This window comes from Brachycentrus maculatus, unplaced genomic scaffold, assembly GCF_059751285.1.
Source record: "Brachycentrus maculatus isolate JH-2025_06_01 unplaced genomic scaffold, ASM5975128v1 h1tg000306l, whole genome shotgun sequence".
Taxonomy (NCBI): Eukaryota; Metazoa; Arthropoda; class Insecta; order Trichoptera; family Brachycentridae; genus Brachycentrus; species Brachycentrus maculatus.
In genome coordinates this window covers 41,648-163,543 of record NW_028281056.1, presented here as the reverse complement: position 1 = coordinate 163,543, position 121,896 = coordinate 41,648, and the positions used below count along the sequence as shown (strand labels likewise).

General features: G+C 32.1%; 1 protein-coding gene and 1 long non-coding RNA gene across 2 annotated transcripts; both read right to left on the bottom strand.

The window, feature by feature from the left end:
- Positions 1-1,094: 1,094 nt before the first annotated feature.
- On the bottom strand, positions 1,095-75,772 carry LOC148304683 (uncharacterized). Its single transcript, XM_088267834.1, has 15 exons — positions 75,762-75,772; positions 73,468-73,694; positions 48,910-49,568; positions 47,942-48,236; positions 47,395-47,607; positions 46,553-46,758; positions 23,123-23,294; positions 21,744-21,884; positions 20,557-20,782; positions 19,458-19,636; positions 16,671-16,901; positions 11,170-12,329; positions 9,200-10,864; positions 3,312-3,412; positions 1,095-2,289 (listed from the first exon to the last, which is right to left on the bottom strand). The coding sequence occupies exons 1-15, from the start codon at positions 75,770-75,772 to the stop codon at positions 1,971-1,973; spliced, it is 5,805 nt and encodes a 1,934-aa protein (XP_088123960.1). The 3' UTR covers positions 1,095-1,970.
- A 10,973-nt stretch (positions 75,773-86,745) lies between these two features.
- On the bottom strand, positions 86,746-103,597 carry LOC148304682 (uncharacterized). The gene is made up of 3 exons (XR_015838306.1): positions 103,507-103,597; positions 90,980-91,183; positions 86,746-86,941 (listed from the first exon to the last, which is right to left on the bottom strand). It is a non-coding gene; the product is annotated as an uncharacterized LOC148304682 (long non-coding RNA).
- Between the last annotated feature and the right edge of the window lie 18,299 nt (positions 103,598-121,896).

Here is a 121,896-nt window from a genome sequence, read left to right as displayed (position 1 = left end):
TCGCGATCAGAGAGAAATGATTTGATATTACCAAGGCGAAAAGTGAATCGTATCAAGGAAGTTACATTTTAATATCGAGGAAATCTGGTCATCAAATATTAATACAGTACACCTCCGATTTTCCCAGATGAATGGTGAAAATAATCCCGTATTATCGATTTCCCGGTTAATACGAAAACATGAAAAAAATATAAACACAGAAAATTTATACTGCGCTATATATGCTTATGTATACCTACTTAGTAAAATGCACGTGTTGACATGACCAGTCAGTCTCCAGAGACAACAAACTTAAAAATGTATAATTTGCATTTGAAAGTAATTTAAAGAAAAGTATAATACTACAAAGTATTACCGTAGAACAGGGATACTTAAACTTTGATGTGTTACTTGAGCCCAGTACGTACATTATTGTAGACCAAATACAGATCTAAATATTTTTTTTGTACTAGGCTCAAGTAACACATCAAAGTTCAAGTAGCCCTGTTCTATGGCACATATTTGGATTAGAGGTAGGTAAGATCCAATCATTTAGAAGATCTGCATCAGTGAATCCATACTCTGATTCTGAAATAATGGATCTTGCACCGATACGGCTGGAGAATTTTTATCACAAATATTATGACGATTAAGTTTGTAAGTATTTTACAAATATTTTAAGCCATGCACATGATATAAAAGTGAGACACTGTTATTTTTTATTGCGGACAGTAAATGCGTTCGGCTTTCGACACGTTTCAACATTATAAGTACTATTGTTAAAAAAATATATATTATTTTCCCGTAAATAAGTGTTCTGGATAATTCTCTTCCCAGATAACCCGATCCCGGAAAATCGGGAGTGTACTGTACATGGTTACGCATGAACATAAAAATTCTTTGTATTCCACGATAAGAAATCAATCTTTGCCATGTTCAATCCGTGAATAATTAATATGAATAACATTAATATGAATCTTTGAAAATTATCATTTTTAATCTTAAGTTTCGAAGCATGGACCCTTTTACGTATTCTCAAATATATTTGAAATGTTATATTAGGTAGGGGAAAAGTATGTCCACTGGATAAATCTCGGGAAAGATTCCCATTCAAATCTTACAGTACATTTTTATAACTAAGAAATAGACACATGCTCGTTACGGTGCATAATTGACTAAGAAGTATCTGCTAGCATTTTTAATAATGAAATCTCGGATTATTGAAGCAATACATTCTTTACACACTTATATAATAATATTTTTATAAAAGAATATATTTCATTGATTTTTTCCCCTTTAGATATTTTAAATATAAACTAAATGCTTCACTAAATTCTCGCAAAATGCGCCCCCAAATGTTTTATTAATAAGTATATACATTCAACACAACCCAGTAAATCTTTTTCAGTCATTTTTTAAATGTGTATATTTACAAATTTTTTAATTAAGTGCAGCGACACTTCGTTTTTTTTGTTGACATGAAAGATTGAAGGTTATGGAACAAAATCTCTTTTCTTGTTTAAGTAATAAAATTGGCATTTTCAAGAAATTAACAATTTGTTAAGAAAGTAAATATCGCCAAAGATGAATTATTACATTCTGATTAATTGATAATTTTATTACAATTAAAGAGTTCATCCAACTGCGAGAGGAAGAGACATTCTATTTTAATTTTTTTTTTCATATCGGATAATAATTAAATTATTTATCTTGTAAACTTAGGTGGTGTAACCCCTTAAATAATCAGAATAATGTATTTTAATAACCCTTTTAAGTCTCTCTTTCTGACAGATTTTCAAGGTTGTAGATCACTCTTTTGTCAGGAGAACCTGACCTTACAAGAGGGTTTAAACAGTCAAAAATACATCGGAGACCTGGTTTCTAGTTAGACGGCTCTTTGAATTTGAAAATAGTCCCTTATATATAAAAAAGAGCTTAAAATATGTTGTGGGTTAAGTTTGAAACACAGCTTGTTTGGGTTTTTGAACATTTCAATCAGATATATCGTTTGGCCCGGCCATGCCAAGGTTTGCTCTCCATGGACCATCTTGAGACTGCAGCAGTTCTGTAGTGGATGTGATTCCCTTCTTCTGTCTTGATATCTTGGGTCGGGTTTGCGCCGGCGCAGTTCCACTAGGCGGTTGCATCCTGCCAATGCTCTGACTCTTCTTTATCTGAGGTCTCGGGGCCCTGCTCTGCTGCAGGAGCGGTGATGTGACGCTGGAAGACTCGTCACCTTCTTCGTCCGAGTTGCCAACTGCTGTAAAACGCTCGCGCTGTTTTAGACTCTGCTCCAAACGACGTAAGAACCTACAAGAGAAAATTACATGAGATAAACTGGATTATTTAGCTCAGTGGTCGGAAAACTTATTAGCCAAAGAGCCAAATACGCACATTAAAAAATTTGTCTTGAGTCTAATCTGTTTGCGATTCTTGTACACCTTAATTATAATTTTTCACCTTTAAGTACCTAAACAAGTAAACCTACCAGGTTGTTAGCCTTGCGTACGGAACGCAGGAGTCCATAAAAAAAACCCACGCGCTTGTGCAACAGGCTATGAGACTTAAAAAGTTGAAGCCTGAGTAGGGTAATGATAAGCGGTGTGGCATAAGCCGTAGCTAGATTTCAGAGTCACTTGGACGTTAGGTAATTAAAAAAACAACCTTTCTCCTTCCTTCATCCACTGCTCGAGACATTGGAGCCAGCAACCAAGACATTGGCATCATAAAATTATTAGCAACTAAATTCAGTTATTTTCTAGTAATATTATTCTTAAAAATAGTGCTTACTTATATTTTATTTTATAACTTTAAATTAATAAACTGTGATCTGTGAACAAGTAAGTTTTTCATTCACAAACAATCTTCTGATGAGTCTTAAGCCGCTTGTGCACTGCACGGAATTTTATCGTCCGGCAGTCCGATAAAACCAATCAAGAGCACCGATCTGAAGAAAGATGGACAAAAGCACAAGCTCATCCAAGCCAATCATTGTTTTATCACGCTAACTGAAGTCCTGGACGGTGAAATTCCGTGTAGTGCACAAACACCTTAAGAGAGCTAGGTATTCATACATCACATCACATATAGAATACTTCGCACCTCATTATTATGTACAATAATTATTAATAAGGTATTATTTTCTATACAAGTATGTTACCAAATCATGCTTAACCAAATTTCAAAGACAATTTTAAGAACTAATTAAATTTGTAAAAAAGAATTTTTGCTTTGACTATATTTGGAGAGATGTGAACACATTATGAATAATAAGCTTTTTTTTAAGCCAGCCATGGGAAAGGGGTAAAGGTTTGAAAAAAATGGTTACACACCGTATTTGATGTCCTATAGTCCTCATACGACTGATTTTCCTAACAGGTTTAGGCAGTTCCTCAGCCACAGGACTCTTGGGCAGCATACGGGAAGAAACATCCTAGAATCCAATTTTTATTTGAGCTCAGTATTATATATTAATAGACTTGTTGTTATATTGATATGTCGACATAGATGAAGAAGAATATGGAATTTTACAGGGTATTTACAGGGTCTTCGATAGGCTGAGTTAAGTGATCATTTTATACACGTGTAACATTCACCATGACACCCAGGTAGAAGGAGAAAAGTGGGAAGATCCAGCTGGTAGTCTATTGCTGAGGATAGGAGGGGTTGGAAGCGAATGTTGTGGGAGGCCAAGGTTTGATATAAGCTGTAACGCCATTACAGAGAGAGAGAGAGAGAAAGAGAGTGTAACATACCCATGATTAACCTACCAGCAGGCGCGTTGTCATAAATTTTATGACAAATGCACCTTATCGCTTCCTCCACCCTTACCACTTGATTGCAAGCATCGAGCTCCGACCTATTCGAAGGTCAGTGTCTCTCTAAACTACAGACGTACCTAGTGTGATAAGAAGTTTTTTTTCATTGAAATTTAGAAATTTCCTTTGAGCGTAAATTAAAAAACAATCACTTCTTAAAGTGTATTTTTTGTATTTTATGTGGAAATAAACTAATTTTCCTATTTTTTTTAATTTAAATTGTTTCCTTTATAGATTAATGTATTTTTTATTTATTTTAGACGTGTTTTAACAGGAAAACATGTCAGACCAACTGAAAAGAGGAGAAAACAATGGAAGAATTCTTAATTGGAAAAAATCCATTTACACAATGGTGAAAGATATATGTATATATTTTTTTTAAAGTACATTTATTATTTTTTATTACAAAATAGCAATTTCATTATAAAGAAAACCCAATTTACGTTCAGAAAACTTAAAATTGACATAAAATTTATGACATGCGCCTGCTCAAGAGAAATTTCTCAACGCGCCCGCTGACAACCACAATACCTAAATTATGTAGTGAGGATAAAAAATGAGTTTTAAAAAAAAATTGTGTGGTTGTCAATCATGGGTAGAATGGTGAATGCTACACATGTATGAAGTAGTAATAGACTTAAACCATTTATTGTAACTGCAGACAATTGGTAGAATTCCGAATTGAATTGTTGGGTAATATATCCAAAATAAAACAAAGTTTTTGTTGGATTGAATTCTACATTTATTTATGTATATCTTAATACGTGACGCATTTTGTCTTCTTAGGACATTATCAAACATAAGTGTTTGATAATTTCCTAAGAAGACGTAACGCGTCACATATTAAGATATACATAAATAAATGTAGAATTCAATCCAACAAAAACCTTGTTTTAAAACCAACCTATGATAGGTTGTAAGCCCTGTAAATACGCATACTTCCATATTTTTCTTCATCTTGTTGAGATTTCAATATAAAATAACTTCTAAGTGGACAAACCCAGATATGTAAACAAAGATTTGGACAAACTCAAAATATTGTCACTTGATAGTTACTGCATTAATCTGACACTCGCCAGTGAAAAAAATCAGTTCAAGATATTCCCGGCAGTGATGACGGCAATTATAAACCATGCTTAGTTGTGCACTGAGCACTGTGCAATTCGACAGCTCTCGTTTTGTGTCAGTTGATCATTTTTAGATAGATTTGCTTTAATAAATTTGTGTAGTTATGGGATTTGCTACTGCATCATATGGTATTTTAAAGTTTTTTTTCTAAGCGCTTCTTTTCAGGGAAACTCTACTATTTAATAATGAATATTCTAATTTTTCTTATTTTATCCCAATCCATATCCAGACGGTGCACAGGGCACTGCACCAATGGATGGAATGTTAAATTGATAATTTACTCACAGAATATTCAGTAGTCCAGGGTAGTATGAATTGAAATATTCCAGTGAAAAATCTCAATTATATTTAAATACGTATATGAGATTCTTTTATTTTGTAAAAAAATATGTACTTTTGTTCTTAGTGTACACATAAATATTTAAATTTCACATCGTTGTCATAGGCCTAAGCAGTCTGTTATTAAAAACAGGCACCAAGTTGTGGTAGAGTGGATTCAAACCCAGAATCTTGACTCAATGTCGGCAACACTACCCACAGGATCACAACCCGATTAATTTTTTTTGACCCCCCCTGGGTATCGAACCCGAGACCTTAGGACAAAAGCAAATGTGCAAACCACTTAACTATGTTTTTAGGTACCTTTCAATTATACACTGTCTGAAGTGAGTGATTTACAGGAGAGTAGATTCAAAATAAATCATCTATGATTACATGACTCATGATAGATAAATAATTATCAAATATTTGTTGTAAAAAAACAGGTATTGTAAAATATGCCCTCCATATGAGAAAACCTAGTGAGGATATAAAGTAAATTAAAAATTGTTATTTTGTGTATAATGAAATATGGTATTTCAAATATCCATTTATGTATTAATTTTTAAATCAAATATTCCAATTAAGCTGGCCTCGGTAAATTTAAAGTACGCTGTATGTGTCTTAATTTTCCATCAAACCATTCTGAAAATCTATGAATAAAAAAACTAACTATCAACACATTGCTTACGGTGAAGTTTTTTTAAAGAATTGTAATTTGACGCGAGCGATATTACAGTCTGTTACACAGTTATTTTACCTCTAGTTATTTTTTTAAATTATTTATACTGCCAAATAAATAATTAAAAAAAAAAACTAGAGGTAAAATAACTGTGAACAGACTGTAGATTGTATTGAAATAATGATGCCAGAAAAAAACTGATAATATTTTTACATTATAGTGACACCTATCCACTATACAACTAATCAAAATGACATGAAATTAGACGTTAAAGACTTATTTTTCTTGTTAAGCTGAAATGCACAAAATTGTGCACAACACGCATGTGCACCACAACAAAAGGTTTCTGAAACGCACAATATGTAAACGCCATAAGCAACGTGTTAATACTATGGATATATTAAAAGCTTTTTATGATAATATACTAATGTGACGCAGCAGCATTACATTATGGGTACGCTTCTAATGCTGATTCCACACTATATCAATTGTTTATTATTCTCAAACCTTCAATTGATGAATGCATTCAAAATAAAACTAAATTTTATAAAAAAACTATTTTTCTTAATCTTTGCAAAACGACAGTCTAACTGATGTTACAAAAATGTCTTGTAGTTTCTATAATTAACAAGCACTAAACATTATGCGGATGCGTTTAATAATATATGAATACCTACTTAATATAATGTTATTTGAATTCAAAATGAATTCTGCAAAGATATTTTTACACTAATTGGGCATATTTTTATTTTTACTGAGATAAAAGAGCAAGCCAATAGATATCTACATTTTAACCCATTGAGAGGAATTAGGGATTAGGAAAATAATAATTAACCGTTTTAGTGCTAAGAAATTTTCTGTTATGTGTGCTAAAATTGTTTTTTTGTTGTTGCAAAAATGGTATTTATACTAGGTGTATACAAAATCAACATTATTTTTTACCAAATATTGACCAATTTAAGTATTTCTTTCTGATATTCATGGAGAACATATATCGCTCACTCCTCGGCTGTCCAAATTTAAAACACAGTAAGGGACATTTTTTTGTAGTATGTTTTTTTTTGCATTTTTGGACTAAGTAAAATCTACTTAGTCCAAAAATGCAAAAAAAACGTACTACAAAAAAATGTCCCTTACTGTGTTTTAAATTTGGACAGCCGTCCTTTCAACAATGTCATTTATAAAAAATTGACAATTTTCAGTTGCACATGTTTTCAGAATGCCCAAAAAATGTACTATATCCCAGAAAAAGCGGCATATTTTTAACTTAATATTTACCCGCTACACGGCAGAAAGTGATGTTTTTGCATTTTGAAGAAAAGGTATTGTTTAATAATTTTTTTAAAAAACTAAATATTTTTCAAATGGAGAAAAAACAGGTTTTACCTAAAAAGATCTGTTGCACAGTAAAAAGTTCAATAAGTAGCTTGATTTTATTTTTAATTCTTATTATTATATTTTTAAAGTTTAAAAAGGCCGCACTTTTGGCAAAGTATACCAGAGTCAATATATCGATTCTCAGCACTCTAACGGTCAAATTATATTGAATTAAATTTTTATATTACAGTCCAACCATGATATAAGAGAACCTAAGGAACTGGGATATTTTTCTCTTATAAAGAGAAATATCTCTCTTTTATTCATACTTAACAGGAGGATAAATGACAGGACCTTAAGTTTTTGGGTAATGCATCCAAAATTAAACTAGGTAATTGGATTGAATTTTACTTTTATTCGCATATATATAATAATATGTAATGCATTTAGTTTTTTAAGACATTACCATTGATAATGTCTTATTAAGAAAAAACACGTCACATATTATCATATACATGTAAATAAAGTAGAATTTAATCCAAAAACCCTGTTTAATTTTGGATATATTACCCAAAAATTTAAAATGGAATTCTACCAACTGCCTGCAGTTACGATAAATAAGACAGGACCTTACCCAGCTCTTTACTAAAGAGGTTTCTCTCATATAAAGGTCTCTTATATCGAGGTTTGACTGTAATTATCATTTTCACACAGGACCCCAAATCCTCCATAGAAGCAATGAAATGAATTTAGGGTTGATTTTTTTACTGCAATTTTTCGAATAAGCAGAAGACTTCATAAAACTGAATATTCACATTTTAGTGCTGATGTCTAATCCCACAATCTCTTGTGTTGGAACACTTGTGGTCCTTACTGGATCATACGAGTACCTAAATATTTACTTATTTTAAAATATTTACGAATGTAAAAAGTTACAATATTTAGAGTCTAGGAATACAGTAAAAAAATTATGTAATTGATATTTTGAACCTATTTCGTTACTTATTCTAAAAGAAAGAAATAAAATTAAAAAAAAAAACAAAAAATAAGAAGTTAAATCTATACTTGAGAGCCAAAATGTTTTTTATCATTATTTAAATATAAAATATAACACTTGTTAATGTAAACCTGACTAGTTTTGAGAACTACAAATTTTTACATCAACGGGTGAAAATGCAATATGTATCAGTTTATATTTTCATTCAGATGAGGACTTTTGTAGTTCTCAAAACTAGTCCTGTTTTCATTGATAAACTCAAAAAAGTCGACTTATAGAAGTGTTTTATTTTTAAATTTAAATCAGGTTATTCTACAAAGTTAATGCCAAATCGAAAATTAATTTCTAACCCTTATTTGCATCAAATGATGCATGGGGCATTGCATCGTATTGGCGCAGAGTTATCTTGATCTATAATTGCATGAAGGCAAAGTTGTCGGTCCTGCGTTATAGGTACCAGTCCAGAGTAATATTAAAAGAATGAGAGAGAAGATAACATATATTTATTTTGACCCCTCTGAGAATTGAACCTGGGACCTCCAGCATGGTAGCTAAATAGGCTTACAATTATGCTGCAGAGACGGACCATTTAACAATTTTTTCTTTGTAATATTAATTCAATACACTTGTGGAATAAAAATAGAATGAGATAATATTAGAATCAAATAATTTTTTAAAGATATTCCACTCAAATCTGTTAACTGTGACATATATTGGCACTAAAGTATAGAAATAAAAATAATAATAAAAAACTAATATAATAGCTAGCTATTGAAGGGATTACAAATGTTAAATCGTTCTTTTGTAATGTTCATAGGTACTTTTACCATTTCTTTAGATACAATTTTATTAATAAAATTTTTCAAAATTAGAGTAAAAAATAAAACATTTTTTATCATACAGCATCTAAGACACATTGATTCGAAGCTATCAATTGAAAAGAATTGTGTGAATTCTCACCTCTCCCGTTTCTTCTCCGGAAGCTTCCGCAGCCCACTCTTGTTTGGGCCACAGTCCCGCTATACCCTCAGCGCTCTGGGAAGACTTGGGCTCGGGAGATAATCGCACCGTCACTTCTCTGGCTGAAGTGATGCTTTCCGAAGAGGAAGAGGAACTCACTGGCTGCTGCGATCTGGATCTTCTCTTGGGACTGAGCTTTCTGGGAGCCGGCGTACGGAAGTTCACGTCTTTTCCCGGAACATCTAATAGGTTCTGCATCGAATGCGGCAGCTGAGCTTTCGTAGGACTAGGAGTCTTACTACCTGTATTATTTCGAGATATTTTCCTTTCTCTCCTCCGGCCTGTTGACTTTCTGTGCGGCTGAGATGTCAACATCATGTTGATCTTATTGCTACTTCCGCTACTGTTTTGGTGAACACAATCCGAACTCGGAAAATCATATAATCCGTCAGAGTCAGTGAAAGGCAATAGATCTTTATTACGACCGTAAAAATGGGGAGAGAACCTTCCGAGGCCTATAGTTCTATCACTCAAAGGGCTTTCACTACGCGAACTCACCGGACTCAAAAGTTTATCACATATAGAACTGGAATCTGATTGTATCACTATAGACGGCAACTGTAAGGACATTTTTGCTACAGAAGTCGGAATCGTGAGTCTATCGAGTCCCTTTTCAACACTACCACACTTTGTAATACACTTGGGTGGGATAAGTGTAGGAACTTGCGTCGCGGGTGACGTAGAAGTTTTCTCCGATTCGATCATTTCGTTCTTTAAGAAAACTTCTAATTCTTTAGCACTTTTCAAATCGGTATCTTCTATTCTCTCTTCCAAATGATCAGTGCTGATTCCTTCATCATTGGACTCTAGTAACGGGTCATCTGATAAGGTTTCCGAATCAGATCGGCCTCTGCAGTGTCTCTTTTGTTCATTGGGATTATTGGTTACAGAACTGCCAGTGGTAGGATTGGATCTCGTTTTAAGTAACGGAGATGGTCTGCGGTGTCCCAGGGTGGGATGGAGGCTCGTGGGCCCTGAGCCGGGATCTTCCATTTCAGACGGGCAGAGTGGGTTGTTGGACCCGCATCTAGATGGGCCTGGACTTGCCATAGAACTGTACCCGGAAGAGCTGAGGTTCGAGTCGGAGATTGTGCGATCGCCGCGAGTACATATAGAGAAAGGACTCAAATAGCACATAGTGGATGGGCCCGGAGGGGCGAGAGATTGTCTCGGAGCCCTGGTAGCCGGAGAAACAGAGTCAGCATCCGATTCTGCTTCACTCATATTACAAGTAATCGTTATAAGCGGCGGGGCTATTGCGAGATCCAGTGAAGTCGGTTTTTCAAATTCTTTCAGCAGTCTTTTCTGCTGCTGTTTGTTGGGGAAGTGGAAACTGGTTTCTCCTATGGAAGCTCGCTGAGGTGGTGGGGAGCCGGCGAACATGAGGCCGGTCGGGTAGTGCCGAGTGGGAGACGGCTGCTCTACGGTGAGGAGCGGAATGACGAGCTTGGGATGAGTCGGGCTGAGATCCCGCGGAGAAGCGGTGGCTCGCCCGCAGCTGCTACTCAGTTCTCTCTCGCTGTCGTGGGTCAGAGGACTCGGGGTGTCGTCGGTCATCTGAGTTGACGGTGTCGGCGTATCTCGACCAATCGGCGATGGCCTCATCTGGAAATGTGACGATTTTTTATGCAGGAAGCAAGTATTCCTACTCAGTTTTTCATACAAATTTCAGTCTTTAAAAAAAAAAATTTAAAGAGAAATAATTGTGTTTTTATTATTTACAAAAATAGTTTAATTTCATACAATTTTTTTGAGCTTAAGCGGCTCTTTATTAGAAATAGGTATCAAAATGTGGTAGAGTGGGTTCGAACCGAGAAACTCTGATTCAAGAGTCTACGACACTAACCACTATTGCTATGAAAACACTGATATTTTTTCTGATTGTCATTTTATAAATATTTTATTTTTACCTTTAGTTTTAGAGATGATGCATTGGAGTTATTTCTTGACAGTTGTTCCGCAGCTCCATGCGGTCCATCCTGACACAAGATGGATATATTCGGACTATGAAGGTCTTCTTCCTCATCATCAGTCAATGGAATTTCTAGTGAAATGTGATCATCGCTATTATCCATGCCTAAATCTTCGTATTCCGCCGTCGACGGCTGACTTCTATGCATGATGGGCGTCAGAGCCGGGGAGGGCAGGGGTGTCGGTAACTCCCGTATGGGAGACAAGCATTTGTTGATAGAACTGGGGATTTCTAACAGAATAGACGGAGGATGTAGCAGGTTGCAGCCTGATATTGTAGCTTTATGGGCTGTGAGCACATCCAAGACCGGGACTTCGATCGTGTTACTTTGCGAGTTAGATTGCCTGTAATAAACGGGTGAATCCGGGCAACCACTCGATAGCGAAATAGGAGTGTGGATCGAAGAGGTTGTGGAATCGTCGTCTCCGGCTATATCGTCTTGGGGGCTAGAAGCGGACGGAGTAGTTGAAGGGCTGATCACTATCGAAGAAGCCACGCTCAAGCCGGTGGCGGTCGAAGAGAAGTTTCTAAACATAGCCAATATGGAATCTGCGCTAGATATCTTATTGGCTCGCCCTGCGAATTTTCGCAGGCCCATTCCGGGCAGAGCCGTTTCTAAACTAGACAAAGAATCGCTACCTTGATTGCTAGAATTACTATGATGGGAGGAACGTAAATCCGCTGCGGGCGAAGGCGGAGTGCTAGCGGACTTGACTTTGGTATTCTGATTTATGGTCAAGTTTCCGATTTCTATTTCCGAGCCAGAGCTCATTTCGGCGGATACTTTATTGAGCAGTCTGGCGAAGGTGACCTTCTTCTCCAGCTTTGGGTCGCTGAGGTGCCTGATGGCCGTGGAAGTGCTGGGTGTGGATCTCTCTCCGTTTGCGAAGCTAGTTTCTTGCGCTTCGGATAACTTCCCATCCTCAGATTCCTTGGCTCGTCTCTCGCTCATCTGTATGAGCTCGCCCATACTAACTTTGCGCTTGTGGTTTTGACTTGATGCTGGATTTATTAGCTGCTGGAGTATTTGCTTCTTTTCCGCGGCATTTTTCTTTGTTGGCGTTGAGTTGTTTCTTTTCTTCCGTGGTGATGGAGTACCTAAACGTTCAGACAATCTGTATCACTTGGCAGTAAGACAAAAGGGTATAAAGAGAATGTGGGTCATTATTAAATTCCTGCAAATTTGCTAGATTTGACTTTCATAACAATAAAAGATTTGTCTCGATTATATAGGGTTTAATTTTTGCAAGAAAATAAGAAGTTTTCACAAGTTTTTTACTGACTTAGTAGAACTAATTTACATAACAATGAAATAACAGTTAAATACCTTTTGTTTTATTAGGCCAGTGGTTTTGTTCTTATTATCATTATCACTTGGCACTTGGTTTCATTCTAATCAACATTATCACACTGATGAATAATGACAAGTCTCAATATGTCAGTAACAACAAAACCCAGTGAGGGTTTATTTAAATGTTTTATAATATAAACTGGAATATCATGGTTCAAGATTTAAACACAGAATTACTAAGAAAAAATGTGCAAACACACTTGAAAGTGCAAAAGCAAGAAGAAAATAGGTTTTTATTCTTTGAATTAATATAATAAATTTTTCTTTTTTGGCACGTTGATATCATATTATATATTTCTTTGTTTTAAACTAATATATAAATTCACAAAGAGTAGTACACAGGAAAGATATATAATTTTAGTACAAACAGGGTGGCAAAATGGGTATTGACGGTTTTTAGAATACTATAATGGAACAGCCAAAGTCAAAAATATATATATTTGTTACACGGCTTAGAAACAATTTTTTTTAAATAATGTCTTTGAAATGGCTTCTGCGTTTTTCTAAACTTAGTTCAAGTTGTGATTGAAAAGCAAAATCCCTAGCCTGTTGAAATACATGACCCAGGAAACATGTTTTTAGAGGGGTCAAGCAAGTTCACGCAGTATAGCTCCATCTTGCAAGAACCATAAGCTGTTATTTTCAATAACAAGAAATTGTTATTACACCGCATTGTACATGAAATAATACTATCCATTTTTGACCTTTGTCATTTCATAAGTATATTCATAACACTCTAAAAACCGTCAATACCCATTGCGCCACCCTGTAAGTTGATTATTATTTCATGCATTTGATTTTAAAATTACTTGGAGTAAATTACTCAAGGGTCATATTAAAGGCATAAAATGCAAATATCTAATTGGAAAACAAACAAAATAATACAACGTGCTGACAACATCAAAGAAATTAACAGTTGAAGCAACATGAAAAGTACGTAATTCAAAGTAGAGTACAGGCGGTTTGTGGCTTCTTTATATTATATAAGTCAAAACAAAATCGGGGAACTTTCATAATCAAGTTTACCTATAGAAATCATGCTCTTCCACTATCAAAACAAACCTGTTTGGATCAGTAGACGTTGATGTGGATCATTGTTTATAGCCAAATGTTTTTAGGTAATTTTAAAAACTACTTACTTACCTTGTAACATGTTGTAAGAAATCTTGATACACCAAATGAAGTCAGATATATTAAAGTATATTTATAAGACCAATTCTGTTGTAGAAGCGATAGTAACTGAAATTTAATAGAGGAAATGAAGACAGACAGCAATGGATAGGGCAGTCGAGTTGCTTATCCGTATTTATAACTAGCTTTTGTAAGTTGTACACTGCTATTGTGTGTAAATCCCTCGAAGTTAAATCTCTACTACTATTACTGACAGTAATTAATCTGCAACCAATGGTGCATAGGGCACTGCATCAAATTGATGGACTATCAATTTGATAATTTCATTAATTGAATCAGTAGTCACTTTATGATAATATCTATGTTTTAAAATTTAAATTTCACTTGGTATATACCACTATTTCCTAAAATCTATTGTTACACATGCATTCTGCATCATTTTTAAACTTTGTATGTGAAGCTGAGTCTAAACTTTTTGCATATGATTTATCTATGAACAAGGTAGTTAAAGGTACTAACCACTACACTAGGAGGCAGACAAATCTCTAATGGACTCTATTTCTTTGTTTTGTATATCAGTATAATAAAATATAACTAACCATAAGTATACATGAATATATCTGACTTCAAATAGTGCTTTCCAATGTGCCAATTTGATCTTGGTTTTGATTAGAAAAAGTGTAGTCTTGGACTCTCTACCAAACATTAAGGCTCCGTGATGGTCTCATGTGGAATTGATTTTGTCAGTGGTGATTTATGTATTTTGATTATCAATGCAAACAGTCGCCACGAGCCGCCAGAAAGGTTTGTTTGAAGTGAAGATAGGTAGAGAAGAAGGAGCAGCATTCCACATCGAGTGATTAAGCCATACCAGGATGGAGAGAGACAGGATAGTGCAGAGAAGAAAGTGAAGGATGCAAGACTTTGCGACGCCAATAATTTGCTCGGACCTCATGGTTTATGATGTGAAGTCGTATCGCGCATATTTCGCTCACTCCTTTCAAGAATGTCAGAAATCAAAAATCGTCAATTTTCGGTTGTGCACGTTTTCAAAATGCCCAGAAAATGTACTTTATCCCAGCAAAAGAGGCATATTTTTAACTTAAGCAAAAAGTGTTGTTTTTGCATTAGAAAAAAAGGTATTGTTTAATTATTTTTTAAATATACTGAATATTTTTCAAATGGAGAAAAAACATTCAGGTTTTACCTAAATAGATCTGTTGCACAGTAAAAAGTTCAATAAGTGGCTTGGTATTTATTTTTAATACATTGTATTAAATTTTTAAACTTTAGAAACATTCTCCTGAAAAATCAAGTTTTTTGATTTATGACGTTCTTGAAAGGAGTGAGCGATATGTTACATTGTAGCGATATGACTAATGGGTAACTGTTACCTTTTAGGTCAACCGATTGGGATGGTATTCATTACTTTTTTACTGATTATATTTCTTTCCAGATTATGTTTTTGATTTTCAAATTGTTAAATATATAAGGAGCTAGAATTACAAAATGCACAATCGAATTTGTGCACTGATTGGCGTGATATATGTTTTACACAAATACAGACCAGAGAGTATAGTTATATTTTTAGTGAATAACTTGAAAACATGGATTTTAAGTTGCCTAGTTGATGTAATTACCCTAAGATATAAATATGTGAATCGCTTATACTACTAAACCAGTGGTAGTAAACAAAGGTTTAACAGCTTGACTAGCAGTGTAAATCGGTGTTCTGGTACTAATCCTTATATATGGGAGTAAAACACCAAATTGGCAAAAGTAGGATGAAACTAGACGAAGAAGTACAGTAAAAAAAAACATTTATATTAAATGTTTGAAGAGTGAAGAACAAAAATAATAGAAGGCTGAGATTTGTATTATCGTCGAAAGAAAGGAATATTAAGATTGTTTGGGTATATGGAGCAAATGAATGATGAACGAATGGTGAAATTGATTTATGTTTTGAATGTGGCTTGAGTAGAAGCCGAGGAAGGCCGAAGAAGATATAGCATCATCAAGTACTCCAAATCCTTGAAAGTGGATAGATCAGAAGTTTGAACAAACCGAGGTCAAACATGTACCAGCATAACCAGAAAAATGCCTAGCTGGTGGGAAATACTAAAGACAATACTAAATTATGTGTCGTGAAGACATTTGTGTGTTTGTAGGAGTAATCAGATACAACGCATCACCGGGTATTGTAATAAAATGTATTGATCGCTGATATAATGTGAATTTGGAAATAGTAAGTTTTGGAACAGAACCCCATCGTGATTTGTGGAGGTCCTCACCAAAACGTTACATTTCCATTATAAATGATCAAGTAATCAGGAATTATAGCTTGTAAAATTGTTACGTTTTTGTACGATTTAATCATTTCATACTGGTTTAATAGAGGATTGGTCACGTTTTGTCGCAACTTTAATTAAGATTTTGATAGAAACAGAGCAGATTCCCATTTTACCGGTTCGCTGCCACGAACGCGTTAACGCGCTCTCCAATTCTGTGCTGGCCAGGTCGGCCATACAAAATGAGCGCTCGCTTGAGCTTGTCGCAGGTCAATATCAAATCCAATTGAAATATTTTTTAATTAGAGTATATAGAGACATCTATTAGGAAGATCAAGAATACTAATGTATTACAATTTACCAATATTATCAAAGTTACAATCATCTTGCTAAAAGCTTTCACATTTTTGTTGAAAAAATCACGGCCTTCTAGGGACGGCCATATTTATACTTTCCAGCATTGAAAGAGTTAAAGGATTTTTTTGTTTATTATTGGAAATATAACTTTTTGGTGAGGACGTCCACTTTTTTATTGCAGCAATGGCAGTTGGATATTGTACGGGCAAGTCGAATTGTCGCACATCAGTGGACCATTGCAGTCCCGAGCAAACGTGTTCGGCGTCGCAGAGGACATCTAGTGCCGCCTAGCGGAGTCCGGCTTGGTCTTACGTCGGGGCGGCGGCCTGAGCAGGTCGTCCAGGCTGAAGGTGCGCGCGGCCGGCGGGGGGCCTGGGGCGAGGCTCAGTATGGAGGGCTTGCGGATACCGAGGCGGTTGAAGAGCGAGCCGCGCGCGCCCGCCGCGCCGCTGGCCGCCGCGCCCGGCGCTCCGGCCGCCAGGGCTCCGGACGCCTGGCACAGCGCCGCCTCGCGCGCCGTCTGCCGCAGCGACAGGTGGTTCGCTGAAAGAGAACCTCTCCTTGTATGGGGTCGTTTGTTTACGGCTACGTCAAACAACTTGGCATTGGGGACAAACACAAAAGTGACCTAACGTCATAATATCACAGCCCTACCTAGCCTAAGATAATAACCCCTTGTAACCTAAAATGATACTTAAGACTTTGGGGAAAATGGAGGCAATGGAGTCAAAATATCAAATTATTGATTTTTTTTTTAAATTTGCAAATAAAGTAGAATATTTTTATAGAATAATAGTTAAATATCATCATCTGAATGTATAACTATCCAAAATCACAAACAAAATAATTATCTCCTTTTGTGCAGAATGTCTTAAATATTCAAAATAAAATACCAGAAAATAATTGCGAGAGCTCACTTTGGCAAGTTTTCTTTCACTTTTGTAAAAATTCCCAATTAATTTTCTTTAAAATTTCTTAAGTTAGGATAGTTCTGCATTCAGGTGAAGATTTATCATTGGTTTTAGGCTAAAACATTTAGGTAATGATTTGCTAAATAACTATATATAACTTAATTCCATGGACAAAGGATTCACAACAAATCAAATAATCCTCTTCTATATCATGACAATTTCTATGTTTTTTCTATTGATTTACAAATACCAAGAGAAAATGTATTGTAAAAATGGTAATTTTAAAATGGAAAACACAATTTTGGATATGGGAATATAAAAGAACGCTCAAAACCATTACAAAAATGTAAAACATTTTTTTTATCATATTTTTTTCCCTATAAATTAGCTGGAATTGAATACTAACATCAATTGGTATCAAGTCAGGTCTTTTCACTGCACCACCATTCTATGCATAATAATACCAGAGAACTATTGTTAAATTACAGTGTTCGATTGTGAGTACCATGTGAATGTACTATTGTGACTACATTTATGTTAAAATGTCAATAAGAAAATAAAAAATAATTAGGACAAAAAGTCTGGAATGAGGACGTGAAGATATGAACACAGCATCCTTTTATAAATATCGGAAGTCTTTAAAAGGGGAAGATGGACATGCTTGGGACACGTTAAATAAATATATAATATTTAAAAAAAAAAAATACTCTTTCAAACTCATCAGTCAAAGGCAAGGGGCGTCAACTTTTTTTATTCCAAGAGCTCACTTATGTTTATTTTTCATTGTTAAAATTTCCCTACTAGCCACCAACATCACATTATTTCAATCCAGTTGCCCAGATCACTTCGCCCATTGCATTGCTGTAGCCGATCGAAGCGTGAAACGTCTATCAACCAATTTGTCTGGAATACACAGCTCTTTTAGATGCTCTGAAGCCATATTATGTATTGATTTACGCACGAGTAGACAAGTTTTATATTTGACCCTTTCGGGAAAGGGTAACCAGTGCAGTTGGTGAAGTAGTGGGGTAATGTGATTGAATTTAGAAATTCCAAAAATTAGTCTCGCTGTTGCCTTTAACACTGATTGCAGTGAAGTCATTTTACTATTTGGTAGACTTGTGTATATACCATTACAATATACTTAGTGAAGCTACTAGGTGCTTGACTAGAGCCCTAGAACAGGACGCAAAAACGTGGGTAGGCCTCAGATAAGATGGTCTGATGACATTGAGAAAGTGGTGGGCCTGCACTGGAAGAGAGTCGCGTACAACAAACAACTGTGAAGTCCAATAGAGTGACCTTTGTTCAATACTGGATACAAGAAGAAGGCTGAAGTAGTAAAGCTATGCCGAAAAACAAAAATTGTGAAGCAAAGTTTCCCAAATTTTGGGGTAAAAGCAAAAATCGCTCACCATGGAAGCCTTTACCGCCCATCAGTGGGCGGTGCGGACCAGGTTGACAACTCGTGGTCAAAAGGGTGAATAATGTACATATTTACATACCGTATGAACCTTTGAGTCTTGCAATTTTTATTGCATAGTTTAGAACAAATATAGAAAAATATGAGCTGAAAAAATGTAAAACAAAGATTCCATATCTGGGTTACGAGTCAGCTATCCAGCATGAGCTATGTAGAGTACTTTTTCCAAATAAAATCTTCATTATAACTCATCAGTCAAAGGGGGGAATAATGTAAATACCATATAAATCTTCGAGTCTTGCAATTTTTATCTCAAAGTTTGAAACGAAGATAGATAAATGTGAGGTGAAATAAAGTATGTAAAAGAAAGATTCCATATCCAGGTAACGAGTTGGCTATCGAGCGTGTCCTATGTAGAGTCCTTTTTCCAATTAAATATTAATTAAAACTCATTAAATGTGAGGTGAAATAAAGATTCCATATCCAGGTGACAAGTCAGCTATCGAGAATGTGCTATGTGGAGTCCTTTTTCCAAATAAAAACTTGTTAAATGTGAGGTGAAATAAAGTAAAAGAAAGATTCCATATCCAGGTGACGGGTCGGCTATTGAGTATGTGCTATGTAGAGTCCTTTTTCCAAATTAAACTTTATTAAAACTCATTAAATGTGAGGTGAAATAAAGTAAAAGAAGGATTCCATATCCAGGTGACAGGCCGTCTATCGAGCGTGTGCTATGTACAGCTTAATAATACTGACGTCTATTACGGTCAGCTTCCTCGGCAAGTAGCTTTTCTATCTTCTCCGGGAAGTGCCTCTTGGCGCACCAGACCAGCCCAATGATGGCCAGCACCACGAACACGGTGATGAGGCCCAGCCAGAAGGGTTCCTGCAGCATGCGCTCCGACAGCGGCTTGTACGGGATCTTCATCATGCGACGCTCACACCTGAAAAACAATTATTTTTTAACATAAATTTGTGCACGTCGTAGATCCAGCAATGGAGAAACGGCTAACGAAGAAGAAGAAGAACTAGAGTAGAGATGGGCCTATTTATTTATTTCTTTAAAGTTTATGTACAGAGAAGAAGTAAGTATATTGGCGGGCTTATTGCAAAAAAGCAATATATTCCAGCCAACCAAAAACAGACTAGTGATATTGATCAACACGCTTGATACCATATATAGCTGTTTGCAATCAGAGTGTAGATAGTGCAAAAATTACATAAATTACAAACTGATGATAAAAAGGAAGGCAAAGGAAAAAGGGAATTTAGGGAATTGTTTTGGAAAATGATATCTGTGAAAGAAACTGACAATACACAGTGGAATTCTAGTTTTAACCCTAATGAATGGAAGTGAATATCAAATACTCGTAAAAAATCAAATATTTGTAGTTTATATAAGCACTTTTAATATATGTATTTATATTTTTGATATCTATTGTATTCTTTCCAGTACCCTTTATATGTAACATAGAGCGGGGCTACTTGAACTTTGATGTGTTACTTGAGCCCAGTACAAAAAAAGATTTAAATCTGTATTTGGTCTACAATAATGAACGTATCGACATGATTCATTGTTTCCCTGACAGGTCTCACTTATTGTCACGATACTTCGATCGATACCACTATCTAAATATTTTTTTTGTACCGGGCTCAAGTAAAACATTAAAGTTCAAGTAGTCCCGTTCTACGGTAATAACTCCCTTTGTGGGATCTTTTTGTATTAATATAATAGAATATTTTTGTACTTATAACTTATAATTATATTAAATTGTGAAATGCAAATATAAAGAATCGTGGAGTCGGCAAAAGAAGGATGAAAGTAGACAAGAAAGGGGCAAGGGGCAAGAGGCAAGGGGCCGACCTTGTGCCCTCCCACCAGGCGTAGCAGTTGCAGTGGAAGCCGTGCGCGCGCTCCGTGCAGAGGCCGCGGCCCTCGCACGGGCGCGCCTCGCACGCGGACACGCGCGTGTCGCACGCGGGGCCCGCGTACCCCACGCGGCACGTGCAGCGGTGCCCGCCCGGCGTCAGCGAGCACGCGCCGAACACGCACGGCTCCAGTTCGCACGCGGTCAGCGCGCAGAATATACCTGCGATGCGAGACAATCATACTAATTAGCTCACTTTTCAACTATTACTTTCAATATTATTAATATTTAAATTAACATTTTGAGTGTGTCAAAATACTTGTTCACAATTCTGTATTATCTCCAATTATAGGAGTTATTTATCTTTTTTTGACATCTCCACATAGATGAAGAAGAATATGGAATCAGGGCGTTTACGGGGCTTATGACCGTAATAGGCTCGTTTAAATGATCACTTTACACACGTGTAACACTTACCAATTCTACCCATGATTTACAACCACACAACTCAAATTCTTGGAAGTTCTATATATATATGATCCAATTTCAAAACATTATACTTGAATCACTAGAGCTTTACTAGAGACATCTATTGGTGAGATGAAATAATAAAATCATAAAATTTCAAAGGGTTTTCAATAGCAATGAAACATACAATTTTAAATGATTATAATGGCAACACTGCTAATTTTTTTTTAAAGTTTCGTATGTTATTTGTGTTCAGTAGGTTATGCGATTTAATCATGGAAGGACACTTATAATAATATAAATATAACAAAATAAATTATTATAAAAATATTAACTTTCGATACCAATAATTTTATTTAATCTAATATTTTAATTGTCTACTGATCAAATTATCGTAAGTCAACAAATATCGTACAAACCGGAGGGATTTTTTTAGGGCGCTTGTCCACTACCCGAAATTTTACCGTCCGGCAGTCCGCTTTTGAAAAATGAAAGCTACTACGACAGTTTACCGTGATCCGAATTTACGCGCAACGTGTTCACGCACCGATCAAGAGCTCCGATCCGAAGAAAGATGGACAAAAGTACAAGCCAGTCCAAGCCAATCATCGTTTTAAAACGTTAACTGACGTGCCGGACGGTAAAATTCCGTTTAATTCCGTGTAGTGGACAAACGGCCTTACGTACCGGAGCCGTTCTACTTTGATTGACTTACCTGTAAAGTGCCCAAAGCATTGGCAAATATTTTTCCCGTTATTGACAAGACATCTTCCTCCATTCAGGCACGGATTCGGTTTACAGCTTTCGACAGTGGCATCTCGCGGTACTTGCATCAGTTTAGTTCTGTAGCTCAAATCTGTAAGAAAATATTAATATTTGTACTTAATAATAATACCTACATTCGCATTAAATAATAATACCAAAATAAATAAAAATACCTCCGCATTAAATATTAATATAATAATACCTGCATTCGCATTTAATATAGTAAACGTGTATTTAATATAATAATAATAAAACCCTTAACCGCACCCCAATGGTGCATAGGGCACTGCGTCATATAAACGCAGTGTTATCTTGATCGTTTACACATGAGGGAAAGGTGATCAGCCCTCCGATTCAGGTACCAGTCCAGGGTAATATTGAATAAATATTACAGTGAAAAAATCACTTATTATTATTATTGTTATTTTATTATTATTATTATTATTATTTTATTATTATTATTTTATTATTATTATTTTACCCCCCTTGGGAATCGAACCCGGGACCTCCAGAACGGTAGCTGAGCGTGCTGACCATTACACTACGGAGGCGAACTTAATATACTAATACCTAAACATCTACTAATTAAAATTATACCTATATATTTACTTAATATTATTACATGCATCCATATACTATATATGTATATACGAAATATACAAATACCTCAATATTACAAAAACTTAAAATTAAATACCTTGTTAGAGCTTTTAATCTGAGTATGGGTCTTTTTTATTGTCAATATTTATTTATAAAAATGTTTTTACTCATTTTTGAAAATGCACTTAATTAAATGAAAAAAATATACTTGAAAAATGAAAGATTTCCCACGGATTGAAAAAAAACACAATATTTAGTCCCGCGATGACATGATTTTTATTTGTATGTCTTTACATTTTTTGTATTTTTCTAGTTTAAATCCCGTTTTGTTTGGTTTGAGGAAGAAAAAGAGACAAAGTGCATACATTTATTTCACTATTTTATTTATTTTGTTTTTTTTTTTATGAATAAAAATAAAAAAATATTAGTAGAATTCACGAAAGTGTTTACTTTCACCCATTTCCTTGCTAATTCAAAATATTTCCTAATTTCAATTTATTACTATTGAAAAAAAAGGTTTTTGATGTAAAATTCTGAAATTAATGACTATGTACGTAATTAGTCATAACTTAAGTAACCAGCAAACATTTTTTTGTTCAAATTGTTTAATGTCACCCAGGTTTACTGTACATACTCATAACACACTGTTCTTTCCATCATACAAAAAGTAAAATAAATACGGTTATTTAATATAAAAGAAAAACATCAGAGTTTTAAATATATTTTTACCGATTTGCGTGGAGACAGTGGCATTCAATTTGACACCTATCGCTCCACTTTTCTGTCTGATCCTCAGGGAATTGAAGTAGGATGTAATGGAAACGGATGACGAGGTCTCCAGAGAGTCGTCTTCACACAGACTCCACCAGGTGCCATTCACGTCAGCGTAGCTGTCAAACACCTGAAAACAAACATCAGATCAATATTGCTTTTATTTCATAAACATTGAAATACATTTGTGTAGATTTAGATATGGCGCCACAGTAAAATCGACACAAATCATCCAATATGAAAAATACATAGTACACAATCAAACATACTGGTATACCTCATTAAGTCAAAGTAACTTTAAGTATTACCAACATTTTGAGTGTGTCCAAATACTTGTTACATAAAATACACAAAATCTGGATTATCTCCAATTACAGGAGTTATTTTCATATTATTTTTTTGACATCTCATCAAATATGAAGAAGAATATGGAAGTCTGGGAATTCACGGGGCTGACGACCGTCATAGGCTGGTTTTAATTGATCACTTTACACACGTGTAACATTCACCAATTCTACCTATTATTGACAACCACACTACTCAAATTCTCGGAAGTTCTATATACTTATATATATGTATATATGAACCAATTTAGAAACATTATTATTGAATCACTAGAAATTCACTAGAGACATCTATTGGTAAGATGAAAAGAAGGTTTTTATTGAGCAGAAACTCTTTTTATTAGTATGTGAGGTCCGAATCCTGGATTATAATCACACACATGAGAAACGCCAGAAAATATCATTTTCATTTTTATAATTTAAGCTTATAATTTGACCAGATAATTTATAAACTATCCAGAATTATTGCAGACAGATATTAAATTCTTTTCATTGTTAAGTTATTGTAGGTATTCGAGACGCTTGATGAAATGATATTACATATTTATTAAATTTATATTTTGACCTGTTATTTTATTGACAATATTTTGAGCATATCCAAATTTTTGTTCACAAATCAGATCCAGGGTTGTCCACTTGGTATCCAACATAGATTTAAAAAATCTTCTTTACCCTTGTCAAGATATTAATATAAATAACTCCCAAGTAGTAAAACCAAGATTTGTGAACAAAAAATTTGGGCACAATCAAAATACTGTATAATGAGGTTTCATTTATGAAGATAGAAGCATTTAAAGCAAGGGTGGCCAACCCGCGGCCCGCAGGCCGCATGCGGCCCACCGTGTGTATTCTTGTGACCCGTGGAACATGTCACACATTTTTCTATAAGTATACATAAAACCGTATTGTCCGCCTCCGTAGTGTAATGGTCAGCACGCTCGGCTACCGTTCTGGAGGGCCCAGGTTCGATTCCCAAGGGGGGTAAAATAATTATAAGTGATTTTTTCACTGTCATATTTATTCAATACCCTGTTACCAATTACCCTGGACTGGTACCTGAAGCGGAGGGCTGATCACCTTTCCTTCATGTGTAAACGATCAAGATAACACTGCGTTTATATGACGCAGTGCCCTATGCACCATTGGGGTGCGGATAAGGGTTTTATTTTATACATAAAACCACCAAAAGAACATTCCATCGTGCGTAGTTCGTATCATATCCCATATATGGAAGTATTTCACTATCGTGACAATTTCTTCCATGGTATATTCGTGTTAACAAACAATCACAACATTTTGCGATCGACTTTTAAATACACATTGATATGAATTCAAGCTGCTATAACCGACTTTACCGGGAATTTTTCAAATGAAACATTGTGAAATGTTTATGTTTTAATTTTAAATCAAACACAGATTTTTTGAGTCTACTAAGTTGTATTTTATTAACAAAAAACACATAAAAAATTATATTGTGACAATTGTTTCGCCTTGTTAGGGCATTATCAAACGAATGTACATTCGAATGGACATTCGTTTGATAATGCCCTAACAAGGCGAAACAATTGTCACAATATAATTTTTTATGTATTTTTTGTTAATAAAATACAACTTAGTAGACTCAATAAATCTGTGTTTGATTTAAAATTAATGCATAAATTAAAATGGAGTTCTACAAATTAAACGCCAAATCAATAAATATATTGTGAAATGTGTTGCAATGCACAGTTAAAGTAGAAATTCAACCAGGTTGGTCTCTTCCACAAAAGTTTTAAAAAACATATTCGGACAAGGTAAAATATCCTGCATTTAACAAACATGCTCTATCAATGATTTCCCTGTTTTGGTTGAAACACTTACACGTGTGAATAGCTTTTTCGTCGAATGAGGCATATTAAATCTCAAATGAGAACAAGAATCACTGATGAGCATTTGGAAAATTGTTTGCGTGAAGCAATAAGATCAATCGTTGATTGATGCACTTAGTCCTGACAAACAAAATCAGACGTCTGACTAAAAAAAAAATATTTTGTTAATTTTTTTATTATTATTTTTTATATTGCCTAACTCTGATCTTATAAATGTGTTTTATTCTTTAAAAACAATGTTTTCCATATTTGCTTTAAATAATAAAATAAATTTTGTTTACGGCCCGGTAGGGAATCTCATTTCTAAAATTTGGCCCGGCTGCTGGAAAGGTTGGCCACCCATGATTTGAAGTTTATTATAAACTTCATAAAGCCGCCATATTAATCTACAACATTTTGAGAGTGTCCAAATACTTGTCCACAAATCTGGCTTATCTCCGATTATAGGAGTTATTTTTCATTTTATTTTTTGACATACTCAAAATGTTGAAAATAAATTATCTGGTCAAATTATAAGCTTAATTAACAAAATGAAAAGGATATTTTTTGGCGTTTCTCATGTATGTGATTATAATCCAGGATTCAGACCTCACATACTAATAAAAGAGTTTCTGCTCTGTAAAGAAAAGCTTAATTTCACCTATAGGGGTCTCTTCTAGTGATTCAAGTACAATGTATCGAAATTGGATCATATATATAGGACTTCCAAGAATTTGAGTAGTGTTGTTGTCAATCATGGGTAGAATTTGTGAAAGTTACACGATCACTTAAACCTATGACGGTCGTAAGCCCCGTAAATGCCCAGACTTCCATATTCTTCTTCATCTATGTTGGAAATCAAAAAATCAAAAAATAATAGACCATATTAATCGTTCCTACCTTTAGTATCTAATTACTTCTTCTACGTTTTCACTCGTGATTAGACGAAAGTAAAAGTTTAATCGCTTTCGAAATATCAAGTATGTTTGCATACGAGAAAGTTATTTTAATACCTACATATAAGACTTGTTCGATAAGTTGTAAATGTAGGTATCTAAAAATAAGGGTCGTACCATTAAATAATTATTGTAGAGACATTAAGCATTCGGTCAACTTCACCGTAATTTGGCGACCATTCCGAATTGAATTGATGATTGCTTGTATTGGTACAGGGTGAATCAATACTAAAATACGTTCAAAATAATTTTTATATTGTACATGTCTATTCCTGAAGACGACAAGGTTCTTGTCAAAAAATGAAAGAGGTTAAAAACAAAGTATAAGTTTTATTTTATTAAGTTTTATAAAATGTGCCACAAAGTATCTGCAAAAAATATACAAGATATTTTTAAACTATTTAATAATGTCTGTAAGTCTTTTAAATTTAAGGGGTGATTTTTTTAGATTGCTTTCATTATATGAATTTTTAAAAGACATTGAAAACACAGACCACATTCAAACATACTCTCTGATTATTCCGACTCCCTGACCCACTTTCAAGTATTTGAAATACTTGATCATGACAATTTTTCCTCCGTCTTCCTCTACTTCTATTTCTAAGTACCAACATTCACCTGATAAATTAGTTTTACATATCGCTCACTCCTTTCAACAACGTCATTTATCAACAAACTTGATTTTTCAGGAGATCGTTTTTAATGTTTAAAAATATAATAAAATGTATTAAAAATAAATATCAAGCCACGCATTGAACGTTTTACTGTGAAACCGATCTTTTTAGGTAAAACCTGAATGTTTTTTCTACATTTGAAAAATATTTAGTATATTTCAAAAAAAAAATATTAAACAATATATTTTCCTCAAAATGCAAAACAACACTTTCTGCCCTGTAGCGGGTAAATATTTAGTTAAAAATATGCCACTTTTTCTGGGATGTGGCACATTTTCTTGGCATTCCAAAAACACGCACAACTGAAAATTGACGATTTTTGATATATGACGTTGTTGAAAGGAGTGAGCGATACGTACTGTTCTTTCTTCAGTCATTCGATTCCCATGTCCAAACCACCTCAAAAATCTTTATTTTATCGATAATGCTTATCACAATCTTGCATTCTTTCCTTATATCACCATTCGAACTTCTTCCATACATCGTTTTGCTGCACATTCTGAGAGAATCAAATTAAATTGAGTTACTCAACGTGTATTGTGTGTGTCCAATTTCTTGTTCACTTTAAAAGTTTTTCTAACACACCATAGATGGCTCCAGTGAACCCACACATAAAGCGTCATGACGCTTTATGTAGGAGTTCCAAAAATCTGAGAAGTGTGGTTGTCAATCATGGATAGAATGGTGAATGCTACACGTAAGTAAAGTGATCACTTAACCAGACTATGACAGGTCGTTAGCCCTGTAAATACTCAATTTTCGATATTCTTCTTCATCGATGTTGAGGTGCCAAAATTCAAAACATATTTGTTATGACCGATAAATACAGAAAATTCACAATATTTAGAGTGTGTCCAAATTATTGTTTACGAATTCTACGTCAGGGGGACCTGACATGAAAGAAAAGAAGAAGAAGAAGAAGAATGAGCAATTGAACTTATGGCGAACTTTTTCTCCATTTTTATATGATAATTTCAAGATGACCGTGTAAGAGCGTTTTATCAAGTAAAGGTTTCTCAAACCAACTAAAGATGGCTCCAGTGAACTCACATACAAAGTAAAAGTTCCAAAAATTTGAGTAGATCATGGATAAAATGTTGAATGCTATACGCCTGTAAAATAATAATAATAATCACCAATAGATGTCTCTAGTGAAGTTCTAGTGATTCAAGAACAATGTTTCAAAATTGGTTCATATATAATATATACATGTAGAACTTCCAAGAATTTGAGTAGTGTAGTTGTCAATAATGTGTAGAATTGGTGAATGTTACACGTGTGTAAGGTGATAACTTAAACCAGCCTATGACAGTCATCAGCCCCGTAAATGCCCAGACTTCCATATTCTTCTTCATCTTTGATGAGATGTCAAAAAATAATATGTAAAATAATAATTTAACTAGCCTACGATAATACCCAGAGTTCTATATTCTTCTTCATCTTTGTTGAGGTGTTAAAATGTAAATTGAATTACTTGCATTTTTATGAAATTTAGGTTTTATCGACCCTCCCATATATATATATAAAGAAATATTCCTATACACCATATAACTGCTTTTGTACCGAAATCCAAATTTCCATCCACTTTTGTACTTACACAAAGCACCCCCTCATTATGGCTATTGTTATTTCAATCCCGCAGTAATGGTACTAGGGTTGTCACCGAAAACTTTGCACAGTAATAATAATTTAGTTTTGCTTAAGTAATTTTGGACGAATCAAATCGTAATGGTAAAACTATTCGTGAACAAAAGATCTCGTGAAATCATTTGCGGTAAGAGCTTGGGAAGTGAACATAAAGGAAAATCGTTACAAGTTATTTCGATGCTAACTTTATCAATACATTAATTTACGAAATTGTACTATTATGTAATATTGTAATATCTTTTGTATTTTTTCTCGAAATCAGCTTATAATTTACTTTCCACATTTACAATAATTTTTAAGATAAATAAACAGAATATTGGATTTAAGTTTTGTACTGACATTTCTTGGTAGAAATGTATTTTATATAATAAAATTACAATTATGTATATAGTTTTTCTGATTATTAAAGAAAACACTTGTAGTTTTACCACTTTTTATTTATGACTTTGTCCGCCTCCGTAGTGTAATGGTCAGCACGTTCGGCTACCGTTCTGGAGGTCCCGGATTCGATTCTCAAGGAGGGTAATATAAATATAAGTGATTTTTTCACTGTCATATTTATTCAATATTACCCTGGACTGGTACCTGAAGTGGAGGGCTGATCACATTTTCTTCATGTGTAAACGATCAAGATAACACTGCATTTATATGACGCAGTGCCCTATGCACCATTGGGGTGCGGATAAGGGTTTTGTTATTATTAGTTTCAGAAAACTTGGAAGCAGAAAGATGGAAGCTTAGCTTCTGAAATTAGTAGTCATAAATAAACTCAAGTGGTAAAAAAAACAAGTGTTTTCATTAATAATTTTAACATGTCTTACCACAAAGTAAATGCCAAAACAATAAATAAAATAGTTTTTCTGACATATATTTTATTTGACCAGTAACTAGGTTTTGCTGAAATTTTATTTCAATTAAATTTTGAGGGCAAAAATGTTTATCTAATGTAAAAATGTAAGAAATAATAAGGGTGAAAATTGCTCCCAGTCCCTGACATTATCACTGGTTTTGGGTGGTATTATGGAGAGTACTGAGGTATTCCAAAATGACCCTTGCGGTAGTCTCGTTACCTCCGTAGGCTGTTTAACCCTGAGAAGATTATTACAGTGTAATAACAAAGGGTGAAATGAAAAGGTTCCCAGATATAGTATATTCATTTCAATGCAGTATTTGTTTTTAATATACGAGTATATATTAAATTAATATTTCCATGGAAATATTTTAAGCACTGTAGCTAAGCGCGCTAAACACACATTACCGAGTCGAGCATCTCATAATAGTTCATTTTACTATATTAGGACCATTCGAACTATCAATTGCCATTCAAACTTCTATCTAACATACATCGTTGTGCCGCACTCGTCTGAGAGATCGCATTTCGACTACATTCAGTCTACTTTCATCCTTCTATTGCCAACTCCATGCTTCATTTCCATGCTCATACCAAAGTTCCGTTATTTACAATTTTATCGATAATGGTTATCTCAGTCTTGCGTTCTTTCCTTGTATCACCATTCTAACACCTTTCATAGATCGTTTTGAAGCACATTCATCTGATTGCATTTCGACCGCATTCAGTCTACTTTCATCCTTCTTTTGCCAACTCCATGCTTCATTTTCATATATTAGGCCTCGTACCAGAACTCCATTGAATACTACCAGATTAGCTTTCGCTGATAGGTTTGTATCTGTTGCAATTGATTTCATGACACTTCTTACTCTGTTCCCAGCATTCACTTTCTTTTCTGTATCTTTATCAATCTTTCTATACCTGAAAAATAAACATCCCAAATATAGGAAATCATCTACCTGTTCCTAAATTTACCCATTACTATTATTTTACACCCAGATCTATATGCATCTCTTTCAAAAACCAAGACTTTGGATCATGCTACAAATATCAGATTACACAATTTTGAAACCAGCGCCTGCAAGGTTTTTTCTACTATCGGTAAGAAGCACAGCATCGTCATCATACGGAAGGCAACAACGAGTCAAAAATGGATCCTTTAATTTAAATTTTTTAATTCAAACGATTTAAAAAAACCGTTTTCAATATTCAGCACATTTAAAACTATTTTCCGAATTTATGAAAATGCCCTATAGTGTTCCGTTACAGAGGACAGACTGTACGCAATAATTTCAACTCAAATTCAAATTAATTTTGCGCGGAGGAAATGGGAACACGAAAAATAAACGTTTTTCTTTATTATTGTCTCTGGTCCAGAAATGAACGTTGACGAAGAAGACAACGGAGGGAAAATATTTTAAAGGACAAAGGACATAAAAACAAGAGCCTCACTGAATACAATCAAATAATAATAATAAAAATATTAATTATTATACCGCTTTCGAAATACCAAGAAAATGTTTTTATTAAAATTTCATTTAATTGTTAAAAATATAAACGTATATACATTACTACTACTACTATCACATCATTTCTCTGAAGGGGTATGCAGAGAACGCCACACTCTTCTGTCCTGACATATCGTAGTCATACAGGAGAAAGTGACCAAGTGAATTGTTTTACAAAAACGTGATCATTGACTATTTGATATCTTACTAGCTTGATATTGTTGCCCCGATAAAATCCCAAAGGAATTAAAACATGGAAGTATAATATATTGACTTGTTAAAAATTACTAACTGCATTGGTGTTTATTTTTTTGCCAAGCAAAAGTGCCTTAAATGGCCCTCCTGAACATTTTTCGTTTTGGTAGTTGGTCACTTTCTCCTGTACGACTACGATATGTACATTACTAACTTCCTTTACGTCCATACATCTTTTCAAACATACCCTCATTATAAGGACATGTATAAAGAACGAGAATGTGCAAGAAATTTGAACAAGAGTTATTCCAATTTTCTACTTTTTGTTGTTGGAAATGTCAAATATACAGGTATATGTATAACGTAAAAAATACTTGGTATTATAGTATTATTTTTCCAATTTTTATTTTATATATTTTTACAATTTAGGCTTAATATACGATAAATCGTGACTAAATTTTCTTTAAAACCAGGTAACATTTGACGTCATTGATTTTTTTAAATTAAAATAACGTTTTTCTAATGAAAAAATAAGTTTTTCATAGAAATAAATATATTTTTTATTTTATTTATTTATTTATTTTTCATAATACATAGATACATTTAAATATACGTATTCATTTCATATATACATTTATTATACGTATTACGGCTCTTTAGGCATGGCCTGTGTTGAGCCGAATACTAACATGTTAATACAAATTTTATTTTATTTTTTTATTTTTCATATATTTTTTTAATTATTAGATTATAAACAAAACATACAGGAGATACAAAAATAATTTATAGTTTAAAGGTTTTTCAATATGATAATTACACCTGGACTTTAATCAATTCACTTTCCACCTTGTCCCTTCCAATGTTAAGCAACCATCGACGGACACTGTTCTTAAAGACCTGATCACTCCTGGAAATCTTAATGGTTCGGAAAAGAAAAGAGTTATTGAAAGGAAAGGAGAAAAAAAACAACATACTTATATTCCGTTCGCGTTTTGAATTTCGAGTTTGCGAGTTCCCCCTTAACTACTAAACTTTGTATTTGAATACATATTTAAAGAATAATATTATACTTTATTTAACAGAAATCTTAATGTTTTGTAAGGCTTAATATTTGAGATTATTTTATTGTACAACCTTTCTATTGTAAATTGATATTGTATCTTGTAATGTATAAAATGTAGTTATTAAAAAAACTTTATTGTTTTAACATGTAAGTATTTCGACTCAACATATAATTAATTAATCTGGTCAAATTATAAGCACAATAATAAAAATTATAAATGGTATTTTCTGGCGTTTCTCATGTGTGTGATTATAATCCAGGATTCGGACCTCACATACTAATATAAGAGTTTCTGCTTAGTAAAAAGCTTCTTTACATCTCACCAATAGATGTCTCAAGTGAAGTTCTAGTGATTCAAGAACAAGGTTTCTAAATTGGTTCAAATATATAGAACTTCTAAGAATTTGAGCGTTTCTCATGTGTGTGATTATAATCCAGGATTCGGACCTCACATACTAATATAAGAGTTTCTGCTTAATAAAAAGCTTCTTTACATCTCACCAATAGATGTCTCAAGTGAAGTTCTGGTGATTCAAGAACAAGGTTTCTAAATTGGTTCATATATATAGAACTTCCAAGAATTTGAGTAGTGTAATTGTCAATAATGGGTAGAATTGGTGAATGTTACACGCGTGTAAAATGATAACTTAAACCAGCCTATGACGGTCGTCAGCCCCGTAAATGCCCAGACTTCCATATTCTTCTTCATCTTTGATGAGATGTTAAAAAATAATATAATTCATAAAATGTAAAAAAAAATAAAAATGTTAATAAATACAACCGAGCCGAATGTTATCATATTTTTTTCAGGTCAAAGTATTTTCGGTAATTTTGCTAGTAAAGTTCAACGTCAATTTTTCAGTTGGCTGTGCGCTATACAAGCCACTAGCATTACATCCCCATTAAGCTTAAATTCCGCCGAGTCGAGACCGTACTAATGTTTCAAAGGTTTCACTAAAGAGTGAATGCATTTCAGTAATCGACGTGGAAACTCATTGGTACTGTTAACGAGTAAATAAGTACATCCGTACGGTGGAGTGCTTAGATTCCAAACTAGCCGTAAATTTCATCAGATCTGACACAGGACTTTTCAAAACTTACGTTTTTTATTTAATATATATATATATATATATATATATATATATATATATATATATATATATATATATATATATATATATATATATATATATTTATGTATATGTATATATGTATATATATATATATATATATATATATATATATATATATATATATATATATATATATATACATATATATATATTAAAGCTTAACTAATCGCTCACTCCTTTCAACAACGTCATATATCAAAAAACTTTCTTTTTCAGGAGATCGTTTTTAAAGTTTAAAAATAAAATAAAATGTATTTCTCCATTTGATAAATATTTAGTATATTTTTAAAAAATAATTAAAGAATATCTTTTCTTCAAAATGCAAAAACAACACTTTCTGCCCTGTAGCGGGTTAAAATTAAATTAAAAATATGCCGCTTTTTCTGGGATATAGTACATTTTTTGGGTATTTCGAAAACATACACAAGTGAAAATTGACGACTTTTGATATATGCCGTTGTTGAAAGGAGTGAGCGAAATGTGTAAAAGCATTTAGCCGTTACGCAAGTGGTGACGTAACACGGCTCAAAGCCTTCTTATAACTAGCCTCTATCATATACAATCACAAATTTTGCTCCATCTTTTTCCTTTAACGAGATATTCATTATCCAAATAGTTACAAAATTGTGTTAATTTGCTACATGTGTTGTCAAAAAGCACCATTTTAAGTTAACTTTAAACTTGTTTATCTAAAAACTACTGTTTTTAACTTGCGGCTATTTGCCTTTGCACATTAGTTACGTGGCAGTACTCAATGGAGTCCTAGTTTCAATCGAAGTTGGCAAAAGAAGGGTGAAAGTAGACCGAATGCACGACGACCGACGAATGCAGAAGTAAAAAGTAAAGTGATCACTTAATTAACACTTTGACAAGTCATAAGTACCGTGAATAGATTTTTACATTCTTCTTCATCCACGTTGAGGTGTTAAAATTATAAAGTATTTTTATACTTACTTAATGAATTCGTAATATTAAAAATCCTTTTTGAATGGTTTTATACGGATTTTATTTTATTTTTTAACAAAAGAAGGTTTAAATGGATCTTGTTATTTAAATATAACAGGTAAAAAACTACATTTTATGAAATAATCATTCCAAACATCTGTAGAACACGAAGCGTTTAATTACTTTTTATTCAATTATCATTTCTTCTTGATGATATGACAAAAGAATTTTAATTGCTTTGTCTGGACGTATGACTTGATAATTAATTATACTATTGTAGAACACCTTAAAGAAAGAAAAAAACATTACCAACTAATTAAAAAATATTAATTTATTCGGACTCTTCGAGACTTGAAACAAAATCTGCCGGATATATACTCCGTCGTAAGGTATTAAGAAACAGCTGATTCAGTGAATTTTAATTACATTTAAAAAATATTTATTTCAGTAAAGAAATATCGAACCCTTATCCTGCGGATATAGGGCACTGCATCATATAAACGCAGTGTTATCTTGATCGTTACCATACGAAGGAAAGGTGATCAGCCCTCCGCTTCAGGTACCAGTCCAGGGTAATATTGAATAAATATTAAAGTTAAAAAAAAAAACACTTATATTTATTAGACCCGACTCTGGGAATCGAACCCGGAACTTCAAGAACGGTAGCCGAGCGTGCTAACCATTACACTACGGAGGCGGACATGTATATATATATATATAATATATATATATATATATATATATATATATATATATATATATATATATATATATATATATATATATATATAACCGTTATGGTGATAGAAGTCTGCTGAAACGTTCAGAACAACCTAGTTTGAGGCATGAAATTGGTATAAGTACCAGGAGTACATGAGTACGCCAGGATATAAAAGGAGGTAAAAATTAATCAGAACTAAACCTAATGAAGGTACTGTTTTTCATATAATAAATTTAGGTACTCGGGTACTTGGGAATAATAAGTATCTTTTATCAGTTTAATTGTCTGGCCACACATTATTTTTTTTATTCTGTCATCACTGTTGAATTTCCAGTAGGGCATTGCATCGTATGTTCTTAGTGGGTTACAATTATGATGATTGGTTTGATTCTTTCTCTACCCTCCGCTTGTCTCTTTAACTCGGCGTTCTCGCTACAATGCATGTGGGATATAATTTGGTCTATGTAGGATAAATAAAATTTGTGCCTTCGCACATGCTTTCCGCAATCGTAAGAAGCAGGTCTGGGTGTTTTATATTATGGCCCATCCATTAAGCTCGCTATTGTTTTACTTTATTAAGTAAGCATCTAGACTCCCCAGCCATGCTTAATACCTCGTTATTCCTTACATATTCCGGCCAATGAATCCCCAATATGCGCCTGTAGCACCACTTTTCAAACGTTTTCAGCCGCCCCTGTTCTAGGCGAACGGCCACTCTAGGGGTCGGACGTATTTTCGCGCACAATTTTTTTTCTAGTATCCACATTGGAATTTAAGTTTTTTTAAAGATGTGTATTTTAAAAATATAATTTTCCTTCTTACCTTTTATTGACTCCTTCTTTTCAAAAATCCTATATTTATTTCCAAGAAAACTTATTTTTTTAATTCAAAAACGGTATTTTAATTTAAAAAATCAATCATGTCAAAAGTTACCTGGGTTTAAAGAAAATCAAAATACGATTTTTCGTATATTGAGTCTTAAAGTATAATTTTAAAATATAAAAAAAGCAACGTTTTTCCTTAATTAAGTGAAATGTAGAATTCTTTGCGTGTACTTTTCTCAAAGGCATTTTTCAACATGCCTCAGGAAAAATGTTTCCTTTTTCACTGCGGCTTATACAATGACGTGTTCTGTTGTTTAGACCATAATTGTGTTTATCTTTTCTTAAAGAAAGAAAGAGTAATTAGATTGAGTCCATTCTTCCATTATCTAAGATAAGCAGTACGATGTTTTTGTGGATCAAACACTAATGAGGAAATAAAAGTTGGTTTGCCATTCTATACTCTCCTATATACCTAATATTCTTCTTCTTCTTCTGCCTTGTGGCATGTTTTTAAGATGGATTAGCCTCCTGCGATGTCGATTCCCAGCTATCTCTTTGCTGGTTTGCCCGGGAGTCGTCTACCTTGGGGTTGGCCGTGCATTACAATGTAAGGGGGGGTTGGTGTTAAATGGTGTTAAATCACTAATATTTATTATCACCCCCCTGGGAATCGAACCCACCTCCTTCGTTGCCTTCCCCACCTAACGACATCTTCGATCTCGCAAATTTCCCTTATCCTGGTATTCCTTATTCTATCTCGTAGACTCTTGCCAGATATGCTTCTTAGACTCTGCACAACAAGCCTTATCAAAAGTTTTAATAGAATATTAATTTACAATTTAACTAACTAACTAACTGTCATGCAGATTCCCGCAAGGGTAGGCAGAGAGAATAGAACGCCACACCACTTCGTCTTTGCAAACAATCTTTACCTCTTCCACATGCAGTACTCTTCGCGTACAAAACCCACCGATTATTCTTATGATGTTCTTAAAAGATATTTGGTTCTAGCTGTGTCTGCTTTGGTCTCTATCCCATATGTAGCACTTGGTCTTAAAGGGATATTCGCAAAGACAGAACTCATTCGCCGCCCAACGGCCAAAGAGGTGACACGTCTTTCCACGCCCGATAATTTTTTAAAATAAAAAAAATTGAAAATAAATGTATATATTTTTTTTGACTCCTTACCTTTTGATAACTCTTTTGTTTTGAAACCCCTATAATTATTTCGAAGTAAAACTTATTTTAAAAATACAAAAACTGTGTTTTAACCCGTAAGCTGCGGATCGCATCTATTGTCGTTTTTTATAGAAGTACCGTTGACTGCGGAACGCATGCATAGTCGTTTTTCAACTTTACGTAGTCATAAAATATCAAAATTATTTTAATTTAGTGTCAACTTTATCGTGAATACTTCCGGTCGGCTCGTGCTCCGCAGATACGACAGCCGCGTCTTCTATACAGCCGGCATACTTTAGGCCGCGAGTCCGTAAATGTTAATATTTTTGTGTAAATACACCATAAAAACATAATAAGTAAAGTGCATTGTGTACTGTGAACATCTATGATGGATATCCGAAAGTTTCACTATAAAAATAATGCTTTTTTTGTCAAAACTATTGTAATGTAAATAATCCAGTACGGGACGGAAAGTTTGACACTCGAAATCGAGCAGCTTAGAGGTTAAGAAAAAAGTCAATTAAACGTAAAATATTTTAGTTGCGACTCATTGAATGCTGGGCCTTAAATATGTCTTATAAATTTGTATTTTGCTTTTCAATATTTACGTGTTTCTTCTTCCTTAAAATATATATTTTTTGAAAATGTTTTTATAATTCAATTTAAAATGTTTCGTAAAATCGTTGAAAGCTTTTTTTTATTAGTAGTCGCGAGTACGAATCACCAAAAACAGCACGGCTCCAAGTTTGCATAATACTTGATTGAAAACAAACATTTCATGGTTTTCGGGGTATTATTCCAGCGGGGGATTGAATAACGCCCATTACAATGTAAACTTAGACTAAGAGATTTATCGAAATTATTGTTATACTGCTGCCGGTTAATGGATGAAGTTTAATTGAAAACCAGTCATTAAATTTGTTTTTTATTTGAATTTTACTTGGTAAAAGCAGTTTTTTTTTAATCCGATGTGATTCGATGCAATACATTTAAAGAAATAGTGGTATTTAACCATTTAAAATATTTTAAAAAAAAAACAAAAATGGATAGATATTATTACTATGTACAATGTGACTGCTGAATTAATTAATTGAAGTTCACTTTGTTGTAAGTTTTTTTTATAACTAACTGTACCCGGCTCTGAGTTTTTTAAAAATATTTGTTCAAGAATTCTACAGCTTTACATATAAAAAATGATATAATAAACAATAGTTTCATTAACAATAATAAACATTACATTACATTAACAAAAATAGTTACGTTAAAAAAAGCCAATTAAACAATTCCACATTTATGTTATAATAACTATTAAAATACATTCAGAGATTCAAAAAAACATTCAGGTTAAATGAAAAGAAAGAAAAAAGAAAACACACATGCGTGTAAAGTATCCGTGAAAGAAAATCAGTGTGCAATTGAACTTCCATATTTTTATTATTTTTTTTATTTTAAATTCTTTTGCATTACATAGCATAAATTCATATATAAAAAATATTAATAAAATATAAAAATAAATACAAAAAAAGATCCCACAAAGGCATGGCCTGTGTGTGGGTATACAAAATAAACAGTCATAGTACAGGGTATAAGGGTAAAGGTAAAATTAGTTAATACAAAATACAAAAAACTTAATATAAAATACAAAAAAATACTTGACTCTCAGTAAACAATTATTTTTTTTAAAATTAAAATTAAAAACTTTAAAACATAAAAAAGATGACGACGTAAAAAAGTAAAAAGCTAGCGATCATGTGCTAAAAGAAAAAGGAGCTTAAATCTGTCACTTCTATAAATTTTCTAAGCAAATTTTTAAATTTACACGAACTTAGGGAATTAACATCTAACAAATAGTCTTTGTGGAATAATATTCTTCTTTATCTTTGTTGAGATATGAATAAAAATATTGAATCACAGATTTTATACATCCTAGAGTACCAATGGATGCAGTATTTGTTTCGTTCTTGCGGTATTTTTAATATTATGTTGAGATATGAATTTTTAAAACTGAATCGCAGAATTTATACATACTATATTACCAATGTTATATTTGCGCATTATTTTTTGATTCTCATCAAATATGAAGAAGAATATGGAAGTCTGGACATTGACGGGGCTGACGACCGTCATAGACTGGTTTAAGTAATCACTTTACACACATAGAAGTGAAGTTCTAGTGATTCATGAACAATGTTTCAAAATTGGTAAATATATATATATAGAACTTCCAAGAATTTGAGCAGTGTGGTTGTCAATAATGGGTCGAATTGGTGAATGTTACACGTGTGTAAAGTGATCACTTAAACCAGCCTATGACGGTAAATGCCCAGACTTCCATATTCTTCTTCATCTTTGAGGAGATGTCAAAAAATAACTCCTACCATTGGAGATAATCCAGATTTATGAACATGTATTTGGACACACTCAAAATGTTATATTTGCTTCATTTTTGCAGTATTTGAATTATTATGTTAAGGTATCAATAAAAAAATCTTAAATCACGGATTGAATAAATCCTAGAGCGCCAATGAATGTAATATTTGCCTAATTATTGCAGTGTTTTGAAAATTATGTTGAAACATCAATGAAAATCTAGAAATCACGGATTTTATACATCCTTGGGTACCAATGAATGTTATATCACTCACTCCTTTCAACAACGTCATGTATACAAAAAAACTTGATTTTTCAGGAGATCGTTTTTAAAGTTTTGTATTAAAAATAAATATCAAGCCACTTTTTGAACTTTTTACTGTGCAAAAGATCTTTTTATGTAAAACCTGATTGTTTTTTCTCCATTTGAAAAATATTTTGTATATTTAAAAAAAAATTAAACAATACCTTTTCTTCAAAATGCAAAAACAACACTTTCTGCCCTGTAGCGGGTAAATATTAAATAAAAAATATGCCGCTTTTGCTGGGATATAGTACATTTTGTGGGCATTCCGAAAACATGCACAACTGAAAATTGACGATTTTTGATTTATGATGTTCTTGAAAAGAGTGAGCGATATGTTAATTCAAATTACGATAAAAACTACATACTTTTTCAAGTGTGTATGTAATTACCTACCATCATGTCGCTTCCCCGCAGGGGTAGGCAGCGAGAATAGAATGCCATATCACTCTGTCTTTGAAAAGACAAGATTGTTGAAAGGAGTGAGCATTATTTGCCTCGTTCTTGCAGTATTTTAAATATTTTTATTTTTATTATTTTGTTTTGCATTCAAACGTCCGCCGACCGAATTGAATAAGGTTGTGATATTTATATTTGCAACATTGCAATACAGAGAGCGGGGTGTATATTGCCAAGCACAAATGTGCACCAATATTTGCTTTGTCCTAGCGTTGCAAGCAAACAAGAAGTGGGTACTGCTTTGTTTGTAATTCATTCGTTACAGTATTCCATTGTTTATGTTCCACTTCCGTGTCCACGAGGGAAGTGACAAAACTACGTTATACCTATTTATTTTTTATTAAACACTTGTATTATATCACTCAATGAGTTTTATTTCATTAAACACGACTAGTTTCGAAAACTAACAGATGTTTTCTTCTACTGGTGAAAAGTAAAACTAACGATCAAAAATATTTGGGTATATATATATATATATATATATATATATATATATATATATATATATATATATATATATATATATATATATATATATTATATATATATATATATATATATATATATATATATATATATATATATATATATATATATATATATATATATATATATATATATATATATATATATATATATATATATACCCAAATATTTTTGATCGTTAGTTTTACTTTTCACCAGTAGAAGAAAACATCTGTTAGTTTTCGAAACTAGTCGTGTTTAATGAAATAAAACTCATTGAGTGATATAATACAAGTGTTTAATAAAAAATAAATAGGTATAACGTAGTTTTGTCACTTCCCTCGTGGACACGGAAGTGGAACATAAACAATGGAATACTGTAACGAATGAATTACAAACAAAGCAGTACCCACTTCTTGTTTGCTTGCAACGCTAGGACAAAGCAAATATTGGTGCACATTTGTGCTTGGCAATATACACCCCGCTCTCTGTATTGCAATGTTGCAAATATAAATATCACAACCTTATTCAATTCGGTCGGCGGACGTTTGAATGCAAAACAAAATAATAAAAATAAAAATATTTAAAATACTGCAAGAACGAGGCAAATAATGCTCACTCCTTTCAACAATCTTGTCTTTTCAAAGACAGAGTGATATGGCATTCTATTCTCGCTGCCTACCCCTGCGGGGAAGCGACATGATGGTAGGTAATTACATACACACTTGAAAAAGTATGTAGTTTTTATCGTAATTTGAATTAACATATCGCTCACTCTTTTCAAGAACATCATAAATCAAAAATCGTCAATTTTCAGTTGTGCATGTTTTCGGAATGCCCACAAAATGTACTATATCCCAGCAAAAGCGGCATATTTTTTATTTAATATTTACCCGCTACAGGGCAGAAAGTGTTGTTTTTGCATTTTGAAGAAAAGGTATTGTTTAATTTTTTTTTAAATATACAAAATATTTTTCAAATGGAGAAAAAACATTCAGGTTTTACATAAAAAGATCTTTTGCACAGTAAAAAGTTCAAAAAGTGGCTTGATATTTATTTTTAATACAAAACTTTAAAAACGATCTCCTGAAAAATCAAGTTTTTTTGTATACATGACGTTGTTGAAAGGAGTGAGTGATATAACATTCATTGGTACCCAAGGATGTATAAAATCCGTGATTTCTAGATTTTCATTGATGTTTCAACATAATTTTCAAAACACTGCAATAATTAGGCAAATATTACATTCATTGGCGCTCTAGGATTTATTCAATCCGTGATTTAAGATTTTTTTATTGATACCTTAACATAATAATTCAAATACTGCAAAAATGAAGCAAATATAACATTTTGAGTGTGTCCAAATACATGTTCATAAATCTGGATTATCTCCAATGGTAGGAGTTATTTTTTGACATCTCCTCAAAGATGAAGAAGAATATGGAAGTCTGGGCATTTACCGTCATAGGCTGGTTTAAGTGATCACTTTACACACGTGTAACATTCACCAATTCGACCCATTATTGACAACCACACTGCTCAAATTCTTGGAAGTTCTATATATATATATTTACCAATTTTGAAACATTGTTCATGAATCACTAGAACTTCACTTCTATGTGTGTAAAGTGATTACTTAAACCAGTCTATGACGGTCGTCAGCCCCGTCAATGTCCAGACTTCCATATTCTTCTTCATATTTGATGAGAATCAAAAAATAATGCGCAAATATAACATTGGTAATATAGTATGTATAAATTCTGCGATTCAGTTTTAAAAATTCATATCTCAACATAATATTAAAAATACCGCAAGAACGAAACAAATACTGCATCCATTGGTACTCTAGGATGTATAAAATCTGTGATTCAATATTTTTATTCATATCTCAACAAAGATAAAGAAGAATATTATTCCACAAAGACTATTTGTTAGATGTTAATTCCCTAAGTTCGTGTAAATTTAAAAATTTGCTTAGAAAATTTATAGAAGTGACAGATTTAAGCTCCTTTTTCTTTTAGCACATGATCGCTAGCTTTTTACTTTTTTACGTCGTCATCTTTTTTATGTTTTAAAGTTTTTAATTTTAATTTTAAAAAAAATAATTGTTTACTGAGAGTCAAGTATTTTTTTGTATTTTATATTAAGTTTTTTGTATTTTGTATTAACTAATTTTACCTTTACCCTTATACCCTGTACTATGACTGTTTATTTTGTATACCCACACACAGGCCATGCCTTTGTGGGATCTTTTTTTGTATTTATTTTTATATTTTATTAATATTTTTTATATATGAATTTATGCTATGTAATGCAAAAGAATTTAAAATAAAAAAAATAATAAAAATATGGAAGTTCAATTGCACACTGATTTTCTTTCACGGATACTTTACACGCATGTGTGTTTTCTTTTTTCTTTCTTTTCATTTAACCTGAATGTTTTTTTGAATCTCTGAATGTATTTTAATAGTTATTATAACATAAATGTGGAATTGTTTAATTGGCTTTTTTTAACGTAACTATTTTTGTTAATGTAATGTAATGTTTATTATTGTTAATGAAACTATTGTTTATTATATCATTTTTTATATGTAAAGCTGTAGAATTCTTGAACAAATATTTTTAAAAAACTCAGAGCCGGGTACAGTTAGTTATAAAAAAAACTTACAACAAAGTGAACTTCAATTAATTAATTCAGCAGTCACATTGTACATAGTAATAATATCTATCCATTTTTGTTTTTTTTTTAAAATATTTTAAATGGTTAAATACCACTATTTCTTTAAATGTATTGCATCGAATCACATCGGATTAAAAAAAAACTGCTTTTACCAAGTAAAATTCAAATAAAAAACAAATTTAATGACTGGTTTTCAATTAAACTTCATCCATTAACCGGCAGCAGTATAACAATAATTTCGATAAATCTCTTAGTCTAAGTTTACATTGTAATGGGCGTTATTCAATCCCCCGCTGGAATAATACCCCGAAAACCATGAAATGTTTGTTTTCAATCAAGTATTATGCAAACTTGGAGCCGTGCTGTTTTTGGTGATTCGTACTCGCGACTACTAATAAAAAAAAGCTTTCAACGATTTTACGAAACATTTTAAATTGAATTATAAAAACATTTTCAAAAAATATATATTTTAAGGAAGAAGAAACACGTAAATATTGAAAAGCAAAATACAAATTTATAAGACATATTTAAGGCCCAGCATTCAATGAGTCGCAACTAAAATATTTTACGTTTAATTGACTTTTTTCTTAACCTCTAAGCTGCTCGATTTCGAGTGTCAAACTTTCCGTCCCGTACTGGATTATTTACATTACAATAGTTTTGACAAAAAAAGCATTATTTTTATAGTGAAACTTTCGGATATCCATCATAGATGTTCACAGTACACAATGCACTTTACTTATTATGTTTTTATGGTGTATTTACACAAAAATATTAACATTTACGGACTCGCGGCCTAAAGTATGCCGGCTGTATAGAAGACGCGGCTGTCGTATCTGCGGAGCACGAGCCGACCGGAAGTATTCACGATAAAGTTGACACTAAATTAAAATAATTTTGATATTTTATGACTACGTAAAGTTGAAAAACGACTATGCATGCGTTCCGCAGTCAACGGTACTTCTATAAAAAACGACAATAGATGCGATCCGCAGCTTACGGGTTAAAACACAGTTTTTGTATTTTTAAAATAAGTTTTACTTCGAAATAATTATAGGGGTTTCAAAACAAAAGAGTTATCAAAAGGTAAGGAGTCAAAAAAAATATATACATTTATTTTCAATTTTTTTTATTTTAAAAAATTATCGGGCGTGGAAAGACGTGTCACCTCTTTGGCCGTTGGGCGGCGAATGAGTTCTGTCTTTGCGAATATCCCTTTAAGACCAAGTGCTACATATGGGATAGAGACCAAAGCAGACACAGCTAGAACCAAATATCTTTTAAGAACATCATAAGAATAATCGGTGGGTTTTGTACGCGAAGAGTACTGCATGTGGAAGAGGTAAAGATTGTTTGCAAAGACGAAGTGGTGTGGCGTTCTATTCTCTCTGCCTACCCTTGCGGGAATCTGCATGACAGTTAGTTAGTTAGTTAAATTGTAAATTAATATTCTATTAAAACTTTTGATAAGGCTTGTTGTGCAGAGTCTAAGAAGCATATCTGGCAAGAGTCTACGAGATAGAATAAGGAATACCAGGATAAGGGAAATTTGCGAGATCGAAGATGTCGTTAGGTGGGGAAGGCAACGAAGGAGGTGGGTTCGATTCCCAGGGGGGTGATAATAAATATTAGTGATTTAACACCATTTAACACCAACCCCCCCTTACATTGTAATGCACGGCCAACCCCAAGGTAGACGACTCCCGGGCAAACCAGCAAAGAGATAGCTGGGAATCGACATCGCAGGAGGCTAATCCATCTTAAAAACATGCCACAAGGCAGAAGAAGAAGAAGAATATTAGGTATATAGGAGAGTATAGAATGGCAAACCAACTTTTATTTCCTCATTAGTGTTTGATCCACAAAAACATCGTACTGCTTATCTTAGATAATGGAAGAATGGACTCAATCTAATTACTCTTTCTTTCTTTAAGAAAAGATAAACACAATTATGGTCTAAACAACAGAACACGTCATTGTATAAGCCGCAGTGAAAAAGGAAACATTTTTCCTGAGGCATGTTGAAAAATGCCTTTGAGAAAAGTACACGCAAAGAATTCTACATTTCACTTAATTAAGGAAAAACGTTGCTTTTTTTATATTTTAAAATTATACTTTAAGACTCAATATACGAAAAATCGTATTTTGATTTTCTTTAAACCCAGGTAACTTTTGACATGATTGATTTTTTAAATTAAAATACCGTTTTTGAATTAAAAAAATAAGTTTTCTTGGAAATAAATATAGGATTTTTGAAAAGAAGGAGTCAATAAAAGGTAAGAAGGAAAATTATATTTTTAAAATACACATCTTTAAAAAAACTTAAATTCCAATGTGGATACTAGAAAAAAAATTGTGCGCGAAAATACGTCCGACCCCTAGAGTGGCCGTTCGCCTAGAACAGGGGCGGCTGAAAACGTTTGAAAAGTGGTGCTACAGGCGCATATTGGGGATTCATTGGCCGGAATATGTAAGGAATAACGAGGTATTAAGCATGGCTGGGGAGTCTAGATGCTTACTTAATAAAGTAAAACAATAGCGAGCTTAATGGATGGGCCATAATATAAAACACCCAGACCTGCTTCTTACGATTGCGGAAAGCATGTGCGAAGGCACAAATTTTATTTATCCTACATAGACCAAATTATATCCCACATGCATTGTAGCGAGAACGCCGAGTTAAAGAGACAAGCGGAGGGTAGAGAAAGAATCAAACCAATCATCATAATTGTAACCCACTAAGAACATACGATGCAATGCCCTACTGGAAATTCAACAGTGATGACAGAATAAAAAAAATAATGTGTGGCCAGACAATTAAACTGATAAAAGATACTTATTATTCCCAAGTACCCGAGTACCTAAATTTATTATATGAAAAACAGTACCTTCATTAGGTTTAGTTCTGATTAATTTTTACCTCCTTTTATATCCTGGCGTACTCATGTACTCCTGGTACTTATACCAATTTCATGCCTCAAACTAGGTTGTTCTGAACGTTTCAGCAGACTTCTATCACCATAACGGTTCTCCGCAGGGGTGGGCGTAGAGATTAGAACGCCACACGCTCTATTTTTGCAAATATTATTCGCCTCTTCCACATTCATACATCTATATCTATACAAACCCGCTGATTATTTCGAAGAAATAATTAGGGTTAGAAGAAATAGCTATGTAAGAATGCTGGTGAAGAAGTAATATGGGATGAAGACAGCCTCACTCACCTCAATCTTCCCTCTACCATCCTGGCAGTCAGCATCGCTGAATCTCACAGAGTGCAGTCTCAGCAGCACGCTGTACCCCTGAGGAGACAGGAGTCGGACAGACAGGTCTGCAGAAGGTGGAGGAGCTCGAGGGTAGTTCACGTGTAACACTGATCCAGTTGTTGAATTGCCAAGCTGGATAACACGCTCTTCTTCAGCGAAACCAACTTCAATCAAAGAAATAAACCACCATATAAATAAATTCAGTAAATAATATTATTGATTAAATTATAAGCATATTGGGTTTGTTAAATGGAGACTAAAAATGCGTCAATATGCTTTTGTTTTTGAGGTAAATACAGATTCGCACAGGCCACAGTGGATTGATGAGCTGTTTTTATCATTTCAATATATTGATAGCTGTATGGACGATGGTGCAACACCTTAATACGCCCCTCATTTGTCAATGCATTGCACTGTTTTTTGTACAAAAAGGCAACAACTGGAGGTGCGATTCAAAAATCTTAATAAAACTTAATTAAGAGACATTAAATCTGTCAAAAGTCATAGAGATTTTAGTCATAGAGGCATTAGAAAATATGAATCAAAATTGGACACAAAGGTGAATACTTTAAAAATGGTACGGAAGGTGTAAAATTGCCTTGAGCAAGTAACTTTATCTCAACTCTACAGGTCTTCTCCTGTTGAATTTTTTGTGGTTTACTCATCACCAAGGTGGCAGTTTCAATGCTAAGAAGTTTCAATTAATAGGCTACAGCCGGCCATCTTTCATCATGAACAAGGCAAATAATGTGTGCAACAATACTTAGAAAAATTAACAAACTTATATGCATTTTTTTTACCGATTTTGTAGACAGCGGTGAATCCTTTCCCTGAAGGATGATCTCCCGTACGCAGCCGCAGTTCGAGAGATTCTCCTTTGGACAGGAATGCTCCATCAGCGAGATGTTCAGCTTCCAAGAATGGACGTAAAGGGCCACCCTCTCCTATTGATACTTCCAAAGCTGAACCAGCTTCTAATGAGTGCTCCGTGATTTCAAGCCAAACTCGTTTTCCTATATAAAAAAATAACACGTAGAAATTAGTTTTGAATAAATTAGTTAATATAAATTATTTAAAAATATGAGAATATTCGTGTGAGTTGCAATGCAACCTTTTTAAAGTGATATTTTAGTCCCTTGATCTATTTAGAACATTACTATCTATCTGCAAAAAACAATCAACAAATTACCATCTTTCCCTAAATTCCTTTACGCTTTTAAGCTTGTTAAAAGACAGCCAAAGTAGGTTATATTAAAAGCAAAGTGATATCTTTCTAAACATTTAAACACATTTTCAGTCAGAGTGGAGGATAGTTTTAAATTTATAGGATAGTTTGTGTATCCTTACCTGGTGGCGCTATTATGGTGTACGTGCAATCCAGTTTCGTCAGTAGAAAATATGGCCAGTTTGGGCTCTTCACAGTTCCATGCCTAGCCGTGAGAGTTTGCTTTGGGCAGGCCGATACATCCACGGCTCTCCATCGAGCGCTGAATCCCGCGCCAGTTATCGAGTAGTCTGTTTTTACACCAATCAAGGCACTTTTCCCAATAGTCACAAAGTCAAACCTTCGCATATCTGTATCATAACTACCACATATACGAGCAGCATCTGATTGAGGTATGCCATAAACGAGGCTTTTAGTCTGGAAAAGAAAACATAACCAATAAATATGTTCAACAAAATTGGATCTCTTTTGTATATTAATGAATAATATTTAGTTTCAATTCTTGTTTTAAGAGATACTTGAATAAAAAACGAAGAACAATTAAAGATATCCTCAATGATCAGTTTCTGTTTTATTGAATTGATCTATATAAAAACTCCTCAGGGCAAACTATTCAAGCAAAGGCAAAATAGAAAGTCGACGCAATGTGGGCAGAAGAAAAATCTTCTGGCTCCGAAATATACGAGACTCGACGGAGGTCAGAACCATCGAGGCGCTATTTAAAGCTGCCCAATACAAGGAAAATAACATTTTACTGATAGTCGACGTCAACAAGACATAACATGACATGAACAGAAGAAGAAGACGAAGAAATATTAACTCCCATCATCTACCGGATGTTAAAGTATCAACAAACTGTGATCGCACTTCTTCATCACATCTTTTATCATAAATGTATACATAGTTCTACTAATGATGCTCAGAAGCAAAGATTTGATATTTTGATGGATTTGAGTAGGCTTAGAAAAATGGTAAAAAGTGTGAGAGTTAAACTAGGTGGCTGTTAATCTATCTATACAATAGTACAAAAATTTGAGAGACCAAGAAATAAATACCTAAATATAGTAGAATGTTTGAATGACATACATACCTCGACAAAGTCGTAAAGACAGTCTTTTTGAAACTCCATGTCAATTTTGGAAAACTGTATGACCAGTCTGGTATTTTCTGGCCCGGTGAGCTTCACATAATAGTCTAGGTTATTCGGATAATTTCCAGGATAATTTGGCGAGATTAATCTTCCTTCAGTATCATTGATCGTTTTGTTGAGTTTCAAATTCGGTTCGAACGATTGGTTCTTTCTCTTGCAGACGTATCCTCCGACGTGTGAGCATTTTTGGGATGTCCAATACAAACCGCTGGGAAGCATGGGTGTCGGTGAGGTCATCCATTGGATTCCAAGGCACATCGGGTTTTCAGGATCTGGTAGTTCAAGGACGTCTAGTTCTTCGGGACTCTTGCCAGGAAGCCAGCCCGAGAAGGTGACTCTGGTACCATCAGCCCAATCGTAAGTTCCAAGCCCTGACACTCTTGCACCTAGCCAGTAGATGGCACTATTTGAGTACTCGGCGCTGTTTCTGATAGTGGCTGTGAGGAATTTCTCTTCGTCCGCTGTGAAGATGGATGCCAATTCAGCTCTCGCTCCCCTACAGATTTGCTGGGCAGTCGACCAGGTGACCTCGGGGTAGCTGACGATGAGGTAGCAGGAATCGTTGAACAGCTTTTGGCGGTCGTCTGAACACTCCATTACTGTAACAAAAAAAGTTTACTCCTAGTTTTCCACGATAATTATTGTATTTATTAACTTGGGGTAGGCAGAGAGAATAAAATACACGTCACTTTGTCTTTTCAACTTTCTTCTTGTACTAAATTCATAAATAATACTATTCAAAATGGTACATATTTTAAACAAAACGTTTGATTTATTTTCCAAAAAAAAAATTGAATAACATCATCGGCCATATATATAAAATATCTTCCGAATGAAATATAAAAAAACGGCCGGTTTTCTCGGCTGAAAATCCATCACTGTATTGAACACATCAAACCAAGAATAACATCAATAAAAAAGTATTCATACTTTTTTATAATCCTATAAAGTTGGTTGTTCTTAAAATATGTAGCTCATATCTCGACAGTATGAAACTCATTTGCAGTAAAACCTACATTTCTTTATATTATGATCACGTATTATAAAACACTTTGATTATTATGCAAAATAGTTGTATAACCTGTTTTCATACATAATGTCATAAAAAAACTAAATACAAAAGAGCTATTCATAAATGGATAATGGAAATCTGTTGATCTGAAATAGATTGCATCATTCAGCCATGTCGTATTTTATTGTATGTCATTCTTCTTTGAAAAACATCAATTGTTCCTCTTTATATGAAAGAAAATAAAAGTCTGAGAATCCCAGGGCTTACGACCTGGCATTTGGCTAGTTTAAGCGTTCACGTGCGTAACGTTCATCATTCTGCCCATTATAGAACATCCATATTGCATTAATTCTTAAAATCTGTACATTTCCAATGGTCTCAGACAGAACTTTCCACATGTCAGTACGATTTTCGATACGTTAAGAAATTGGTGAAGTACTTATTTAGCTTGTTCCGTTTGCCCTGGGTTGCTCAAACTTCCATCTTCTTTCATGTAAAAAGGAAAAATATATGTTTTATATTAAGTTGATATCCGTACGATAATATTGAGATCATATCCGTACGATGAAAAATCTGATAACAAAGTGTCTGATATAAAAAAGATATCAATATTATAAAGGTATTTCAACTTGATATGAAACATGTATTATAACTTTTTTAAACTTTTTTTTATTAACATAAATTGTATACATTTATTTTAATCACAAATTTAAGCATATTTAATTTTTTTTGCAGAGAACCACTAAGCCACTTTGTGTGTCTTGTCGGTGGAGTTCTTTTTGAATACATTTTTTTTTTGTTTTTAACCATTTTAACCTAATATACACACAAAAAAGAGGGAAAAATTAAGAATATAAACATTTTACAATTTTCATAAAATTCACTCTCGATCATTCACCCATTTCTTTATTTTGCCTTTGTTATATAGGCTTGTAGTAGTACGCACTCCCTATCACGCACATAAATATGGTCCAAACACGAGCTAGTCGTGATCTGTTGTATGACAGCTTCCCTAGTTGTATCATTTATGCACCTTGTCATACCATGTGATGCCATCATATTTTCATATGTCAGAACAGCGGTATCTTTAGAGTCCAGCAAATTAATGTTGATATCACCAATTAATATCACTTCTCCTTTCCTTTAATATTATTCAGCAGGTTATCTATTTGTTTGATATAAAATTCATTTGTTCGTGTTAGTCTTTCCTTTTTTATGAAAGAAGATGAAAGTCTGAGCATCTTAGGGCTTACGACCTGGCATTTAGCTGGCTTCACTTTATACACTTGTGCAACGTTCACAATGGTGAATGCTTCATTTATAAAAAAGGGAAGAATGATATATACTTCTTACACCTTTAAAATTGATATCTCATACGTATGGTAAATAATTCAGTATCCGATATAGTAATAATAGTATCAATATTGTAAATTTTCTATGATAAAGTTTAAAAAATAAGTGTTTTGAAATGTATAATTGTATGTAACTTTGTTTTAAAATCACTATAAATATTTTATTATAACTTAATTATAATGTCTACCGGTTAGCTTCGAAACCGCATTTAATTATAAAAAGGAAAATCACAAAGTTAGTGCTTCAAATATAAATTATATTTTAAAATGTGCCTATGATACGAGAAAACTCAGCGAAGACACGTTTTTGTAATTTGTTATTATGTGTCAAATAAAAAAAAATTACGCTTTCCCTGCCGCCTTGTGAGGTCTAAAGGGTCGTTTTTCTAATTTAACCGACGTTTTACTTTAAACGCTAAACTTTGAATTAGAAAGTTCGGTATGCAAAGTGCATTTCCTCTGTAAAGCTTGCGGAAGTTTACATTATAATTTATCATAAATCCCTTTAGCAGTAAGCTACTTTTATAAAGAAACTTTTATGTAGTCTTGTAAAGTTCACAGTGTTTGATCGCTTTTTTTCGCTGGGGACGGGGAATGAGAAAGCTTTTCTAAACTAACTCAAAATGCACATGCGGTCAAATTACCTCGTAATAAATTTATGATACAGAGTGCATAATTTTATTTATTTATTTATTTATTTATTTTCATAATACATAGATACATTCAATATACATATTCATTTCATATACACATTTATTATACGTATTACGGCTCTTTAGACATGGCCTGTGTTGAGCCGAATACTAACATGGTAATACAAGGTTTATATATATATTTTTTTAATTTTTAATATACATTATTTTTTTTAATGATTAGATTATAAACATAACATACAGGAGATACAAAAATAATTTATGTTTTAAGGTTTTTCAGTGTGATAATTACACCTGGACTTTAATTAATTCACTTTCCACCTTGTCCCTTCCAATGTTAAGTAACCATCGACGGACACTGTTCTTAAAGACCTGATCACTCCTGGAAATCTTAATGATTTCGGGCAGCAAATTAAATATTTTTGTATAATATGAACAGAGAGAAAATAAAATATATGAAAAACAGTAATGGTAACTTACAATAGCAATTTTTATATTGAACACTGGATTATTCACCCTGATTTGATGAGGTAATTTTTTAAAGGTGTCTCTACTTGATATGAAACGTGTATCGTTCTTCCCTTTTTATGAAAGAGAGGGGGAAGTTTGAGCATCAGAGGGCTTACGGCCTGGCATTTGGTTGGCTTAAGCGATCACTTTATACACTTGTGTAATATTCACCTTTCTGCCCATAATTGAATCACGGGAATCGAGCCCTGGGCCTCTAGCATGGTAGCTAAGCAAGCTTACCATTACATATATATACAGAGAGAAGTGTACACATTTCGTATTAAGGTGCTTAAAATAATGTTTTGGCATCTTATGGATTTCTTAATGTGTATATATATATATATATATATATATATATATATATATATATATATATATATATATATATATATATATATATATATATATATATATATATATATATATATATATATATATATATATATATATATATATTGTATATACATATATATATATATATATATATATATATATATATATATATATATATATATATGTATAAATATATATATATATATATATATATATATATATATATATATATATATATATATATATATATATATATATATATATATATATATATATATATATATATATATATATATATATATATATATATATGTACATACTTATATACATATATACACATATCAACCCTGTTATTTTGATTATTTATGAGGACAATTTCTAATTATTAATCTCATAGAAGTTTAGCATATTGCTTTATTTAACTCCCTGAGCTTTCCGTGCGAAAAAGCGCAGACAATTAATTAAACTAGGGATAGCAAGCTACTGAGTGTTAACTAAGGAAGCAAAAAATAAAAGTTGAAAATGGGTCGTCTGCTTTGCAAATGACTTGCAATCTGCTTGCAGTTTAAATTGGGGACATTTTGCGACGGAGACAATTTATTATTTTAAACTCCTTAATTGCGAACTTGCATTTTGAAAAAAAAATACTGAATTTTTTTTATGTATTAATTTTTAAATCAAATACAGATTTTTTGAGTCTACTTAGTTGTATTTTATTAACAAAAACACATATAAAATTAATATGTGATAATTGTTTCGCCTCGTTATGGCATTTTCAAACGAATGTCATTCGTTTCATTTTCAAAATAAATATCAAGCCACTTATTGAACTTTTTATTGTGTAACAAATCTTTTTAGGTAAAACCTAAATGATTTTTTTTGCCATTTGAAAAAAATTTTGTTTATTTAAAAAAATAATTAAACAATATATTTTCTTCGAAATGCAAAAACAACACTTTCTGCCCTGTAGCGGGTAAATATTACGTTAAAATATGCCGCTTTTGCTGGGACATGGTACGTTTTCTTGACATTCCGAAAACATGCACAACTGAAAATTGACGATTGATGATATATGACGTTGTTGAAAGGAGTGAGCGATATGTATAAATGTATGGAAATTGTATCTAATTGTATTAAAAAACGAAACTATATTAAATAAATAAAAATAAATACAAAAGATATGGACTGCATAGTGAAAAAACGAAATCTCTCGAGATCTAGGACATTATAAAATTCCAACCACTCTGGTTTTTTTTTAAATTAATTGCCACATATAATAAATAATAGCTCTGCTTTGAGTCTCATTATATGTGTTTTATATAACACGAGAGTAATATGAATTTACGTGATAATAACTCGTAACGTTTCCTGGTAGTAGTATGAACTATGCACAGCTTTTTATCATTCTGGTTATAAATGTCTGTTTAATACCGAAGAAAAAAGAACTAAAAGATCATTTTCCCCTCACTTATGCTAAAGATTCGTATGTTCAGCTATATAATACTTTATGAACCCATATACAGAAAATTAACGGTTACTGCTCATTCAAATTGAGTAGATCATAAACCTACTTATTGTACGAGGTGGCGTAACTATATAGAAAAGTAATTTTAAACCAATAAAAAAAGGTTTTTTTTCATGATTTTTAGCGCCAATGTGATAAAGGCCATCTGTCTTTCTAAGTGTTATTAGATTGAAGCAATTTAGTAAGTTTCAATATTTTAGTACCTATCTAAAAATATATTATGATAAAAAAATTAATTAACATAGAAATTGGGTGCGTAAAACAATGTTGTCCATTTATTTTTTTTAATATGAAAGAAGATGGAAGTATTTCAGGGCTTACGACTAAGCTTTGCTTAAATCAGCCAATGCCAAGTCGTAAGCCCTGTAATGCTCAGATTTACATCTTCGTTCATATAAAATACGAGAGATTTTTCATATCAAGTTGAGACACCTATAATATTGATGTATCATTCGTATATATACATTAAAATTCCCGAATTTAACAACTAGTCAAACAGACATCCAAAATCATTAAATAAGTACTAGAATTTGAAAGGAATCCACCAGCATTGCATGTACACAGGCATAAAAGTTCATATTATTTTTTGACATCTCATCAAAGATGAAGAAGAATATGGAAGTCTGGGCATTTACGGGGCTGACGACCGTCAAAGGCTGGTTTAAGTGATCACTTTACACACGTGTAACATTCACCAATTCTACCCATTATTGACTACCACACTACTCAAATTCTTGGAAGTTCTACATATATGAACCAATTTATAAACCTAGTTCTTGAATCACTAGAACTTCCCTAGACACATCTATTGGTGACATGTAAAGAAGCTTTTTACTAAGCAGAAACTCTTTTATTAGTATGTGAGGTCCGAATCATGGATTACAATCACACACATGAGAAACGTGTGTGATTATAGTGTGGTTGTCAATAATGGGTAGAATTGGTGAATGTTACACGTGTGTAAAGTGATTACTTAAACCAGCCTATGACGGTCGTCAGCCCCGTAAATGCCAAGACTTCTATATTCTTCTTCATCTTTGATGAGATGTCAAAAAAGTATATGACAATAACTCCTGTAATTGGAGATAATCCAGATTTTGTGAACAAGTATTTGGACACACTCAAAATGTTGTAAATAAAAATTCATGCTGTATAGATGTTCAATAATGAGCAGAATGGTTAACGTTACACAAGTGTATAGCGTAATCACTTACACCAGACCAATGCCAGGTCGTAAGCCCCGTAAATACGCAGACATCCATATTCTTTTTCATCTATTTTTCATCGATAGTATTATTTATGATTGCAGTTATTTTTGCTCCACCCTATAGCTTCCAGAACAATCCTCGTACATAATTAATGATTTCCAATACGATTTCAATCTGGCAGAAAAAATATTTTTTCTGTTCTTTTCTTATGACCTTATTTTATTATCTTTCTCAAATATCTATAAAATATATTATTCCACTCTATCTGTCTATTTTTTCTTATCGTTACGATACTTTTCTTTACCTACTCGGATTATTCATCGTTTTGAAATATGTTTTTTCTTTCTTGTTTCATAACACACAGGAACACAAATAAATCAGAGAGGATAAAATCGAATCATCTCGGTTATACTTGAAACGTTGGCGTTTTGTATAAAATATGCTACTTTTGACCCTTATGTACTAAACAATCAATGGTGAATAAGGCACCACATCTAATCAATGCTGCGTTCATTTGATTGCTAATTTTATGATGGTAAGGATTGTTTTATAAATATTTTATTGACCTTTAACCCTGGGTTGATATGGGAATAATTACTTATTTATAATTTAAATTTAACTCGGTAAATACCATTTTTTCTTATAATTTATTGTGATACGTGTTTCAGTGCATTCTGCATTATTTTCTAACGCCGTATGTGATCCAGTATGCATCGAAAGACGTGTCACAATAGATTATCACGAAATCAAATAATTAAGCTTAAAATTAAAGCTTATCTATTACGTCCACATTTTTTTAAAACGAACCATTTCTTTGTCGAGACATTACTTAAATAATTTAGTAATGACGACAAAGGAGCGTTGTGTGAAATTTATCATGTATTTTTATTATATATTTTATTTTTGGTATTCATAAAATTTAAGTGTAAAATTTATTCAAACCCGCACCCGATGGTGCGTAGGGCACTGCATCATATAAACGCAGTGTTACCTTGATCGTTAACACATGAAGGAAAGGTGATCAGCCCTCCGCTTCAGGTACCAGTCCAGGGTAATATTGAATAAATATTAGAGTGAAAAAAATCACTTATATTTATAGTTAAATTAATAATTTCTTAAATAAGTTTTAATCTAATTTGAGAAACTTGTAATAATTTATTACTAAAATAGTATTATGCAAGCAAAATACACGAGTGTATGAATAAGGAGTTCTGGAACAAGTTTGTAATTACAAACTACAAATTACACTTGCAGTTAAGTGCTTTAGATATTAATTAAAGTGTGTTTTTTCTCCTTAAAGCGGTAATATTTTAAGGGAAAGATAAATAAGAAAGGATATTTTAACTGCTCATTTCTGCTCCATTTAAAATAGAGAAATAAAAACTAACTAACTAACCATCACGCCGCTTCCCCGCAGGGGTAGGCAGAGAGAATCGAACGCCACACCACTCTGTCTTTGCAAACATTCTTTGCCTCTTCTACATTCATGCATCTCCTCATACATACCCGACGATTATTACGACTCCTGACCCGGCCGCTTTCAAGTATTTGACATACCTGATTGTGCCAAGTTTTCCTCGGTCGTCCTCTGCTTCTTTTTCCAACTACATTCGCTCCATAAATTTTGCTATGTTAATTAACGTTACAATTTATTACAGTAATTCGAAACTAGAAATCGGTTCAGGAATATACAATAGTAATATAATTTTGTCATACGAAGCTATGCGTGCTTTTGGCTGTAAAGTTTTTTTTTGGTATTTCATGTTTAAATGTTAAATGAACGTAGGCTTTAATTAATATATTTATCTTTTGATCTACATATATATATATATATATATATATATATATATATATATATATATATATATATATATATATATATATATACACATAAATATATGAAAAAGATTAAAAGATGATTATATATATATATATATATATATATATATATATATATATATATATATATATATATATATATATATATACATATATGTATATATATATATTTATATATATATATATATATATATATATATATATATATATATATATATATATATATATATATATATTTATATATATATATATATATATATATATATATATATATATATATATATATATATATATATATATATATATATATATATATATATATATATATATATATTTATATATATATATATATATATATATATATATATATATATATATATATATATATATATATATATATATATATAAATATATATATATTTATATATACATATATATATATATATATATATATATATATATATATATATATATATATATATATATATATATATATATATTTATATATATATATATATAAATATATATATATATATATATATATATATATATATATATATATATATATATATATATAAATATATGTATATATATATATATATATATATATATATATTTATATATATTTATATATATATATATATATATATATATATATATATATATATATATATATATATATATATATATATATATATAAATATATATATATATATACATATATGTATATATATATATATATATATATATATATATATATATATATATATATATATATATACATAAATATATATACAATATTTATATATATATATATATATATATATATATATATATATATATATATATATATAAATATATTTATATATATATATATATATATATATATATATATATATATATATATATATATATATATATATATATATATATATATATATATATATATATATATATATATATATATATATATATATACATATACACATATATATATATATATATATATATATATATATATATATATATATATATATATATATATATATATATATATATATATAATCATCTTTTAATCTTTTTCAGATTATTTAAACATTTAATCTGTACGAAATATTATATTTTTATATTTATGTATGAAAATAAACCTATTTATTTTATTATATAGTTTATTTAGGGTAGTTAAGTTGAAATTTACTTGATTTCGACGTAGATACTGCAGATTACAGAGATATAATATATACATACATACATTTTTTTTTAAAATAATTTTATTACACAGAAATTTAGTCACAATCATTTATAATACTTTTATTCTCAGAAGACTGTTACAAATTATAACTTTAAAAAAAATTGACTCAATATATTGTACAAAGTTGTGTTGCTTTGCAAAAAACAAAGAAACGTTTTAAGCTATTAAGTTTCTTGAAAAAACTAGGTAACGTTACGTCGCCATATTGGTTTTTCTTTTATTTCAAATTGGGATACCTCATTAAATTTGTATCTATGTATATTAAATTTGTTCCAATATTAAATTCAAGTAAAATTGTAAATAAAAACACTCGTTTATTACCACTGAATAGTTGGTAATAAACAAGTGTTTTTATTTACGATTTAATCTTGTCTTACCACAAAGTGAATGCCGAAACTGTAAATAAAATCAATTTGACTTGGTAAATTCCACTGTTTCTTTTAAATTATTGTAACATGTGTTTCGATTGATTCATCATTATCGTGCGGTGTTTAATAATTGTTCTTATGCTCATTCTTAAATCATTTAAGAAACGCGGATTCTGATTTATTATTTTAATAAAATTCTTATTTCTTCACAGTCCTGATGATTTTTCCATTTCTGCTCTGAATTTCCATTAGTATTCTAATTTCTAGTCTCAGCGTAAATCCTACGCCCTGTATGGAACACCTCCCAGCGTAGAATTGTATGAAATATGAAATCAGCATTCAAAGTACGTTGTAGAAAGCTTAAGGCCAATAGAAATTGGATTTACCGATTTGTTTTTATAGACTTCTGATTTTATTGGCAGTAATAAGATGAAAAATGAAATCTAGCTTACTGCTTTAAATAAAATAAAAATATGCATTCATATATCGCTCACACTTTTCAAGAACGTCATAAATCAAAAATCGTCAATTTTCAGTTGTGCATGTTTTCGGAATGCTCAGAAAATGTACTATATCCCAGCAAAAGAGGCATATTTTTAACTTAATATTTACCCGCTACAGGGCAGAAAGTGTTGTTTTTGCATTTAGAAGAAAAGGTATTGTTTAATTATTTTTTTAAACATACTAAATATTTTTCAAATGGAGAAAAAACCTTCGGGTTTTACCTAAAAAGTTCTGTTGCACAGTGAAAAGTTTGATAAGTGGCTTGATATTTATTTTTAATACATTGTGTTATATTTTTAAACTTTAAAAACGTTCTCCTGAAAAATCAAGTTTTTTGATTTATGACGTTCTTGAAAGGAGTGAGCGATATGTAAAGAAATGTACTGAACTACAATAGTATTTTTTAATTTTTTAATTTAAATAATTTTCTACCGTGTTAGTGGCTTATAGATGGTGAATAAAAATAACATGGAAGTCTGGGCATTTACGGGGTTTATGATCGTCATAGGCTGGTTTTAGTGATCATTTTACACATATGTAACATTCACCAATTCTACACATGATTGACACTACTCAAATTCCTGGAAGTCCTATATATTTGATCCAATTTGGATACATTGTACTTGAATCGCTAGAATTTCACTAGAGGCATCTATTGGTGATATGAAAGAAGCTTTTTGTTGAACAGGCACTCTTTCATGTGTATGACGGTCGCCAGCCTCGTAAATGCCCAGACTTTCATATTCTTCTTCATCTTTGTTGAGACGTCAAAAATTAATATGAATAATAACTCTAGTTGGAGAAAATCTAGGTTTGTGAACAAGTTTTTGATTAAAGTTTTACTTTTAATAGTGGTATTTACTAAGTTAAACTTAAATTAAAAATGACAGATTTTACCACAAAGTGACTGCCGAATTAATTTATGAAATTGGTAGCAAGTATTTGGACACACTCAAAATGTTGTAAATAAATCAATTTTAATAAAATTTATCAGAAATGCATCTTATACTTTTTTTATCTAGTTCGTGTCGACAAAAACTTATCGATGTATTCTAATTTCCGTCGACTTACTCCTGCGAACTTTGCTCTCCTGGTATTTCTCCGATACAAGAGTTCTCCGACAGAGCGATACATCATGTCTGCTATAATAATATATCACGCCGCGCCGACCCAATTCTGATGCTATTATAACGACACAGGAATAAAAACATTCCACTGGATCGATAAGGAGTCCTCTTTGATAAAAATTCGGTCATTGGTTTTCAAAGCCACAATCGGAAAATTGAAACTGTAAAGGACAAACAGTTTTAAAGGTTCGTTACTGTATACTCGATATTATGAGATAACAAATGAGTGGGAAGAAAATTATTGTTTAAAAAAAAACATACAAACAACTAAATAACCGCCACGCCGTTTCTTCGCAGGTAGGCAGAGAGAATAGGTTTCCTAAAATGTGATTTAAGTGATTTAAGAGTTATAAAAAAAATTAAATTAAAAAAAAAATAGTTATAATTTATGAATGTAGGGAAAAATCTACGAATGGCTTAAAATAATAAAAAAGGGTATTCGAAAAAGAATGCAATAATAGTGGTATATAAAATATAATTTAATTGAACTGACTAACTGAAGCAGAGAATAGAACGTACAACATTCTGTCAATTTGAAAACAATCTTCGCCTCTTCTATATTCATGCATCTCCTCATACATACCCGCCAACTATTGACCTGACCACTTTCAAGTATATGAAATACTATTCAATGCGAAGTTTTCCTCGGTCTTCTTTTGCTTCTATTGCCAACCCCATTCGATTCATAAAATCGTTTTACATTCGATTCAGAAGCCCAAACCATCTGAACGCACTTTTTTTTTAAATTTTATGGATAATGCTTATATCAGCCTTGAATTCATTCCTTATTTTACCACCCGAAAATCTATCATACAATTTTTTAGCAGGCATTCATCTGAGAGAACGCATTTCGACTACATTCAGTCTACTTTCACCCCTCATTTGCTAGCTCCATGCACCACTGTATGATTATTTTTAAAATACCTGAATATTTTATGTAAGGAACGTAGTACGTTGGAGTTGTCATTTAAATTTTAACTGCGAGTGTTTTTACCTAGAATTTTCACTCATGAATTACATAAAATTATAGTAACTTTAAACATAAAGTGTAAATCCACTCACGAGTAGGCGTAGGCTATGAAACTTATAAAGTTGAAGCATGAGTAGAGACACGATAAGCGGTGTTGCAAAAGCCGTAGCTAGATTTCAGAGGACGTTAGGTAATTTAAAAAAAAAATCAATTTTAAACGATAATTCATGAGACATTTAAAAGGCAGATAGATGGACGGTGTCTAACAGTTACAACCACTCAGGTTTGAAATGGGAGCACCTCACACGTATGCGACCCCCCATTAACAGGGTAGTACCCTGACTGAACCCGACGTTTTATGTGAATTTGAGTAAGTACACAAGTATACTCGTATAGTGCCCTTATTTGAGTACATTAACAACCGAGATAGTGAATGCATCAACCTGTCCGCTAAATGCTGGTGAATGATAATTCTTACTTTACTTTATGATTAAAATGTAACTTTGATTTAAAAATCATTATAAATATTTTAATATAATTTAATTAAAATGTCTACCGGTTTCGAAGCTAACCGCTTCTTTATCAAGACTGATTAATACTGAAACACTATCTTCTTAACAAAATTCTAAATATTTTGACGGTTAGGAAACGGAGCTTGGGTAGATCACAGGTGTATTTATTTTTTGTGTTGATTGGAAGTCACAGTCAAAAAGGATCAGGAATGATGAGTGATTACTTTTTTTCAACGAAGGATAACAACACAGAATGCAGATAATTAATAAATAAAAATATCCGATCAAAAATATCACCATCTTAATTACAATATAACTGGTCGGGTACAGAAAGCGATACGATAAATTTCTACTCGAAGCCATCTTAGTCTTCGCCATACAAATATACCGTGTCACAAATTCCACCAATTTGTATTATTGAAAATGTAAAATTTTGAGTTTTTGCATCCGTCACGCGTCAGATAACAGTGAATAGAAAATCAGCCGTATTGAAAACATGACATAATACAATATGCCGGAAGATGGCGCTGGCACGAAATAACGTAGTTATTTTTAAGGGTAGAAAATCAATTCCCCGATTGGATTTTCTAACGCTTTTCACTAAATTGACTGTCAGTAAAAACGAATACTTCTGCTAATATTCTAGATGAAATAACTAACCATCACGCCGCTTCCCACAGGGGTAGGCAGATAAGTGATGTGGCGTCCTTTTTTCTTTGCCTACACCTACGGGGAAGTGGCGTGATGGACAGTTAGTCAAAACATTTTAAAGAAATTTACTGGTCAAAATATGTACATATAAGCCAAAATTATAAAATAAAAAAAATGAAAATCATATTTTCAGGAGTTTCTCAAGTATGCGAATAAAATCCAGGATTCGGACCTCACAAACCAATGGAAAAAGTATCTGCTCAACAAAAGTTTTTCTCATTCCTACATAGATGGCTTTTGTGAACTCGCACATTCTGTGTGAACAATATATACAGAAGATAAAATTTTTATATAATAGTTGTGTAGCCAATCATGGGTAGAATTAGTGAATGTTACACGCGTGTAAAGTGATCACTTAACCAATCACATGTCGTAAGCCCTGTAAATGCCAAGACTTCCAATTTCCTTTTCATATATCACTCACTCCTTTCAAGAACGTCATAAATCAAAAAACTAAATTTTTCAGGAGAACGTTTTTAAAGTTTAAAAATATAATACAATGTTTTAAAAATAAATATCAAGCCACTTATTGAATTTTTTACTGTGCAACAGATCTTTTTATGTAAAATTTGAAGGTTTTTTCTCCTTTTAAAAAATATTTAGGATATAAAAAAAGTAGTTAAAAAATACATTTTCTTCAAAATGCAAAAACAACACTTTCTGCCCTGTAGCAGGTAAATATTGAGTTAAAAATATGCCTCTTTTTCTGGGATATAGTACATTTTCTGGGCATTCCGATAACATGCACAACTGAAAATGGACGATTTTTTATTTATGACGTTCTTGAAAGGAGTAAGCGATATGTTGGGATGTCAAAAATAATGCTAGATATATGATCGATCTCATGCCACAGTAAATTAGAGTTCACAACAGCTATCTATGTTGGAATTTTGAGTATGTCCAAATACTTGTTCATAAATCTAATAAATATAGTTGCGAAGAAAAACTCAAAATGTTGTAAAGTTGATATGCGAGTATGTACCTTTGTATGTTATTGGATTGGTAGCACAAAATAAGTAATACAAAAAAGACTGTATTACTTTTTGACATCTCATCATATATATAGAACTTCCAAGAATTTGAGTAGTGTGGTTGTCAATAATAGGTAGAATTGGTGAATGTTACACGTGTGTAAAGTGATCACTTAAACCAGCCTATGACGGTCGTCAGCCCCGTAAATGCCCAGACTTCCATATTCTTCTTCATCTTTGATGAGATGTCAAAAAATAATATGAAAATAACTCCTGTAATTGGAGATAATCCAGATTTTGTGAACAAGTATTTGGACACACTCAAAATGTTGCAAAAAAGACTGCATTACTTTAAAATCCTACAAACAAGCTAGCGAAGTTGACCCTATGAATGTATTATATAAACAGACTTCTCGGCCCGACATTACCTTTCTATGAGAAGAAAGACAAATTTTACGAGTCGTTTTTCGGTCTACGTGTACGTGATACCGTATTCATTGCAACTAACACCTACGTGAAGGAGATACCACGTAACAGTGACTCGGTACTTCATTTCACGGTACGTTTTTACAGGTTTTACGACGTACTTTGGCTGTGATAGAATTACGTAATATTTACTGAATTGAGCATAATATTTTTTATGTACTTTTCCCAACGTATTCCCTTTATTTAATGTATTCATTTAAATATTTTTTTATGAATTTTACTGCCTTAGTTACCTAAGTGTGTAATATTTATTTATTATACTTTTTCCAAATCTTATCCGCACTAAATGGTGCATAGGGCACTGCTTAGCATCGATGTAGGTTTATGTGTCCGTCGATGGTTGCTTCTCGTTTGAAGGGACAAGGTAGAAAGTGAATGAATTAAAGTCCAGGTGTTATTATTTTATTGTAAAACCTTTACACTGTTAATTGTTATCGTATCTAGTGGATGTAATGTAGATAATCTAATAGATAATCTAATAATAAAAAAGGAATAATATTAATAATAAAAAAATTGTATTAACACGTAAGTATTTCGGCTCAACACAGGCCATGCCTAAAGAACCGTAATACATAAAGTAAAAAAAATAAAAATGAATGTAGAAATGAAATAAATAAATACATGTATGTATTAAGCATTCAGCGTTTATTACTTAAACGCAAGGTCTTATCTAAAACCTTAATCGTCTAATTAATTAAGCAATGTAAGACAACTTAACCTAAGCCTATCTAACTTAACCTAACCTTACCTTACCTAACATAACCGGACCTAATGTAACCTAACCGCACAAAAATTTATAATCGTTGATCGAATATTATGAACAAGCTATGATCAAAAACATTTTTTACTTATTTTTATAGGCCTTCTCACTGCATGTATGTGTATATCGATAATTTGAACTATTTTTTTCTTTAAAGTAATGATATTTGTTTTTTCTTTAATGTTCTACGCCGATACTTTGTGGCACATTTTATAAACTTTATAAAATTAAAATAAAACAACTTTATTTTCACCACTTTTTATTGACTTTTTCCAACCGGTTTCGACAAGGTTCTTGTATTTATGTATTCCCTTTATTAAATGTTTTCATTTAATTATTTTTTATTTTTTTTATTTTTTTGCCTAAATGTAAAATATTTATTTATTTTACTTCTCCCAACTCTTATCCGCACTAAATGGTGCATAGGGCACTACTTAGCATTGATTTAGATGTTTTTCGCAGATACTTTATGGCACATTTTATAAACTTTATAAAATGAAAAAAAAACAACTTTGTTTTAACCACTTTTTATTGCTACACTTTTTCTAACCGGTTTAGACAAGGTTCTTATCGAAACCGGTTAAAAAAGTGTACAAATAAAAAGTGGTTAAAACAAAGTTGTTTTATTTTTATTTTATAGAGTTTAATGATATTTGATTCACGTCATTTCATTCATTCACTGCAAAATTCACATCATGGTGATATCTATCCAATTTTTGTTTAACTTTTAATCGGAAACTATTTTTTTTCTTCAAACCTATTTTTAATGCGTTTAGATGCATTCAACGTCAATATTTGTTTGAAAAAACTGCTATTAGCACAAATATTAAAATTTCATTTTTTTATTTTAAGCGACCCGTTATTAAAAACTGAAATTGAGTTATGTTGGGGTGGGTTAGAATCTAGAAACGATGAATAGTCCGCTACACTAACCATGGTGCCACAATTTGTATGTGATTTGTACACTTGGGAGGTTCAAGGATGAGGAGGGGTAGCTATTTCTTTTATTTCTGTGGGAACATAGATTTAAGAAAATAGTGGAATTAATCAAGAAAATTAATATAAATAAAACTTTTTGAATTATTTTAGATAAAAAATGGACGTTATAGGATTTATTTACTTTATTTATTTATTTCAAAGGTATATACATTTTTTTACTATTTGTTTTACGGCTCTTTAGGCATGGCATGTATTGAACCGAAATACTACATGTTAATACCATTTTTTTAAAATTATTATTATTATTATTTAATTATAAGATACATTAACTGTATACAGTATAAAGGTTTTAAAATAAAACAATAACACCTGGACTTTAATTAATTCACTTATTACCTTGTACCTTCCAACGAGAAGCAACCATCCACGGATACTGTTCTTAAGACATGATCACTACTGGAATTTTTAATGGTTACGGACAGCAAATTCAATATCTTTGGCTAGTTAGTTAGGATAGTTCAAAATATATTTTTTTAATTACCAGAAGTCTCGAGCGCAGTTAAAAACAAACTTTCTTCTTTCTACTTTTTTTTTCTCAAAATATTGTGCTTAGCGGTTTTAATTCATGATTATAGACACAAGAAATGCAAAAAGGATAGATACAGAACCTCAGCACTTTGCCTTTACCGGTATTGGAGCTAATGACTCACTTGTCAAAAATACAACATTTTAAAAACCAAGTAACAATTGCTTTCAAATAATTTTTATTTTATTAATTGATTCGGCAGTCATTTTGTTGTGAAATCTAAGCATTTTTTATTAAAATTTTACTTGGTAAATACCACTATTTCTTAAAATCTACTGTGACACGTTTTTCGATGAGCATCATTTACTAATACCGTATGTGAATTATATTATTTCGAGAAATAAAAAGACTTTGTGTTTTGATCCACTCACATTTTTATAAACCATAAATTAAACCCTGTTTAAATCTTAAGTCATAAATTAAACCCTGAAGAAGGCAACAGGTTGTTGCCGAAACTAGTTGGTTAATAAAAATGTGAGTGGATCAAAACACAAAGTATTTTTATTTCTCGAAATAATATATCAATATGATCCACAAAGTAAATGCTTTCAATATTCAAAACACCGTATGTGAAGCTTATTCTAAATTTTAGAGTTAAGTCCTTGGGACGTTGAAGATTGAAGAGGGGGTAGGAGCTGTTTCTTATTTTTCTTTTACCTTCAAAGTCCCAAGGACCCAACTCTAAAATTTAGAATTAGCTTCACATACGGTGTTTGAAAATGATGCGGAATGCATCGAAACACGTGACACAGTAGATTTTAAGAAATAATATTAAACTAAGTAAAATTTTAATTAAAAATTATTCTTTCCCTCAGCAACAATTATGAAATTATGTATCAAAAGATATCTCTAAAATAGATGGAACATTATGATTTTACTATCACTGCCTTTATTTGTGTTAACGATAATTCCAAATACCAATCAGTAGTTAGATTGAATTCTACAAGCGCAGACCGAGGAAACGTCGAGAACTTTGCAAAGCAAAACGGGAGGGTTGTATTTTCAGTCTGAGTTGCAATCGAATAGACTTCATATTCAGACTGAAATACTCGTATATTTCCGGTTCGTAGATTCAGGTTTAATTAATCCCTGAACAAGTTAACGGCAGCTTTCACCAAGCTTTCATATCGGACATTTCGCGGTATGACTTAAATGTAATCAAAATATCTTCCCCGACGTTGTTTTAGATTTTGACCCTCGATAAGCATCCAGGGGTCTCTGGTACATTAACCCATTGTTCCGCAAAGTGTGTGCCGCGACACACTGGTGTACCGTGGTGATTAGTTGCTGTACCGCGGAAAAAAGTCTTGTTTTGTGAAAATAACATTCATTTCATTTCAAACCCTTATCCGCACCCCAACGGTGCATAAGGCACTGCATTAAATAAACGCAGTGTTATCTTGATCGTTAACACGCGAAGGAAAGGTGATCAGCCCTCCGCTTCAGATACCAGTCCAGGGTTATATTGAAAAAATATTAGAGTGAAAAAATCACTTATTTTCATTTGACCCCCTCCCCTGGGAATCGAACCCGGGACCTCCAGAACGGTAGCCGAGCGTGCTGACCATTACACTACGGAGGCGGAAAATAACATAACTTCTACAAATTCTGATTGTCTGTGCTCATTTAAGTAGGCTCACATTTTGCATGAAACTTAATATGTTACCATACTATGGTAAATATGAACCTCTGAAATTTTTTAATTTGATAGGTGTACCTTTAATAGAAAAAGTTTGCGGAATACTACATTAACCAATATACTATGTTATATATTTTATCTTAATTCCGGTTTTCTTTCTCAAAACACGAATGCTTAGTAATAAAGAACAAATGAAAGTTTCTTTCTCTCAGCAAATAAGAGAGTACAAATGTAATTTACGTTTTGCGAGGTTGAGAGAATAAAATGAAGTTTATTTTGTAGAACAACGTTTGAATGTATTAACATATACGAACATTTAAGGAAATATTTTTCGAATGTGACCATATCCACTTTTTCATAAGATGACAATATGGTATTTTATTACTCCTTTATAATGTGTGTTGAATTACAAAATTCATCAAGATTTTGTAAATAACTTATAAAAATGTTTATTCAGGGTTGGCTATATATTATATACGAGTATTAAATAATAATAGATTGAAATTTATAAATGGAAATGTGGATTTTTTTTTTAAATACACATGAAAGTACAGTGAAAAAAACGTTGTTGAAAAGCGATCTCATGTGGGAAAATTGATATATGACCAGATATTTTTTTATTTATTCAATAATTTATATATCGCTTACTCCTTTCAACAACGTCATATATAAAAAAATCGTCAATTTTCAGTTGTGCATGTTTTCGGAATGCCCAGAAAATTACTATATCCCAGCAAAAGCGGCATATTTTAAACTCAATATATACCTGCTACAGGGCAGAAAGTGTTGTTTTTGCATTTTGAAGAAAAGGTATTGTTTAATTATATTTTTAAATAAACAAAATATTTTTCAAATGGAGAAAAAACCTTCAGGTTTTACCTAAAATGATTTGTTGTACAGTAAAAAGTTCAATAAGGGGCTTGATATTTATTTTTAATACATTTTATTATATTCTTAAACTTTAAAAACGATCTTCTGAAAAATCAAGTTTTTTGATATACCACATGACGTTGTTGAAAGGAGTGAGCGATATATAGTTTTGCTCTGTAAAACAAAGAAACGACACTTAAGTTTATCAAGTAATTCTCAAAAATGACGTAAGGTCGCCATTTTTGTTTTTCCCTACCGCACACTATTTTACGTATATAAATATATATTGAGTCACATTCTATCTTTTAATTTATTAAAATGTAGGTTTTCTTACAAACAAATAAATTGCCCACACATTCGGTTCAAAGGTCTCTTTTCCCGTGCGTCTCAAAAACAATTAAGTAAAATATTCACATGGCTTTGCCTCGTTTGATCCGGCAAAGCGGACCTTATGGGACAAGTTTTCTGAAATCACGCATTGAAAACTGTGGGTATTTACGTATTTGCATATTCTATTTCTTTTCCAGTTGACCTTTTTATTTGTACTCTTACTCGTATGTGCGTTAGACGACATGAAAAACTCCATCTCGAATTCATATTCATGCCGCCAGGAAACGATTCGAGTCTAACAAATAAATGTAATAACATAACGAGAATCAGAATCTAATTTTAAAAAGTAAACGCATCCATTTTTATGGGAAATTTTCGATTACCTACTTGATACTTTTTTATATTAATTTAAGGGAATGTGCGGCAAAACGATGTATGATATGAAGTTGTTCGAATGGTGAAATAATGAAAAAATGCAAATCTTTGAAAAACTGAAAGTAGACTGAATTTAGTCGAAATGCGTACTCTTATACAAATATGTGGCAAAAAATTGTATGATAGATGTTTTATTATGATATAAGGAAATAATACAAAGCTTTGATAAGCATTATCGATAAAATAAGGAAAAGGGTGATGAGATTTTTTGGGATGTGGAACGCATGAGTGGAGAAGAGGTAAAAACAAATTTATAAGGCGAATGTAGTTGCTAATCGAGGCAGAGAAAGACTGAAAAAACTTGGTATGCTCGAAAGTGGTCAAGTCAAAAGTTGGAATAATCGACGGGTATGTATGTATGTATGAATGAAGATGCATGTTTATGGAAAACAGAGTGGTGTGGCGTTCTATTCTCTCTATGTATATTGTGTTTTGTGGTTTAAAATGCTGATCAAAAATGGTGCTACATCAACCTAATACGACTACAGAGGTCTCCGTTATATATTTTTTAATAATATTTATTAGTTGTCTAGGAAAATTCTCATTGCTTATTATATACAAGGATTTGTAACATATTCAGCTTATGTATATTAAAAACGATAGTGAATGTGCATAGTAAATAATAAATAAATACGATTAATCCCTAAAAACAATAAAAAAGAAACAATGGATTCAACATCTTAGATCAAACAAGATTTGTCAAGTAGTTCATTTATTGGTCTTATTCGTGTTGTCATATTTTCAAAATAAAACACCACTAAATCTGATAGATCTTTATGCTCTATTGCTTCATCAATTGTTGTTAATTTTTTACCTTCTTTCGAATATTCTCTTTTCAATTTAAACCCTTTTCTCCGTTATCTCGTTATTTAACAGACATACGATTTTCCGATATGTTAAAAATTACCCTCTATTCACTTCACTCATACGTGGCTTGACCGAAAGCTTCGTAAACAATAATCCTAGTATAGTAAGCACTGCTTTTGTTCTCCTTACTAAAATATTAATGAGTTGGCTCTACGAGTAGCCATGGGCACAGCTTACTTCAGCTTTTAATGTCAAACGTCTACCTGTTGAGTATTTAAGTTAATATAATAACCCTTACCTTGGCTTGGGTATACGGGGTATATATGGTATATATGGTAAAACATTATCTTAATATTCACGTCGTGTATTACACAAAATGAATGGTAGCTTATGTGTTCCCTTAATACCCGGGTCATTTGAAGAATTTTCATGATTATGTATCATAGTATCATTCGACACGATAGTTAGCCATATATAGGACCCCCCATAAGTAATAAAATAGTGTAAATATCAAGACTTCCAAAATTTTCTTCATCTTTGTTGAGATGTCAAAATGTAAAAATAACTCCTTAGTCGAGAAATTCAGATTTGTGGAAGAGGATTTGAACACACCCAATATGTTATAAATAAAGTTACTGGTGAAATTATAAGCTAAAATAAATCTATGTAAAATAATCCAGTAGGATCTTGCATGCATCTAAATAAAAGGGTCTCTGCTTAATAAAAGCTTTCTCAAACCAACCATAGATACTACCGTAAACTCATACATAAAGTGACGAGAAAATTATATGATATTCTCGTATGCATGAGTTCCAACAATTTAAGTAGCGTGGTCGTCAATCATGGGTAGAATGGTGACTGTGACACGTGTATAAAGTGATCACTTAAACTAGCCCATGACGGGTTGTAAGCCCCGTAAATACCCAGACTTCCATACGTGAATTGAAATGTGAATTTCAAGTCAATAAATCTTTTAGTGCAGAAAAATAATGCCCCATTAACAAAAAACCTCATGGTAATATCGGTGAAAAACTGAAATCTTTTCAGGCAGAAATTTGCATGCTAGCTAATTTATTTATTTTCAGGCGTAGTTTGTACGTGTACGCCTGGCTTAAAAGTAATTTTGTTGAATGGTCCAAATTACTAACTTAAAACAGAAAGTTTTCATTGAATATTATTGAATTTCCAGTGGTGAGTTTGGAGTTTTTCTAGCATTCAACGTTGAATGTGCCTTAATAATATACAGCTGTTTGCTTGAGTTTAATTTTGTAAGAGTCAAAACAGAGTGAGTAAATTTAAAAATACATATTCAGTTATAATTTTAAAATGAGTTCACTACAGACGTATTACAGTCACGTTTTATAAAGGAAAGGGTAGATTTTTTTTTTATTAATACATGTTTAAATGACAGATGAACATAGACGAACAATAATATGGAAGTCTGGAAATACAGGGGTATTTTACGCTTAGAAGTTTTTTTAAAACACATATTTACAAGAAATTACTTGTGAATGATATGATAAATATAATATATGTCATCCAAAAACTATAATAGTAGTATGGTTGTCAATTATGGATAAAATGGAAAATGTTACACGTGTATAAAGTGATCATTTATACCAGCCTGTGATAGGTCCTAAGTCCTGTAATACCCAGACTTTCTTACCCAAATCTTCTTGATGGTATATTAAAATTATTGATTATAATTGCAGATGTATATAGTTTTGTACTGACATTTCTTGGTGAAACTGTCATATATCATCATCTATCGGTCTGGATGAGGTAAAAACTATGTTGTTGTTGCTTGTTTTACTTTTTCTTAACTTAACGATGACTTAAATTAGCCTCTGACAGAACATTAGCCCTGTTTATACCCAGATTTCAATATTCTATATCATTTATGATGAAATATCAAGACTATTGTTTACGATTGAAATTTTTTTGGCTCAACCCTTCTTCTTCGTGGATTACAATCTGTGTGATGGTTGGTGTGCATCTTTTATGGTCAGCGTCCATCTGTCTCTATCCTCCGCTCGTATCTTTAGCTCGGCGTATCCGCTACAACGCATGTCAGAGATAATTTGGTCCAAATAGGTGAAGTGGAGTTGTCCTCTGTAGTTTGTGCCTTCTCACATGCCCTTCGCAATCGCAAGAAGCAGGCCTGGTTGTCTTGTATTATGGCCTATTTGGCTGGCGGTTGTGTTACTTTTCCGAAAGGGTTGAGTATAAACTCTGCCTACTCATGTATAAATCAATACACAATATGGCTCCAGAGTATCTAAAAGAGCTGTGTATTCCAGATGAATTGGTCGATAGACGTCTCACGCTTCGATCGGCTACTACAACTGCAACGGGCAAAGTGATCTTACCAGCTCGCAACCAGCGCACTAAATTTGGCGAGCCTTTGCTGTTGCGGGACGATGGCTTGGAATGCTCTTCCACCAATGGTTAGAACTAGTGAGAGTGAGATGATCTTTAAAAAAAAAAACTAAAAACACATTTGTTTTCTAAATCATTTCCACCATAATATTTTCCCCAATTCATTCATAGTGAAGCGCCCTTCAGGTAGTATTTTACAAAAATGGCGCTATATAAGTTATGCAAATTTATTATTATTATTGTTATTTTAAACTTACTACTTTACCCTACTTAATACCTCGTGGTTCCCTACATGTTTCGACCAATAATCCCTAACATGCGCCTGTAGCACCACATCTCAAACACTTCCACCCAACCCTGTTCCGCCCGTCCGATATATAATATAACCCTTTAGATTCTAAAAGTAAGTATACATCTTACCATTTTCCATAATGAGTGTCGCCTTAAATCCGGTATAATGATGTGAATAGTCTGAGACAAATCTCAAATGTAATCTGGGTCCCCTGGACACGTGTCGTAGCAGCTTGAGGCGGGAGCTCCAGTCCCCACACAGTTTCCGTTTAGGTTCTGATGATCCTTCCGTCGGTTGGGACGTGGTCAAGTTGGAAAAGGGTGGCTCCCAGATCTCTAAGAAATCGTAACTGCAGCTGTAAAGAAAGGAAACATACGGGAAAATTAATCAAATATACGGAATGAGCTTATTTTTAACCGAAAATTTTACGATAGATGTGTCAGTCTTAGGGTATTTTATTTTTCCATTTTTTATTTAAAATCTATTTTTTTATTGTTTTCATTTTTTAAGTAACTAAAAAAAATTAAACACTGGGAATAAACCACTTAATGAGTTTTTTTTATTAAACACGACTAGTTTCGAAAACTCACAGATGTTACATACATCTACGGGCGAAAATTAAAACTAACAAACAAAAAATATTTAGGGGTATGTGTAGAGTTTGATAGTGTAATAAATATAGGGGAGGGGGGGGTTTAGGAATGGGATTTTTTGTAAAAGAAAACATAGATAATAATGGTGACGTAGGTATTTTGAAACAGTATATTATTAATTAACGTCTTATCTGATTTAAATCTATGTATTTCTAAATTATTACAAGTGCTTAATTTTAAAAAAATCAATATGTCATTCCACAAAGTTAATGCCGAATCAATAAAAAAAGCCTTTTTACTTATACTATATATGTATATATATAACATATTATTTTTTGACATCTCATCAAAGATGAAGAAGAGTATGGAAGTCTGTAATATCTGGTCAAATTATAAGCTTAATAATAAAAATGAAAATGGTATTTTCTGGCGTTTCTCATGTGTGTGATTAAAATCCAGGATTCGGATCTCACATACTAATATAAGAGTTTCTGCTTAATAAAAAGCTTCTTTACATCTCACCAATAGATGTCTCTAGTGAAGTTCTAGTGATTCATGAACAAGGTTTCTAAATTGGTTCATATATATAGAACTTCCAAGAATTTGAGTAGTGTGGTTGTCAAAAATGGGTAGAATTGGTGAATGTTACACGTGTGTAAAGTGATCACTTAAACCAGCCTATGACGGTCGTAAGCCCCGTAAATGCCCAGACTTCCATACTCTTCTTCATCTTTGATGAGATGTCAAAAAATAATATGAAAGTAACTCCTGTAATTGGAGATAATCCAGATTTTGTGAACAAGTATTTGGACACACTCAAAATGTTGTATATATATTACGTTCATGCTTTTCTTATGCGAACTTATTTTCGATACCCTGACCTTTGAATATAATCGCAATATTCCCTTTAGAATACAATAATGCGATGGTCATTAGTATTATATTTCGATATTCTATTCTAGAGAGAGAAATAATTGTATATTGTATTAATTCAGAAAATGATCAATCGCCGGGTCCGCTTTTTGCTATTCATGAAGTACTGCTCTGTAACTCGTTACATGGACTATCGCGTTCTCAATGTCATGTAATTTGGGAATAATAATAATTTGAGATAATTTATAAAGCACCATTTTGGTGAATTACTCTCTCAATAAAGTGATATAAGATAATATCCTGGGTATACTGGCAAAAACCTTAACTCGAAAATATGCAATAATATAAAGTTTTAACGTTCTATAAACTGGAAGAATACACTAAGTGTTCTTGGATGTTTTATATATATATATATATATATATATATATATATATATATATATATATATATATATATATATATATATATATATATGTTATATATATATATATATATATATATATATATATATATATATATATATATATATATATATATATATATATATATATATATATATATATATATATATTATATATATATATAAATATATATATATATATATATATATATATATATATATATATATATATATATATATATATATATATTTAAATATGAGATTAAAAGTAAATTCAACTTTAAGTTTAATAGCGGGTATTTTTGTTTTTTGTTAGTATGCCCACGATATATTGTTTAATCTTTAACAAAGAAATAACAAAATTTGAGTCTTAGTTTTCAATGGTATGCGCATGTGAGTAAAATGGAACCATCCAGACTCCCCCACATTTCCAGGCAGACCTCCAAAGAGATGGATTAACAGCTGGGAATCGATATATATATATAGTATAAAGTATAGACAAAAAATGTCATAAAACAAACAAAAATATTTTAATTATACTGAAATAAAAGTAACCGAAATGTCATTTTATCTAAGTGTTGAACAATTCAGTTCGAAAAATATATTAGAATTACCAATTTTTCATCGTCTGAACTATAAGCTGGTTTTCAGCTATAACATTTATTTGGTGTTAAATTTGTACAAACTGATCAAACGGTACACGTATTACATAATATTAGCAACTTAGTTTCGTGTTATACTGTTTCAAAGTTTCAAAGGTGTATTATTAATATGAAATATAGCGCTAAATTTAGTTCTACTATACTTAAATGCATAAATTCTGAGGTAACGTTTACCAAATTTCAAATATAAAAATAAAACTGTTGTATTATGGTAGACCCATTCTGAATGTATAATATTAATGTAAAAATGACTAGTTCCAAGAACTAAAAATATTATATATTATTTGGAGAAAAAAAAGACTGAGTTTTTTGGTCCACTAAATTTTTATTTTTATTTAAATATAATTTTAATATAAATATTTTTTAATTTTAATTTAATAATAAAACAAACGCTGAAGATGGCAAAAGGTTGCTAGTTGGTTTTTAAAAAAAAAAGTGGATCAAAAGACAAGGTCTTTTTCTTTCTCCAAATAATAACAAATAATAATTACAATGATTAATAAAGTAAATGCTTTAAATATTTAACATATGCAGATGTCTCATTAACTAGTAAAATAACGATTATGCAGTTCTGATTCCCAGGGGGGTCAATATGCAATTTTCTTAAATTTAATATATTTATAAATATACACACACACACATATATATATATATATATATATATATATATATATATATATATATATATATATATATATATATATATATATATATATATATATATATATATATATATATATATATATATATATATATATATATATATATATATATATATATATATATATATATATATATATATATATATATATATATATATATATATATATATATATATATATATATATATATATATATATATATATATATATATATATATATATATATATATATATATATATATATATATATATATATATATATATATATATATATATATATATATATATATATATATATATATATATAAATATATATATATTTATATATATTTATTAAAGGAATAATCCGCAAAGCCTCTATTAGAGGCTTGTTTGCAGGTAGGATAATAAAGATAGGGATGGTAAATGTGAAATGTATCATAAAAAATCACACCAATTGAAAATATGTCTTTCTTGAATTAATTTTGCACTTGGTGGGAATCGAACCCGCGACGCCAGTTTCGTCTTTTCGAGTAGAGCGTCTTTTAATTCCAGTGCTTTGAGTCGCTTAAAGTGTTCTGTTTCATATTCTATTACATAATCAGGTAAATAATTAGGTAGAAAATAGCTCGTAAACTCTTTACAACAGTATGAAGCTTGTCCGAGACGAAAATTGCAAAGTGCAAGAGTCGCCATTAATTTGATGCAAAAGCTGTTGGAAGCTTTGCTTAATAAAGTGCAAAACTTGGGCGAGCGAACACCATAGTAAGACGGGGCCATAAGCCGCTCACGAACTTGTAATGTTATATTACATATTGGTTTAGAAATTATAATTAATTAAATTTGATTTCATTAATTGATTCGGCAGTCACATTACGGTAATATCTATCCATTCTTTCTTGATATCTTCAACAGAGATAAAGATGAATATGGAAGTCTGGGCATTTGCAGTCTTTTAATTTCATCATTTTTTTATCTGTAGAAAGGTTGTTGAAGTACTGAGTTCCCAAATATCTAAAATTCTGTTGGAATTGTTTAGTATTGCATTTTGGTATTGTAATGTCATGTTTAAGGTATATCTCAAAGATGAACTTTTATTTAGATGTAAATCATTTTCACCCTTAAATAGTTGGAAAACTGCTGTTTTTTTAGAAAAATTTCACATTATCGGGACATTTGAATATTGAAAATAATAATTTTATTGGATATTTTTTTTTCTTTTTAAAATGACTTAAATTATCGTTCGCTGAAGTTAGTAAGTTAGTTTTGGTATGTAGTTTTTGTTTCGATTTTTATGCTGATATTTTTACATATCGTGTTATGTATTTCATTCTGTTTCACAATCCTACAGCTCGTACTCTTGAAAAATATAATTTTGGAGTAAAGGCATTGAACGTCTCAAATTGTTTATTTCCCGAATCATCTCATCCTCTTTCCTCTTTGGCATTTATTGCTTGTTTGTTAGTGGTATTGGCTGGTCATGCTTTCCTCTGGCAAGCTGCCAAACATCCACTTATTACTGCTGCATTGTAAGCATTCGGGAAAACCTAATCAAAATATCATGAATTAAAATTACGCATACATTTACAAGGTTCACTGACCCCTGAATAAATACCTTTTTTTTAAACCTGTTAAATTTATTTATTAATTTTATATCCTCATTATAAGCTTGGAGCTCTATTTTTTATTTGTAAAATATAAAAATACATATACTTATATAGTATCGAACAGTTTAATTGAAACAAAACTTTTTTTCTTGTATATTCGTAAAAAAAATTGTAAAATATGTTGTTTATTAGTTATTTCACAAATTATTATTTAATATGATCTCATTTGGGCTAAATCAAAAATTTTACTCTTCTTGGCATCTATTATATAAGGTTTTGGCACGTGGATGCTATTTTTTTTGTCTCGAAACCATACCTGAATTATAGACAGTATGAGCTTTTCCATCGTAGTGCAATCAATTTTGTAGAGCTTTTTCCTACAGATTGCCGATCGACTTTCAATAAGATTTATGTTTGGAAAAATTCTTGACCAGCCCAACACAGTTTATTGTTTTTGTGTGATTTTTTTTTATCATTTTATTGGATTTGTGGCAGGGGGTTAAATCCTGCTGAAATATTCCATTACCATTTGACTTTCGTTTTTGTATCTCTGGTAGTATTTTTTCCAGTATAATTGGGTAATACTTCTTGGTATTCATCATCTCAGTCACTGAAAGAAGCAGCCTTTATCCATAATACGAGGAACACCCCCAAAACATTTACTTCGAGGGTGTTTAAAATACGAAAAAAAAACTGTTTCAATTAATCTGTTCGATACTGTAGATTTATTTATAAATTCTAAAATATAATAACTTATAAATTTTTTGCAGAGACCCACCAAGCCACCCTTTTAAATAGGTTTTTTTAATGATTTTTATGTATTTTAACATAAAACACACAAAAAATAATGAAAAAAAAAAATTAAATCATTTTACAATTTTCACAGTATAAACTCTTGATCATTTACCAATTCATTTCATAACCTTTGGTCCATATTTTAATTAGATGAATCGTGCAAGCCTCTTAGATTTTTATGACATACACATACATTATATAAAATGCAATGCTGAAACGAAATAACAATGCTGACAACATTTTGACTATGTCCAAGTACTTGTTCACAAATCTAGATTTTCTCCAAATATGAGTTTTTTAACATTTTGACATCTCAACATAGATGAAGAAGAATATGGACGTCTGGGCTCCTGGGAAGTCTAACAGGGCTTATGACCTGTCACTGGCTGGGTAGGTGATCACTTCACGACATTCACCATTCTACCCATTTAAATGCAAATGTGTGTCTATACTTCTAGATATATGTACAATATTATTGAAGGACCAATAAAAATAAGTATTTTTGACTTGCAATGTTTTAAAACGATTTGCCTCAATTATTCATAATCACGTATCAAATAGTTCAAATTTGCGTTCACAAATTGTTTGTTTGCAAACTTTTGAGACAGAGAATTTATTGTGTTTGTCCAAGTTACCATCAAATTATAAAGTTAATTTTTCAAATTGCGCAAACAAAGGAGACTATTAAACTTATACGTAGGTATATATCACATGAATATTTTTTTTAATGTAGTGTGTAGGATAAATTCCTAGATGTACTGGCAAAAAACTCGCAAAAATATGCAATTTTGACTTTATGATGCAAAATATATTAAGTTTTCAACGTTCTATGAACTGGCAAAATACACTAAGTAGTTTGAAATGCCATATATATGTGGTTTTAAAATTAAATTCAACTTAAAATTGAATATCGGGTATTTTACTTTTTTATTATGACTCCAACTTGTTTTTTTTTAACGCCATGCTATATCTAGTTATCCGTGACATTTTTTAGAAATTTCATCCCTTGGAATTGGCAAAAGATTATTGTAGGTAGTAGGGTAGGTACTTAGGTAGGGATGTGATGTACGCTTTAGGTGTTGGCATAAGCCGCGTAAGGATTTAAGAACCGTAAGGGTTGGAAAAAAACCCTCAGAGTTCCTTAAGAATTTCATAAATATCTTTGCGGTAAAATGTATCGAGCGGTAAAAGCCACAATATTTTTTCTACATAAAAAATATTTTAAAAAAAACGTTATAATAAATAAAATTTTAAAAAAATGTGCGCGGACGTTAATGGAAGGATTTCTACAAATATGATTCGAATTTGTTTTTTATAAATAAAAAATATAAACTCTTGTATAAGACCACTTTTTAAAGTTTCTAGATAAATAGTATGATACAAATTCGTTATTTATATATAAAAATGAAACTCTTGTATAAGACCACTTTTTAAAGTTTGTAGATATATAATACGAATTTGTTATTTATATATGAAAATGAAACTCTTGTATAAGATCACTAATTAAAGTTAACACATTTCGGACGGGACTTTTTTACGCCTGCGAACAGCTGGCGATTTAATAATAATGTGCATTTAGTTAAGACTAAAAAAAAGAGATTGGTACATTATATAGTATGCATATAAAAACATTAAATATCTAATTGATTTTATAAATTGTGGAAAAACATGATAATATAAATTAAACACTTATAAAATACCACTTTTTTTGAGTTAATGTCAACGTTAACACGACTGGTTTCGAGGTACTAGTTGTTCCCTGAAAATACAGTTTGTATTTTCACCTAGTGATAAGAACATCTGTAGTTCTCAAAACAAGTCGTATAAATATTAATAAACTCAAAAAGTGGTAATTTTAATTCATTTTTTATAAGGGTTAATAGAAAAGAACCACCCTTTACAAATATTAAGAGTCATATGATCCGAATGATCAGGTATTGTGAACAATATAAATGAAAATAAATAGAAGCGTTGATTTTTATTATCAGTCATTAAATTAAATAGGGTAACGTTTATATTAGAGCACCTTTAGCGATAAAGGGTAAATTTACGATCTGTGTCTGTGGAAACCATGTTCCTACGGTGTTCGTACTGCATAATAAATATAGGCGATGTCGCGCCGCTACTTGTACGAGCAGGATTAGATGTCTCCTTGTAATGGAAGGGTGGTAGACTAAGGTACCGTCTCAAGTATACATCGCAAGTATTGTGGAACTTTCGGTCGTTATTGCGATAACTAAAGGCCATAAAAAGGACGTGCTTTCGGAATCGAATATGTCGAATATGTGGTAAGCATTGATATCTTAACATAGGTGATGAAGAATATGGAAGTTTGGGTATTTACAGGTCTAATATGTTCATAAGCTGGTTTAATCACTTTATACACGTGTAATATATAGGTACATATGTATCTTGCTACCCATGATTGACAAACCACACTATTCAAATTTTTGGAGTTGAATCTATCCTTCAATTGAAAACTTATTTTATATGCGAGTTTTTGGCACCAATGCATTGGTTGAAATAATAATATGCAAATTTTACTTAATGATGCAAATTATAAAGTTTTTAACGTTCTATAAACTGGAAGAATACACTAAGTGTTCTTTGATGTTTGAAATGTCATATTACATATATATATATATATATATATATATATATATATATATATATATATATATATATATATATATATATATATATATATATATATATATATATATATATATATATATATATATATATATATATATATATATATATATATATATATATATATATATATATATATATATATATATATATATATATATATATATATATATATATATATATATATATATATATATATATATATATATATATGTATATATGTATATATATTTATATATATATACACATATATATATATATATATATATATATATATATATATATATATATATATATATATATATATATTTAAAAATAAATATATTTATATATTTTATACAAAATATTCTTTGACGTATGTGTTGAAATGTAAAAATGTAAAAAGAACTAATTATAACACAGATTTTTGACATATTTGGACATATGTAAAATGATAAATTAATAACTGGTCAAAATATAAGTTTCTTCAAAATCATGTTTTTAGGCGTCTCCTAGTATGCAACATAATTTGGGAGGGATATTGCATTCATAAAATAAAGGGTCTCTGCTGAATAAAGAGTGAATGAAGAGTAACAACACCAAGATGAAGCTTGTCAGGAGCTTGGTCCACTCCATTTTTCTCTATGCTGCTGAAACATGGACTATAAAAGCAGCAGAAAGGAGAAAAATTGATGCCTTCGAAATGTGGTGTTGGAGGCGCATGCTCCGAATTCCATGGACAGCTAGACGCACCAATGAGTCCATTCGCCAGGAACTACGCTTGGATGGCTTGTCTCTGGCCAATATCTGTACCCGACGGATTCTCCAGTTCTTTGGACACGTTGCGCGTGGCAACGAGGATAGCCTGGAACGACTAGTTGTGATCGGTTGCCTGGAGGGAAAGAGAGGGAGAGGAAGATCCCCCACACGATGGACCGATCAAATTAAGGCAGCAGCAGGCACCTCAGTGGTTGGAGCGCTACGTGCAGCGCAGTCAAGGGATAACTGGAGAAGAGTCATTGCTTCCGCAAGGGTCACAACCCTCAGCAATGAGGATTAAGACGGAGAAGAAGCTGAATAAAAAGGTCACTCAAATCGACCATAGATACAGCCGCGAATGACACATGAATCAACGTGTAGTGGAGAAACCCAGATGACTGATAAGGATAAGGATAAGGATTTGAACACACCCATAATGTTGGAGCATTACATTAATATTAACAATTTTCTTGTCGGAGAATTTTTCTTATTCATCTGCTTGCCAAAATAAAATGAGGCAAGTCCCTTTATTTATTTGTCAGCGATATAAGATAAAAGGTTGTACAACTCTGTCTACGACCCGATGGGGTTAAATATTCCTTGGGGGTTGATTATTGCCTCGTTATCTTAAATTGCTGGCAATCTTCATATCACCTAATGATGCTTGATACCCCCCAGAAACACATGAGTATGTGGCCACAAAATTTAACAAGTGTAATTATTGTTATAAAACACTACTTAAATTCATTCAATTTTAATTAATTTTGTCAGAAAATTTTATATAAAATAATTTTTTCAACTTTTTGTCTTGTATAACATTTTAGTATGAGAATTTAGTCTAGACTCCTACCTGTCTTATAGATGTCGGTAACGACGAAATTCGGTCACTGGTCAAATAAAATTTATGTGGAAAAAATATTTTTGTTGTTATTTACATAAATATGTATACACATACATACTGTACTTTTATTTCATATCTCTTTTGATTGGTCCCTAAAGCGCATTATCGATCAACTTGGCTTTAAGTAACTAACGATCTAGGTAACACTGCTTCGATACGATCCAGTGCCTTATGCACCATTGGGTATGGAGAAGAAGACGAAGAAGTGATAAATAAGATTCGATGGTTTTGCATCTCGTTTTACGGCGTAAATGTCAGTTTATGTGAATTCACAATTCAATACGGTGAGTCATAAAAAAATGTATTTTTGTAATGAGTTACTCAATTTATTAGAAAATGTTGAACTAAATTGTATCCCGATTTTACTTTGAATTTTAATTTCAGCTTAACAATGTCCCTATCACTGCCAATCTGAATAAATACAAGTTTGTAAAACCACCACCAAGTTCATAGAAGTGTCCCAGTGTAGGCAGTGAAAGGGATTAGTAGTTATAATACTTAATTCCGTAAGTCAGTTAGATCCGATCCAACCCGACGTTCACCGGTAAACAGACGCCCCTACATCCCAACCAGCACAGAAGACAGACACGGAACAGTGCCAAGGCATTTGCAGAAAATGTACAGTCATCCCATTTCCAACTAAACCATTATTCATCGATATTCTATTACGGATCCCTTTTACTAGTTACGATATTTTTTTTCTTTTTTCTTGACACAGACCTACCACAATCTTGATCACGTCGTTTCCGCTCCAGGTAGAGCATATGGCCAACATGAGACGTCCCCAAGTCACTCTGTCACGCGCCATCTCCTTGGTTTCCTCCCAGGTCAGACTGGCATCTCGAAGTTCCGCTGAGTATAGTCGGTGAATGGTTGTAAGCGGCCTTCCGGAGCGCCAGAATCCTCGGGGTTGGAAGAAGAGACATGAGGGGTTAATGCTCTCAGGTGGCATTCTAAGGACATTTCCCAACCATGTCCACTTTCTCTTCTTCAGGACTTCAAGTATAAGAGGCTGTTAGGTTCTTTTCGTCACATCCTCATTTCTGATAAAGTCATACCATTTTACACTCAGTATTTGGCTCGGGCAGGTATTTTCAAAATTAGACAGTTTAAAAATTTGATACATAAGTATTCTCTTGATTATTCCTTGTTAAAAGTTTTCCATTCATTTTTTATTTATTTCTCTTATGTTTAAAGTAAGATACAATAGAATTTTTTATTTAATTTCAAATAAAAAAATCATGCAATGAAGGGTTACGTCAAAACAAACATAATCCTTTCGATTTATTAGAGTGAATTTTATTTTTTCTACATTTTGTTTGTCTCGTTTTAAACGATTTCAATCGCGCTAACTGAAACGTGTCCGCCGATCGAGGGTTAACCATGTTATGTCGACTTTTCGTCACGTGTTTGTATATGATTTGCATAACTAACTGACTGCGTCGTGATATGGACCAATTAGTAGGTGCCGGTAGGTGCCGCTTTGGGTAAACCTTCATTAGGCCCGCCCCGAATTCGGGATTCATCATTCCCTATTCAAATAAATCAAACAACTCGGAAACGCTAATTAGAAATAAACGGGACTCTCATATATAATAACGGAACATAAAATATACGTATTTTTTATTTGGGGTTAGTTAATTTGAGTTGACACACATATCGCTCACTCCTTTCAAGAACGTCAAAAATAAAAATAAAACTTGATTTTTCAGGAGAACGTTTTTAAAGTTTAAAAATTAATACAATGTATAAGAAATAAATATCAAGCCACTTATTGAACTTTTTACTATGCAACATATCTTTTTAGGTAAAACCTGAAGGTTTTTCCTCCATTTGAAAAATATTTAGTTTATTAAAAAAAAATTAAACAATACCTTTTCTTAAAAATGCAAGAACAACACTTTTTGCCCTGTAGCGGGTAAATATTAAGTTAAAATTATGCCTCCTTTTTTGGGATATATTACATTTTCTGGGCATTCCGAACACACGTACACCTGAAAATTGACGATTTTTGATTTATGACGTTCTTGAAAGGAGTGAGCGATATGTTAATAAGTCAAATTACGATAAAATTACACACTTGTTCAAGTGTGAATGTAATTACCTACCATCATGTGGCTTTCTCGCAGGGGTAAACAGCGAGAATAGAATCCCACACCACGTTGTCTTTGAATAGAAAAGATTTATTTGCAAATAAAGAGTAGTGTGGCATTCTCTTCTCTCTGCTTACCCTTTTTTCTATACATATATGTATACCACTATACATGCATACTTAAATATACTTTCGATCGTATTATATTTATCTTGTCAATTTATATTTATTATAACACCACATTATTTTGTTGTAGTGTCCTATGAATCACTAAGCGCAGATTCTCGCGGATTCCTTGGTCCCTACCACGCAATGAATATTTTAAATTACACGTAAATAGAGGAAGAAGAATAATATTACGCTTTAATCATTTTACATTATTTGTATGTTTTCTTAAGTAAGCTTACATTACACTAATATAAACTATTTTAGACACTTAATTTACTACATCTACATATATATATATATATATATATATATATATATATATATATATATATATATATATATATATATATATATATATATATATATATATATATATATATATATATATATATATAATAATAAAACCCTTATACGAACCCCAATGGTGCATAGGGCACTGCGTCATATAAACGCAGTGTTATCTTGATCGTTTACACATGAAGGAAAGGTGATCAGCCCTCCGCTTCAGGTACCAGTCCAGGGTAATATTGAATATGACAGTGAAAAAATCACTTATATTTATTTTACGCCCCTTGGGAATCGAACTCGGGACCTCCAGAACGGTAGCCGAGCGTGCTGAGCATTACACTACGGAGGCGGACTATATATATATATATATATATATATATATATATATATATATATATATATATATAAACGCAGTGTTATCTTGATCGTTTACACATGAAGGAAAGGTGATCAGCCCTCCGCTTCAGGTACCAGTCCAGGGTAATATTGAATATGACAGTGAAAAAATCACTTATATTTATTTTACGCCCCTTGGGAATCGAACCCAGGACCTCCAGAACGGTAGCCGAGCGTGCTGACCATTACACTACGGAGGCGGACTATATATATATATATATATATATATATATATATATATATATATATATATATATATATATATATATATAAATATATAAATTTATATATATATATATATATATATATATATATATATATATATATATATATATATATAATATATATATATATATATATGTATAAATATATACATTTATATATATTTACATTTCCTTACAGTAAACAAAACATTTATTTTTAAATTATACAGATTTTTCACATTTTCAATTGGTCTGGGTGTTTGTGATGTGTTTTTCACATTTAATTTCCCTATCAGTACCATCCTACCTGTAGACAAGCCTCTAAATATAGAAGCTTTGCGTGTTCTTTTTATTTTTATAATGGCGGTATGATATTACAAAATAAATACTCACTCCGGTTCTTGCTCCAGGACCAGCTCCTCGAAGTCCAGTACGATCCTGTAGCCTGGTGGGGCCGTGACGTCAGTGTCGCAGCGGGCCCCGTCGGGGTAGGCGCGAGGGAAGCCAGGCGAGGTCAGCTGGGCGCGAGGCCTGGCGCGTCCCAGCGACAGGGACGTCTCGCATGCTGGCCCTGAACCAACCTCAACCGGCTCTGTTGGAAATATAAATAATTTTAATTAAAAAAACCATATTCTATTCTCAATATTATTAATATTTAAAGCATTTACTTTGTGGTTAGTCATTTTTACTTATTAATTTTTTTACAAAAATGTTAATAACATTAGTATATAACGACTCACCGCGGTGAGCGGGTAAATACTAATATTATTAACATTTTTTGTAAAAAAATCAATAAGTCAAACCATATTCTATTCTCAATATTATTAATATTTAAAGCATTTACATTGTGGTTGATCATTTTTCCAATTTTTTTTTAATGATAATAATATTTGTATATAACCACTCACCGCGGTGAGTGGTTAAATACTAATATTATTAACTTTAAAAAAAAAAGTGAAACTATATTCTATTAAAATACTTCAAAAAATCTACTGAAACTAAAAAAAAACAGAGAATTCATTTCATTAAAAAAAAACATTTTTTCGAATACATCGCGGGTTTATTTATTTTTTATACATAAGGCATTAAAATGAACCGTATACGAGAATTCGTTTTATTTTTGTCAAGATATTTATCGTAGTCGTACAGGAGAAAGTGACAAACTGACAAAACGTAAAATGTTCAGGAGGGCCACTTAAGTTACTTTTGCTTGGCAAGTAGATAAACATCAATACAGTTGGCCATTTTTAACAAGTCAATATATTATACTTCCAAGTTTCAATTGCTTTGGGATTTTTTCAAGGCAATATTAAGCTTGTAAGACACCAAATAGTCAATGATCACGTTTTTGTAAAAAATGCACTTGGTCACTTTCTCCTGTATGACTACGATATATATAAACCTATACTTATCAACAACTTTATGCTCCGGTTTTTTCGGGCGAATTTGCACAATTTATAATAATTTACAATTTGGCCATTTATTGAAGAATTTCTTATAAATCCCAATAAAAAGAGTCAAGTGGCAACTGGCAAGCTCAGTTCGATTATTTGTCTTAAAAAAACAAGTAAAAAATGCGATCAGTGCTCGGGTTGGCACAATAGAACACGCACACCCACACACCCACACACGCACACACACACACACACACACACACACACACACACACACACACACACACACACACACACACACGTTTGTATATAAACATACGGTTAATAGAAACATAAACAGAAAACAGTGATGTGAATTGAAATAGAAAATAGGTGTATTATTTTCCTGAACGGTATTTCATTCGCAGCGATTTTCCTTTGAACATGGCGATTGAAATCATATAAACTAGTTCATCGTCCACCTTTTACTGAAGCAGTTCATAGAATAGTCATACAAATGAAAATAAGAAAAGTCAGTAGCATTTTCCTTACAAATAAAATATGAAATGAAAACGCTTTCCGGTCGTCCATTCAATTCTCGAATTGCTTCTAAAAATCAAACCATTTAATAAATGTTGAATTAAGAGTGCACTCGATGAAATGCTGAAAGCGTTTTAAAGCAATGATTTACGGTCTGTGTAATGGTCCATTTATCTAATCGAAAACCACGAGGGTTACTTGTATTTTTTCCTTTTTGATACTCTTAGTAATGCACTGTATATTTTTTCAGCGGAAAATTCGGGCAGCATTTTCCTTTCAGCACGCCATTAGCTCAGTATATAAACACCATTTTTTACATAAAAAATGTTTTTTCGATGTAAAGATGTACCTAGAAAAGAACTGCGAAATATATTCTCTTAAAATTGTACATTTTTTAAACTTATTTCCAATTCAAATGCTAAGTAAGACGAAAAATAGTGTTAACTTTAAAAAAAACATCTGAAATATCTGTGATTAATCAGGGGTGGCGCAAAATTAATCACCCTTTTAAATGATGTCATAGTTTTTAAAAATGGTGTCGTACGTTAGATATATTTAAAATTTGTGAACTAAACACCTGCAGTATACAAAAAATTATAGAACGTGTACAAATGTATATCAATACTGGTGGCAGCTACTTGACGGATATCATCTTTTGTGTTGTGAAAACGGCGCTTTTTAACAAAAAATTCAATTTTGTTAAATGATAGAGTTAATTGAAAATTAAGTTGCATTCTATCGAATATCCCTCACCTTAAATACTTGTTCGAATTTTTTTCGCAAACAACAAATTTTTGTAGTTATCCAATGACTTCGTTATTTTTAACTGATCTGAAAGTATTAAGAGGTCGGAAGAAATCATATGTTTTCTTAGAAAAGCTTATTTTTTCAATTACAAAAACTGTACAGCAAAACAATTGTAACGTTAAATATAACCTGGGTTTGATGAAAATTTGCGGGCTATAGATTATTCTGCGTTTATTGCTTTCATTGGATACTTTTAATACATAATTATTTAAAGTGATTTTTTGATCGTAGATAAGTTTCTTATAAACAAAACTCCGTCCAATAAAAATTAGCAGCAAAATAACAAAAAAGGAATTCCATGATTATATGTATACATATAATTAAGAAGTGTGTAAATACTCGTGTATTTTTCAAAGGCAAAATTATAAAGCGTCTAGAAAACAAATTGGATTAATGATTTTCCATCAATAATTATTTTACACGAAAGAAGAAAGTTTGTTTATTATTTATGGTACGGATTACGCGTCTTTGAAATTCGATCTAAGGGCTTCAGGCAGGCTTCAAAGTCTGGCTTGTTTTAAATAACTGTTTGAAAGTCGTAAAACATTTGTGATTGTGATTAAAACTTTGTGTTTATAAAAGTGAAAGTTCGAAAAACCCTGGGGGATAATTCAAACTTCTTTTTACGGGTTTACTGAAATTATATCTTTGAACGATATGCGGAAACACAATATCCATTGCACCAGCTGCCAATATTTTTAATATATAAACTTCATAATATTTTGATGAAAATGTAAAATAATTTGGGAAATACTTGCATACATTTTACAAAGGTAATAAAAAACTAAACTCCACCATAGAAGGTGTCAAGAAGAAGCGTATGAAAGAATGTATCAATTGAATACAGCTTCCAAAAATTTAGTAGTTGCACCAACCTATGGTAGATCGTAAGCTCCATGACGTCTTATATTGGCTGGTTTAAGTGATATTTTTTTACACACTGGTTAAGATGCACCATTATACTTATGATAAACAACCATTTTAAATTCTAAGTATTATTAATATTTAAAGCATTTACTCTGTGGTAAGTCATTTTTGTTTATTACTTTTTTTTACAAAAATGTTAATAATATTAGTATATAACCACTCACCGAGATTTTTATTTGCCCACTCCTTTCATCCTACGAGTATATAAGCTGGTGCAATAATATGTTTAACCCTAGTGCGTGTTTAACCTCGGCTCGTAACGCATGTTTGTGCTGAAACTTGCATGTTGGTCTTCGGGTCGACAAAAAATTGCATGTCTTAAACATTTTGTGTAGTTTAAAGTGTGTGCTAATGTAGTGAATGTAGCTAACGTAGTGAACGTAGCTAACGTAGCTAAAGTGCTAACGTAGTGAAGGGTAGTATTGTTTGCATGCTATGGTATTGATCATCCTGACGAAGAGACTGGTACGTCTCGAAACCGGTAGACATAAAAATCTCGGTGAGTGGTTATATACTAATATTATTAACATTTTTGTAAAAAAATAAATAAGTAACTATTATTATACTGTTTTATGCATTTTTGGACTAAGTAGATTCTACTTAGTCCAAAAATGCAAAAATAAAACGTACTACAAAAAATGTTCCTTACTGTTTAAGTTTGGACAGCCGAGGTATGTTGGGGTGGTTTGGATATGTGAATCGAATGAATGAAAAAAGAGTGGTAAAAAAATATGAGGTGAATCTAGTTGAAAATAGGAGTAGAGGTTTTCCTCAGAAAACTTGATATGATCAAGTATTTCCAATTCTTGTGGTCAGGTGAGGAGTCGGAATAATTGACGGGTATGTACTTACGTATGAGGAGAAGCATGAATGTGGACGAGGCAAAGATTGTTTGCAATGACAGATTGGCGTGGTGACTATTCTCTCTGCCTACCCCTGCTGGGAAGCGGCATGGTGATTAGTGAGATTGTTGTTCATCTTACCGTCTGCTAAGGGCCTCTCGCACACGTAGTGGTTGGGCGCGCCGCAGTCGCGGTCGTTCCAGCGGTGCGAGGCGGCGAGCGCGGGCCGCGCCGGGCCGGGCGGGCTGTAGGCGCGGCGCACCTCTACGCAGTCCTGCGCCGAGAGCCCGTCGTCGTTCGGCTGCCGGTTGTAGCCGCCGTGCGCCGCCCAACCGGGGAACCAGTCTGAAAAGGGTGAAACAAATCGGGTCAAATAAACTCCAACAAGGTTTTACAGGAACAAAGCGAGTGTAGCCGCCTGAACCAGTTTGGAAGGGACCAAACAGATCGGGTCAAATAAACTCCAACAAGGTTTTACAGGAACAAAGCTAGTTTAGTCGCCTGAACCAGTTTGAAACAGGGCCAAACAGATCAAGTGAAATAAACTCCAGCAAGGTTTTTCAGGATCAAAGCTAGTTTAGCTGCCTGAACCAGTTCGAAAGGGGCGAAACAAATCGGGTCAGATAAACTTCAACAAGGTTTTTCAGGACAAAGTGAGTGAAGCCGCCGTGGGCCGCCTACTCGGGGAACCAGTCTGAAAGAGGCGAAACAAATCGAATCAAATAAATTGAAAATAATATTATCGAACACTATTAAATCATAAAAATAAAACAAGGTTTGTTTTATTAACATTATTTTTAAGAATCCAAAAAATATGGAGTGAGTAGCTCTTATAATCCTTAATTTATAGAATTAAAATTCATATCTGAGGGACTTCAACCCCCTTGTTAGATCCAGCTAGGTTGATATTACCCTAGACTGTCACCTGTAGTAAAAGACTGAAAACCTTGCCTTTATGTATTTAACAATCAAGATAACATTGCTTATGTATGATGCAGTGCCATGTGCACTTTTGATTTCGAATAAGGATAAGAAAGAAGAAAAAAGTTTTATTTTATAAAAGCAATACTATTTTTGTTGACATCTCAACATAGATGAAGGAGAATATGGAAGTCTGGGAATTTATAAGGCTTACGACCGTTTTAGGCTTAGTTAAGTGATCATTTTAGACACGTGTAACATTCACCAATTCTACCCATGATTGACAACCACACTAATGAAATTCTTGAAACTTCTAGATAAATTGATTAACTCCTAATTAGAGGTAATCCAGATTTATCAACAAGTAACGAGAAAAACTTGGTACGATCAGGTTTGCAAAATACTTGAAAGTGGTCAGGTTAGGAGTCGTAATAATCGTCGGGTATGTATGAGGAAATGCACTAACGTGGAAGAGGCGAATAATGTTTGCAAAGACAGAGTGGTGTGGCGTTCTATTCTCTCTGCCTACCCCTGCGGCGAAGCGGCGTGATGGTTAGTTAGTTAGTTATTAACAAGTATTTGGACACACTCAAAATGTAGAAGTATAAGTGAGTGTGGTCTTCTGACCGTATTCCATTCAATCTGAAAAAATGCTTTTTCTCGTGAAATCCGTAATACACCAGTCTTAAGAAATATTTTCCTGTTGAATTCTCGAGTTTATTTTGAGACGGAAAATGATTTTATTCCGTGAGCTTTTTCCTTTAAGGAAGACCATAAAATCCATACCGTTTTAGATTAATCCACTTTTATTCGTCTTTAACACCCTCAAGTGTGGGAACATTGAGTGGCTAAGTGCTGGTATTGTACACGTCACCGTGTAACTCCACTGGGTGATCGTAAAGTAGAATACTTTATGAAAGAGGAAGGATGCTGCGGAAAGGCACAAAGGATACAGAATCTTATTGTGTTTTTTAAGTGTATTTATTTTTACATACAAATATCCTGAATGGGGGATATGAATGAATCAAGTGATTTTTGAAAAAACATCTCGTAAAAGGGAATGAAAATAGAATGAATATTTTTCACAATTATATAACGGAAAAATAAAGTCATTTCAGTGTTTAAATTATATTTATGTTTTATATTCGATTCAATTCAATTCAATTTATTTTATTTATAGATGCATATTACAAATTTAAATTTAAATCGTATATATTAACATAGATATAGGCAATATAAAATAGAAAATAAGCAAGAATACTATTGCTAAAGGTTTAGAAGAATCCAACTTCGGAAAACTCCTTCAAACACATGGAACAGATCAATATCCAATGAGATATTGTTCAACATAGCGGTAGCTCTTCCTACAGGCATAACCATCGGCAGGTTGGTCCTGTGTATAGAAATGTGAAACAATCTATGTCGACGCTGTCTCAGGTAACTATCGGGAACATACAGACCAATGTTCCGGATAATTTCAGGATTATCGATTACATCGCGCAACAATCGATAAAAATGCGTAATCAAATACACATTCCTTCTAATCTCTAAACTATTGTAGCCAAGCATACCCTGGAGAAACTCGGTCGGGTAGAGCCAAGGATAATAGCCTATATTAATCAGTCCTGCTTCTAGCCCTAATGTGTGGAAGTGTAGCATGGAGTTGGCAAAAGAGCAATTAAAGTGGATTTTAACGCGATATCTCAGACGAGTGTGCGTCAAAACGATGTATGATAGATGTTCGAGTGGTGGCTAAGATAAGCTGTTTTACGATGTTTTGAGATGGTTTGGACGTGTGAATGGAATGAGTGAAAAACAGTAAAACAAATTATGAGGCGAATGAGATTGGAAATAGGAGCTGAGAAAGACCGAGAAAAAATGGAATGATCAATTATTACAAATGATTGAAAGTGGCATGGTTAGGAGTCATAATAATCGGTGGGTTTGTATGAGGAGACAATGTGGAAGAAGCGAAGATTGTTTGCAAAGACAGATTAGCGTGACTTTCTATTCTCTCTACCTACCCCTTTAGGGAAGCGGTGTGATGGCTAAATAGTTAGTTAGCTGGTTTCAAAAATAAATTTGTTAGTTGAGTCCCATTTAATTTGAAATGAAAGTTTTAATAGGTATGTGTAAAATAAAAATAAATAAAAACTAATAAAATAATAAAGCTGAGATAAGCATTATCGATAAAATTAAGAAAGGTGTGTTGAGATGGTTTGGACATGTAGAACGAATGAGTGAGGAAAGAACGGTAAAACAAATTTATGAGGCGAATGTAAGTGGAAAAAGGAGCAGAGGAAGACCAAGAAACACATGGCACGATCAGGTATGCCTTGAAAAGGTAAACTTGAAAGTGGTCAGGTTAGGAGTCGTAACAATCGGCGGGTATGTAAGAGGAGATGGATGAACGTGGAAGAGGCGAAGAATGTTTGCAAAGACAGAGTGGTGTGGCGTTCTATTTTCTCTGCCTACCCCTGCGGGGAAGCGGCGTGTTGGTTAGTTAGTTAGTTTTTTATAAATAAAAACAAATCATGAGTTGAATAAATAATAAATAAAAATGAAAGAGATGTCAAAAACTTAATAAATACAAAAGTAATATCTCCAGCAAATGTCATGGAAAGAATTAAATAAATAAATAAAATGCCTTTAAATGTCACTTCAGTTCAGCTCATCGTTACATAATAATGACGTAGGTTCAAGCTGGCAAAATATTATTCCTTTACAACTTGATCGGCCATGACGTCAGCAAGGACCTCGTCTACTACAGAATGCGCCCCAAGGGTGTATGGCGAGCGGTAGGGGTAGAGGGGAGGGGATCAAAGTAAAGGATTGTTTTAGAGAAGTTCACTATGCAGATTATATTTTATTTTAAATTGGAGTTTTACAGCCTCTTTCGCTTTTGGCATATTTTCCCGTCAATTATGTATTAAGAAATAAGTTTTTCATTATTATGGAGTGAATCTTGGAACAGTTTTAACCCCGTCTGAGCGACACCTGAAATCATAACACCAAAGCCATAAAGGGGTTACGTTTAATAAATTTACTTAATAGAACATACACATCAAAAGTTTTATCGTAAGTACATAAAAATTAACTATCTTTTATTATTTTATTATTTGATATATTAACGATGTTTTTTTTAGAATTATTTTGGATTCAATTCATTTTGTAGACATTTCTACTTTACAATCTTAAAATAAATTACGCTGTTCTCTCCAATAAAGAGACAAAGCTCTTGTGCTTGGAGAGGAACTTACACTCATTATTTATTGTTTATGTTTGTGGGTGATATAATTTATTTTTATAACTATTATTATTATAAGCAATTGATATTTTTTATTTAATAAAACAACTTTGTTTTAACCACTTTTTATTGGTACACTTTTTGCAACCGGTTTCGACAAAAACCTTGTAATCATCAGGGTTTATGTACTAATTCTAAAACTTTGAAATACTCATAGTTAGGTTAATGTTAATACCCCTTCCCTTACGATACCAAAAACTTTCACGCACTCAGTACACCACATGAAAATGTGATTAAAAAAACCGTTTTTGAAATCACATTTTCATATGGTGTACGGAGTGCGTGGAAGTTTTTGGTATAGTAAGAGAAGGGTAATTAACTATAACCTAACTATGAGTATTTCAATGTTTTAGAATTAGTACATAAACCCTGATGATGACAAGTTTCTTGTCAAAACCGGTTGGAAAAAGTGTACCAATAAAAAGTGGTTAAAACAAAGTTGTTTTATTTTATAAAGTTTTTAAATTGTACCACAAAGTATCTGCGAAAAACACTCAAGAAATAAATATTTTTTAAACGAATAGAAATAAGTGTATTTAAGGCATTCTGTCTGTTAAATTTATTTGCCTTCGTAGTGCAGTAGTAGTAACTACCGTGCTGGAGATCCCGCGTTCGATTCCCAGGAGGATCAAAACAAATATAAGTGATATTACAGCTTAATCTGAAGCGCAGGGCTGGTCACCGTTCCTTCGTATATTTAACACATTACTTTACCCATAGCACATTACTTTACCTATAATAGCCGATCGAAGTGTGAGACGTCTATCAACCAATTTTCTAGAATACACAGCAGTTTTAGATACTCTCGAGCCATATTTTATACATATAATCTTAAATACTTATTCATTTACAAGAAAATTCAATGCAGGGTGAATTCGCAAACTTTAAAAAATACGTTAAAACATTTTTAAACGCCATCTATTTACGTTATAAAAACATAACACAATACTAAATATTGCTCATGGCGGACAGAGTGCTTCTTAATATCTGATGTCACTAAGCATTTTTGAATGCATTGTTGTTTCATAGAACATTTTTATTGCTTCACGAACATTGTAAAATTAAACACATTGGGTGTTTGTGCTTTCCGTTTTCTTTCTTTTATTATTAAACCAGACTGAGCTATAGCAACGTCTGGCCAGGTATATCTTTAAAAAAAAAGAAGCCCACATTATTATTCGTTTGATGTAGGGACGAATAAATCTAGAGATTCGATCAGGTCAGAAGTCAAAATAATCGGTGGGTATGTAAAAGTAGATGCATGATGTGACGATGAGAAGAAAGTTGATGCAAAGACAGAGTGGTGTGACGTTCTATTCTCTTTGCCTACCTTTATAGGAAAGCGGGGTGATGGTTTGTTAGTTAGTTAGTTCAAATAAATCACAACAATCCCATTTTTCATCTAAGATTCTTTGCGCGCCGATACCCATAATTGATTCCGATTCATAACCGATTCATAACCGATACTTACCGATATTACCGATAATAACCTATTCGAATAATATTATTCATCCAGGAGGAAACATAACCTCATTTATTTGAGTTGGCAATGCCGCGTCTTCACCCTTCTTCATAATGTTTGGTCAGACAACTGGCGAGTGTTTACTCTAGTGCTCGGCAGATGGCAGGAGAGGTCATTTCTGTGACCGTTATTATTTTTTCAAGGACATAGAAAAATGGCGGGAAATAACGGAAAAATACTTCACATTTCTTATATTATTTTACTTCCCACGTTCGAGGGATGAAATGAATTTGGGTGACTGGAATAATAATGTATTTGTTTTATCAATAAATATTAGTTTAGTGTTTTATTATTGTAACTTGCTGACATTTTATTCATTGACCGCCTTTTATGTTTTCAACTTTCTCTTTACATTGCTCAAGATCCATTTATTCAAATAAACCTAATAAATTAACAATATTTTTAGTTTGTCCAAATACTTCTTCACAAATGTTTCAGGTCTTTAGGCGTTTCCCAGTATGTAAAATAATCGGGTTCGGATTTTGCATACGAATATGAGGGTCTCTGCTAGACAAAAGCTTTTTTATTGTCCGCCTCTGTATTGTAATGGCCAGCACGCTCGGCTACCGTACTGGAGGTCCCGGGTTCGATTCCCAGGGGGGGTCAAGTAAATATAAGTGATTTTCTCACTCTTATATTTATTTAATATTACCTTGGACTGGTACCGGAAGTGGAGGGCTGATCACCTTTCCTTCATGTGTTAACGATCAAGATAACACTGCGTTTATATGATGCAGTGCCCTATGCACCGTTGGGGTACGAATAAGGGTTTGAATGAATGAATATTGTAATCATAGATAGATGTTGTGAACTCAATCATGAATCGTCATGAGATTGATCACACATTTTTTTGGGCAAAGCATCCAAAATTGAGTGGTATATGCCACAAACAAGTGGTATTTTTAAATGATTTATTTTTTATTTTTTGACATCTCATTAAAAATTAAGTATAAGGAATGTTGATGAAGAATATGGAAGTCTGGGCATTTACAGGGCTGACGACCGTCATGGGTCGGTTTAAGTGATCACTTTATACACGTGTGAAATTCACCAATTGAACCCATTATTGACACCCACACTACTCAAATTCTTGGAAGTTCTATGTATATATATATATATATAAATTAATTTAGAAACATTGTTCTTGAATCACTAGAACTTCACTAGAGGTATCTATTTGTGAGATGAAAAGAAGCTTTTCTTTGAGCAGAAACTATTATATTAGTATGTGAGGTCCAAATCCTGGATGAAAATCACACACACCGCACACTCCTTTCAAGAACGTTATAAATCAAAAATCGTCAATTTTCACTTGTGCGTGTTTTCGGAATGCCCAGATGATGTACTATATCCCGGCAAAAGCGGTATATTTTCAACCAAATATTTACCCGCTACAGGGCAGAAAGTGTTGTTTTTGCATTTTGAAGAAAACGTATTGTTTAATTATTTTTTTAAATATACTAAATATTTTTCAAATGGAAAAAAGACCTTCAGGTTTTACCTAAAAAGATTTGTTGCAGAGTAAAAAGTTGAAAAAGTGGCTTGATATTTATTTTTTATACATTGTATTTTATTTTAAATTTTTATAACGATCTCTTGTAAAATCAAGTTTTTATTTTATTTATGACGTTGTTGAAAGCAGTGAGCGATATATGTTTGACTTCCAAAATTTGAGTAGTGTGGTTATCATTCATAGGAGTTGCACGTGAGTAAAGTAATCACTGACGCAACCTATGACAAGTCATAATCCCTGTTAATACCCCCAGACTTCAATATTCTTTTTCACTTATATTGAGATGTCAGAAATATTAAAAATTATTTATAGGGTAAATGTTTACGCGTTTTCTAGAAAAACAATTTACACAAAAATATATATTCATGTATATATTACTCGATACAGTATATTTTCATGGCTTCAATTTTTCTAAATTTTCATTGCTTATAACTAACACAACCCGTGCGCTCAATTTCTTGAGAATGTTTGTTTATATCCATGCAATTACGTATTGGTTTATTGTGAAGAGGTCGAAACACGCGACGAATACGAACATTGTCACTTGAATGTCGTTTACCAGAAACTATCCAACCAATCAAAAGCGAACGGTTATTTTGCGTAACCATCCAATGCGACCCATAATAAAAGTGCAAATGACTAATTATTCATAGTATCTATGATAATAATTATAATATCATCATTGACTAGTCTGATGATGTCGGTAACGACGAAACCCGGTCGCTGGTCAAATAAAAATAAAGTGGAAAAGCTAAAAATATTGGTTTTAATCTAATAATATATTAAAATATCATCTTCCAACCCTGCATCATTTAAACGCAGTGTATCTTGACCGTTAGCAAATGAAGGAAAGGTCATCAGCCCTCCGCTTCATGTCCAGGGTAATTGTAAAAAAAACCACTTATTTTTACTAAAATATCACCAGTAATAAAAAACGCGATAATAGAGTCAGAAATAATGACTCTAAGCAGCATATTTGGAGTATTCGAGATAAAATAGGGAACACTAGAATAAGAGAAATTTGAGAGATCGAAGATGTCGCTAGGTGGGGAAGGCAACGAAAAAAAACAATGGTATGCGCATGTGAGGAAAATGGAACCATCTAGACTCCCCCACATTGCACTGCGCGGCCATCCTCTAGGTAGATGACTTATATGCAGACCACCAAAGATTTGATGTGACAGCTGGGAATCGACATCGCAGGAGGTTAATCTTATTTAAAAACAGACTATAAGGCTCAAAAAGAAAATAAAATATCTTTAAATAGGTACCTAACAAATCAAAGCTAACGTGATGAAAAAACAGAAACATTATATGGTGCTCTTTGGAGCTTGTAACAGTTCTCCCTATAGGAATCCAAAGATCTACAAAAAATGCATTCACTCCACATCCTTATTATCCATTTGCGCTTTGATATTTTACAAGATTCAAGAACCTACACTGTGAACCAGCTAACGCATCAGCAGTCGTAAAGGAACTAATTTAAGTTTTCATTAAAATATTTTATAATTTTATTCTAGTAATTTTAAAACTTGTTGGTTAATACATACAAAATTAAACAAGGTTTATTGGATTTGAATTCTATTTTTATTTATGTATATGTTAATACGTGACGCGTTTCGTCTCATTAAGACATTATCAAACACCCATATATCATATTATATCATATAAATTTTGGATATATTACCCAACAATTCAATATGGAATTCTATCAACTGTCTGCAGTTACAATAAATATTTTAAAACTTGTTTGCAATATTTTCAATAAAGATCTACCCATAATAAATAAACAATTAAATTTAATTCACAACATTTTGAGCGTGTCCAAGTACTTGTTTACAAATCTGGATTTATTCACTTGAGAGTTATTTTTACATTTATGACATTTTAACATAGATGAAGAAGAAAATAGGTCTGAAGTATTTGTGTTTATCTATAAAGGCTGGGTATTTTCAGTTTTTAATCATAGAATGGCGAATGTTACACTTGTGTAACTTGATCACTCAACCAGCATTTGATAGGTCATATAAGAAGAATATGGAAGTCTGTAAATACAGACTTCCATATTCTTCTTTATTGAGGTGTCAAAAAAAATTGTACACCGTATAATGTTTTCTTTATTGTATTTTTTAAAATAATTGTCCGCCTCCTTGGTGTAATGGTCAGCGTGTTTAGCTACCGTGCTGGAGGTCCCGGGTTTGATTCTCAGGGGGGGGGGGTGAAAATAAATATTGGTGATTTTACACTGTAATATTTATTTAATATTACCCTGGACTGGCTCCTGAAGCGCAAGAGTGATCACCTTGCCTTCATGTAAGTAATGATCAAGATAACACTGCGTCAATTAGGTGCAGTGCCCTATGCACCATTAGGTGCGGATAAGGGTTATAATAATACAATGTATGTCACATTCAAGTGATAGATCAAAGATATTTTAAATGATGAGTTTAACATTAAAATTGTACAAATTCAAGCGATTTTAAAAGGTAACATTTTACATCTTTGATTTTAAGCCCTCAAAGTTTTCGGTTGTGGTCTGGTTCATGTTTACGTAACGAATTCCCCAAAACCTTTGTTTCATGTCGTGTTTCGTCGGACGCCATTTTGTAAAATAGTTTGCCGAACAGTAATTATGTAACCCTAGATTCTCGGGTCAATTTGCGGGATTGGATTTACAATAATAATTGTATTAGATACGTACCGAAATTCGTGCTGTTAAACATCGCAATGAAAACAGTGATCTGTGAACAAGTATGTAGACACACTCAAAATGTGGTAAACCTTTTTACTTATTTATGCGACTTGAAAATATTTATCTAAACTTTTTTAGCAGTTTAAATAGGCTGGGCATAGACGAATAAAAACTGAGCATGATGTAACATAGGTAGTATGTCACAATAGACCTAATATGGTCGCAGTGACATAAGGGATGCATTATCCCTTGACCCAAAAAAAACATAGATAGTGAGTGCCAAAGCAGAGTAAATTTTAAATTATAAAGGGTTTTTAAAAAAATACCTTACTCATAACATTTTGAGTGTGTCCAAATTTGGGTTTTCTCCAAGTAGGGGCTATTTTCAAGTAATATAGTCTGGGTGTTTAAAGGGCTTAGAACCTGTCATAGGCTGGTTAAGAAATCATTTTACACACGTGCAATATTCACCATTCTACCTTGCCATTCTACTGATTGACAAACACGCTACTCAATTTTTTGGAACTCTTACATATACCATATCACTTCGTGACATGAAAAATTTAATATACACACACACACACACACACACACACACACACACACACACACACACACACATATAGAATAGATCAGAGAGTTTTTCAGTTTGTCTTTTGCTGGTCTAAGTGCTTTTATTTTAAAACAACATACATTTAATTCTTTATTACAAGATGTTAGACACAAATCTAATGTATCGTAGTTAGGGGTAGGTAATCATTTCAACTACCCGACAAATAAACAAAATGTCCAGCAGTGAGCAACGGATGGGGTAATATATTTAACGTCATGTCTTACATCAGACAAGAATGACAAGGGTCTCTGACGAGTACGGCGGTACTAAAGTCTGCCGTACAAATTGCTAGACAGACGCGAAAACTTCAATTAAGTTTTAATTGTCCAAACGAGATTGGGTTTATTATTAGTTTGCAATCAAATTTATGAAAGAGACAGCTGCTTTTTCAATTTATTTTTATTTTGCGTTACGTTACCTCGTTGAAAATGTCCTTGATTTACATCTGAATTATATCTGAATTGGTTTCAATAACGATTATTTTTACTATTCTTCTTCTTCTTCTTCTTTTAGGACTAGGTCCTGTCATTCTCGGGTCGCTCCTGGGAGGTGGAAGACCAGCTATCCTTCCATCGTTTAGGTGGTCTTCCTGGGGGTTTGAACCCGGCTATGCTGCTGTCCGCTGCCACCCTCACCACTCGATTTTTACTATTCAATAATTTTTAAACTAACTTACCAACTTGAATGTTTTTCGCAAATACTTTGTGGCACATTTTATAAACATTATAAAATGAAACAACTTTGTTTTGTTGTACGGAGTATGTGGAAGTTTTTGGTAAGGGAATATAAATAACTATGCGTATTTTAATGTTTTAGAATTTAATGAACCCGGATGATGACAAGGTTCTTGTCGAAACCGGTTGGTTAAAGTGAATTAATAATATAAAAGTGGTTTGGTTGTTTAATTTTATAATGTTTAACGCACTAACCATGAAACAATATTATTATAATCGATGGTAAGTTTATTATAATATATGTATCATTTAAATTGCTTAATTGATGGCAAAGCAATCGACCATAATTCATGAATGTTTCGAAAACCTTAATGGTATTATATAGGTTCTAAGATCATTAAATAAATAAGTTTCAAGAATTAGTAAAAATATGGATTGGTTCAATAATGGGCATAATGGTGAATGTTACACAAGTGTATAAAGTGATCGCTTACGCCGGCCAAACGCCAGGTCGTTAGTCTTGGGATGCTGAGATTTTCAAATACATGTTTCGTATAGTTGAGACACTTTATAAAAAACTTTAAAAAAACTAACCATCACGCTATGTTCAATAATGGATAGAATGATGAACGTTACACAAGCGTATAAAATGATCATTCAAGCCAGCCAAATACTAGGTCCTAAGCCCTTGTATGCTCAGAATATCATTATTATTCTTTCCAGATTTTACATTTTGATTGAATTGAAATTGAAATTGAATTGAAATATAATTGAAATTGAATTGAAATTGAATTGAAATAGAATTGAAATTGAATTGAAATTGAATTGAAATTGAATTGAAATTGAATTGAAATTGAATTGAAATAGAATTGAAATCGAATTGAAATAGAATTGAAATTGAATTGAAATTGAATTGAAATTGAATTGAAATTGAATTGAAATTGAATTGAAATTGAATTGAAATTGAATTGAAATTGAATTGAAATTGAATTGAAATTGAATTGAAATTGAAATCAAATTGAATTCATGGTACAATTCAATTCAATTCAAACCCTTATCCGCACCCCAATGGTGCATAGGGCACTGCATTATATAAACGCAGTGTTATCTTGATCGTTAACATACGAAGGAAAGTTGATCAGGCCTCCGCTTCAGATACCAGTCCAGGGTTATATTGAATAAATATTAGAGTTAAAAAATCACTTATATTTATTTGACCTCCCCCTGAGAATCGAACCCAGGACTTCCAGAACGGTAGCCGAGCGTGTTGACCATTACACTACGGAGGCAGACAACAAGGTACAATATATAATTCATTATTCATGGTACAATATACATATATTAATCTATAATATTGGTATGTCATCCATAGAATAGATGATCCAGTGTCTATTATTAATATATTAAATAATTGTATGAAACTTACGAGTAAACGAGAAAGGTAGCCCATCGGACCATCGGAAGTCTCCCTCTGAAGCTCTATCTGAAGCACCTACCCAATAGGCGTTCTGTTCCCGGTATCCAGGGCTGGAATAGATAAAAAATATTATTATGTATTAATTAATTTTAAACTAAATGCTGTGGAAAAACAATCTGATAGAAAACATGACATTTAAAAAAATGATACTGTGTTGATTTTGGAGTATGCATGATTAGATTGATTATTATGACAATAATTGGCACAATGGTGAACGTTACACAAGTGTGAAAAGTGATTGCTTAAGCCAGCCAAATGCCCGGTTGTAAGCCCTGAGATGCTCAAACTTCTATCTTCTTTAATATAAAAAAGAAGAACGATACATGTTTCATTAATAGGCGAGTGTTTTTGCCTAGAATTTTCACTCACGAATTACATGAAATTATAGTAACTTTTAACATAAAGAGTAAATCTACTCACAAGTAGGCATAGGCTATGAAACTTATAAAGTTGAAGCCTGAGTAGGGACATGATAAACGGTGTTGCATAAGCCATAGCTAGATTTCAGAGTCACTTTCACATTAAGTTATTTAAAAAAAAGATGTTTCATTAATATCAAGTGAAGACACATTTCACTTAATTTTAAATAAAGATAGTCCATAAATCCTTTACATTTCTTGAAGTAATATGTACCTTTTTTGTCCGCCTCCATAGTGCGTTATTGATGCAGCGCCCTATGCACAATTGGGGTGCGGATAAGGGTTTGAAGACGATAAATATTTTATTTAAATCAAATACATATTTTTCATAAAACTTATTTTGGTATATAACTCAGTCACGAAAACAAAAATTACAGTTACAAAATCACAAAAAACCGACCTAAAATACAAAGGAATATGTCAAAGGTCTGAAAACAAAGACAGACTGTATTTCCAATTCAATCGTTATTTATTTTGTAAATCCTTTTATAAAGGTAAATAATTCGTGATTTCCTACATTAATATTTATGAATACGGTCTTCGGTTATCTGGCATGTTTTTATTTTTTAGTACGCAATAAATTTTATTTATTTCTCGAAAAATTCACTTATTGGCAAGAAAGGGTGAAAAAATAAAGATAAATAAAGATTTTATTGAAGGTATAAACCCTTAGCGAAATGTTTTTACAAGCTACATCCAGATGTTTTAAAATATTTCATTTAATATAAATATTAATTAAATATTGAAAAACCTAATGATTGTAATAAATTTTGTAGATGAATTACTGAAACTGAATCTAAAGATTATCTTTCCTTCGTTGCTAGAATCCATTTAAGATGGAATAAAATCATGGGGCCATTCTACAAAAACAAAACTGGTTATCCTCATAATCAAAAAGTCAATCCGAAATTTGTTTAGTACCATATCAACTCACTTCCAGTGCATGAAATTTTTTTTTTTGGAATCTGAGCCCACCATCCACCCGCAGCAGTTATAGAGTCCTGAGGGAATATCTGTCAGCTGCACATAGAGGAAAATCTTCAAAATATATCTTCAATATTTCTGAAGAAATAAATAATGCTCTATTCAATTAATGAGGGGGGAGGAGGATGTACGGACAGAGACCGACACTTCGTCCCCACCCCTCGGGATCCCCTCATTACCTCTTTTACTTTTAATAAAATAAAAACAATAAGAAAATAACAAAAAAATAAAATAAATTACAATGTTTGCAAAAATAAAAAATAAAAACAAAATACAATTTAAGACGAACACAAACAATGACTTAAAGACTAAAGAAATATTTTGCATGAAATATTGTGGATAGCTATCATAGTTGAGCAACAAACTAATAAAAAGTTTTAAAAAATCCTCTTAGACACAACTATGATACCCACTTCACCCGCAACGAATGGTTGACGGTCCCAAGAGCGAATAATTAATATGGAAGTAGAAAATTTCAATACATAGTTCCAAGCATTTTTAATTTATTGCTAGTAGAGATAAAGTCCCGTTTGAACTGTGTTGAACCCGACTGTGCTAGTCTGGAAGTTGGAAAATGGCCATCCACAATGACGAGGAACTCAACAAGCTGCCCTCCAGCGTGACGACCATCGCTCAGGAAGGCGTCCTGCCCAACACCTTGGCCATTTTCCAGCCCATAGGATCAAGAGGAAGGCGTTTTAATTTGTCACCTTACTCGACGGCCAGAGACCGATTGACGACGTTTTAATCAATTTACTTTTTTGTATATCATTATCGTCATCTTATTATTATTATTATTATTTATGTCTTTATAAGCGCCCTTGAGGTAGTATTTTACGAAAATGGCGCTATACAAATTATCCAAATTATTATTATTATTATTATAAAAGGCAAACAAAAGTATGGACCAAAGGCAAAACAAAGGAATGGGTAAATGATCGTGAGTTCATATTGTAAAAATAGTATTTTTCTTTGCTTTTTTTAGTGTTTACATTGGTAAAAAATATAAAAATAAACAAATGAGATCTAAACTGACAAATACAAAAAACGTAAGTACGCACAATAAAAATAAAACACGTTTCATGTTTACGAAGGAACGAAATATGTCAATGCTATTATGTAATTACGAGTGTGTGCTCTATATTCCAATGCTATTTCTCAAATGTATTGGGTAAATCCAGTGGTTCTGAACCTTTTTGAAGTTGAGGAACACTTTTGATCATACGGAAAATTCGCGGTGCACCAAAACTAAAGATTCATAAAACATACAAAGATAACTTTTTTTTAAAATAGAACAGATTTTTTTTTTAAATATAGACAAGTTTAAAATAACATTAATTAAAAAAAACATAAAAACGTAAATACTCCAATGAAACTTTTTGTGGTGAAATTATGTAATGTGACACCTGAGTTTGTCGGCTCTTACAAATTTCAGCTATACATATTAGGTTTAATATTCGATATAGTTACTCTCATTTCTTCATCCAATTTGCTAAGCATTTCTATTTCACCAATATGAGGTAGAAGACTGTAATAAGATTTTCAGTGCCCTTGTGGAGAGAGCCATTCTGGAGGTCCCGGATTCGATTTCCAGGGGGGGGGTTAAATAAATAATAGTGATTATTTCACTGTAATATTTATTCAATATTACCCTGGACTAGTACCTGAAGCGGAGGGCTGATCAATTTTCCTTAAAAAATACCTTGTAAAATATCAAGATAACATTGCGTTAATATGATGAAGTGCCCTATGTACCATTGGGGTCTGGATAAGGGTTTTATTATTGTTTTATTATTAGGGAGAGAGCTGGGTTTTTGTCTTGAACAAAAATCCAAAATTCATCAAAAAGTCCTAATTTCGCGGAGCACTTGCAACAAACTCGCGGAGCACCAGTGTTCCGTGGAGCACAGGTTGAGAACCACTGGATTAAGCAATCAGTTTTTCAGACATGTGTTCGACTGTCAAAAAGCCCGCCAGCGAGCTTGAATTCATCAAATCGGGTTAAGAGATTTATCGCACTCGACTTGATAAAGCGCTGAAAAAATAACGAAATATCGAGAGAGAAATGACGGCGAACGAGCCAATAAAACCATAACCGAAGGGAAACTTTTCAATCAAACCGTACGAGAGGCAGTAGAGACGTCTCCCGAATTCATTACACTCGACGCGAGTTTCCTGTGCCAACTTGTCTGCGCTCTATACTAACTTTGTGCCCTCCGCTTTGCAAACTCATACGGATCTCCGTTCAAACTCCCGGTGATTGATGATTTTGAAAATTTATTTTATGTAAGGTACAGAATCCTATTACCGATGATAGTTTACAAGGAATTACCACATGCGGTTTTACGAGTATCATACGTTATTACTAATTACTATTATGAAAACATCCCCTGTGTAGAAATGAAAGTCAATACTTATGTCAACGAGCAGACTCCCCTTGATGAGTTTTCTGTAGTTTTTCACAACTTTTAATCTAGAAATCGCTCACTCCTTTCAAGAACGTCATAAATCAAAAATCGTCAATTTTGAGTTGTGCATGTTTTCAGAATGCCCAGAAAATGTACTATATCCCAGCAAAAGAGGCATATTTTTATCTTAATATTTACCCTCTACAGGGCAGAAAGTGTTCTTTTTGCATTTTGAAGAAAAGGTATTGTTTAATTATTTTTTTAAACATACTAAATATTTTTCAAATGTAGAAAAAACCTTCAGGTTTTACCCAAAAAGATCTGTTGCACGGTGAAAAGTTCAATAAGTGGCTTGATATTTATTTTTAATACATTGTATTATATTTTTAAACTTTAAAAACGTTCTCCTGAAAAATCAAGTTTTTTGATTTATGACGTTCTTGAAAGGAGTGAGCGAAATGTTATTTCTTTATTTGAAAAGTTATTCCATTTGTAATATAAAGGTAGTATGTAATAAGCAAGATGTGACATTATTCTACGCAATTAATTTATTTCTTCATTTTAAAAGTATTCTTTCATCAAACAAACGTTTGATGAAAGTGACTCTATACTAGCTGACTTTGATATTGATATAGAATTTTTCCTATTACCTTAAGTTAAAAGTGTTGCAATTCTACAGTATTTCAATTAAACTTTTTGAAATTTATTAATCTATAATATTTAGGTTTTTTTAAAACAAAACATGTTTTTCATTTATTCGGTATTTAATGGTAAAGTATCTATCCATTTTTTTCTAAAAAATTACTTGGTATTCAATATTATTTAAAAAAAATTACGTATAATACTATGTTTGATAATGATGCAAAATGCATCGAAATACGTGTAACAACAGATTTTGAGGAAAAGTGGTATTCACCAAGAAAAATTTAAATATTAAAAAAAAAAATTAGCTAAATTTTATACCCGCCGACGCCGTTTAGTCAAGCCGGAATAAATTATTATTTTAATATTTACATACATATGTGCATATTTTGTGAGTCTGTTTTTGACCTTAAAGTGATGATTGTAAGAGATCCATTTTAATATTCAAAAGAATGATATATGTAGATATAAAAGAATTTTGTCATAAGCACCGGAAATTAAACGAAAGCAAGCGGTAACAAGAAACGTTACCTTAAAGATAACATGGAAGAATAGCAATAAAATCGGCCTTGATTTAACGAGATTTTAATGATCCACTGTATTCTCTTTACAACTAGGGAACAATGCAGCGAAATGGATTCCTCACTCCAGAACGCGGTTTTGTTTTTTGAGAAAATATGGCGTTATCTTCTCTCGGATTAGAGGTCCAGAAAGCGGCGGCTGTGTTGCCTCGCGATGACGTAAACTTGGCAAGATATTATGAAACGTAATGAATATTGATTGACTGCAGACGAGATGCGGGAAACGCCTTAATGCAGTAAAGAAATGATAAATTCACAGAAAGAAAAAAACTTGAGATCTACCCAAGCTCATTTGCCTAACCGTAAAAATATTTTTAATATCGTTAAGTAGATAGTGTTTTAGTATTAATCAGTCTTGATAAAGAAGCGGTTAGCTTCTAAACCGGTAGACATTATCATAAAGTTATAATAAAATATTTATAGTGATTTTAAAACAAAGTTACATTTTAATTATAAAAATAAAATACCCTAAGACTAACATATCTTTCGTCAATTTTGCCCTCAAAATTAACTCATTCCGTATACTTGTTTAATTTTCCCATATGTTTGCTTTCTTTACAGTTATAAATTATATAAATTATAGAAAAAACATTATTCAGGCCTTTGTTTGCTGAGTAAGGTAGCGGTCGAGGAACCGGGGTAAATTACCCTAAATGGGGTAAAAAATTTTTTTTGGGATGATAAGGAAATTTTTCTAGTTTCATAAACGAGTGTCATAAATGTGTTAGTATTTTTACGGATTTAAACAATTCTGTAAAAATACTAGATGTCAAAATAATGGTATAATATCCGTCGAAAGACTGAACGTTTTTAACAAACGTAATCGGGGTATAGGCATTTAAAATTATTTTTTTACCAGTTGCAAACGCTTAATTTATTTGATTTATTAAGATAAGGAGACAAAATCACTTAAATTTACTGATATTCGTGCTTCCAGACTTCCATATCCTTCTTCATCTATGTCGAGATGTAAGAATGACAGTTGATATTTAATCAATAACATATCTCATAACACGAGGTCAAAAATAACATTAAAAGTAATATTTGTAAAAATATTTTCGTACAATATTCAAATGTTCGTCACATCAAACGTGCTAGCATGGATTAAAATGTCATTTCAATCGTTGAGCGGTAGAAAAACGGAAAAATAAACCGTTCCACATCTCGTTTATACTTCTCCAGGAGTAAGTCTCCCGAGTATGGAAGATGAAGGAAGTCGGAAGGGTAAAGTATGAAGGAAAGGGTGAGATGCGAAGAAAATATAAAGTTTTCAATAAAGTTACTTTCAAGGGGATGTTCCCACTAGAGGGCAAGAAGTAACGGTAACAAGATTTTTATTGACATCTCAACAAAGATGAAGAGGAAATGGAAGTCTGGGCAATTACAGAACTTACGACCTGGCATTTGGCCCCTAAAATAGATCCCTTTATATACTTGTATAAAGTTCACCATTTTCCCCATTATTGAACACTGATTTGAGAAGGATATATATTTTTTTATTATATTACATCTCTTTTACATATTAAATTTTAAAATCAAACACTGATTTTTCGAGCCTAGTAAATTATATTTTTATGCTAAAAAATACGAAAAAAATAAAATTTGTGACAAATGTTTCGCCTTGTTGTGGCATTTTCAAGACATTCTCCACCGACAAGACACATAAGGTGGCTTAGTGTCTCTGCAAAAAAAAGTTAATTATGTTTATGAATTTCAAAATTAATGTAGGTAAATAGTATATCGTGGTCGTAAAAGAGAAAGTGACCAACTAACAAAACGTAAAATGTTCAGAAGGGCCATTTAAAATAAACATCAATGCAGTGAGCAATTTTTAACAAGTCAATATATTATACTTGCAAGATTAAAATTCTTTGGGAATTTTTTCAGGGCAATATTTATTTATTTATAATAAATGTACAGAAAATATGTAAGTACATTGGCGGGCTTATTGCTAAAAAGCAATATCTTCCAACTAACCTAAAACAGACTGGAATATAAAGCTAGTAAGATATGAAAATAGTCAATGATCACGTGTTTTTGTGAAAAATGCACTTGGTCACATTCTCTTGTATTACTGCGATATGTATTTTTATGTATATACATAGATAACAATAAATAATTCAATTTAAAAAAACAAGATTATTTAATTTAGTGGACCCAGAAAATCTGTGTTTAATTTTAACATTTAATATATAAATTAAAATAGATTTCTACAAATAAAACGCCAAATCTTTAAATATATTATATTTAATTCGGATGATACTAGTTATTTTAATTAGTGTAAAATTTTGGCTAATTCCGAATCACAAATCTCTGATAATTTATGTTGATATATTGACGTATCATCCGTAGGGTGAAAAATCCAGTATCTGAAAAAACAAAGAAAAATATGCTACATTTTGCAAATTGCAAACAAAGGCATTTGGTTTTTGCTGAGCTGGAGTTTCGTGACAAGTCTGGATTTTATCCTAAGATTTTCAATTGAAAAATATTGTTTGGAATTGTAGAATATATCTCTTGAATTTAAAAAAGAATTGAAATTGAGCCTACCCGAATAGCCGACATCTTTTATTTTATGATCTATATCTCTTATAAATCTATTTGAAGTAACGAATTTGAAATTCAATGCACCGTTTTGTACTGCTGGTATAGTATCTGTCGCCAGTTAATATCTGTTAAAATATTCGAATTAAATATTTGTATTTAATATTACCATTTTGAATCTATTTATTACCCTTATTGTCGCCCTAAATTGTAAATAAATAAAAATATAATGTATATTTTTTGAATGATTGGTGTTGTACTTTAAGTATTCGATAGATTTAGATTTTTTGCAAACTTAAGTACCTCCTTTTTATAAGTTATTGTCTAACGTTTAAGTTTATGTAAAAATTGCTGCGGCAAATATTGGCTCAGCTTTTATAGAGGGTAAAATGCATTGCTTTCCACCCATTTCATATATTTAAGGACACAGTTGGCACGGTGCGCCTAATCGTGTCCAGATATATCGCTGTTTTGACCTACCAACTTGATGGAATACCTCGTTAGGAGCGTGCATCTATGCATACATACGTATACAAGCATATACTATTTTCTATAATACTACACTGTTGGCCCAAAACAAAGGATCATTTCATTTAAATTATGTTTTCAACTTATTCATAACTTTAACAGGTTAAATTAAATATACAATGGCAGGGACAAATCCCAATATGCAATAGGTGTTTTTTTAAAATTATATATATATATATATATATATATATATATATATATATATATATATATATATATATATATATATATATATATATATATATATATATATATATATATATTTATATATATATATATATATATATATATATATATATATATATATATATATATATATAAATACATATTTACTAAGTAACTAACAACGTCGTATGCCCGCAGAGGTAGGCGTAGAGAATAGAACGACAAACCAATCTGACTTTGCAAACCATCATCGTCTCTTCCACATTCATGCATCTCCTCATACTATACCACATATTATTCCGACTCCTGACCTGTCTACTTTGGAGTTTTACACACTTGATCATGGAAAGTTTTCCTTGAGAGGAAGACTGCTTTTATTTAACAGCGCCCTTGAGGTGGCATTAAAAAAATCTAGCTTAAAAATTTTACAAATTAATTACCATTTTATTTTTATATTTGCCTAATAGATTTATTTTAATCCTATAGCTCCACTCATTTGATTCACATGCCCTAACCATCTTAACAGAGCTTTCTTAATTTTCTCAATAATACTTATGTCAGTCTTCCATTATTTTCCCATTATCGATAATGCTTATCTTTGCCTTGCATACTTTCCCTATACTCGTATCACCACTTGAACATCTATCATACATCTTTTTGCTGGACATTCTTCTGAGAAATAGCTTTTCGACAGCATTCAGTCTAAAAAAGTTTATGGGATTTTTATAAATAACTTTTTGCAAGACGCCCACAAAAGCTTCAAGCGTCCATGTCGATAAAATAGATTGCTTGAATTCCCAGTATTGACTTGAGCTCTAGAAGGTTCTATTATTATGGTCACGTACTGCATTACAGCATGACCCCTGACCCAATTGGCCACACATCGACTTGGCACGTTGCACTTTTGGCACCATGTGTGACCGTCGAAAAAACTCACTTTTCATTTATGGTATTTTGAAAAGAAAATTCATGACGTAGAATGAAATGGAACATTTTAAGTAAAACTGTTCCTGACGTGAACAAGCATAAAATAATTATTAATCCAACATTTGAAAACTTCAAATACGTTCACTGCGTGTACAATAATGTGGCATAAAGATGGGGTATTAACAAGGTTAATGCCCTGTCATTTTCAGGCGTGTCCCAGTATGTAAAAATAATCCAGAGCTCGAATATTGCATAATTTTGAAAAAAGGTTTCTACTTAATAAAAGCTTTCCTAATCCATATTTTATATTTTCTGGCGTTTCTCATGTGTGTGATTATAATCCAGGATTCGGACCTCACATACTTATAAAAAAGTTTTTCCTCAGTAAAAAGCTTCTTTTTACCAATAGATGTCTCTTGTGAAGTTCTAGTGATTCAAGAAAAATGTTTTAAAATTGGTTCATATGTATATATAGAACTTCCAAGAATTTGAGTTGTGTGGTTGTCAATAATGGGTAGAATTGGTAAATTTTACACGTGTGTAAAGTGATCACTTAAACCAGCCTATGACTGTCGCCAGACTTCCATATTCTTCCTCATCTTTGATGAGACGACAAAAAATAATGTAAATCTAATTTCATTGAAAAATATTATTTATGGTATGTGTCAATATAGGTAAGGGCAAGCGGAATCCATAATTTATGGATATTTTAAAGTGTTTTTTTTTTACTGACACTTTTGAGGGTGTATATGACGATGAAAGCCTTGAATGAAAGGCTAGACGGTAAGAAATGGTGTAGGGTTGACGAGGGCGTAAAACCCTTCTCGAATTTCCAGAACGCTGGATAGAAGGGTCGATATTGACCTCACTTCCCCTGAAAGGGTAGAAACTGGACGCGTGAAAGAGATTAAACTTTTAAAAAAAAGTGCTGACGGTTGGAATATGGTGTAAAAAAGCTATTTAAAAAAAAATTATTAAAAAATTAATCCAGTTTTTACTTTCACTTATTTTATTTTAATATCATATCCAAAACGCCATAAACATTTACAATAATTTGATTGTGTCCAAATTTTTTTCACTAACCTGAGTTTGTCCACGTAGGAATTCCTTATATTAAAATATCAATACCTTTTATCATCTCAGCATTACAAATTATTTATTTCTAAGTTGAAAAACCTAGATTTGTGATCAAAGATTTGTACGTAAATAATTATACCTTAATAATTTTTTTATCATGTTTTCAGACGTCTCCCAGTACGTAAAATAATTCGGGAAGAATCTTACACAAATTTCATGAAGATCTCAAATTTAAAAAAATGTATTCAACTTAACCATAGATGGTGACGAAAACTCGAATAGGATGTAAGGTGTCAATATATATATAACGTTCGATATTTGATGGGTGTGGTTGTCAATCATGGGTAGAATGGTGAATACTCTACGCGTACAAAATGATCACTTAAACCAGCCTATGAATGGTCGTCAGCCCTGTAAAGTCTGGGTACTTCCATATTCTTGTGTATCTATGTTCTTCTTATAACCCCTATCCGCACCCAATGGTTCATAGGGCAATGCATCGTATTGACACCACGGAGGCGGACATGTACATTAAGATATTAAAATAAACATCAAAACCCACAATTCGTTGAAAAAATATATATAATGAACATAATTGTTCTGAATACATTATATAAAAAACACTGTTTTTAGTTTTCACGACGAACCGTTTGTTTTTCACTTGTTGATGAGAACATTTGTAGTTCTCGAAACTAGTCGTGTTTACATGAATCAACTCAAAAGTGGTCTTATACAAGTCTTTTGTTTCCTCCGAAAAAGACGCACAAAAAGCATTTTTATCGAATAAAGCCACTTAAAAGTATTTATGTTATTTTATTTTCGTTTATTTATTATTCAAGCTGCAGCACGACCTGTCTTAACTTTTATGACGTATATTCAATACGATTTGGGACCACTCTTACTACGTCACATCAGTTACCCAGACTTCAGACTCGAGCTTAATATTCTCGGGGCGTCCCCCGCTGATGTCATTCATCGTCAACCCAATGCAAAAGACGCGTGACGCGAATAAACATCGCTTTATATTATTATCGTATGGGGCTATTCAGTAATTTGTCCATTTAGTTTAATGTATAAAAACACTTATACTTATTGTAAACAAAATTAGTATATTTTTTTTTTTCAATTTTTTTTTCATTTATTTCTTTAGTTAGCTTATATTATATTTGATACAAACTATTATTTACACTTAATTTACATCCTATATATATATATGTACATCTTCTCACAGCAAACAAAACATTTATTTTAAATTCTTTCAGACTCTTTTCATTCTTCATACATTCAGGCATCTCATCATACATTTTCAAACCCTTGTACATCAAACAATTTTGTGACTCGGTTTTTTTTCAAAAATGGCAGTCTTATTTTATCCTTATTTCTAGTAATATATTCATGATTTTTTTGTTTAAAACTATTATATCCTTAAAATATTTGGATAATTTTTCGTTTAAAAATTTATATATGAAGATAAGCATATTAAAAATTAGTCTCTTTTTCAGTGGTAACCAGTTGAGTTTCTCCCCTAATTGTTTATATTATATCTTTTTTTCTAAGGTACTATTATCATCGCTTTTTTTGTATAATCTCTAATTTATTTAAATTTCCTTCATTTGCCGAAAATAGTACTGTTGAGCAGTAATGTATATGTGGAATAATTATTGTTTTATGAATGAGTTATTTTTATTTAACTTTTTCTTCTGCTAGATTAGAAATGATATTTTTTGTTGATATTTTTTAAAAATATATTATGTTCAAAATTTGCATTTAAGGTTAATTTTGAATCCAATGTTACACCCAAATATTTCGCAAATAAGTGGTGACATCATAAAATTTCGCAACGTTCATTATTATGTCCATTTTGAGCACATATCGAGCACATTTGAGCACATGTCCATTTCGCATTCATTTTTGGAACTTGCATATATGCCTTGGAAATAGAATAAATAAAAATACATTGTACACGAAATAGTTTGAGAATTGCACCAACATTCAGTAAGTTTGCATACGATACTTATCCACTTACGTCGACTAAGACTAGAATTATTCAAAAGAGTAAAGACATAACAAGAACTTATCATCGACGGCTAGGCACCTTTTTATAAAAATGTAAAAATTACCCTTTACTTTTTGGGCGGTTTTAGACACATGACTTTGCAAATTGGATTTGTTTTGGTCGGGTACACTTTCCTGAGTGACGCATTATGGTTGAAATTACAGAATCATAACGGGAAAACCTTTGTACTATTGTTTATGTAAGTGCGCACCCCTTTGTAGTATGAAGAGATTGTGTACTTATCTTTCATTTCTTTCCTGATATCAAGAAGTTTATTGATACGTTTTTTTTGGTCGAACGGTTTTGTGGCCTATGTTTCTAGACGTTTCGCTTGGTTCGATAACCATGTCGTAAATATTTATTTCATTTTTTGCCGATATATAGCGACGATTGAGCAGACAAATATGTATTTTTGTACTTTTCGTATGCCATGTGTATTTTTCAAGAACAGTCAAATATGTCTAAGACTTTGTACAATAAATTATTTTTAGAAGTCTATATTACATAATATACAAACTTTACACGTAGGTACTTCACAAAGTAAATTTACAGGGATTGCGACCTGTCATTGGCCGCTTAAGAGATCATTTTATATTTTTGTGTGAAATTCACCATTCTAAATTTTTTGAAAGTTGTACATATGATATTTTTCAACAACCGCTTTTACACGTGAGTTAGAACTGCCATCTGTTGACTTTGTGATGTAAATAACTTCACCATTTAGATTATTTATGATTCAAAATCAAAGATGAAGAAGAATATGGAAGTCTGGGCATTTACGGGGCTGACGACCGTCATCGTAATTTGGACTTCGTCCGAATTACGTGGTTTTAACATGATTAAGATTACATGAAAGTAGGATGGTCAGTAATCATTTAAAAATATGTCAAATATTTTTAAAAAATCACCGTATTATTGTCCTAAAATAACTAAATTGTATATTTTTAATAAAAAGGAACACAATATCTATCCTTGTAAAAGATTTTCCACTGAAATATAATTCAAAGCAATGAAACATTTATCTCCTCGTTGAATTAAATTACATTATTTTAAACACGAATACAGCTCTACGTGTTTCCAAAAATGTAGATGACTGTTATTGCTTGTCTGAAAACTTGAGTGACGTATTCTCACATACAGCTACAACCGGCTGCAGAGTTTAAACAACAAGAATGATGAAAATAATGTTATTGCTCAAGCGTTTATTTGAAATGTGTCTGAATGGATCATTATCAGACGGGAGGAATATCTAATTTAACATGCTCAACCTATAAAGGATCGTTTTGTGTTTATAACAGCCGATACAATCAATGTTTTCATTCATCATTTTCATGTGGAAAATTTGCCTTCGTAAATACGTTGTTTTCGTAAGTTGGTAATGAGTGACGTCACAGAAACGATGGACTAATTTGAATATTAGTAACATTGCTAAATTATTGGCGGCTCTATTTGTTGATGTCTATGGTCCATCCTCCCATCCCCCCCCCCTCCCCTCATATTTGTATTACACAAATGCCAGTGTAGTGGTAAACAAACAATCCACACTACTACTATTATACTTCTATAAACCATATACAATAAACCATATGACGTCATTAAACGTTCGATGACGGAAATTTGATGACGTATGCGAACGCACGTTTTTCTTTTTATTAAAAAATTTCTAAAGTTTAAAATTTCAACCTTAATATCTCCTTTAGTTCTCTACAGATTACAATAAGAATGTTATCGATAGTCTTGAGATTTTTCATATTAATTTATTACCCTATAAACCAACATCGTGATGAAAATCTGTTGTCTGAATGCTTTTTGTTTCTCAATAAATTGATAGTAAAAATAATAATAATACATATGACAAATTATGTACCTCCGTTTACGTGAAACGTCACCTCAAGAGCGTTTTACAATCTACAAATATCTACGTATATCGTAAAACGCACCCAAAGATACATAGAGAACTGCATCAAATCGATGTTAATGTGATCGTTTATTGTATGAAGGCAAGGTAATTAGTTCAATGCTACAAATACCAGTCGAAGCTATTATTAAATAAATTGCAGAGTGAAAAAATAATGGTTATCATTTAAACCCCCCTAGGAATGGAGCTCGGGTCCTTCAGCATGGTATCCAAATGTGCTTATCACTAGACTATGGAGACAGAAAAAAGAAATTTAAATACTTTATTTTTTTATTATCAGACACTGGATAATTCACCCTACGGATGATATATCAATATTATAGGTGTCTGAACGTGAGATGAAACCTTTATGGTTTTTTTTTTAAATTTTATTTGAAAGGAGAGTCTGAATATCCCACGGCTTACGACCTAGCTTAAGTGATCGCTTTATACACTTGTACTTAGCTTTATATAATTAGTCATGTTTCTAAAATATATTATGTTGTACTCACATGTGAAAGGGATTCAAGACCATTGCACGTATAAAAGCTTAGACTGAGGAAACACATATCGAAAAATGGACTTCATTCCTCCCCAGTATGCAGATTTTGAATGGAGGATAACTGAACGCCAATCCCCATTGTCTATGATTGTGACGCACTCAGTCGCAAACGAAGTCACATCCTTGGAGGACGTCTACTGGACTCCGAGAAAGTGAAGCTCCTACCACCAAGACAGGTCATGATTTACATGACTCACGTAGGTCTTGGGAGTGAGCTGTAATACGAGGTCACTATAGACCTAATATGATCGCGGTGACATAAGGGATGCAAGATCCCTTGACCTCAAAAAAATGTATAAAAGCTTTAAAAAATTGCGATCGTCATACAAGCAAATGAAATGATCACTTAAGCCAGCCAAATGCCAGGTCGTTAGCCCTGGGATGCTTAGACTTCTTCTTTCATAAAAAAAAACGATAACTGTTTCATCTAAGTAGCATCAAACTAATTTCGCCCTTTAATATGGTATAACTCTAGATAATTTCAATATAATGCCCCATTTACATACTCAACATTCTTGGAGAGCTTGTTAGTAAAATGTTAGTACCTTCCAACCCTTGTTCAGTTTCCCCTAAAACGTCTAAGATCCCGTTTCCTATATTGTTAAAAGCACTTTCTCGCCTTTCAACCCTCGGGAAAATCTTAATACGACACACAGCACGAAATCAGCTACTCGGGCCTGTAGTAGCGGAAGTCTGGAACAAAGTTTCTCGCGGAAGTGCAAGGAAATCCAGAAAGTTCTAAGGGAAACAGGAAAAGTTTGTGTAACTCTAGATGGAAATTAGTACAATTATGCGCTTGTTAATGATTATAAGAAGCGAATTTATGTGTTTGAACTATGTTAAGGATTTACGGGAAATATAGAAATATTTTTTATTTATTACTGTAGAACTTTTTAATGTTCGAGTACTATCTACCCTCTGATTGCAAACAGCTATATATGGTGTTTTGAATATTGAAAGCATTAACTTTGTGGATCATATTGATATATTATTTTGAGAAATAAAAATACTTTGTTAGTAGAGTAAGAGTAATAAATTTAACCCTGAAGAGGGCAACAGTTTGTTGCCGAAACTAGTTGGTTAATAAAAATGTGAGTGGATCAGAACACAAAGTATTTTTGTTTCTCAAAATAATATGTGTAGCTGTATATGGTATCAAACGTTTTGATCAATATCACTAGTCTGTTTTTGGTGGGTTGGAAGATATTGCTTTTTAGCAATAAGCCCACCAATGTACTTATTTATTTTCCATACATGAAGTTTACATACATAAATAAATTTATGTATTTATTTTAAATCAAACACAGATTTTTTGGGTCTACTAAGTTGTATTTTATTAACAAAAAACACATAAAAAATTATATTGTGACAATTGTTTTGCCTTGTTAGGGCATTATCAAACATTCGTTTGATAATGCCCTAACAAGGCGAAACAATTGTCACAATATAATTTTTTATGTGTTTTTTGTTAATAAAATACAACTTAGTAGACTCAAAAAATCTGTGTTTGATTTAAAATAAATACATAAATTTAAATGGAGTTCTACAAATTAAACGCCAAGTCAATAAATAAAATAAAATAAAATAAAAAAAAAATAAAAATTAAAAATAAAAAAATAAAAAAATACATAAATAAAACTTTGTTACTATTTGAACTAACCGTGGAACTAGGTATTTAAATTATCTCCTATTTATGAGAACATATTTTGTTCTCGAAACTAATCGTGTTTGCATTAATCAACAAAAAAGTGGTATTTTACAAGTGTTGTATTAATATATAAATCATCATGTTAATCTACAACGTAAATGCCAAAGAGGGTACTATATACGGAGGATTTCAACGTAGTTTTTCATTTTTTACCATGAATATATTACATATTACGTAGAATATTATTTAAAATAAAATGTTTTACTTGAATTGATAAACATCTATCGTTCTTCTTTATATGAAAGAAGATGGAAGTCTGAGCATTACAGGGCTTACGACCTAGCATTTGGCTGGCTTAAGCGATCACTTTATACACTTGTCGAACGTTCACCATTCTGCCCATTATTGAACATCCATTTTGCATTAATTCTTTAAACCTGCATATATGCAATGTCCGCCTCCGTAGTGTAATGGTCAGCACGCTCTGCTACCGTTCTGTAGGTCCCGGGTTCGATTCCCAAGGGAGGTAAATAAATAAAAGTGATTTTTTCACTGTTGTATTTATTCAATATTACCCTGGACTGGTACCTGAAGCGGAGGGCTGATCACCTTTCCTTTATGCGTAAACGATCAAGATAACACTGCGTTTATATGACGCAGTGCCCTATGCACCACCGGGGTGTGGATAAGGGTTTGTATATATATATTTATATATATATATATATATATATATATATATATATATATATATATTTATATATATATATATATATATATATATATATATATATATATATATATATATATATATATATTATATATATATATATATATATATATATATATATATATATATATATATATATATATATATATATATATATATATATATATATATGCAATGGTCTCGGAACCTTCCACATTTGCGTACGATTTTCGATAGTTTTGGAAAAATAGCTGAATGTATCGCCACAAGTTGAGAAATTGATGAAGTATTTATTTAGATTGATAAAGAGGAACGATAGATATTTCATATCAAGGTGAGACACCTTTCACTTTATGTAAAATTAAGGTAGCCCATAAATCTTTTACTTTTCTTGAAGTAATATTTTCTTTTAATTTTCCTTCACTAGTAGTAGCTAGTATTCACTGTCGTGCCAGACGATACTAAATCAGTTTAATGAACCCCTCAAATATTCACTTGGTCCCCCATTATTTTATATTAAGATTAAGATAGTAAACTTAAGGTCATCCGTCAAAAATTGGGAATAGATCCATCATTTTAGGGTCCAGGTAAATACGGAAACTTCTAATATAAAACACTTGTTATCTACTGCATTGAAATTTTCTATAAATCCGTCATTATTTGGAGTTATATTTCTTAATACATCAAAAAATATTGAAATAGTTAATATTTGAAGTTAACAACATTTTGAGTGTGTCCAAATACTTGTTCACAAATCTGGATTATCTCCAATTATGTGAGTTATTTTAAACCAGTTTTTACTCAAACCATCTTCTGACGGTCGTTAGCCCCGTAAATACCCAGACTTCCATATTCTTCCTCATCTATGTTGAGATGTCAACAAAATAAAATGAAATATTTGAAGTACTTACATTATAAATAAATGACTTCGTTTTACTATTATCTGAGCATCCCAGGGCTTACGACCTGGCCTTTGGCTGGCTTAAGCGATTACTTTATACAGAGTATAACGTTCACTATTCTGCCTATTATTGAACAGGTAGACGGGTTTGTATTAAAGTTGACCTAACAAATTTATATAAAAAGATGCTTGTATATACATATATATAGAGAAATTTAGTATATTCATAAAGCCATAATAATATGACGTTGCATAACAACTCGTAAATTTAACATATTTGCTGTAAACTAACAA

What these genes read in the sequence shown, in the direction of transcription:
- LOC148304683 (XM_088267834.1), bottom strand. An exon ending in GTCTTTACGACTTTGTCGAG is followed by an intron (nt 48,237 to 48,909) that starts GTATGTATGTCA and finishes TTTCTTTTCCAG; the next exon opens with ACTAAAAGCCTCGTTTATGG. An exon ending in ACTTGCCGAGGAAGCTGACC is followed by an intron (nt 16,902 to 19,457) that starts GTAATAGACGTC and finishes GTTCTCTTTCAG; the next exon opens with CGAACCACCTGTCGCTGCGG.